The 117,929-nt window shown below is 38.3% G+C and overlaps 3 protein-coding genes across 16 annotated transcripts; 1 reads left to right on the top strand and 2 right to left on the bottom strand.

Annotated features, from left to right (window-relative positions):
• Window positions 1-535: 535 nt before the first annotated feature.
• Window positions 536-23,337, bottom strand: AP4S1 (adaptor related protein complex 4 subunit sigma 1). Of its 10 annotated transcripts, none has more exons than XM_066552884.1 (8): window positions 22,155-22,432; window positions 17,129-17,275; window positions 16,597-16,622; window positions 15,254-15,454; window positions 13,794-13,880; window positions 12,881-12,949; window positions 9,624-9,760; window positions 536-1,285 (listed from the first exon to the last, which is right to left on the bottom strand). In XM_066552884.1, the coding sequence occupies exons 4-8, from the start codon at window positions 15,389-15,391 to the stop codon at window positions 1,234-1,236; spliced, it is 483 nt and encodes a 160-aa protein (XP_066408981.1). In that variant the 5' UTR covers window positions 15,392-15,454; window positions 16,597-16,622; window positions 17,129-17,275; window positions 22,155-22,432; the 3' UTR covers window positions 536-1,233. The 10 variants fall into 10 exon arrangements, with proteins under 10 accessions (XP_066408981.1, XP_066408982.1, XP_066408978.1 ...); XM_066552885.1 differs by having other exon boundaries at window positions 16,597-16,619; XM_066552881.1 differs by lacking the exons at window positions 16,597-16,622; window positions 22,155-22,432 and adding an exon at window positions 23,251-23,337.
• STRN3 (striatin 3) lies at window positions 22,756-83,453 on the top strand. Of its 4 annotated transcripts, none has more exons than XM_066552876.1 (18): window positions 22,756-23,104; window positions 42,185-42,288; window positions 48,880-48,953; window positions 49,581-49,659; window positions 49,944-50,123; window positions 50,588-50,720; window positions 51,825-51,966; window positions 57,173-57,283; window positions 63,063-63,203; window positions 68,085-68,218; window positions 73,495-73,670; window positions 73,797-73,844; window positions 73,950-74,071; window positions 75,152-75,319; window positions 75,570-75,710; window positions 77,660-77,767; window positions 80,410-80,496; window positions 80,606-83,453. In XM_066552876.1, exons 1-18 carry the CDS (start codon window positions 22,784-22,786, stop codon window positions 80,773-80,775), a joined length of 2,439 nt encoding a protein of 812 aa, XP_066408973.1. In that variant the 5' UTR covers window positions 22,756-22,783; the 3' UTR covers window positions 80,776-83,453. The 4 variants fall into 4 exon arrangements, with proteins under 4 accessions (XP_066408973.1, XP_066408972.1, XP_066408974.1 ...); XM_066552875.1 differs by having other exon boundaries at window positions 49,578-49,659; XM_066552877.1 differs by lacking the exon at window positions 63,063-63,203 and having other exon boundaries at window positions 49,578-49,659.
• A 6,828-nt stretch (window positions 83,454-90,281) lies between these two features.
• COCH (cochlin) lies at window positions 90,282-112,599 on the bottom strand. Of its 2 annotated transcripts, none has more exons than XM_066552520.1 (11): window positions 112,473-112,599; window positions 112,351-112,395; window positions 106,672-106,828; window positions 100,288-100,421; window positions 99,060-99,125; window positions 98,181-98,225; window positions 97,946-98,093; window positions 96,819-96,922; window positions 95,186-95,412; window positions 93,009-93,525; window positions 90,282-92,323 (listed from the first exon to the last, which is right to left on the bottom strand). In XM_066552520.1, the coding sequence occupies exons 1-11, from the start codon at window positions 112,495-112,497 to the stop codon at window positions 92,148-92,150; spliced, it is 1,644 nt and encodes a 547-aa protein (XP_066408617.1). In that variant the 5' UTR covers window positions 112,498-112,599; the 3' UTR covers window positions 90,282-92,147. The 2 variants fall into 2 exon arrangements, with proteins under 2 accessions (XP_066408617.1, XP_066408618.1); XM_066552521.1 differs by having other exon boundaries at window positions 99,060-99,122.
• Window positions 112,600-117,929: the final 5,330 nt, after the last annotated feature.

Below are 117,929 nucleotides of genomic sequence, written 5' to 3'. Positions count from 1 at the left end.
CTCTGCTCCAGTCCCAACATCATCTTGTTTTGATAAACATGTTGCTGTGTGAAAGCCCTGTGGATTACTCTGAGACACAACACTCTTTGCTCCTTAGACCCTGGTTTCTGAGTGGTGTTTATGTGACCAGTGTGTGCTTTCACACAGAATATGCTTACTCACTATCAGGTTGTATGTAGGGTTGGGCTGGAGGTTAAGAAGAAGGAGGCAGATAACTGTTCTAGAAAGGTAAGTGCAAGTAAGCTGAGATTGCCAACTGCCCCTGACTGACAGAGTAGTGTGCAGTGTGAATCAGCCTGCTGGATGCCTGGGAATGCAACTCAGCGTGGCTGCAGTTTCCTGCTCAAGAAGGGAGACTTCATTCAGTACCTACCTGGTCCTGAGAACTTGCATGTCTTTTATTACTCATCTTCTGTAAGAGTTTTAATCTTGATGCACAGATAGCATATACAAGAAAAGAAAAATACACTGGTGTGCCAAAATGGACAAGATTTTGTGTAATTTATGAAGCCAACATGACAAAAGAGCATTAAACTTCTGATTTTAATTATCTTTTATTAATATTATAATATTTAAGTGCTAAATAATTCCAGTTACAACTTGCAGAGTATGCAGAAATACTTAATACATCTGTACTTTTCTTTTTCTGTCCGTGACTTGAATGGCAAAGGGAGGGAAACCAGCTTTTTGATGAAGGATGAATATAGTCTAAAAGTAGGCATAAAAGTCACAGAACTATTATTAACAGTAAATTTGTATGAAAATAAATCAAGTTGGTGCTTAAGGGAAGGACTGAAACTCAGTCTGAGTTTGTATTTCTATGTATTTTGTATTCTAGGTCTGGCATGATACTACATAATTCAAAGGGATACCTAGTCAGTCATGGTAAGTTTCCATTTTTCATCCTCAAAATGTTTTATAATTACTGACCATTCTAGGAAGATTTCTGCTGGGTCAGTGAAGCTGCATCTCAATGCATCCACGTGTTTAGCTGTATCTTTCCCATAGGGTACACAGAGTATAAAAGAAATGGAAAATAATTTTCCAATTAATTTCAATGTTGCATGAGTCAGTCTTGCAACAGCAGAAAACTCCTGTGGGCACATTCTTAATGCTTTTGCCATCTTTTGTAAAACTGAGTCGCTCTTGCATCTTCCTAGCCTTCTGCCACTTTGTCAAGCACAAACAGAGGGGCGAGAATTCTGTTCCGGTTTGTTTCCACAATGCAACCATTTAGCACCATTTCATCCAAAATGATGTGCACTCTGTCCAAATTGAACATGATCTAGAAACATTTCAAGTTAAGTGTATTTTGAACAACGTGAAGATAATTCAGAAAAAATCTCAGGCTCCTAAGTCTTCAATAAAAATTAACAAAAATCAGTACTTCTTAATTTATTCCAGTTTATTTACCATTATTTTAATAAAGCTAAGGAAACAGTTCAACTGATGCTTTTTTCTGATCACAGAGTGGTCAGAATTAGAGAAGTTGAAGCCCCAGCAGTATCCTGTCCTGGAATATAGCACTAATACATAGTTGCAAAAAACAGGTGAACTTACACTTAGATGTAGGTGGTTAATTTTACTGTCTGCCTGACATGTATTGTCTAGATATGAAATGTTATCAAGGGGTCACAACCTTCTATGTGAAGATGCAAAAATTCTACATTCCTCCAAGAAAGGTAATTAGCAAGTTCTTAAGCACTAGATTGTCAAAATTTCCTTGCCCTGAATAACTAACAGTATTTGATCTGCTTGGACGTAGCTTAATAGGAGTATGCTGATACATAAAGTTGAGTCATTGATCTAGCAGTAAATCTCATAAAGAAGAGGAAAAGTAAATAAATAAATTAGCACATTGGTCCATAAGCACATCTGCCTTTCTGCCTTTCCCTAACTTTATCTAACAGCATCTGTCTAAACAAAACGGCCTTCCAGGGGTATGAAGTGGTGGGCAGTCATGACACATGAGTGCATACATGCAGACATGAGTGTCCAGCACATCCACTGAACAACTGCCAAGGGTTATGCCGTGAAAAAAATACTGGGATGTTGCCATTTATCTCCAGAACCTGAAATGGAAATGGGCACAGCAAAGCAGCCTGCTGGCTGCAGCTGTTATGCCTCACTGACATACACACACAGAGCATGAATAACCCTTTATCTGCCTTGCTCTCCGCCTGTTGCTGCTCTTTACATGTGTTCTATGCTGCTTTGCTGAGTGCAACAGGTCTGCATTGCCTTCATTTTGTACCTTCTAAACCTTGCCCATGTATTGAGGACTGCTGCAGTGGAGCTAGCAAGACTTTGTACAGTAACTGCTAAATACATCTCTCAATACTTCCCCCCCCCCCTTTGAAGAGTCTCTTGAGTGTCTTCTCTCCCATTCTGCTATTTATGACACTGTGAATTGAACTCAAAAAGACAGCCTGGTTTTGTTCTAGTGTTTCTAGTTATGTTAGTGGTTTTCCCTGCTAATCAGTGGAGTAGCAAGAATCATGTTTTTGGAATCATCAAGAATTTCCTCTGCTCTCTGATAATAGAGATCAGTCTTATTTTTTGAACACAACTCAGGCATTGAAGAAGACTGCTCTGTCTCCTGGCTGCCAGTGGCTCAGACTTTGGCAGTCAGCCGTACTGCTCTGCCCAAGAGCTGGAGCAGCGTGAGTACTGAACTGCAAATGACAACAGCTCGGGAGCCAGGTATCTATGTATTTGTTCCTCCTTGCTGCAAATGCTCTGGGCTGAACTTGGTGCTACTGCTTGGTGTGTTTGTGCAGAAGGGGAAGCAATTGTAGCACTGCTCCAGCAGAAAGTGTTCTGCTTGACCAAGAGCACAGCATATCTAAGTATCTGTAGTAGCACAATTCAGGTCCCCAGATAACTTTTCTACTAATTACTGCTAGGTGAGAAACTATAGCTGTCAGCAGGGTCTTGGGGATGGCCATGGTTCATCGGCTTCCAATTTGCTGACCTAAACTTAACTACCTAATTTAATTCTAAATAATTTTTTAAATACCAAACTTCTTCCTGAATCTGACCATAGGGCCTGCATTGTTTCTAAAAATTGTGTCTTTTGATACTGAGGAGCAGTGCTGTCCTTACAACTTCAAACAGTCATGATTTCTGTGGTACCAAAGACAGGTGGTAGCTTTACTTGGCTTGGTAGTTTAAAGATTGAAGCCAAATTTCTTGCTGTGATAAACTTATTGAGTAAATCAGCCTTTACAGAAATATTTTAATCTGAGAAATTAGGATTTCTTTATTACAGTAATGTGAGAATTTTTAGAAAGACAGCTGTTGTGCTGCTTAGTTGACCTCTGGCACTGCTCTGCACTGGGCTACAGGATCTGTTAAGGAAATTAGATAACATTCCATTCAGTTTCTGTTAGTGAGAAAGCCAACTCCTCCTGGCTTTTAATTTTTACACTCTACCACTGATTCACACTGCCCCAGTTCCCATGGCAGAGCCCAGACATTCCTCTTCCTCTAACAGTTCCAAAAATCTAAAACCCAGACAACTTAATCAACCAGGATCAGTGACGATGCAGCAACCTGCCACCCCCATCTTACTTTTCTGCATCATCCCATTTAAGAAAACATTTAAATCACATTTTAAATGACATTTTGTCATCACTGTTTATTCCCCTGCTGTATTTCCAGAAAAGCCAATACCATGTCAAAGGAAAACTGTACCCATGCAAAGAATCTTGGAGCTGGTTCACTCAGACCCAAAGTAGTTCAATGAGATTACAATTTCCCTGCAGGCCTTTCCAGGTTATTTCCAAATGGGCTTACTCCATTGCAGAAAAGTGGGATGACTTCTGTCCATCTCTAATATGGTAGTCTCACAGTCATCATTCCAGAAATAGTAATTTCATCTGCAGTTTGAATGGGGATACTAATACCATTCTGGAATGATTATAGACTTGATTTTGGAAGGTCCCAAAGCATTTAGCCTCTACCCTCAACCTAACATTCCACCTCTCTTCACCACAGTGTTCTTGGCAAACAATTGGATTGTACAGGGAGCAGCTCTTTCTTTTCCCCTTCCTGTGAGTTTCACCTATGCTTTATGGTTACACCTTGCCCAACACAGCTCAGCCATTCATGTCTGAATGCCCTGCCCAGGGAGGCATATGTATTTGATCCTTAGCAAGGCTCATCCTCCCCACCTGTTAACTTGTTTTGCAAGTGACCCCAAATTTCAGGGTTTAAAGCCCTGAAGTCATAATCCACACCCAACTGAAAGCAGCCAAGCAAACCAGTTTGAGCAGCTGGCAACAGGAAAAAGCTGTATTTGGTGTTTGCACTGCCATGTACTCCACCCAGAGCTGTCATTTAAGGTGCTGCTTCCAGTAAGAATCCTGGCTACCCACAAAAAGAGCACTAAGGGACTTTCACTAGATCCAGGCAGAGGAGAACAGAACTTTTTAAAACAAGAATGCAGAGGAAAACATGTTAATCTCTACATGCCAGCCTGGGCCAAGGTGAGTCCCCCCTGGCTTTGGCTTCTCAGTTTCTGGCAATGCTGCAGCAAGCTGCATACCAAGCAGTAGAAGTAAATGGTACCTACACAACTGGCATTTTAAATGTTACACTGATTTTTGGTAACTTAGAGCTCCCCTTCTCAAAGACATTAATGGTACTTTCTATTATCTCTTTTATGGCAAATGCATACTAAGAGGAAGGACATGTGACACAAGGATTGTGTATATTGACAGTTGAGCAGGGAAGAGGGGAACGAAAGAAGGGGAAAAGGCACAGCTAGGACTTACATGTAATAAATAACTTCTTCCTAGGGAGGCATTTTAAGAGACCTCAGGGTTTTCCAGACAAGTAATTTAAGGGTGTGTCCACACTTAAGGGATGATGAAGTGCACCTTGTGATCACAGACCACACCCAGGAGCACAAACAAAGCTTTCTAGATAACAGTACAGGTACATATGGGGCAGATGGTTTGCTACTGAATATACAGCACTACAAACCCTTGATTTCCATAATGTACATTCATCTTCAACTAGAGGTTATTTGGAGTTGCTTCTTTATTTAATGTAGACTCACACATTCTGACTTATCTTTGCCAATGTTCACTTTCAATAACTTTTAACCTTTCTAATGGCAGGCATGTTTAAGGCACTGAAACCCATTAAATGCTTTCTTGACTATTTCTTCCTCAAATGACTACACTGATATTAAACAGGAGACAAAGGTGCCTTCAATTCTGTGAAATTCTAGAACAACTAAGCTAATTTTAAGCAAGTCTTATAGGTTTCCATTTTACCCACTTATGTTACAGTGAAAACTGACGTGCATCCTTATAAATTCAGAGAATGAATTCATCATTCAATTTTCACACTCCTTAAATGCACTGTATTCTCAGTGTTATCCCACAGGGAACTGAAGACTAGTTGATTCACATGAAGTGTTGCCTGTATCAAAGCTTCTTATCTATCCTAGGAGGAGCAGCAGCAGCTAGTTGCAATAGAATGTAATGGCTTTTTTGGATCAAAACATTTTTCAGATGCTTAGTCCTAGAGCACTCTGTCACCCCCTCCCTTCTCACAAGGGGAGCATAAGTATATATTTCTCTAGAAGTTAATAATGTCTTCAACTGCTTTCACCAGTTCAGGCAATAGAAAAGTTACCTTTCATAATTTGAGAAACTGTCATACTTACCAGTGTTTTGTTGCTCATAAAGCTGCTGTCCTAACGTGTTTTTATGGTCTCTTTTGTCGTCATCATAGCAAGAAAGTAGTTCCTACCCCACCCAAGCTGGAGTTTTAGTGCTTCAGAAAACCCTGCCCACTTATTTTATAGACAAAGTGTGGTTTATCAAGTGCTATTAACACATTAGGGCATAACACCCCAAGGACAATTTCAGTACTTGTTCATTCAGCTGGCCCAACAACACTGCTTACTGGTATTAAAAACAATCCAATGTCATTCTAGCCTAGGTACTTGTAAGTGTGCAACTGACTCTCAAAATGAAAAGGGACATCATATAATGGCTAAGTGGTTCATAATTCACACATGAAAGCTTCTATAAAAAGCTGGCTGCTCTCAAGTACTTAACCAATAGGTAATCTGTGTTCATTTTTGCAGAATACATGAGAAAACTGTGCAATTGTTCATGCATTGTTTAGCATCATACCTGCCTATGTCATACACACCAACATGATGTGTAAATCTTGTTGGGAAGGATTCAGACCTGACCCAGTCCCTGCCTTGTGCCCAAGGCACCCTTCCTGACATCTGGCTCCAGACAGACCATGACATGAGCTACAGTGTGGATGCCCTGGATGAATTCAGGTGTGGACCTAAATGAAAGCTGGAGTTCTGCCCCTGCTGGAACTGCATTGCCAGGAATACTGGGGTAATGCACTATGTCTGGGAGCTGCAAGAACCAGTGCACATGCTGCAGGCTTGGTGTGGGCTCCAGGGACATCTCAATTGTGTGATAGGCTCAGCCTTTGGATTTAACTGGGCTTTTTTCTGTGCATGGCTGAATAGCCTTAGTAATTATGGTCTATTTTAAATGGCTTTTGAGTTCATGTAATTTCCTTCTATTTTTTTCATGTTAGTAAACACTACTGGCAATATAAAATAGCCACTATCACATTTAAAATAAACTTCCTATGGATCTGTACACAAAAATTATAGCAGGGAGTCAGGAAATTATGAGTCTCCTGCAAGATATTCTGTAAACAAAGACTCTGTAAATAGTACTTGGTGTTCACTGTTGCAGACCTCAGAAGACACCTTCTCCAGCAGATATTTTGCATCCAAGCTAACTGCACTGAGCACAAGAGTTAGTGTGAGACCATTTGGCAAAGGCAATGGTTTAAGCACAGGTGAGGATATTTTCTTTCACGTTATGAAAGGCAAGTTGATGGTTTATTTCTTGCACTGCAATAATAGCTAAAGGCACTTTCCCAGATTGTTCTTCTGGGTCAGCTATTCAAGCTGTTGTCAAAAATAAACACAGTCCTGAACAATCCACTTCATCTTAGTTACACCTCTGCTTTACATTTAATAAGGGAGGGTATCTCATCTGGACTATTTTAGGTAGCTTTTCAACTTAAGAATTAAGCTCTTCCTAAGTGAGAGAATTATTTTGTACATATATTGAAGTGAAATTTTTTATTGTAAAGTTGTTCCTGAAATGTATATCAAAAAAGTGCACTTCTGAATGCTAAAGCTACATACTTTGTGCATATGTCATATGTGTTAAGGAGAGACCTATCAGACACGAGCTTTTCCAGTATTTTTCCACTATGACCAAGTAAGTTAGAAATACACACTCCTATTTTCTAAATATTTATATTCATATCATCACGCAGATGAGACCGATGTAGATGAATTTCTGCAGGAATCATTCAGACATGATATTGCACCTGTTTCCAACATTAGTGTTGGCATATAATGCAACAACTTCTCCAAACAGTGCAGACTAAGGACAGGGTGCCATCCACAGGGATCTGGACAAGCTCCAGGAGTGGGACCATGGGAACCTCATGAGGTTTAACAAGACCCAGTGTTGGTGCTGCAGCCTGCTCAGAAGGACTTGGGGGTGCTGCTGGCTGAGAGGCTGCACATGAGCCAGCCATGGGCACTGCCAGCCCAGAGAGCCAAACGTGTCCTGGGCTGCATCCAGAGCAGCGTGGGCAGCAGGGCCAGGGAGGGGATTCTGCCCCTCTGCCCTGCTCTGCTGAGACCCCACCTGCAGGGCTGCATCAGCTCTGGCTGCCAGCACAGGAAGGACATGGAGCTGCTGGAGTGACTCCAGAGGAGAGCCACCAAGATGATTAGAAGGGCGGAACATCTCTCCTATGAGGAAAGACTGAGAGAATTGGGATATTTCAGCCTAGAGACGAGATTTAGGAGTGACTTAATTGGGGCATTCCAGTATCTGAAGAGGAGCCTTACAAGAAAGCTGGAGAGGGATGTTTTACTAGGGCTCGTAATGACAGGACAAGGGGGAAATGGCTCCAAGCTGAAAGACAGCAGATTAGATATTAAGAAAAAAATCTTTACTGTGAAGGTGGTGAGGGACTACCCTAGGTTTCCCAGAGAAGCTGTAGATGTCTCATTCCTGGAGGTGTTCAAGACCCAGGGTGGACGGAGCTCTGAGCAACCTGGTCTAATGGAAAGTGTCCCTTCCCATGGCAAAGGGGTTGGAACTAGATGACCTTTCAAGTCTCTTGCAGCCCAAACCATTCCATGATATGCAGCAGCCTTTCTCAGCTATTAAATGGGCTAGTGGGAGTAGCTCAAAGGTGTAGAGCTCTTGGTAGGAAATTGCTGAGCAGAGGCAGCAGAATTCAGAATAGTCAGTATACCAAATGACTGATAATCGGGCAACTGTATGATCAAAGCACACTATATGGAAACATAGGGGATTCTTTTTATGTGTAAGTACTAAATAGGTCAGGTCAGTCTCTAATTTGGCAAAGCTCATATACATGAACACATAGTTCACGATTAGAACTAACTGAATACAAAAATTGTATTTCTACAATCGCTCACACACCTTAAGTGTCCCTTCACACTGGAGTATCATTATTGCTCTTTCATAGTATTAGTGAATTTAAGGGGGTTTTACTAACACCACAGCATTTTCTAAATTTCAGGAAGGAAATGTGGATAATATGTGTGAATGTATGTACAAACATACATACATACACATATATATGTATGTATGTGTGCGCGTGTATATATATAGTCAGCAAATGAGGCAGTTACAGCATGTAGCAAGCTTTAAAATATTTTCAAAAGTGAAATTAATTATTTCCTGTTGTTTTTTGTTTTGTTCTTTCCTTTTTCAGTAAAGAAGTAAGAACAAGAAAAATTACAGACTTTTTCTATGTTCTTCATAAGTGGTAATTCATAAATAAACTAAATTACTTGACAGTACTTAATTGCAAGATGGCAACTGTATTTCAGGTGTGTAACTGAAACTCTTTCTACCAGCAGATCTGCATTTAACCAACAACAAATATAAGCATAAGAACTGCTGGAGTAGAGTCAACACACAGTGCAATTGGAAAAACTGAGAAGGAAGACGTGCTACATTCTCCTGGTTTAATTTTTCCAGTATTGTGCTTTATTTACTTACTATTTGTGTTTAATTGTTCAGGACTGTATTTTAGTATTTGTATTTGGGTTAGTTTTAAATCATATTTTAATTAATACCCTGCAAAACATAAGCACGAAAATACAGCAGTGTAAGGGTAGGAGTGGGAAAAGAAATTAACACCTGGTTTCCTAAATATTCTCCTCCCACGTTTTTCCCTCCTTCCAAACATACACAGTAAAACTCAGATCAAACTGCAAACATAATCTTACAAATAGTGCTGCTATTTGGCTCAAGACACAGCTGTGACATTCAGTTGTTATTACAGTAATTTCAATATCTATTTTATTGTAACTCAAAGTGAAACCTTAAACTACTGAAGCCTGAAAGTTCCCCATGAATTTAACTTTTCATGTACTTAGCTCTCTCAAAGCAAGCTCTCTGTGTCTTACTTTAAATGGAACCAGGCTTATTTTAATGATGGAGGATTTAAATAGGTGAACATCACCTATGCTTTCAGAAAGGTGCCAAAATGGTGCTACTTACTCCAAGTGCAAAACTGGTGAACATCTGCATTGACTTGAGTGACAGTCAGTGCTATGAAGACAGTATGAACTGGAACATACACCAAAAAGTGATAACAAATGGATTTCTGATACTGAAAAGGATACATCTAATTCACTCTGCAAGGAAAAGAGATAGACAGCCATTGGTTATATTTTGATCTCTTATCTGAGATGATCTCATCTCATAATCATTAAACATAACACATCCCTTCAAAGGATAAAGAAAGTCTTCAAAACAATGACAGAAAATTTTATAGTGATTCAGATTTCTGTTCTGGACTGGACAATGACAAGTTCTTTCTTGCATCGCTGCTTTGCTTTACATGTGTTATCTGTCTATGTAATCAAAGCTAATGTTTTACTGACCTCAGTAAAACATTAGCTTTGATTACATAGACAGATAACACATGTTATCTGAGGTCACCTACAAGTAACAATTTGAATATAGGCAGTGCCATCTGAGTGAGTGGGTGGAAAACCAGCAGCTCTAATCATGGCAGTTCCAGCCCTATATTCTTCCTCCTTCTGCAAAACCAGGACGTTAATGCCAAGTTTACACAGTGAAAATGGTTGCTGCAGATCATTTCAACAGCAAAATTGAGACACTGTATATTCCCATGGCTGTGGTAGTGGCTGCATATATTAGGAAAGGCAAGGCAACTCCAAGCTTTGGACTCTTAGCACTTCTAAGTATTCTCCAGCCCCAGCAACACAATTCTTCATATAGTCATCATTTCCCTTCTATTTTTGGATTTATCCCAAGCAGTATTACTCACTTAACCAAAATGTCTGAGTTAGAAGCCCTCATGGTCTCTCTGCAGTCAGCAGCAGAGATGGGGACCTTCCCCAGTTGACTCGGCACACTTGAGGCATGACTCACTTTCTCGAGATACTCATCGGTCTCCACTGCCAGTAAAGGGAGCTTAGGATGACCAAATTTCTAACTTAGGTGCCTCAGTGAAATACCTAAACTTAGAAAGAATTAATCACAGCCTTAGCACTTAAGATCTTGCCAAGTTGGGTGGAGATTCCCCTGTCTCTAAAAGAGGGAATCTTTACCTGCTACCGAGAGAATTGAGTTTGATAATGTGGTTTTCATTCATGGTATAAACCTGGTTTTAAGGCAGAGTAAAGCTGGTAAGGTTTTACTGGTAAAATTGCTACTACTACTGTGGTCTAAAGATGATCTAAACTGGACTAGTTCTACTCTACAGGCCTCTGCTGAGTGACTCTGCCATTCTTCAATTAGAAGTTTTTAATCCATCACAGAAATTGCATTTTAAGGGCCTGATCAGTTTAAGTTTTCTCAGCAGTAAAAAGTTGTTGGAGACATTGGAATTCTGACCAGTGTGCAAAATTTTTCTTGGACAGCCATATAAAAGTGAAGGGGACTCAGAATTACATCTCACAAGCCACTTTGAAAGCTTTCCCCCTAATTCCATTAATGTTTGTTCTCATATCTGAATTCAAGCTCTGTAAACTCCATTAGATAAAAATTGAGTATGGGAGAATGTTTAAAGCTCTCAAGTCTAAAAATAATAGATGACAAAATGTCCTTTTAAAGTGGGACACATGTTCTCTCCTTTCCCAGAGTTCTGTCTCCATCGCCATCATCATAATTTGGGATTCTGCTAAAATGCTGCAAATCCTAAATAGTAATTTGTAAAAGTACAGACTTATATTTTCTTGCTCTGTGGTTACTGCCAGAAACCCCAGCTAGAATTACAGCCCTTGTCTTTTGTGCTCTGCCATTTATTGTGTTATATGATATTAAAACCAGAACCATCAAATGGCATGAGATTTCTTTTAGCACCCCCCTTTTAGGTTCCTCTGTGTCAAACGCAAAACGCTATGGAAAATTAAAAAAAACCCCTCTGGTATGATGAACTCAGCAAATTTCCAACAGCTATCAGTGGTTGGGTTATATGTGTGGTCAAAGGATTATATATACTACATTTATATGTACAAGAACTACATCTATTTTTGCTCTGCTTTAATTGCATAACATTTGAGAGGTGGTTGGCGATTATTAACTCAATCAGACAAATAAGACTAAATTTTATTGTGCATTCCTGTGCTGCTGAGATCTAATCCCATTCCTAGTTATCACTGCTTAGGCTGGGACTACAGTCAGCAATTTTAAGAGAAATTCTGAGCTCAGTGCAGTCAGAGAATGATATACTTAGTGCAAGCAGTTTCCATGGCTGGGGCAATGTCAGTTGAGATAAGAGCGTAAAAGATTTGCGAAGCATCTAAACAGTGAAGGGAGCAGATGACTTTGTCAAGCATGTCCTTGAATTCACAGAGGGAGCTCTGCCATGCCTGCTACAGTACTAGAACTGGGAAAGCAGTTATAGAACCTGCATACTGATATTTTGTATGTACAGTTACCAGTGTAGTACTGTCAAGTATCTGACTACAGAGGAAACTATCCAGTCCTCTTGTCTGAGAGGGATATCCAACACATTTCAGCAGAGGATAACTGAAACTGTGCCAAAGTATGATTCCAGTCAATTTTTTTTGTAACAAGATTATTACAAACCCTATATTAAATAGAAAATGTTCCAACCAGAATCACAAAGCTGCATTTTCAAACTTTGTAAAACAAGCAAGCAAAAAAATTTCACCACCAAAAGGAAGAGTGTCATTTTAAAGGGAGCCATGTCTGATGTTGAATCCTTAACAAAATTACTATCTCTATAATAGTTGTTTTATCAGATATCCACTGTTGCTTGACAACAATATGGGGAGTACAAGTACAGACTGGTTTTTGAGGTTTCTTTTGCTCCATTCCTCTGATCTTGTTCAGTGAGAGTGATGTCAGTTCCCTGCTTCATGCTTACACCATCTTAATAATGAATGAAGTTCATTTGGGGAATATAATACTATAAAGTGCATAAGAACTGCAAAGTAAACCTCCTTTATTTCTTTAAAACATATAAAATGCCTATGGCTAATTTAAGAGTATATGACCCAAAGAAACCCCATAAAACCCATAAACCCATGCTTTTCTAACAGAAATATTTCTGGTATTCCTTGTCTGATAATTTATAACCCATGTATACTTCTACTTCTCTGAAAAAATCAGCTCATACTGCCTTTCCCGACAGTGATAATATTTATCAAAATTCTAAAATATTAAATATTTTTCTCCCTTGATTTATTCTCTGAAATGACACTTCCACCAAGTTTTGAAAGAGAAAAAATGTTTTGTAACAGATTCAGTGTATCACTCACCACTCTGCTGAAGTATTTGTCCAAAACTTCCACAAAATTATGAATTAGTTCATATACTGCCATCTCATTCTGAAATTAAAACCAACTGAATATTAAATCAACATCTACAAAATGTAATAGTATTCTTTGTGTTAGTTCAGTTTGTGGTGAATGAAAAGCCATTAGGCAATAGAGCAAGCCCTCTGCTCAGGCCATGTAGTCACCCAGCTGAGGTGCTGAGAGCTGGGCACCCCTGGGCAGTGCTCAGGGCAGGAGCTCTGGGCTGGCCACACAGAGCAGCTCTGAACACCCAATGGATTCTCTCACTGGGTGCTGCCATCCCCCTGCTGCCCTTGTCCCACCCCCTCCCAGCTCAGCTCAATGGACACACACAGCTAACTAGGTTAAGCTTACCCATGCTGAAGTCACACCAGCCAGCTGTAGCACAGAGCCAGCCTCTGCTGGGCAATTTCTGTAGCAAAGCCAAAATAATTTGTCCCAAATTGCCTGCCATGATAACCTTGACTTGAAGATACTGTGGTGGGCAGCAGCTACCTTCAACACCACCCTGTTAAGGTCTCCAACAGTAAGTGCTGAATTAATTTCTGAGAATTTCTGAATTAATTTTTGAGTCATCAGTGCAAACACTAAGACTCCCAGGTGCAACCTGAACATATGAAATAGCAGTACTTGTCAGGTTTCAGATACCTTTTTTTTAATTTCCCTTTTTGAAAAGTAAAATAAATTGACATCTTTATAGCTGACAGTACAGGAACTTTTTCTTTAGGACATTAAAAAGAGAGATTTTTTTTTACATTGACTCTTTGAAATTCTCTAATTGCTATTGAAAAATTCCATACTGGATGAAGACTTGAATTCTAGGCTGTGATAATCACTATAAATGTTAATTGCAAAAGAGTATATAATTTCTTACCTCTGTCTGGTCGATGCCAACAACTATGAAAAGGGCTGCATACTGTCGGTACACCAGCTTGAAGTCCTTATACTCAACAAAAGAGCACTAGGCAGAAGCAAAATGAGTCAAATATAGCAGCTGCCATTTAAACATACAACAGTATAAAGCACATTGCTCAAAGGACCTGAGCTTTCAGGTTCATAAGACCCACAGCGAACATGGATTTGCCAAGATTCATCGATTTTAACTTGAAAGAAATTTAGTACGGTAACTGTTACACCACACTTTTCATCTGCTGACAAAAAACATGCCACCACTTTTTAAATGGAGAAACTGAAACATGCAGAACTGAAGTTACTTGTTTGGTGTTATAAAGGCACCCAGTACTTTCCCACAATTTTCATTTGCAAGCCCTTTCAAAAAGAGACCTAAAGGTAATTTTCCTATTTAAAAAAACTATCGATATTTTAATGTAAAAATTAAAAATACTAGACTTCCAGACCCAGTGGGGAATTAACATGTTTCCCAACGGGAGGGAGCCAGGAGATGGCGCCGTTTCACGCCGCTGGAGGAGCTGCCGCCGCCTTTTCTCTCCGTGTCATTTCGCTCGGTGCCCGAAATGGCAGCGGCAGCGCCGGCAGCTCCTCCTGCGCTGGAGCTGCGCTCGGAAATGCCCCGGCAGGAGCAGCACGAAGACGTTCCTTTCTTTAGCCACTATCAAAGCTGCGAACTAAGGGACTTGTAAGAACTGCTATTTTGATTGAGGTTTCCTAGAATGAAGTATGTGAGGAGTGCTGTGCAAGAACACACAACATTAAGGAAAAGTAAAGAAGCTAAGAAACCAATAAACTTCATTCACTGTCCAAGTCCCATACTTCTTCTCTAATTCAAGTCAATGTGCCAAAGTTCGGTGCTTTTCTTAAAGAACCACTGATTTAATTAAAGAGAGCAATGAAAATCTCAACTTTCATCCAAAAAATTTTTCAACTTCTATGTTTTCTGACTTTCTTGCAGAACACGTAAACACTTCTTTTGAATAAAGAAGTCTAATACAGAGGCCTAAAAGTTTGTGTTTCTAAACTCTCCTGTGCTTTAGATAATGTTTTCATAATTTGGGATCCTCTCCCCTAAGTTTAAACTTGGAGCTGTCAGTACTCTGCCCTCTACCTTCTGGCAAAACTGTAATATCTCAGTAAAACCAGCAATGAGTTTTTCATGACTTCTGAGCTTCTTCAAACAAAGAAGAGGAATCTTCATGACAGTGATACACACGAGTCCAAAATCTCTGAAAGCCTCAGAAAAACATATTTATTCAATACAGAATAACAGTTCAACTGACTGAACCCACAATCTAGAAACTCAATCTTTTATATCGTGGGTACAAATGAGATAATAACCTGTGATAGACACTGATAGGTTTCAGAATTATCAACAGGAAAGGTGTGAGATGCAGATAAAATAAAACCTACAAAACCTACCTCATCCTTTGAACGAGAGAGACAGTTTTTGATTACTTCAGCTTCCAGCACTGTCCGTTTATTAATTTCTACATGCTCATAATACCTTGACAGTCTTGTTTGCCCTTGTTTGTTAACCATAAGAAAAAATTTTATCATTTCTTTTTTGTTGATTTTAGTGGTAGATTTCAATTTTGGGTGCAGGAATCAGGAGAAGTATTTCTGGGAGTAGGGAAAAAAAAAGATTAGTAATACACAGGAATAAAGACTTTCTAAAAGCTATCCACCCCAGGTATGCATATACTTATGACGGAGTTTCTTGCCAAAACATACAATATTGAAAAAAAAATCTCAAATCTTTTGCACACATCCCATGGAAAAACTCCCTTTTTCCCCCACACAACTATTCACAAACTATCTACTAAATAACAGCTTTCCAATTAGAAATTTTCACATTTCAATCAAATTAATTTTTTATAGGATTTGGGAAATTGGAGGAGTAAACAATTACTTCTTCATAACCATAAATCTACTCATCATTTTCTTCCTGCATGCTAACTGGTTTGCAAACATCAGAAATTTGCCCAGTACCAAACCACACTAATGCAGTTCCTAAGAGCAAAATTTGCCCATAAGCACTTTTTCCCCTCCCCAACTTGTATTTAACACTTACATTCATACCATTGACACATCAAATTGAATGGAGAGATGACAAAGGGAAATGCATGGGCCACAACATATGGTAATTTCTTTAATGCAGAATGAGAAACTCCTAAATATTTGGGTATCTGCAGTATCAATATATATCTTGAGCTATTATATAGCTCCTGGATATATATATATATCCAGGAGCTGTTGAAATCCATCTTCTCCTGTCTGATTTCCCACCCTGATGCAAAAGGTAAATTCTGCACTTAATGAAAACTAAGTGTGGATCTTCAATAGCTGAAGAGAAATTGGTTCACATTAATTACTCAAAAGAGCTTTATCTCAATATAAATAAATATTGATCCACCCAACACCACTGAAATATAGCTTTAAAATATACCACATGCAACATACAATGAAAAAGAGCATTAAAAAGAGTACAGCATATGTCAGAATCTGCTTGCTAAACAACTGATATCTCTGATGTTTTGAAAAGCATGAAAATAGAGTAAGCTGCAGATGTAATTTTTTGAAATAGAAGATCTGGGTTATTTTCTTTAATGCCTGAGAACAATCACTGTAATGTTTTCCATCTGACTTTCTATTTGCATTCCAGATTTATTGGCCCAAATAATCTTGAGGTTTGTGCACTGGAAATAAAACAACTACTGCAAAAATTATTCCTTTTTTTCCACTTCTGAAGAGTTGGTCCTTACCTGGTGCACCTTAGGTCTCACAGCTTCTGTGACAAAGTTTAAACAGAAAAAACTATCAGGAATCCACAATCTATATACAGTGTAGCTCTTTCAGTAAAAACAGTGTATCTTAATGCAGAAAAACAACAGGAGAAAAAATACAAGGCAAACTCATCATTTTACTAGCAACTTGAATAAACTGGCTATACACCACCCATGGGTGACAAATCTCTCATGACAGTGATGCAACAAGTCCCAGTGTATTGTGTTGACATTAATTAGTGCTTACTTCTGATTCACAGTGGTCACTGTTTTCTGAAAAGCCACCTCTTTTGCCATCACTTGGATCTCAAGAAAATGACCTTTTTTTTCTCAGTGTACTGTGGTTTACTCTACAAAGAAGTTTAGATTTCCATATGTAATTTCAAATGTATTTGTACTAATTTGAGTTGATCCTGAGAATTCATTCTTAGTTGAGTGACCCATAGCTCAGGATCAGTCCTCAAGATAACACAGTCTATTTGGAGTCATGACAGTCTCAGAGCTTTCTCACCTCCTCCAGGCACGTGAAGCCTCTCCAGGATCACACTCCTGCTCTGTCACTCCCTCAGCAGAGTCGTGGATGCTGGTCACTGCTGCTGCCGTGGCGCACGTGGCTTGTGCACTGCACCCAGGGCTTCTGAATCAGCACAGTTTCACTCTGAGAAAGAATAAACCAGGTCATTGAGATAAAAAATGGCCCAGACAGAAATATATGATGGGATCTTCACTGTTGGAGGCAAGTAGACTGACATTGATGACTAAATGGGAGACTACCATCTACTATCTTTGCTGTGTTTAGTATATGGCTCCTTTTTCCCCCCACATTCTATTTTGAAGTTAGAGTTGCAATAAGATGCAATTTTATGCTTTATTTTAAAGCATAAAGTTAAAATACTAAGATGATGTAGTCAGTTTTTGATAAAAACCTTCTAAGAAGGACAAGAATGAACAACTCCTTCCAGCTCAGAACGAAGCCCCCTAGCAAGAGCCAACCTCATGACAGAAGGAACCCAAAACTTTAAAGCTGCTTAAGAAGGAGCTGTGGCATGAAAGAGAAACAAGCTAAGAAATGCTGCCCATTGTTTTAAGCAAGCTCAGACACAGGAGACCAACTGAAAAAGATGTCTGTCCATGCTAAACAGATAATAACAGGGGCGTAGACAGCTTTTCTTTTTCCATCTGATTTTTACACTTCATCTTTGTGTTCGGCACTGCTGAAACAAGAATTAATGGTTCTCTGTTTTGATCCAAGCTATTTTAATATTTTAGTCATAAATGGTACCAAGGGCTTGAGAAAAGGAGGACAGGGCGAACAGTACAACTACTCCAGGAGCACTGACAGAGCTGTTGTACTTTGAGTTACTGTTAAGCAATACATAACAGCAAAACATATGACAAATTCATATGTATGATCCTATTGCAGGATTAGCCCCTAATCCTAATTATTCCTTTATTAACCTAATCTTTGTACATGGTTAATCCCTTTCCGATGTTATGACTATTTTATCTGCATGTATCCTTATGAGTAGCCTGGATTGTTTTACAGATGAAAATATTAAGACCAGATTGGTTTTTTTAGAATCTGCACAAATGCTCTTATCCAGAATAGATTAAAAAAAGAAAAAAACTAATAAGGTTGCAAGAGAGGTAGAACCATAGTAGCCCTCAAAAGTGTTATCTGTAATATTCATAGGATTGGAAAACATAATCAACAACTTTTGAATCTGTAGGAAAGAGGTCCACTCTTTCTCTAGCCATTTCTGTATTTTCCCACCAGTCTCAAAGATAGGCTTCAAGATTTTAACCAGAAATTTTGTTCATATAAATGGCAGCACAAGCATACAGTTTTGTGCAGAAAAAGAGAAATAAATTAACAAGTTCAAATAATAACTTTGTAAAATTTTACAAAAAAGTATGCAAGCATAGTTGACTTTGAGAATAATGCTAGTGTTAAGAACATCTTAAGGGGTTTCTTTATTTCCTTTAGAACTAATTCTGAAAAAAACCCACTTGTAGTAGTAAAAGCATCTGCTTGTACAATTTAGGCAAAAAGGGAAATGACTGAGTTTTGTTTTTAACAAACAAAATTTATTTCTTCTCTTTTCATCTTGGCTTTCAAATACAGAAAACACATTAAAATTAATTTTGCATATATAGGATGTACAGAAACCGTGAAGTATAATAAACAAACAAAAAGCATATCTGTGTATGTTGATGGGTAAAGAAACCCCATTCCACCAACTTCTTTGTATTTGAGAAGCTACCTCTTATGATCAATAATCAGTACTCTGCTTAAAAAGCCAGCTATCTTTCCTCTAGTAGAAGTCTTACATGCTTTTCTGAGCATTCTCACGCACATGTCTGCGTGTACCCATGCACACACACACAGATTACGATGCTTTTATGCATGCGGAATCGTATGGTTCAAGGGAATTGCTGACAAGATGCAAGTCTTTCATATCTCTGCCATTATTTTACTCATTTTAGTAATGAAAAGACATTACTATCTGAAGGCTGTTTGTCAGAAATGAATAGGCTCTCTCATTCCAGGTCACTGGACAACTATCTGCATCACAAATGTGCTTAGGAACCAAAGACTGGAAGAGACTACCGAGATCCTGATGGACTGTCAAGTCCAACTCTCTCCATCCCAGTCAGCCATGCATTAGAAATTTTGTCCAGAACAGCCTATGGGATATGCTTCCTTGCATGTCCTACATACCCAATCTACAAAACACCTATGGAACTCTATCAAAGAATGAAGATTCCCTATAAACAAAAACCTCAGAAGGTATCGCTTGGGGAAGATGGAACAAGTCTGGAAACTGCAAACTTTCCTTCAAAAGAAATTACCTTCCGGAGTGACTATGTAGCACTCTCCTTTACTTCCCTTACAAAATATCCTGTAAAGATAATTTGGCATGCATGCAGATGACATACAGTTTTTCTACTGAGATTTAAATATGAGCTGTTACAGTGTATTAGATCTCACCCTCATTAAAGTATCTCTTGCAGATAAGTATCTATGAGAGAAAATTCATATCATGATTGGCCTGTGTGACTCACACTGCCAGGCTGATATGGTTCAGGAGTTGCTTCCAGGACATGTCAGCTCTGCAGGCTGCATAACCACATCAGACACCTCGAAGTAACTTGTCCCTGTTTGAGTGACACTCCTTTCCAGATAACAGCTGAGACCTCAGAGAGAGGCAAAGCCTGCAATACCTGTTCTGCAGATAAAAAGATCTTAAGTCTCCCATGAGGCCAACCCAGCTGATTCTACATGCAGTAATATAAAGCATATTTTAAATACAATTTTAATTATTCCTCTGGTATAGATACAAGCACTGAATTTAGTTTGTCACAGATTTCACCAATATTTATACATAATCTGACACATAAATTATAAAAAAAGAAACACAATCTAAGTTTGAATTGTACTTGCAGTACAGCTGCAATTCAAATTAGACATGTGTCTCTCAAACAAAAACCACTCCAGTCAACATCTACAGATTTGGAAGTATTTTAGTTATTTCAGCCTAAGAAAGGTTTGCAACATTCTAGGGCTCTTAGCTAGAATGTATGAGATAAAACCTCACAAAGAAGAAATGGCATGACTACATATTTTCAGAACTGCTTCACCAAGAATTAAAAATAAATGTTACATAGAACTATAGGCAAATAATGTACTTCTCTGTCCAACTCTAAACAAGTTGACTTTCTGGATGCAGAGATCTAACGGCACTTTATGTGTGTATGAAAGTAGAATCATAGGATATTCTGAGTTAGAAGGGACTGACAAAGATCATTGAGTCCAGCTCCTGGCCCTGCACAGAAAATCCCGAGTCACATCCTGTGCCCAAGAGTATTGTCCAAAAGCTTCCTGAACTCTGTCATTCACCCAGCTTAGCGCTGTGACCACTGCCCTGGGGAGCCTGTTCTGGTGCCCAACCACCCTCTGGGTGAAGAACCTTTTCCTGATATCCCACCTAAGCCTCCTCTGGCACAGCTTCAGGCCACTCTCTCAGGTCCCTCAGGACCTGTCACTGGGTACCAGAGAGAAGAGCTCAGTGCCTGCTGCTCCTCTTCCCCTCACAAGGAAATTGTTGACTGCAGTGAGGTGCCCCTCAGTCTCCTCCAGGCTGAACAGACCAAGTGACCTCAGCTGCTCCCAATATGCCTTCCCCTCCATGCCCTTCACCAAATTTAGAATAAAATGGGTTAAACTGGTATTAAAGCATTAATGAAAATTTAAAAGTGGCTAAATGATAGAGGCATGAAGCACAAGGAGGTGTAGCAAAAGTAACAAGTATTTTTAATATTTTTGTTTATTGAGCTTCCTATAGATTTATTGCACAAAGCCATGTAGCAAATAAAGACCACATACAGAATCAGAACCCTTGGTCTTCCTACTTTTGTTCTGTCAGTGAACAAGGCTTTAATAAAACTACATATTGTTTTAAATTTACCAGTAAGAGTAATTTTTGTAGTCTAGTTTATTACTGTGCCCATAACAATTCATCAAAAAGATGAAACAAGTATGTCTGCATGGCTTTAAAATAAAAACCTGTGCTCAGTTTCAGGACAGAGATTTTTTAAAAAAGCAACCTTAATTATCTAGGGAAGTCAAGAGAGGAAGGAAAGAATAAAAATGTTTTCCTTTGCTGTTGTCAAAATGCTGGCTGAATATAGTAACGGAATTAAACTGCAATAATTCCTGTATACTCAGGAATGAGGAATGTCCTGAACAATTGCAGCTAAACAAAAGGTTAAACTAGTTATGAGCTAAGTCTCAGTTTTTAATAATGACTAGGTAACTGTCAGTAGACAATAAAAAGAAATCAGCTGAGGTGGAAAGGAGCTGCACTTAGATTGCCTAATAAGTATGGAATCAGGAAGAATGGACAATGACATTTTAATAGGAAATGATTTAATGGAGGAGAAAGGAAGGACTGGATGAACTAACTGAAGCATCAATACACACCTAAAGAGAGATTGGTAATGAAAGGAAACACCAGTACTAAGACAAACAGTGCTTTTTTTCCAGTAATTAACAGAATTCCAGGTCTGTCAGGAATCGACCTTTTTTAGGAAACTATCCATGTAGTGAATGAGTACAGCATGAAAAAATTCTGAAGCGAGGCAAAACCAAAGACCTACCTTACTTAAAATGGGTGACCTATGGATCATTTGAAATAGGATGTGATGATAATTTTAAGTATTACATTTCAGAGTGGTATTTTGCAATCAAGGCAATTTCACCGTATTCAAACTACAGCCTCCAATACTGCATTGCTATCACTGATAAAACTGAGCCAGACAAAATAGACCAGTAATTTCTTGCAAAACCATCCTCACGTGGAAGAGTTTTGAACAGCGACCATGGGGCACTCTTCCTGCTCAAGAGGGGAATACATTACACACATCACAACCGAGGTATCACGAAGATTACCAGAGATTAGCCAGCTTCCAGAAACATAGCATAAATTTAATGTATCTATTCTAAACCACCTCCTTGTAGGGCAAACTCAGCGCACCATTAAACCGCGCAGAGTCTCAAAAACTGAAGTGCTGGCCCCGCGCTGCGCTGGCTGCGCGTCGCTTTAGGCCGCAGGCCCCGGCCTGGCCGCATTCCCGCCGACTCTTCCAGGCGTTCGGCACTCCCGAGTGGCGGGGCGAACCGAGCCTCGCCGCCACTTCCGATTGGCACCCGGGGCACAGAGGAACCGCCCGGCCGGGCCCCGCGCCGCCAGCCCCGACACCGACCGGCCCGGGGTCGGCGCAGGCGGGGCCGAGGCCGCCCCGCCACAGGAAGCTCCGGGCCCCGCCGCCAGCCCCGGGCCCGTCCCGCTCCCCCCGGGCGCGGCGCTCACCTCCCTCCCGCGCAGGCGCGTGGGGCGGCGCAGGCGGCGGCGGAGGCCAGGCCGCGGTTTCCCGGCAGGCGCCGCTCGCTCCCCGCCCGGCCGGGTGGGAGGGTGGGAGGGCCGCGGCGCTGTAATGGCGGCTGGCGGCGGCTCCGCGCTGCGCTGACACCCGGACCCGCTCGGCGCAGCTCCCCCGCCCGGCCCGCCCCCTCCTCCCCGCCCCAGCCAGCGCCGCTCGCCCCCTCCCCGGCCCCTGCTCCTGGCCCCCGCCGCGGGACGAGGAGGAGGGCTCCCCGCAGACAATGGACGAGCACCCAGGAGCCGGAGGAGGCGGTGGGATGGCGGCCGCCCCGAGACCGCAGCAGCCGCCGCCGCAGGCGGGTGGGAACATGAACCTGCAGTCGGGTGGGGGCTGCGTGGGGGTTGGAGCCGGCGGAGGAGGAGGGCAACAGCCGCAGCCCCAGGGCCCCGCGGCCCCGGCCGGTCAGGAGGCGGCGGGCCCCGCCGAGCTGTCCCGGCCCCAGCACTACACCATCCCGGGGATCCTGCACTACATCCAGCACGAGTGGGCTCGCTTCGAGATGGAGAGGGCGCACTGGGAGGTGGAGCGGGCCGAGCTCCAGGTACTGGGGGCCGGGGCGATCTGGGACTGGCCCGGCCGGCTCCGGGGGCCGGGCCGCGCGCGGCGTGCGGGGGCAGCGCTGCCTGGGCGAGCGGGGTCCGCGGGGCCCCCGAGGCCGAGCCGCTCGCCGTGGCCCGGGGCCGGTACCTGGGCGAGGTCTGGCGGGCGGAGCGGCGGTACCGGCGGAGGCCCGAGCCGGGCTCCCTCCCTGGGGCAGCCATTTTGGTTTGTAGCATGGCGCCCGCCCGGCTCCGGAGCGGCCCCGGCCCCGCAGGCCGCTCGCCCGGAGCCGCGGAGAGGGGCCCGCAGCGCGGCCGGGGAAGGGCGGGCGGGCGGCGCTGGGCTGTGACCCTCCTCCCCTCCTCCCCGCCGGCGGGGCGAGCTGCGCTGTGCCTTGACAGCTGCGGTCGGCTCCCGCAGCACAATGACTCCGGGGCTCCTCGGGCCCGTGCGGGTTACCGACAGCAAGAGCCTCCGGGCCTGGGAGGAGGGACTGACGCCTCCCTGCAGCTCAGCGAGCTCTGGCTTTGGAGGGAAAAGAGGGAGTTAGGAGGCGGCCCTGCCTCCCGAGCAAGGGCAGGACGAGGAAAAGGAGTTCAGGAAAATCGTAAGTGGAAGACTTAGCTAGGCATGCAATTAGAGACGGGTCGAATTTGTTCTCTCTTTCTTTCTTTTGGAGATTTCATATCGGAGAAGAGCGAGGAATCGATAAGTCTGCGGTGTGGTCATTTCAGTATACACGAAAATACCAGCTTCGTCTCGGGAACGGAAATTGACTAACTTTTCAGGATAGAGAGCAAGTGTTGTAGTTGCAATATACATTTATTGCCACTAATGTTTGCTTTTAGTAATAGGATAATTTTACTAATTATTTTTGCAAGTAAAAAAAAATCTTGCATAGACTATTACCAGTTTATGAACAGATTGCGAAATCCACTGAATGTGAGGTATCCACACGGGAGCTATTATCTTTTTATAGGACAGAAATGTACATAATAAAAATGTAAAAAAATATTAGCAGACTTCATTGCTTCCAGAAATTTTTTGTGATTTTTGTACTGAGTGAATGTTTATGGTCTTGAAGTAGCATTCCGTCAAATTGCAGTGCAACAGCAGCCGGCGTTGCAAGGCATTTACTTTCAGATTTCAGAACTAAGAAGTAGGCCTGAGCCTGGGCAGTTCTTTAGGAACTTCTTGGCTCTATAATAAGCACGTGTTTTGCACTATTTTTGTTACAACTATAATTAAGAAAGAATCAAAACTCAAAACCACCAAGGGAAGCAATTGAAAAGGTTTTACTGTTTGTTTCACTTACTGTAAGTCTTACCATTTTAAACCTCTTGAAATGGCTGAATTTAAAATCCATGGTGAACATGGGTGGGTGTTTTTAGTGAAGAGCAATTGGCTGTTTCCCGTTTTCTCTAGCATCTTAGTGATATAGCATAATGTTATAAATAAGTTACCTAGTGTTATTCATTACCAGATAAAACCATCTTGAAATATTTGTTTTAGGTATGGGCTTGTTACTTAAAAACGAGGTACTGGTGTATCCTAACATGAAGAGTACTCCGGAGACTTGAAAAGTTGTGTCTGACTGATTAAGTGCTTCTCTGAACTCAGGTGGCCTCTAGACTCCCTAATTCACTCTTAGCCAGCTCTGCTGCTTTTTGTTTGTGGTTGCTGTTTGTTGTCCATGGCCATACCATTTCTTTGGCATGCCTGTGGAGTTACAGCAGCAGTTCTGACCCTGATTATGTATGTGTTGATTGACATACGTGTGCAAATGTCATGGGACTGAGGCAGCAGAGTTGCTGCACAGTGCCTGTGCACAAGAGTGTTTTGGTTGGTTTTTTTATAACTTTGGAAGCCAAGGGTAGAAGGGGAGGAGGACGTTACCCTTGGATTTTAGGTCTTACACTATACAATAGTGAAGACTGATACGGGAATGTGTTGTGAATATTTTTTGAAGATAGATGTTTACTAGGTCTGTGGGTTCTTTTGTTTGCTCTGCAACTTAATTTGTAAGGTAACAGCATATTTTGTGGCCAGTAAAACTAATAGTTTGGATCCCAAACATCAGTTTTGTCCCTTGAAGCTAATGAGAATGTTAATCTTACATCAAGTGTGAGTTTTTTGATGATTGAGTCCTCCTGGGTTGGAAGGAAAACAGGAATTCCATAGCTTGGCTGTAGATAATTTATGTGGAAGTGAGCATTGGATGATTTAGCTGCAACTCTCCCGATGCAGGTAATTTAATTCTTTTTTCTTCATTCTCTCAAGATGACAGTAAACTCTATAAACAATGCTTCTCAGTGCTGGCCATTGCAAGTTCTTTATAAGTTTGCTAAACATGCTTTATAAAAAGTATGTGAAAAATCAAATGACCTAGCAATATCTGTGATTTTATTTATGTGTTCTGAATAGAAGAATTTATTGTTCCAAAGAAGAAGAAGATGCTTTCTTATCTGTGTATGAATTAATGGGCCTCCTGTGTGGTTTATTGACCCACCCCCTTTCTTTACCTGTGTAGTTCAAGAGACTGGGGGAATTGGCACCTCTAGTAGGAGCACTCTTTGCATAGAGGGCTGATGGTGAAGGGAGATAGGTTCTGCAGCAACAGTTTATTCTTTCTGGATTCTTGTAATGACTTTTTTTGCTTGTTGTTGTTCCACCTATGGAACACAATTTTAGAAATAAAGCACGTGTTACTTTTTGTTGGGTTAGGGTTTATGCCATGGCTGTGATGACTGACAGAGGGTCTCAAGCCTTTTGGATCTGAAGTCTTGTTCTGGTAGACTTAGATCTACATTTACATCAGACTTTGAATCTAAAATGTTAATAGTTTTATGCTGTTTTTCCAACTCCTCAGGTGCATGCTGTTCTGCCTGTGTGCAGAAGTGAAGCAGCATAATCATTAGACAAATCTGTGTGTGCAAACCAGTATCAAGTACAGAAATGTCAAATATCAGGAGTGCAGTACTTGAAACATAGTACACTTCTTTCCTTTCCCTTGTAATACTGGCTGCTGCAGTGACTTCTCAGGCTTTCACTGGTTGCTGTGTTGAAAATAAGCTGTCTGGCCTTGCATAGTGTCTTGTTCACTGCAAGTAATGGACATGATCTGTTCACTATTTAGTGAACTAAAAGATTTTCACTGTAGCAATGTAACTTTGATCTGCCAGTTTAATGACCTTGATGTTGGTCAATAATGACAAGGTGTTAAGCTGAGATAAATGGTCTTTTCTGAGACATGTATGCACTTCAGAGGAGTTACAGCAAGTCCATATTTAATGTTATGTATTTGTTAGAAATAACCAGTTGCTCAAGGTGGTAAGTGGCTCCATAGTATCCTAAAAGAAAAAGAAACTTGGATGGGAAAACGCTGTAGAGATGCACAGAAACTCTTAAGGAAGATAAAGTTGTGTCAAAAAAGGAGTAGCCTAGAAAAGCTTGTAGCTTTGGGAGATCCACAATCGAGAGATCCACTTCCTTATGGGGCTTGCAGGCTGATAATGCTTGTCTGGAATAGAAGTCTCAATTGTGCAGTTTATTCAGGTTTTCTGAACTAGATGAAAACCAGATTGAATATTCTCTGATACTTCAGAATCACACAAGAATATGTTGGGAGAGAATTGCCAGTAGATGCTGTTTCCAAGTCTTTAATGAATAGGAAGAATAATTAAGAAACATAAACCCTCAGAACAAAATATATGCAATTTTGGTTTACACATTATACAGCCTCTCAAGTAACTTAGGTATGCATAAAGATTACTATGACTGTTAGTACCTTTTCTGTCCTATAAAATGACATCTTTGGCACCACTAAAGTTCCTATTTTACAAGTGCTTTCCCCCCAAAGTATTTAGAGACATTATGGAAGCCTATTTTCTAGTATTCTTTATTTAGATGTTTAAAAATCCCAAACCACCAAAACCTACGGATTTCAGATTTTACTTGCATGCCTCCCCACTTCCCTTTCTGCTGGGGATGACAGAGCAGACTCATTGAAGGAATTTTATACAGCATATTCTTTAAAAAAGAAATGGATCTTCAGATAACATATGTAAAAGTGTTGATATCGTGAACAAGATGAGATCATGTTCAGAGTGTATATACAGTCATGCTGTACTTCAGCATTTCCAAAGTGTAGCAGGAATCAATAGCTGAAATACTTTGCTGTATGTTCCTTGTTTTAGTTTGTTACACGTTTGAAGGAAGGATGGGGATACTGTTGGGAATGTTTCTCTCTTAAACTTGGAAGAACAATTAATTCTTTTCATAACAGACTTTGGCTTGCAAATAATTTGTTCTGATGATAGATTGCGAGTAGAAGTGGTTATGAGGGTTATAGAATGGTTGTTAGTTTGTTGGCCACCATCTGTTTCTCAACAACTAGGGGGCATACAGTAAAAAAAAAAGTATTTAAAAATACTTCTGGCTTTTCAGGAATTAGTGGCATTTTGTGCAGGGGACTATTGTAAATGCTAACATTTTCTTGGGTCAGAAAGTGTTTGGATAAGTTCATTGAAGAAAATTTCCTCTGGATGTCTGAAAGATACTGTCTTTTTGATTTACAGCTGTTCTGGGATTTGAAATGTTTTGTATGGTTTATTCTTTTGTTTTGATGCTAGTCCTGTGGAACTGCCTGTTAGCCCGTGGTTACAAGTGGCATACTGAAGTTGAGGGTCTATTGGTCTCACTAGGCAAGCTATTCTTATATTCTCTTGGCCAATAAGGTAGCTTTGAAATGGAGTCATATAACAGTTTGAGCTTGAAGAAACGTTAAAGATCATATGGTTCTAACTTCTCTGCCATGGGCAGGAAAATGCTTTGATTTGATTGTTTGACAATATAATTAGCGCTGTTTTGATTCTGTTTCAGTACTGTTTTTCTTAAAAAACAAACCCTGATTGATATCAGGACCATTAATTGTGATATAATAAGCAAAGTTAAGGCAGGAAATTCCGATGCTGCTGTTGTGAAACACAGTGTCTTTTAACCACATGATTGTTTATCAATTGCTTTCTAGATAGTTGGAATATGATAAATTAATAAACTGCTATTTCATTGGATCTTACAGGTGAATCTCCATATTTATTATGAAATTAGCTTAACTAAATCTAAAGCAATCCTTAAAAACCCTCAAGGGATACTTGATCAACACTGACTGAAAATAAAATGAAGTAGGTAGTAAGAAGTTGGTCAGCATTCTTACTTGTGATAGTGGTAAATGCCACGAGGAGTGTGGGTAATGCATGCATCAGAACTGTCGAACTTCTGTTTGTGCAAACTGTTCAGGCGCTTGCTGTAGCGGGGTGCAGAAGTACATCGTGGTCCAAATAACTAATGTTTATTCACATGATAGAACATTTATTTATTACCTTTTTTTATAATGACAGTTTTTTCTGTATAAAATAGCATACATATAAGAAGTTAAAACCCAGAAATTTCTGTTCATTAATCATTTTTCTAAGGTAATGGTGAAAACAGCTACGTATTTTATTGAGTTAAGTTCCTTTTAAGTTTAAAGCACTGAATTGAGAGTTCTGTGTATTTTGGTTAGAGGGCAATTAGACATAATCAAGGGTTTCCCTACTGTGGCTTCCATAGCTGTTTAGTCAACTGCATTAACAGGCACACAGTTTCTTGGTAAAACTTCAGGTGCCTGTTCCCAGAAGGTTGGAAGTCTGTTCTTCTGTGTTTCTGGGTAAATACTGTCTTTCTCCATAGGCTTCTTGGCAAGACTTCCAAATTAAAACATGCAGAGATGCTTCCTTTTTTATATGGATAACCCTGTTCTTCCAATTTTATTTTTGATTTAGATCTTTAATATTTACATTTCTGTAAAATTTTCTTGCAGTATTCACCTCATGGAGGCAAAACAATAAAGGAGTGCAGGACATGGAATTACATTTAGCTCCATGTAAAAACAGGAACAGGAAATACCTGGATAGCTCTGAGCTTTATGTACGGGATACTGGTCAGTGTAGTAGTTGTGTAACTTTCTGGAATATTGTTTCTAAATAATTCCCTTCTAGCAACACTTGGTATAAAAGTGTTTTTTACTGTGTAATAATTGCCTTTTCATAAATCATTATTTGCAATAAGAATACTCTTAGAATCAGTGCACAGAACTGTCATTTTATAACAGTTACTCTGGTGAGGTTTTCTTTTAGGCACAGTGTAGAAATGTGTGGCAGATAAGTTATATAACACTTCCTGGTGAAGAATTACTTCTTTTTTTAAACACTGGGCATGCATTTTGCTTCTTAGTTTCATTGCAATTATACCTATCCATATTTAATAGCACTTTGGGAAATCTCATTTCAGAGAATTTTTTGTGAGGGTTGAAGTATCTGTGGGTATAATTATTTGTTTCATGCTGAAAGTAGGTTTTGAGGTAGTGATGGGTGTTCTTGATCCTTCCTGTCATTTAAGAAATTAGGAGAAAATGATAATGGATTTATTTTTTCCTGACTGATGAAGAGAGTGGCTAGGGAAGTTGGATCCTCCAGTGATTTGATGTCTCTTCAGGACAAATGTATGATTTGCAAGAGCTTTGTTTGCCTATGGGATGATGGTTACTTTTTGTCACTCAGACTGTTCTTGAATTATCCTAAGCCATGCTCAGCAGGATACTTAGTTTAATGAAATCTTCTGCCTTTATCAGTGCAACTCCAACAGGTATTAAGAGCCAGTTATGAAGCTGGCTGTTCTTCAGGACCAGTCCTGAAGCTACAGCATAAATTTAAGCTGTCTGTAGGTTTTTCTACAGTATCTTCTACAGTATCCACTATAGTATCATCATAAAAATGTCTGATTAGAGGTAGCCTGCTGTTGGCAATTAAAGGTAAAAATACATTTTTATGATTCCAGAACAAATTCCACTTGATGAGAGATGAAGTGCGTTCCTAGCTTTATTTGAAGTTACTGTGTATGCGAAAATTCTGTATATGTTGGCTGTAACATTCTGAAAAAAATGTGATTTTCTGAATGCTAATTGAAATGATCCTGAAATAGAGAATCACCTTCAGTAAGTCCAGATGCCTGAAGGTCTTTCTTATTATATATATGTACATTTAAATGGGTTGGTTGCTCTAAAATTTCTTCCAGTTGTTCACCTTGTTTTCTTTTCACCCAAAATATGGTCACTCCTTAACTGCTACCAAATTTGAGGTTGATGATCCTATAGTACTCCTCCTAGAAGAAGAAAAACCAAAGAAAGTCCCTTGATTTTATGCCAGTGACCACTATAAGAAGCTGGAGAATGCTTGACTCCAGTATTTAACTTGAAACTGTGGTGGTTTGCATTCCTGGAGGATGAGACCCCAGGGTGCCAGAACAGAATTCTGCTATATGCCTTGAGACCCTGGGAAAAGATCCTGCTTTGGCAAGTAGGAGTCTCAGAAGAAAGTTTAAGCAGAGCATTTAAACAGGTTTACAAATTTTATAACACATATTCTGTTTCATATCTTCGGCAAGGTTAGTACAGTTGTATTGGTAGAAGGCAGGACTACTGTCTCTGTTAACTCCCTGGTGAAGTGGTGTAAATTAGACAGTGCTGGTGATGTTCTGTGCCAGGAAGCCAGATTAACATTTAGGAGGTGCAAAATACCTGCTCCTTGTCAACTTTCTGTCATGCCTCACTGAAAATACTGCCTTATACACTTTTATTTTAACTGTCTTACTCTTCCATAACTTTAATTCTATTAATTTTATTATATTAAATTTTGTTATTGTCGGTGTTGCCATTGCCTTAATGCAAAGCTCTGTACATTCTGTAAGATTCTATTATTTTTTATATATATATGTATGTATATTTTTATATGTATGGCTTCTTATATTCAAAGACTTTATTAGTTCTTGGTCCCTTAGGAATGTGTGCTACTGAGCTGCAACTGATGAACACTGACGTGAGTGTTCATCACTAGAACAGCCTAAGTCAGTTAGATCACTGTGTTCACAGTCTGCTGTAGATTATGCTTTTGTCTTTCTTCCTAAATAACAAATAGGTGTTCCTAATTTTGGAGAGGAAGGGTACATTCTTGAGGATGTTTGCCACACTGCAATTCCTCCCTTTCCTTTCCAACTCTGTAGTGACCGTAAGAACCTGCCACACTACAAAGTGTACAACTTCACTCTTATTTATGTACTCTTGTACTACAAAAACTCATAATAGTAAAGAGAACTAGCTTAATATTCTAATTTCTATTTAGTATTAACTATCCAACGAAGCTCCAAATGTGGCACTTTGTCAAAAGTAGCTTCGTGTTAATGGAATAATATACCAATATAGTGGTGTTAACAGTAAAGATACTTTCAATTTAACTAAATTGAAATACTGTCTTTTGGTGGATATATATAATTAGTCTTATTGGTTGTAGCTTCACATTATTGGAAAGAAATTTCTTTTACTAGCAAAATGTATTGCCTAAAATGAAATTTAAAAGCAATTTAAAAGACTGTGTGTGAATCCTTTTAGGTGGTGATGGTCCCAGGTGTTTAACTACTTTTGGGTTTTGTTTCAAAGATGTTATTTGTAAGATTCATGCATTTAGGAGAAATACAGAAAACAGAGGTTATGATGACAGAATGAGCAACTGCAACTGAAGATGAACTTGTGCTGAAGTAGTCATGCTGAGTTGTTGTCTTCCATGACTTCTGTGAATTTCCTGCTAAAAGAAATTAATAAAACCTCTGAATGATCCTTGGCTTTACAAGTGCTATAAGGGAGTTACAAATATAGAAATTGGGAGGTGATTTCTGTCTTGTGATCTATGCAGATCTGGCAGAATCAACATTGTAATATAATGTCTCATTGCTTAGTAACAGTTTTAAAAAGAATGCTTAAAATTTGACATAAAACCATTTTGAGGTCTGGAAATAACATCTTGAAGACTGATCCATTTAGAATTCAGTCTTCTTGCTAAATCAGAAAGCAGTCTGTGAGGTGGCCTTATTAGGTGCCTCGCTGGGTTTTAGACTTATTCAGAGGTTTTTTAATTTACAGTAGAAAATAGTTTCATTTAAGGATTATTACACAGCAGACTGGAACTTCACCTTAAAAAAAATCCCAGTGAGAGTGTGATAGATATATGTGTGAAGCTGGGTAACTGCTTTTTGTTTTTGTTTCTTGTGTTCTTTGTGTGGGTCTTTTTTGGGGTGGTTTTGTTTTGTTTTGATCTTTTGTTTTTTTGAGTTCTTGTATTTTGTTTTGGTAGAACAGCCAGAGAAGTAATCAGGCAACAAGTGTAAAACATACTGACATAATTTTTATACAATGAAAATTTATGAATCCTTTCTGCATGGAGACACAGGAATGAAATTGAAATGAATTCACAAGAAGCTATCTATTGCTCTGTAGTCTAATCTACTGCTATTGAGTTTGTATGTTCTTCCCATGCTTTTTCTTAAGGCATTAGACTTAAATGAAGATCTGAACCCTTGGAACTGAGGGAACTAAGGGATTTCTTGGTTAAATGAGAAGGAAGCCAGTGCTATCTCTACTGTAACAGGTGGAATGTAGTTAACATAGCTAGTGTCTACTAAGGCAAGCAATGACCTTTTTGTTTAATAACTAAAGCAGAGACCTCAACAGGTTATGGATAGTAAGTATCAAAGTACAAGTAGTTTGATAGTTTGTTGCTGGATTGTTGAATATGCCTGTCCAGGGCAGAAAGCTGTTCTTGAAAAATTAAAGGTAGAAGAAAATGTGCAAGAACCCTTGTGGTGTAAATTCTAAGACTCAACAATTGCAAAATAATCCTGACCTTTCTTGAAGAATTTTCCTTACTGTTGTTCTTGTTTCATTGCACTTCAGTCTGTTTTTTGCAATGAGTTTGTGCTGTAAGTTGGGATCATTCCATAGAATTATGTGAAAGTTGGAGACCTATTTTGAGCACCCTTATTATTTGTATTTCAGTAATATAGAAAGAAGATAAAAGCATATTCAACAGTTTCTTTTGAATCTCTGATTATTGTTGCATGGTTGAATATGAGTTTGGGTGTGGACAGACAACTACTTTGGAGACTTCAAAGTAAAGTGAAATTTCCTTAGGGATTATTTTAGCATTCCTTTATGTAGAGCTTGTCATTAATAAACTACATCAATGATAATGCTAAATGTTTTCAGAATACATGCTGCACTGTGGTGACATGGCTTGTGATGGCCAAGAGTATTTCTCAAGTGTTTGAAACACTGTGTAATCTGTGGTTAAAGGGTATTTTGCCGTTGGTTGTCGAACCTGGTGACTTGACTCTTACTTGTCCACAAGGTTGTCTGTGTCTGTTTTCATTAGTTTTTTTGCAGAGAAGGTACTGCTCACAAGCTTTGCATCTCTTAAGCAGTTCATACTGGAATAATGTAGAGAATGTTTTAAAATAGAAAATTTACATAGGAAATGCTGTATACAGTCTTGTTAATTGACTGAGGGAATACTTAGAGTCGATAGCCGATATTTTTAACAAGAATCGGCTTTTGTCCTTGGTGTTGAAGCTGAGTTGTGAGCTTTTTCTAGCACAGACATTTGGAAAATACCACGACTTAATGGATTCTAAAAGTGCAAACCTGCAATAATTTCTTACCACATGATAGTCCAGTGAGAATTCCTTTTCATTTGTGAAAAAATGCTAATATTTGGCTGACATCTGGAGATGTGCCAATTGACTGTAAGCTGACTAACATCCCAGTTTTCAAGAAGGGTGACCCTGGTGACAACAGGCTTGTCAGTCCCTCTTCAGTGACTGGTGAAATCATGGAGAAGCTTATTCTGGGAGCTATTGAAAAACACCTGAAAGACAACACAGTCACTGGTCACAGCCAGCATGGCTTCATGAGGGGAAAGTCCTGCTTATCACACCTGATTTCCTTCTATGACTGGGTAACCCACCTTGTTGTTCAAGTAAAGCCAGCTGATGAAATCCTTTTGGATTTCATTTAAGTTTTTGATTCTTTCTCTCAGAGGATCAAAAATGTCCAATGCACAGCTGGATAAACACATCATGCAATCGGTGATCACCTAACATCTTGTAAAAACTTTTTTTCTGTAAAAGGCATACGAACACCTTAAATTTTTATTTTATTGGAAAAACTGATGTGAAACAAATTAAAGTTCCATAGAAAGTCTGTTAAGAAAATAGATTGAGGTTTATTAGTTTTACTTTGTGACTTGAACTTCAGGAAGTTCTTTGGGGGAGGATACTTATATTGTCAGTCTGAATTGTAAAGAGAATTAGGTTAATTTGTGTTTGTTTGCAGAGCTTTCTTAAATTATTATTAGGAACATGACTACCTTACATCTTTGGAGCTTGCTTTGAAACATGTTTCATGGATTACTTAACCTGCTTAAGAAATGCAGTTGAAATATGGTGTTCAGACACTTCATAGAATAGTAAGTGCTTATAACTAGTAAGAATTACTTTTGCTGCCTATGTTTTACTTGGCTGTTTGATTATCTTGTGTGATGGCATTTGATATTTCAATGGAATGATTGTAATTCCTCAGTAGAATTATATTGATACTGATGAAAAAAACTTGGAGATAAAATTGATTGGGTTTTTTTGAAGTCAGAATGATCATTTGTGTCTGCTTAGATTATGTAGTGACTCCAAGCATTCCTGTTAGCTGTCAGTTGTATAAAGAAATAATGCCTGTTTAATGGCATTCAGATAAAATCTGGATCTCAGGTCTGATGTCTGATTTTGGGGAGAGCTGGTATGTAGGGACAGTGACTGTTATTCTGACATTGTGGCATAGAGCATTTTGATAGTTCTTTTAGAGTCTGTTGATGATAATGACCGGATTATTTTCACTTTTCCTCAAGTTAATGTTATAATTGAATGTTATAGACTAGAATGTGCTTTCAGGAAGATGAAGTTGTTTTACACCTTCCTAGGCAGGAGCTTACTTTTCTGAAGGAGTATCTCTGGGACTGAAATTGAAAATAAACACTAATTTATCAATTAAATGTGCTCATTGTTTGGTAAGTTTTAAACTGAAACAAAATATTATAAGCCTGTTCTTTCATGAAGAACACTACTACAAGAGTGGTCAATGAATGATAAACTCCCAAGGCACTTGCATTTGTTATTAAAAAAAAGTTGTATAATTTCCAGTTTTTAGAGTTGTACATTATGGTCCTTGAGGAGAACGCTACCAGTGTGTGAATCCATTGTTTTTAGTGCCTTCTACTTCTTTTGGACATGTGGTCTCTCTTATTTTCCCCCTCACATCCACTGGCTTCTCTGTACGGGATAAAAGTTTATGGACAGAGAGTTGGTTTGCTTTGTTTACAAACCAAGATGTTTAGAGGGTTGTTAGACTTTGAAAACACAATTATGAATTGTATGAGTTTTGTTACTGTACTGTTCTTAATACCACTTTGGTTAAGAGAGTGGTTGTAAAAATCCTAAGAAAAAATTATTCAGTGAAAAAATTCTCAGGAAGAGTGACAGAATGAAGGCAGTCATATGCGGAATGTGAGTTGTAACTTAGAAGTTTGACCCTAACACAGATGAGGATTTTCTCTGAGTTGGTTGAAGAAGCTGATTAAGCTTGGCAGTAGTGAAGAGGCAAACCTTTCAATGTGACTGATGTGGTGAGAGTTGGAAAGAGGAAGGACAGGTTAAGGAAAGGAGAAAGTTTTGTGAGCCTGGTCTTTCCCATACCCACTGCAGCCTGATGGGGACTTAGGAATGCGTAAATCCTCTTGTATGTCAGCTGTGTCATTAACCTCCTTAGACCTAGCTGGGTTTCTTGTTTCTGCTGCTCTTGTCCAAAAGTTGCTCCAGACATCACTTTTCTAGTGGTTAGGATTTGCTTTTAACAAGCTGTCAGAAACTGATCACTTGAGTTTTTGAAAAAAGTATAAATTGGGGAGCAAGAGATGATCATCAGCTCAAATGGAAAAGATCTGTAAAAGTGTAACCTTCAGGAAACATTTTAGCTTTGCTGCTCTTAAGTGTAGTAGTTTACTATCCCCATATTTACCTGACCCTTCATAAGGTTATGCAGAAAATTACTTTATTTAGTTGCAAATGTTGTTCAGATGTGCACTGCTGTTAACCAGTTGTTAAAATCTTTTTTTTTTTCCCACATCTTTTACCTGAGCTTATTTTATGAAGGGAAGATCTTCTGTTAATATATATGAGGTGTTGTTTCTATATTTTTTTTGTCTTCCAGTTATTTTTTATTCTACAGGGTCTTTAAGAGTATTATGTCTTTAAAACACGTACGATCCTGATGTTGCCATTGACATGTATTGTACTGTGCAACCTACTAGAGAGAGTATCTCAAGACTTTAATTTACAAAATAAAGATTTTTTTTTACATATATATATTTATTTATTTATGGTAGTCAAGGTCTCTTCTTTTAGTCCTCAATTGACAGTTTTAAGGATTAATTGCATTCACAATAAATATATAAACATAAGCAGATCTGTAAGAATGCACTAAAACTCATGCATTTAGTTGTTCTGAAGGAGTTGAAGTTTTAAACTGTGTTTGTTGAAAAATGAAGGTGAAGGCTTCTCTTATGTTCAGTTTCCCTTTTGTGAATGGGAACTGGAACTTTGATACATGCACAGATGTGTTCACTCTTAAATGAGAGTGAACTACTACTACTTCACTTTCAGCATAATAAACATCTAAAAATCATTATTAGATTAGTATTATTGTGTGATAAAATGTTCCTGTTGTTTTGAGGTTTGTGACCTGCCCTGTTAGGGTAAGCATACGCTTAATGTGTGCCCTGAGTAGTTTCAGTGTATTGCACTTCTTTCAAAATTACTGGCAGGCCTTTCCTACCTTCCTCCTGGAAGTCTGAATGGACTTTGGAAAAACAAAACAAGCAGTGCATAGCTGGAATTACTTCACATACAGTTGGGTTCTTTCAAAATAAATTTACAGATATTAAGAGTTAACAATGTTCAGAACTGAAATTGAAACAAGGTATTTTCTGAGTGTAGTCCTGTATTGGTATACTTATTAAATTTGATTGTTTGAATTGTATGGGAAAGTGTTAGTGTTTCAACAGTGGAAGAGAAGGGTTTTAATCAGTTTTCCATGCTTTACCATCCAGATTTCTTTTATGCCTGTTTTTCCCTTTAATACGTTTCACTAGGTTTGAGATGCTCAGCAAGTATTTTAAATACGGCATGTCAGAATTTATTAAGAAAATAGGACTATCAAATCCTATATGGCTATATAACCTTTAGGTTACATATGTAATTTTACCTTCCCAAAATGTTGTAATAACTTCCCTCTGTTTTCCTCAATGGCTTAGAGAAATACATTTGATCAATGTGAAGTTTGTCCAGCTTTTCTGGCAAGTTGAAGGAATAAAGTGCAATTTTAATGTGAATGCTACTATGCTTGGTGCTGTATGACATGTAGAAAATAATTCTGAAGTTTTAGGAGTTTCTTTCAAAATAAGAGGTGGGGGGAAATCCTCATTTTCTTTTCCTTTAAATTTTCATATATGAGTTTCCAAATGATATACAATATTAATAATTTAAAGTTATGTATAAGTAAGCTACTTAGTAAGCTACTTAGGTCTTCTGTTACACTTTGATCAAACAGTATAATTGCATACTAGGGATGTGGAGTATCAGTGAAATGTGATTTTAATTATTCCTATAATTTAAGGGAAAGTTTCTTGTTTGAGGTTTTAGAGTTTCTGTGGAAGACTGTTGACTATTTTGAGTATTGTCAGACTTCCTATTTAAAAGGAAATGATGAAACCCCTTTCAACTAGAAAATGCATGTATATCTTAAATGCAGCATGCTGTTAAAACAATACTAAGTTTGCGAAGTGTACAATATTACATGTTAGAATTTTTATTTGTTCCTTTCTTTATGTGCATTTTGTAGTTTTTTAACCCCAGATAATTCTTTGTCCTGGGATCCATACTGTTCAAGCAGCTATTCGGTAATTCTTTTTATCCTTGAATTCTATCTTGCCCAGTTTCAGGCATTATTTAATGCATCCTTGCACAAATACAAAGTATGTGTCACTCTAACTACTTCTCAAAGCTCCCTGAATTCTCTTTCATATTAAAGCTGAGCAAGTTGGTGTGGTGGTACTCTTACTTGCAGCTGAGGGCCAAGGTGTAGAGGGAGCCCAGAGTTGTTTAAATGTCAGTTTTGTAGAAACATAGTAGATCTCAGGGCTTTGTGAAAATACTGAAAATACAAAAATTTACAGGCTGGTAGAAGAGAAGGAACCTGCCCTGAAAATTAAAGCCTTGGTTAGGCTTTGAAGAATTGAAAATACAGTCCTTACCCGGATTGAAAACTGTTCTAACAGAATCTGTGCACAACTAAATCCAGCTGGATTTTTGTAAGCCATGAGTGGCAATATTTTTACTTACAGAACTATTACATGCTTTATAAAAGAATGTGGTTTTCTCCCCCTTAAGAAGTGTTCTTGCTAATACATTTTAAAAAATGCATTTTAATTGAATTTTCAATTCAGAAGAGTTAAGATTTGTGTTTGATTTTCATAGTCTCTCTGCTCATGTTTTTTAAACCTTAGAATGCAGGTTATGATATCATGGTCGGTTTAGGCTGAACTAAGACAATGTTGTCACTGAAAGGGGTTGTTACTTCAGTATCCTGTTTGCATCCCTTGTGCCAGGCTGAGTTACTCCCGTGGCTTTACAGACAGAGTAGGATCAGGAAACTGATGTAAGTCAGAACCAAGTAAAAAATAAACAGAATGATTTTCTCAGTAGACTCGATGTGTGTCAACACAAGCAGCTAAGTCAGCACAGTAGAAGGGACAGAAATAGGAGGTGGAGGAGGATTGGTCCTCTTGGTGTCAGCCTGAGGACTTTCAGATCAGTTGAAGGCAGTGGAAGGAATTCTGTTGTAACTGGGGAGGGTGGAGTGTGGGGTGGAAAGGTGAGTGAGAATTTGTTGTGTGCCATTTTATTTCCCAGTTTTTGTGCTTCAGTCTTAAGTCATCAGTATATTTACAAATCGTATCAAATTTATCTCTCCTGAGAACTGTTTCAAAGGAAATGAGTATGTAAGGATTGTGAAAGTTGTGTTATGTAGATATAATTTTTTGAGCATTTGTCTTGTGTATGGAACCTAAGTTCATCACCCCTGAGGGCAATTTGTTTACTTTGTGCTTTTATTGACCCTGAGATTTACTGCTTTTCAAAAAAGGATGTGTGTTAATTCATAAGGCCCATGGTCATGCAGTGTATCAGGTTTCACATTTGTCCTTTCTCAGTTCAAGACTGAAGGAAGCAAGTTGATTAATTTCTAGAGCGGAGTTTTGGTGATCTGATTCTTGGTTTTGTATTGAAGGTCTTGATGACTAAGTATACCTCAAGTCTAAATTGATTTTCCATGTTTCTAAAGAGTGAGCTCTTAACTTCTGCATAGCTAACTTCTGCTGTGTTTTAGCCATGTGATGGTTACAGTGAGAAAAAGTAAAAAATCCCCAAATCAGTCGAACATGTATACAAACAATTACAGAAAGCAATTCTGATAAAAGAAGTCCGGTAATATTGACAAAAATGTCAGAGCCTTAACTGCAAAGCATGTTCTTGTGTGGTAACCTTTCTGCTCAACCTATTGGACTCTGTAATTGTTATAAACACTATTGTATAGAAAAGTGGTTCTTGGGCTCTTTTTGTAAAGCAAATCTTTGGGGGTTTATTATATTTTTTTAGGTTTTATTTTTATATCATTATTCTGTACTAGATTAATTCTCAAGATCATGTAGCTCGTTAAGTTATCTGGTTGAAAAGTATGAGATCTGGGCAATACTGTCAAGTATGGAGACTTGATTTTGTGTGGCCAGGTACTCCAGAAGCGTTTCCATAAGGAAAAAGTTGGGCTGTGAGCATTTAGGAAGCAGATGCCTCCCTCTGTGTAGGTTACAAGTACATTATTTTCCTCTCTTGAGGTTGAAATAAGGGTCAACATTTGCAGCTAAGATTTGTCAAAATCTTTTTGTCAGTTATAAAAGGGTGCTGGCCAATGGATGATAAGTAAAGAGGAGAAGCCCATCACTTACAGAAGACCTTAATTTTGGAAAGAGTTGAGAACTGCATTCAAGTCAAAGGGCATAGGAGCTTTCATAACCCTCATTAGAGAACTACCAGAGTAGTTCTGAGGTTTTTTTTGTAGATGTAGTCTGTGGGCAGCCAGTAACTCCCAAGTGTTTGTAGTATGCTGTTGTGCAAATGTGCAGGTAACATTTTTTTAAAAAACCCCCACATTTGTAACTCTTTTATGTGTGCTGTGGAGCAACTGTGCATTGACTAGTGAAAATTGGGATAGTATTTTAGGCTTGTGAAATTGGTCAGTTCTGCCCTAAGTACTAGAGGAGTGGAACTTACGGGTAATTGTAGTTTTCTGCAGAAGGCTGTTAATTTTCTTTTTGATTAGAATAATTTTTGGAGTGTGTTTTGGAATCTAGCATAGTTGCAGTTGAGTATAGTTGGGTTTGTTGAGTTTGCTGATTCTGGATCTTGTTCTCTACCTTTTATCTTTACATATTTGTGCAAACAGTACCATCTGTTTGGGTACATTTGTGGTTTTTTGGTGTCAAGTTGGTGTTGTTTCCTCCCCAGTCCCTCCTCTCTTGCAATACACTTTGGTTCCTTACTTTTTCTCACCAAATGCCCGTGGTTAGTTGAGTGTTTTCATGACAGACTTTTAACTGCAATACTCTTAACTGCCTTGTTCTCACCAGGATTTTAATTGATTAAATCAGGAGTTAACTTATGCAAAGTAAAGAAACATGTTTTAATTTGGTTCACCATTGAGCACAAGGCCAGAGTGGCTAAAATCAGGGGTTCATCTGTGAAGTCTTACACGGCGATATCACTTGGGCTCAGAAAAGGAGCCGTGCAGAATGCATCAATGCTGTCACCCTGGTTAGCCTGAAGGCTGTAACCACTGAGTAATGAAAATGTGCAACCACGCCCTTTACAAAAATCTTCTCATATAGATTGGGTGCCGATCCTAGCACTTCCTCCCTCCTCCCCATGCCTCCTGGGGTAATGAAATGGTGGTGTTCTTGAGCTCAGTAGAGCAGTGTGGTCTCTACTTTACTCCTTAGTCTAAATCCCTTCTCCAAGAAATTTTATGTTGAATCTAGTACGGAATTAGCTATTCAATGACTTCAGTCAATTTAAAGTCATAGAGAGGACAAATGAGTTTGTAATGATGTTTCTGTGATGATGGCAAATCCACTAATGTCATTAACTGTTTAAATCTTGTGTTCCCATCTACTAATTCACTTGTCTTCCCTAGGATTTTGGCTTGCAAAAATCAAAACACAAGTCCTTTCACTTTGTAGTGAAGAGACTACTTTTTTCCTTGACAAACTTACTATGTTTATTTTTCAACTATAATTTTTTGCACTAGTTGAGATGGCTTATATGTTCTGCTGAATTTATTATCTTCTACTAGGTTAGCAGGCAAGTAGGAGTTTTCCTTGCTTCTTTTTATGTTAGGTGGGTAGTATGACTGACGCTTTGAAATAAAGAAATCGTTATTTTTCTTCATATAGAGCAGCACACTAAACCCAAATGTCCCTTGATAGTCTAAAATTCAGCTGTTTTCAGTGCTAATAAAATGTGAATCCATAAAATAGTTGTTTCCTGTGTAATGGATTTATAAGTTCTGTATTTGAATTTAGGTAATAATTTTTTAATCTGTTCAGTATAGTGGCATTAAAAGGTGAATTGCTAGTTGCAGTGTACCTAATTTAATATGGCTTTTGGTTTGGAAGAAAATGTATAATAGAACTTATGCTAAAAATGCTCAAAGGACATGTGTGTGTATATATCAAAATGTTCCATATGGTTGCCATTTCTGCCTTCTTGTAGAGTTACTACACAGGCTTTAATACCGGTTCATCTTGAAAAGAAAATAATACTCAGTCTAGGGTAGAAATACTTCTGTTGTTATTGACTTGCTGAAATAATTAATAAAATACAGGTTTTTTTCTTTTTCTTTCTTCCTTCTTATTTTCTTCCTTGTGTGACAGACTTTGTTGCTTTATTTTGGGTACCAAAGGGAATAAAATATGTTTTTGCTTTTTTTGTGTGTTTTCAGGCTCGGATAGCATTTTTACAAGGGGAGAGAAAGGGCCAAGAAAATTTGAAGAAAGATTTAGTGAGAAGAATAAAAATGTTGGAATATGCATTAAAACAAGAAAGGTAGGTATACAAATGGTTTAGTTTTTCTCTGACCTGAAAAACTTCATAGACTAAGATGAATTCCCTTCCATTAAGTGAAATGCCTTATTATTGTGATTTACTTTATGTAAACTTACCTTTAAGTTGATTGTCTTCACCCTGTGTTTGCTAACAACTTAGTGTCTTCTCTAATAAAAAGTTGCATAATTTGCAAAATGTTTGTACTTCTGTCTTAAATAGACAAATGGGACAGTTTCCCTTCTCTGGGTTCAAGTTATGGTATACTGAGTAAGAGTGAACATACCCAAAGGGTTCATACCTTATTACTATACCTTCATCTGTGCTTTAGTTGTATTAAATTGGAAAGGATGAAAAATACTGCTCTCTTAATCCTTTTCAACTATGTTGTATGTGTTGCACGATGAAAACTATATTTTGTGAAGGACCAAAATCCTTTAAAAATTGTTTTTTTCATTTTGTAGTTGTTTTTGGTTTTTTTTTTTTCATGTGGTAGATGCTTGCATATTTAGCCTCAGCGGGTGTGTTTTCTGTAGCACTGATTTCCTGCTTAAAAAAATTAAAATTCCATTCAGTCTGTACAGGCTAATGTCCTTCAAACCTACCTTCTTTGTTGCCTGGTTATTTCATTTGACCAAAACTGGTAGTTAATTTTGTGAAATCACTTGGGAAATAATCTTGTCAAGTGCCTATACTTTCACTAGAGGACTCAGTTTTTATTTTTAATTTTAACTTGCTTCTAAAAAGTAGCTGAGTCCAATGGTGAAACACCTTGACAGGCAACAAAATTTGTAGTCTTTATTTGTGTACTTTGGTTTTGGGGGAACATTCCTGTCAGAGTAAACTTAAAATTTTGTAGCAAAATGTGGTGAGATTTCACCTGCCTATTTTTAAGTTAGTTGTCCAAGTGTAAGTATGTCTAAATATATTTTACTTTATGGATCAGTGTTATCAGTAAGGGACTAGTACAGAAATAAGTTTCAGTTGTTTTCCTATTAAAACCGAATGTTTTGGCAAGATAGCTTTGTTCTTCTGTGTGAAGTGTCCAGGATAGAGGTGCTATTAGAATAAGATCCCAGTGTTACCGGATGGAACGTGCCTGGGCTCCTCTGTCCCTTGCTGCCTGACCAGAGGTGGCAGCTGAGGTGGTTTCACCTCAGAGACACCTTTGGCTGGCTGTATGTTGCAGCTGGCACTTGGAACAAGTCCAGGCAAGCAGGAACTCAGTTTTACTTCTGGTGGAAAGGCTTTAGGCGATGGTGAAGGAGAAAAGGAGACCCTCTGCTGGAGGGTTTAATCCAGAGTTCTATTCCAGGGTCACAGACATCTGAATCTTGTAACGGCTCCAACAGAATGAGCACCGCGTGGTGCCAGGGTCCTTTTAAGCCCGGGGACAGGGGGAGGGGAAGGGGGTAGGTGTGCCACCCACTAGGTAAGAGGGGGGGAAGGCTCAGGGGACAAATGTCACTTGGCTAGGCCAATGACCCCAGGGTTGAGGCGCATCTTTTGAACTTCGCCAGTCAGAGATGCCCTTGATGGAATGTTAAGATTGATGGACAGCACTTAGCAAGGGGGCAAAGGCGGGGGGGAAAGGGAGAAGGTATTGGCACACCTGAGAAACTGGGATAGCTGAAACAGGATATTGCTTCACACTGCAGCAAGGTGCTTCAGAAAACATTGTATATTCATACAGAAAGCCACATCAGCACATCATATATTTTCTGGTGAAGTAATAGGCATAAAGGACCTATTACTTCATTCAGCCCTGTCCTCTTAATAAAAAGTAACTCAAGGCTTCCAGACAGTATATGGCTAAAAGTTGCATTGTCATATCAATATCTTCAGGTAATGTACAAGTCACTCTGGTTTCAAGGCAGATGAAAGGTATGCAGGTCTTGGGGTGTAACTAACACTGAGCATATAATCAAAGAAATAATATGCCATTATGGTAGATGCAGGTGTTTTGCATGTAAGTAACTTTCTGAAGTTGAAGGAAAAGGTTTTGCGTATTTTGGCAGGAATGAACTGTGTGCTGTGTAGGGACTTTCTGCAAATGTACACCGTAAAGCAGTGAGAATTGCCCACTTATTGAGATGAATCAGGCACTTAATTTCACCTGCAGCGTGAAGGCATCCTATAACAGGATGCACAATTTCAAGTTGAATGGCATTGGTGAAACCTCGTTCCTTTCCTGAAATGAAGCTGCCCTTATAGTCTTCCCACAAAATTCTGAAATTCATTTGATGGCTAAGAAACTTGTAAACATATACACCAGAAGAATAACAGCAGGAACATACTATTTGCTTTAGTTCTTGTAGATAGTGGGTGCAATCCAGCCCTCTAGTAGGTTTTAAGAGGAAGATCCTGGCATAAGTTTCAGCCATAATTCTCATGAAGATTGCTAGAAGTAGGAATTGAAGCTTGAGTTGACTGGTGAATGTGTGGGAGGCAACGAGGAAGCTACAAATGCTCAGTAGTTTGAGGGGATCTAACTGTGAAGGTATGATGGATTGAGTAATTGAAAGCAAGCAGGTACTGACTTGCCAGTAAATCATCCAAGAATTATGTTATGTTGGTTTCTTGCTTGTTGCACTTGACATTCAGGATAATGGATGTTATTTTTTTGTCATTGTTCCCCTGAAGAATCACAACTAAAGAAAATAGTCCAGCTCCAAAGCAAAATAAATTCTGAGAATTTCAGACCTGAAGATTGTTGACAGCAAATTTTGGTGTTGCACCTGATTCCCCCGACCCTTTTTCTTCTTTTCTTGTTGCTAATTCCCTGATGCCATCAAAAAGTTTCATGCAAGGAAATACCAGTTAGGAGTCAGGAACAAACTCATTCAGACAACTGTTGTGATTTTTCAGAAAAAGCTTATGAGGCAGAACATCAGTGTGTAAGATTAAGTAAAATGCAGTAGTTGTTACAAAGTAGTTTGATATTTCTAGTATTTATCTCTAAGTATGTGTAATACTTTTTTAGACAAGTAAAATGTTATTATTTTAGTGTCCTTAAATGCTTTGATAGTTGATGATTTTTTAGTAATAAAATTAGGTCCTATGCAGTTACATGCATGGGGTTTCTTGGTTTGTATCTAGTGTGTATTCTTTTATTGTGCTTTGCAGACCCAGGCAGATGTTGTCTGTTGTGTGCTCTGAGCCACTCTGAGCTTTGTTAGCATAGTGTTGTGCTTAAATTAATGAGACTTGCTGAAATGATAAAGCTGTGGCTCTTTTTTGGCTTTGTGGGCTTTGGACTGGGCTAACTTACACCCTTCCAACTGAGTGGTGTGATTCAACAGTTAAATAGCAGGAAGCAGTTAAATCAAGTTAGGGTGTTGTTTCTTCATCTCTTTTTTACTCATGGAAACCTAGCCTTAGATAAGTCAATTCTCCAAAGATTGAAACATTGCACCTTGTAGAATTCAGTTGCTCTGTGTTGTGGAGGAGTATTGTCAGTGACTTGTCAATGACATTGTAGCTTGTTAGTGTTTTTTAAGATATTTAGTAATGCCCCCATCAGGGAAAGGAATAGATGTGCAAATACATAGTTGATTGGAATTTAATAAGGTTAAATTTTTGCTGTGAAATTGAAGTTGTGATGTGAAAGACAACTGGTCTCATTGCATGTAGCAATATTTTCTCTTATTTATAGTGGCTAGTCATTGGTATAATTCTAGATCAGATACATCATTATCTCTGCTAATGAATAGTTAAAGTAGAATTTTAATTAATGTTTTGAAATTGTAACTCCAAAATGGAACAACTGCTCCTAAATAGTATGTCACAGCTCTAAATTGAAGAAATTTAGGTTGGCTTTTCAATTATAGTGCTTTATTGGCTTCACTTATGAATTGAGTAAAAAATATTTTGTCAACTTTATTTGACTTGAATTATTTTCATTTTGGTTTTTAGGGTTGCTGGGGTTTTTTACCCCCCCAAATTGACAGTACTTTATAGGGCATATAAATTGTAGTATGTACTTGTAAAGCCCCAGACTAGCTTGACAAGTTTCTTAAAGGGGTTTGGGTTTTTTTAATATCCTGAGGCAGGTGAATGAGAAAATGTGACAAAGTTCTCAGGAGATTGAACAGCAAGCTTTAGAAAATAATGGCAAATTTTAAACCAAACATTCAATCAAGAAAAAACATTTCACAAGGGATTGACTTAGCAAACTCTAGCCCATCCAATTTCAAGTTAACCAGACATGCTTCAGTTGTCTTGAGCCAATAATCATTTTCTCCAGTCTCACTGTGCGTCTCATATTTGGGAAGCTTGGTGGAACATTGCCCTATTACAAAGTTTTGTCTCTCAGTTTAAAGAGAGCACCTGAGGTAGACAGTATAACTAGTGCAGGGATGAGCTATGAACATATTCATAAATAATTGAAAAATATGATTCTGTTTAGTTGGCAGTTGGATTCAGGTCACAAAAAGTCTTCAGGAGCTTTACAATTTTTCAGTTGCAGTGTGATTGCCATGAAATGAGGGATTTTATCTTACTGAAAAGGGTCAATAGTGCCATCTACTGACAGTTTGTTAATGAGACTGCCTAATTGCAATTTTAGCAGAAGTTTTTGTAATCTTTAAGAAAATCCTTGCCATCAAATAAATAAGGTGCCATTGAGTACCAACTTATACTTTCAGTTTGAAAACACTTGCAGTAGTGGCTCAGGCATTGGAGAAGGGTGTTTGGAAATCCTTGATTTTGTCCAGCACGTGTTCCATTATGTGTCTTTGTTTGAGAAGTTTCATATTCAAGAATAGTTTTTATGATGGATGGAAGCTAAGTGTTGTTCAGTTTATTCTTAAAGCTTTGGTCAAATGTTTCATTTGGAGTGATAACAACTATATTGCTTAGAGGGCTTCATCAAAATATGGCTGCTAATGTTTTTGTGGACATTTTTCACTTTGGCTCTAGTGCAGAACACCTAGAGCTCTGTACGATGAGATTTTGAGTATTTTTGCAAAGGATCTAGGAGGTAAAAGTCGAACTGTCAAAGATCAGTGATGAAGTTTGAGCATTCCAGTATATAGGCATAGGTAGTTTGGATGAGATTCCTGGTTGTAAAGGGAGCTGAAGACATTTTGATAGACAACTTGGGTAGAGGATAAGATTTTGAAGGCTTATGTATACTTTCATGGAAATAGTATCACCAAGACCAGTATTTTACAAAGTGATGGTGTTTGGGCAATTGATGGGGGTGGTGGGATGGACACAGACACCCGTGGAAAGAATAGTCTTAATTAAAGTTGAGGCAGATGTAAGGGGATACATTTGATAAAACAATAAGCATATTACTCATTTGGCTTTAGCAACAGGCAAAAATAAGCAAGGTAATACATCTAATCATTACTATATGAGACTAGTGATTGAGGAGGATACATCACCAATTGCCTAAACACTTCACTGTTATCCAGAGTCATAGTCCTTGTGCAGTGAGGACCTGGAGAAGCCTTCCCGGCAATTGGGAAGATTCTAATGTCGTATGTGTCTGCTTATAGGTGAGGTCTCATGTTTGCCCAAAAACAGGTCCAGCTTTTATAGGCCCAAATCAACAAGTCCAAGTGACTTGTTAGCCTTTTTTGCAGAAATAATCTGGTTCTGATGGCATGCTTCCAGGCTAGCCAGGGCCAGATCCCAGGCCCTGGCTGGGAGGCTTTTTGCCTAAAATATTCCACTAACAAGTCTCTAGGGATAGTCTGGGAGGATTTCTCCTACTAACAAGCCCTTAGGACATGAGTTAGGAGAATCTCTTAATATATCTTACACAAGATTATACAGACATCTCTTCAGCAGCCAGTTTGGCATTAAGAACAACTAATATAAATATTTTGATCATCTATTTTTAACTAAAGAAGCTTGATGGTATTAATTGCATCATGCTCAAGATTCATCATGTAAGTCAGCTCAGGCCTAGGCCTGCTGTTCAGGCCTTGGCATATCAGATGGAGAAGGAGAGATTAGGGTTAGTGAATCAGAGATCAGAAGATGGGAAGGACTGAGGTGCTTTTGCATAGGAGGACTAAGAAGAAATCAGAAGCTAAGCCTCCTGTCAATGAGGAGGAGAAAACCCAGAAGAGAATACAGGTGGTGAGAGAAACAATCACTCTAACATGGCTCTTCTGAGGGATAGGTATCATAAGCAAAGATATGATAGAGCAGGAGCAGGAGACAAATTGAAGCGGAAATCAAAAGTGGCAGATAGGCAGGAACCCCAAATCGGTTCATTCATTGTAGTGTGATTGGCTACCTATGACAGTGGTACAAGTGGAAAAATTATTTCTTCTAAGTTCTTGAACCTGCTGGCTTTTGAAAGATTCTCTTATTAGATGATACACAGGAAAAATCCCACGTTCTTGGAGAACACACTAAACTCTTGTCTGTAAGTTACTTGATAATTGTGAGTAATTGTCAAAATACTGTGTTCTTGAAAGACTAGAAATAATTGCTTGATGCAAGAATTATCACAACAGTTCTAGCTGGACTAATTGTACTATGTTGGTATGGTTGCTTTAAATGGGAACGGTAGGATGTTTTGAGTTGATCAAAGTCTTGTCTACTAATTTGATAAACATCTGCATACTTTTTCAGGGCAAAATATCATAAATTAAAATATGGCACAGAATTGAACCAAGGTGACTTGAAAATGCCAACTTTTGAATCAGGTAACTTTTTTACAATAAATTTTTGTCTGTTTAATTTATTGCAGCTTTCTTCTCTGCACCCCTCTCATAGGTCTGTTATAGGGAATATGTCTAGGGAAGTTATGGGGTAAATGGTGTAAATATTTTTTAATCTGAAAATCAAAATCAATTGACTTTTTTTTTTTTAGAAGCTGTGAATGTTTTTATCTTAAATCAAGGAAAAGACTCCAAAGAAGAAAAAAATAAGCTATCCTAACTGCTTTTCTGGAGTGCATCTGATTTTGTAGTTGTAAATATCAAGTTGATGATGCCAGTTTTGTTCTTCAAAGTATTGCAGATGGAAGAAAGCATTTCTCCTAATAATGCTGGGCTCTTTAATAAGTTGAATAGCATTTGACTTCTTTTGAAATGTTGGTCTTTGGGCCTGTATTTGTATAGAGTGCCTTAAAATTGTGGTCTACAGATTTATATGCTACCTGCTCCCTTTTTCCCTCCCCATTCTGTTTTCCAAGTACCACATTTTGGGTACATTTATACCCAGTTGAAACTAGAGATCATGATGCATATTTCTGACTTGATGGGAATTTTTGTTTGTGTCTAAAGGCAGTATAAATTAGGTGCTAATTATGGCACTGTGTTTTTCAGAAGATACCAAAGATACAGAGGTTCCTGCAGTACCTCAGAATAGCCAATTGACCTGGAAGCAAGGCAGACAGTTACTGCGACAGTAAGTAGCGTTGTTGGATGTTGGTGTATTCATACTCTTTCTCGCAGTTTGAGGAGCTCTATGAAACATAACTGAGGTAGGCAAATAGTGATTTGTTCTTCAGGACCTCAGAGTCCTGAGCTTTAAGCAGTACAGAGTAAGGTTTTCCATGTGAGAGGGATTGCGAAACTTATTTTTCCTTAAATGATACAACAATGACATTCATTTTTAGCAGTGAATACTGAGTTTCCTTTTTCATCAAATCTGCTTTCCTCTTTCTTTCTTTCTTCTCTTAACATAACTAGGTATCTTCAGGAAGTAGGTTATACAGATACAATATTGGATGTACGCTCCCAGCGGGTAAGGTCTTTGCTTGGGCTCTCCAATTCAGAACCAAATGGTTCAGTAGAGACAAAGAACTTAGAACAGATCCTGAATGGGGGTGAATCTCCTTCGTCAAAACAAAAGGGACAGGAAATCAAAAGGTAAGTGAAGAGATAAGAAATGCATAAAGCTTGATTTGGTTAGTCATTGATGCGTACTGGTCAGTTCACATTGAACTTTTGGCTGGAGAGCCTGTGAGCACCTGTGAGTGTAGCTCACCACAATTATGAACTTAACTGAAATTGATTGTACATAAGAACATATATGGTTATTACATAGATACAGGTATGCCATACTAACATGACATGCAGGAAAATTGTGTGTTGATGTTAAATTATGTAAGGTAATCACTTTGGAGTCGTTATTTTAAGGAAGGAGTCTATTGAATGGTGCTTTTGTAATAAGGACTTAAGCAGATGTAGCAACTTCTTCATTCAGCCATTTCTTGTTTTGCTGGTTTTTAAGTTATTAAGCTGTCAGGTAGCAATCTTTTTTAATCTGGTTAAGCTTCTAAATCTCTTCAGCAAGTAAAATGGATTCTCTCTTAATGTTTTTATTTATATAGGAATTCTGGTGATGTTCTTGAAACATTCAATTTCTTAGAAAATGCAGATGATAGTGATGAAGAAGAGGAGAATGACATGATAGAAGATATTGCGGAAGGAAAAGAAAAGCATCGGATAAATAAGAAACACAAAGTAAATTTTTTTCTTCTTTTTATTATAGATCTGAAATTCCCTTTCAAAAGGAATTTTTTCTCTAGAGATGATAGAAATATGTAATGTCAAAGTATTTGTTGCACTATTGTTATCAGAGTGGATTATATGCAGATGCATTACTAGTAGATGTGGTGGTTTACTTAATATATTACATTGCAAACTTCAAAGCAACTAACCAGGCTGTTTGCAAATAGGAATGCTGCATTGGATTTTCCTGAATAGTTGGTAGTGTGAGCTTGGCTTGATGCAAGCCTTAAATCTCCCAAACTGATTTGTCAGGAAGGGGTTTTCACCATACCTTGGACTTCTAGTAAAGAGATTATTCAAGCATTAAGTTGAATCCCTTTTTTCTATTAAAAGTCTGGTAATAGGATTATCAAGTAAGTCTCTAAGCATATATGAAGATCTTACACTCACTTTTTGACTTTTGACAAAGCTTTTATTTAATAGAAAACAAAAGAATCATTTATAGTTATCTTTATAAAAATGATCTCTTTCTGCAAAAGTAAGAACATTTTGCAGATAACCTCATGTGGAAAATTTCTTGAACTGAACAATAAAATAAAACTTTTCACTGATGCCTTAGCATCAGCAGAGAGTTTGTTTGTTTGTTTAAGGTGAAGATATGGTTAGAAATAGTAAAAAGAGAGTTTTCCTAAAATGTTCTATATTCCAAGCTTATGCTTAACACTAAAATGGAGCTGGAAAGCAAAAAGAAGGAAAGGCTTCTGGACCAGGAGAAAGCATAGTTCATAAGCTCTCTCTGCAGAGCTATTGATAGGGCAAGAAAATCAACCAAGTTTTCTAATTCTTGTGTTAAATAAAAATTGAAGGCTGGGATTTTTGTTGCTAAAGCTAGTGTCAGTGTTCTTTTTATTTCCTAACATTCAGCAGACTGCACTGTTCTCTTTTTTGTTTTGATAGGCCAACTGAGATCACAGTTTCTTCTTCTGCATTTTAAATTGAAAAATGTTTTCACTTGCAACAAATTACTCAGTGAGAATAGCCTATATATCTTCTAACCTAAATGACTAGAAAATCTGTTTATGATTTAAATGCAGGAAAATATTTATCTTCTTGCAGATTGGTAATGAAGGTTTAGCTGCTGACCTTACAGATGACCCTGATACTGAAGAAGCTTTGAAAGAATTTGACTTTTTAGTGACAGCTGAAGATGGTGAGGGAGCTGGAGAAGCTCGAAGTTCAGGAGATGGAACAGAGTGGGGTAAGACATTAATAAAAGCATTTAAATATAAAGGAAAACTTGTTCATGGTACTTCTTAAGAGTTTTGTAATACTTACTAAAATGGTGTGGATGTGTGGATGAATGTGATGATAAAACATTGATGATTAGAAAATGATATATTGTATGGTGAAACTCTCATATACATGTTGTTGTAGCTGTAAGTACAATTGTAGTACATTTCTTTCAGGTTTTGTTTCTGATTTCAAAAGTAAGAGGAGAATATTTTCTTTGTTAGGTAAAAAAGGCTAGGATTCTGAATGTTTTTATACCTGGATTAAATTTGCTTTCAAATACAGTTTTCTTTTTTTTTGTATTTGTTTCTTATCGGGACCTTCAAACCTTTGTACCTAAGTTAAATTAATTTCTTTGGTGTACTTAAAAAATGGACCATTTTTTTATTTTTCCGACTGAGATTTTTAGACGTTGTTGCTAATATGGCTTGTATTAGTAAAATTAAAAAAACAAAACAAAACCTTTTCTAATAGCCCAACTTCTTATTAGTAACTTGATGGGAAACAAAATATGTTGAGTCAGTAATTTCTGCAACCTACAGGTTTCAAAAGAGGAGATTGAAAGGAGAAAATTTGTATAGGAAAAAGAATAGTGATCCAAATAATGGATATCTGCCTTTAAATGGGAAATCGACTATGAATGAAAAAAGCCCCAAACTGCCATTAGGTTGTGTTGTTTGAGCATTTTGTGTGACAATGAACTCATACTTCAATAAACATCCCAATGAGCAAAGAAAATATAAAGATTTACAAAAATTAAGTAATGGCCCATCTTCCAGGAAAATAATACAGTCTTGATTTTGAAGGTAACAAGGATTTGAAAGCATTCTTTCCTAAAAACTAGTATCAAAGGATTAGTCACCTTTACTTTTAAAACTCAGTCTTATTTCTAGTTGGAAGATGAAGCTGAGCAAGCTGTTACATTTAGTTTTGGTAATAACTGTCTATTTTTAGTATCATTTTAGTTGCTCGTTGTTGTTCCCTTTTGAATTTGATGTTATTTGAACAGTTTCTTGATGATCTTTTCATTTAGGCATACAGGCAGATCTCTTGGTAAAAGATGTCTCATAGCACCTGAAGCAAGAGTTTTTGACTTTGCTTGCAACATCCCTTCAAATATATAGTGATGTAGAAAGTTGTGGTTCTACTATTAGTCTTACTATTGTATATAAAAGGCAAGATAGTTTGATACTGTAATTCATGCAGTCAAAGATTTATCCAGACTGCTGAAACCTCCTGTTGGAACTAGCTTGTCCATTGAAATTCCAAGTCACTGTTTCCAAGGATTACTTTGCAGTGTGTTCTGTGTCTGGCATTTTCTCAAGTAGTTACCCAGTTTTCAGGTCTGTTTTAAAATTGACCCACCATGCTTTTCATACAGCTGTTTGAATGCTTATTACATTTTTGATAAACACATAGCACAGTAAGGCTGAGCAGTTTAGGAGTTTGTACACACTTGTGACAGCTGATTTAACTGCAGCAATCCCATTGCTACCAAAAAACTTGTATCTGAGGCAAGAAAGTGGGAAGGAGGAAATAAAACATGAAACTAAGTTTATCTTTCAAAGTATGTTCTCAGTTTTGTTGTATGAAGACAATTTTCATAAGTTTTTTGTATATTTTGTAACTTACTATTTAAATCAGTCAAAGACATGCCTACAAATGTAATAGTAATATTTTTTTCATATTTTTTTTAGTACAGATGTTCTTTCCTTAAATGGGCATTTAAGGATACAGTCCATCAGATCTTGGGATTGTGTTACTTTCTAAAGATCAGTGTAAATATGACAAGACTTCTCTGTTAACTATCACAAATAGCATTTTAAATGCTGTCCCACTTAAATGCTTTCAAAAATAAAATAATACAGTGCCTAAACCAAGTTATTTTAGTTATTTTAAACTCTATGAAACTTGTTACTTCAAATATCAGGTCCATCCAGTTAGTTATTTATGTTGAGGGGAAACTTAATTTAAATGAATTATGTACTATTACTTCCTAAACAATTGCATCAGTCATGAACTTAAATATTTCAGTTTAAATCCATCTTTTTCTTCATAATGTAGGAGTTGCTCTGTTCTGCTTTCATAGTTTTTTCTTTCTTCCTGTTTTTGTTTTCCTGTCATTAGCCTCCTTCTATCTCTTCGTACCTTTGCAAACATTTAAGCATTCTGAAAAAAAAGTTAATATTTACTTCTCTAATTAGTAATAATGCTTTTGTTTTGTATCTGGAAAGCATCTGATGTTTAGGCTCTAAATATATTGCCTAGTTTTGCTTTAGTAATATTTACAATATGTAATTGGAGAGTATTATCTGAAGGTCCAACTTTCAGTATCCTAAAATATTTCAACGCCAAATTTGATAGTTACATTTTTGCTGTTGATGACTTCTTCTAACCTGTCACTGAGTGTTTGGAAGTCTGGATTGCTTTTATTTTCTGCTGTATTACAGCTTTTTATGAAGACATATTTTATTAAGTGCCTTAACATTCTTTGAGTGTTAAATTAATTCCAAACATTGTGATTTAAAGTGTTCTGTCATGGAGCATGTTTTACTTAGGAACAGCTTTTCTTCAAAATAGTGAAAGATGAAGAAGTTCAAGCAGTGTTAAATGAAGAGTCAAAGTGATGTGACATACTAAAAAAATATGTACAGTTTTAAATTAAAAAAAAATCCTTCTGGTGATTTTAGTATGAAGAAAAAAATGCATTTATAACTGCAGTTTGCTTAAGCAAACAGCAATATATACATATTGTTATATATTGTGCTACACATTGCAGATGTCACTTATTACGAGGTCTCTTTATTCTGCTTATGGTTTCACGTGTTCATCACTGGCTTTCTCTTCCTCATGAAACACAAAAGTTCTCTTTACAGATGGACCATAAGTCAGAGAATGACTGAGAGAATTTGCCCAGAATTCTGGATGGCAGTGTATGACTGAAATTCACAGTCTCTTGGGCCATCTTCAAAAAACTTCTAAAAAATAGAATAATTTAAAGCTGGCCTTTCTCCACTCAGTTATATAGATCAATGGACATCCAGGGTCCTCTGTGCTGTCCTGTATCAGTTTAGTGCAAGGAAGGTCACTCTTGGGAACAATGGCAGAGGTCTTCTAGTTACATGGCTCTGTTCTGAAATAGCCTAATATATCTAGGCATGCTGGAGAGAAACACTGCTGGGTTTTCCTAAAAATCTTGTTTGAAATTCATTTCACAGCCTACCCAGTTAATCCGAGTTTGTTTTATCTAGTTTTCTATGTGCAGCCTACATTTTTGCAGCCAACAGTGTTGGTTTTGAATATTTATGTCTGCAGGCTTGTGCTTCTCTTGATTGAATGAGCCCAGTTCCTTCAAATTCTTTGTCTTTATATTCAGTGCCCTATTTGTTTTGCACTCTACAGACATTTTCTAAACTTCCAGTGTAGAACACAGACTGAACATGTTACTTTAATTTTGTCATTACCTGCACTGTCCCAGTTTAATGCACTGCACCTTTTAAAATGTACCAAAATGGCATTTTTTAGAATAGCTCTACATTGATGTTAGATGTGATCATCTTCTGGTTCAGTTTATTTCCCTAATTCTTCTCTGCAATGCTGCAACCTAGCTGATTATTTTCATTTTATTAATGGTGCTTTGGAATTTTATTAATTAGTTTTAATTAGATTTTAATGGCATTTTCTTTTAATTGAGCTTTAGCGGTTTCAATTTTTTTTCCTCTTTGACTGGGCATGTTCTCTGACTTACCTTTCTGTGCTTCTTGTGTTTCCTCAGTAATCACTCTTCTCTCTGTCAATGCTTAGGCCCAGTGATCAGAAAGACTGAGGTCTTTGTGTTTGCAGTTTGGTAGATGTAGCTGTAGTTTGGTGTAGGATGTCATTGTTCCCTTCTCATCGCCAGAGTTCTTTGTGGGCAGCTCAGGGGACTCTGCCATTATGCTCCTGTTTCATGTTTCACTGCCCTTGCCATCTCTGTATTCCACCTCTTTGATCAAGATTGTCATTAGATGATGACAGATGCATCAGTATCCTAGGGTATCTGTCTGCTCATTCATTGTCATGTTTTGTCATGAAACATGTGCTTGGAATAACTCCTGTTTTTTTTTATTTTAAATGCATGTTACTTCATTTCTGCTGAATATGACTCCTCTTGTGTACTTTCATGATTATAATGGTTATAACTTCAAAAATGGGTTATAACTTCAAAAATGGGTACAATTATATTGTAAATATGATTGGAAGTTGGGAACTGAGGAACTAAGTCTTGTGATTTCATGCCTAAAGAATTTGTGAGTAAAAAGCTAAACTGGCACACAAACCAAGTTTGTTTGCTACCTGATTGTCTACTAGCAAAAGTGCTTCTGCAAATGTTATATTTGCCTTGTCATAGAAACAGGTTTATCTTTTTAGTAATTCTAAGTTTCCAGAAATTACTGAGGTGGATAATGTAGAAAAGTAGAGAACTGACTTTTCATAAAGAATAATTAACTCTGCAATATTTGTCAAAAAGAAAAATATATGTCTTCGGAAACTACTGTGAAATGTTGTGTTTCTCCTAATTATGATTTAATTTCTGGAATGCAGTGGGATGTCCCCCTGTACAAATTACTCTTCTTCATCTTTATGTGAAAAACTGTATTTATAGACTTGTTTCTCTGGTTACATGTAGGAGCAAGGTTTCTTTCTTGTGCATGTGGAATGAATGCGAAAGGATGCATGGTGGTCTTCATGAATAAACTGGCACTGACTTACTCAGCTTGCATTTTCATGAGAGATATAGCATGAATGCTTTTATTTGCTTATTCAACACTGGCTGAATAATTTCTTAACACTGTCTTTCTAAAGATGCAGTAATTGTTTCTAAATACCAATGATTTTTTGTGTATTTCGAATTATCTAACATAAACAGTTACTTATGAAGTATAATTTGTTTGCTCCTTGGTAACAAATTAACATACAATTTTCAAATATGTAACTGATAATATACAGTGCCTTGGAAAACTGTATTAAATGAAACTTGGTCTTTTATCAACTTAAAACGGAGACTGCACCTTTAAAATAAAGATTTATTAATAACTCTTATTAATGCTCTTATACAGCTATGACAGTAAATCACCAACAGCTTGCATTGCCAATTGCTGTTTTTTTTTCTTTTAATAATATGCTGCATGTAGACAAAGATGACCTGTCCCCAACTGCTGAGGTTTGGGATGTAGACCAGGGACTAATAAGTAAACTGAAGGAACAGTACAAGAAGGAACGAAAGGGGAAGAAAGGGGTAAAGAGTAAGTGCAGATTCTGAATCTTGTAATGCAACACTTTTTTGCCTATTTATATTGAAGACATTTTTTCTCATGAGTTCTGTTTGTTGTTTTGTTTTTGTTTTTTTTGTTAAGCATCATTTTCTGTAATGGGGGCAACCAACTTTAACTTTCTACCTGCTGAATGTGAATATATCAAAACCTTTGACAGGCATTTCTTAAATGAGAAATGTTGAAAAGGCAAAAATTCAAGGTTTAAAGAGGTGAAGAAAACTAAATGCATAGAAATGTTAGTGTAAAAATAATTAACAACTTGCATTTTGAGAACATTGGTACTCTTAAGAAGTTTTCTGAAAGTTTTTAACTTCATCTGCTTCTTAAAGTATAATACTGTGATACTGTTGTGGGACTGGTGATTGTTGGGCTTTTTCTGGGGTAGTAGTGTGGGGTTTTTTATTTACTTTTTGGGGTTTTTTTTCTTTTTTTAATATGAACTTGAATCAAGTTTATATTAAAATCAGTTGCTATTTATGGTCTTGTAATTATTTTTACAGCCCCAGGCATGGAGAATTAGGAAATGCTTGTAATGTAATTAGTTTAAATCCATTCTATACATCTGGAGTCACTCCAGCAGCTCCGTGTCCTTCCTGTGCTGGCAGCCAGAGCTGATGCAGCCCTGCAGGTGGGGTCTCAGCAGAGCAGGGCAGAGGGGCAGAATCCCCTCCCTGGCCCTGCTGCCCACGCTGCTCTGGATGCAGCCCAGGACACGTTTGGCTCTCTGGGCTGGCAGTGCCCATGGCTGGCTCATGTGCAGCCTCTCAGCCAGCAGCACCCCCAAGTCCTTCTGGGCAGGGCTGCTCTGGGGTTGTTCATCCCCAGCCTGTGCTGAGACTGGGGCTTGCCCCAACCCAGGAGCAGCACCAGCACCTGGTCTTGTTAAACCTCAGGAGATTCCCATGGATCTGCTCCTGGAGCTTGTCCAGGTCCCTCTGGATGGAATCCTATGTCGCTTTAGAGAAGCTCCCATGGTTGCTGTGCTTTTATTTTGGAAGTATTTTTTAACAATTTCTGGAGATAACTAGTAAAAAAACTTTTTCCTCAGTTTGAAAAATTGTATGGGTATACACTAACTAAATTACATGATAAGTAAAATACAACACCTGCTGATGACTTCTGTAATTATTAAGATTTCAATTTACTTTGTAACACCTAATGGTTACTGGTCAGTTAGTGCATGTTAGTTGTTTTTTTCAGCATTTTTGCATGACTTGTTCACACACATAAACATAAAAGTTTTGACAAAGCAAAGAGTTTTAGTCTTTGCTTTAATCAGAACCTACAGTAGTCATCTGCATGCTAATGTGTATCAGCATGTAACATGTAAATCAGCAGTTGACATCAAATTTGCATAAAATATATGGTAGCATTATAAACTTATTTTTAATACCAAAATGAACTTCTTTTATTTGACATTTTCTTACTAAATTCTTTACATTTTAGACATTTTGAACCATAGTAGCTGCAAAGTAACAAAATTTTCTTCATCTAAAGGAATTTTGAAATCTTTGGTTGACAGAAGACAGTATTTAGGAGACCGCTGTGTGACAGTGCTGAGAAGTGACATAAGTCATTTTTAGCTTTTTAAGTTGGAATTCTCCTTTGGGAAACCCTGAACACATATAGTATTCAAAGGTGGTTTGTGAAATTCTTGGCTTGTCACATTCATGATAGTTTCTGGTTGAAAATTAGCATCTACATCACTGAGCTAATTGGATGAGAGAACTCCATACACAGAGTAAAAGTATGCATTCAAGGTTGGGCAGATTGATTTAAATACGATTTTGAGACTTTTTTCCCTCAGCTTTTTAACATTCTGAAACTGAAAATAATGTTGAAGGGCTTTTTAATTCCTGCTGCTTGTATCTGATAATTTGGGGACTTCATCCTGAATACATATCTCTTCCTTTGCCCTTCATTGTTTTGACTTCTATCAGAATTTGAGTCCCATCAGAGCTTATCTGCATGGTAATATGTATCATCATAAATGTCAAACAAATGTGCATTAAATGTCATCTTTTGCAATACTTTGAAGACAGCATAATAAGACATTCTCATGGGTTCTTTTGTTGGATTTGCATCTATAACTGCCATAATCTGTATTTAGATTGTAACATAACAGGGCAGACACAGCCCTGGCCTCAGTTATGGAAACTTTCATTCCACATGTACACATAAATAAGTGAACAGAAGTACATCTGATTCTATATTTTGATACTTCTCTAGTCTGTATCCTCATGTTTCCTTTTGGGTGGAACATCTTAATTAAGGTCATCTTCTGTTAGCACATATACTTTCATTAAGTACTCTTGTTTGCTGGGGAAAAAGAGGGTGTCTGTCCAGGTAGTCACCATGTTATGTGGAACTACTACCTCTTTATGAAAGGATCTTTAAAAATACCCCTCCAATATAAAAGTCCACCACCTCACAACTTTAATTTCCTTCACAATGTAAGCTGTAAAATAATGCAAAATCTGTTTATTGAAGAGTTCTTGTGTTAAAAAACCCCAGAAGCAGACAAACAAACCATACCTATCCAGGACTTACTGTGATACATAGATAAAGAGTTAGGTTTGATGTCTACAAAAGCAGATGTCTACTTCTCTTTTCAGTAATATGCTGAATTTAAGACCTCTTTCTTGCCCAGATTTGGTAAGATCAATTTTGGCAGGTAAGTCAGGGGATGGCTGTTTTTCAGATATAGCCTGTCACCTTTGCAGGGTGTGATAGTGGAGGTGTTGCATATCTCATTTCATTCTGTGAGGTCAGCATAATGTGTTCTCAGTTTGAAAGTTTTCACAGCTTGTGTATATATGTATATATCACTGTAGAAATGAAGATACTTTTACTGTTTTTCTTTAGCTTTTTTGTGCTTTTTTTAAAACTTTCCTGCTCTCTTCCTTCAGTTTGATTGTTCTGTACTTACAAAACAGTATCTGTACAGTTCACTTTCCTACCCTTGATTTCTGGAAATAGTATAATAGTTGATAGGACTGAAAAGAGATCTGAATTTCACCATCTTCATTATCATCACCTCTTCTTGACATATAAGAATCTCTGTGTTATATTCAGACTTGGACTAATACATCTTCCACCTAATAAAACTCTGCTTAAGGCTTCTCAGACTAAAACTTTTCATCACTGAATATTCAGTTATCTTTTTCACTTTTGATCTTTGAAGAACAGTACACTGAGATGGTACTGTTAATTTTTGCTTCTGTTCATACCAGGTCAATTTTTTTTTTGTCCTTGGCTTTTTTTGAGGGTAAATGGGTCATCCAGTTTTGTTCCTTGACCATAGTTTCTTATGCAGAGGTGGCACATTCTTTTCTTTAAAAATCTCCTTGCAACATTTACTATACTTGAACAGTTACATGAAGGTGCACTTGCACTTACATGAAAGCAGAAACTTGGGCAGTCTTCTGTAGTGGTGGCACAGTCTTGAATGCTAACACATTTTCCAGCATGAAATGCACAGAAGTTGTTCAGAACAGCAGCTGCTCCTTTGTAAACTTCTCTCTGTATTGTATGATGTTTGAGGACTGTTCTGAGATTATGCCTGAAGGACAAGAAGTGCCCAAACATACTGAAAAACACTAAAAGGCAAGGATATCAGCCCCCCAGTTAGTGACAAACTAAATGAATGGCTGCTTCAAGATAGCAGAGCAGAGGGACTACTTTTAGTTTCTTCTGAGAATGCTTCGAGACAAACTTGTCATGCTCATATGTTTGGCATGAAAGCACCTGGAGAAGATGCTTTCAGTTCAGATAGAGGAAGCGTTTATAAGCCATTTGTGGCATTTTGCATCAATGTGTAGAACCGTTCATGCATGTCAACACGGAGAAGACACGGTTTTTTTTCTGGAAAGCAAAGGGTTCATGAAAGTAAACAGTTTAGGGTCCCAGTCATGACTTTTATCCTGTCAATTTATTGATTGCTCTGTAATATCTTCAAGAATATATCTACTCCATCACTGTAGGTGCCTGGCTGATGGCTGACTGTAATAAAGATGAAGACAAGCTTTGTAGTCTGTGTGGTGTAGAGAACTGTCCATTCTAAGAGTGACTTTTCTTATGTGAGATCTCACCTGCTGGCTGCAATATTGAATACTATACTTCAGAAATGAAATCCTTTCAGTATTGAGCCTGTTAGAAAAAGAGTGTTGGTTCAAACAAGATTTCTCATTATTATTTTACATTCACTTCATCAGCTGGGATCACAGTTTTCTAGACATTCTTCTACAGGAGAATGAAATGAAACTTAACTGCTCAAGTCATCTGTTTTATGAGGAAAGCTTTTGGAAGCCAGTTTTATTCTCAGATTGCTTCTGGGTAGCAGTCTTTGTATATTTAACTAGAATACTAAGTGTTCTGTGAAGGAAAGAAAAAAATACCCAAAGCAGAAAAAACGTAAATATAGGGAGTTTTATTACTTGGCAAAATGAGAATGTATTGCAAATATTAATGAGAATAGTCATATAGCATCCTTTTAGGGGTTTGTGAGGTATACTTCCTGCAATTCTTCTTCAATAAATACTTTTTGTTGTATTCCCTCTCTGCAGAGAATTCTCCATTATCTTTAGAGAATTCTGTTATTCATGGACACTTATTTTTGAGCACATTGATTTAAACCAGTAAGATCTGAAATGATCAGATACTTTGTGAAAGAGTACATTTTAGTGTTTAACTGTTTGAATAATGGTTCTGAGTTTAAGTCATCTGTAATCATAGTATTTGCATTTAATTTTTTTGGCAATAAAGGCTTTGGTTTAGTTTCAATTTCCTTTTTAATAAATGTTAGACATGTCACTTCAATATAAGAACTTGTTCACTAATGCTTCCTTTACTAAATGGCCTACAATATCTCTGCTTGCAGTCCCAGGAAGGGCTGTTTTATTGGTTGAAATTTGATTATGTCTTTCATCATTATGGATTGTTTTCTTTAATGAGGTTCTCTCACTGAAATACACTTTATAATTGAAGCTTGACTTTTTGATGTGGAAGCTGTAAAGGTGAAAGCAGGAGTGGATTTAGTAATTTAAAGATACTTTAAATCATACTTTTTTGTTTGCTAATGTCTACATATTAATTAAATGTACATATAATTCAGAATGCCTTGTTTCTAGAATCTTGCTTTTATAATAATTTTAATATAATATACATCTGCAGTTCCATACAGTGGTGGAAACATTCTTGCTGCTGTGTTCAACAAACATTTCATACAATTTAAATACCATTCAAAGCAGGGAAAGTTAATTGTTCGTTGCACCCCCATTATGAGTTGTCTGTACTTTTGCTCTCATTTTTAAGCTTATTTTTAATTAGCACTCTGTTTTTTATTGTTAAATTGTTTAGTATAGTTAAAGTTGTGTAATACTATTAGAAAATGTTTAAATCATACTTATTTTGTTTAATAGTGAATGTTCTTTTAGTATTTGGCTTGACTTTCCAGCAGGGCTGTAAGATGATTTTTTTCCTCTCTCCTACAGGAAATTGTAGAATAGATCTACAGAACACAAAGGAGTTATTCTTTGATTTAGTGAATTTCAATTGTTTGCATGTAGTTTTCAGATTTGGTGTATTAACTCCTGCTTTTGTTTTCCAAACCATTACTAAACAAAAGCAAAGCACTATTTATTTTAAGGAGGTCCCATCAGTAATTATTCTTATTTAATGGATTTTTAGACTTCAGTCAAGTCAAGCGGTAGCAATCAAATGAATTTTTGCTGCTGACATTAATTTACAGGAGTCAACAGGACAAAACTTCACGACATGATAGCTGATCTGGGCGATGATGAGATACCCCACATCCCTTCAGGAATCATTAATCAATCTAGGTCACCCTCTTCTAGAATGACTGATCATGAAGGTGCAAGAGCAGAGGAAGGTACAAAAAATTCAGCTACTTACTATATTTCAGGAGATTTCTTTTAGAAAGCACACGCTGTCATTTATTATCCCCTCTGTAAAGCTGAATGCAGTTGCAGATTGCCACATTATTATTTTACTTGCAATTCTTCCCAAATGGTTTTATGAGAATATGGCTGTAGTTTTTGTGGCTTTTTATAACTCAGCATTGTTTAATAAGTTTTTTTAGATAACTTCATGTACAGCAGTGTGTTCTGACACTATTCACTATTAAATCCCTCTTTGGAGACACCCCCCCCCCCATTAGCAAAACCTTTCACAAATAGGTTATTTATTGAGGGGAAAAAAGGTGAGTATAAACATTTGATGCACAGTTTGGATTTTGAAATGAAAAGTGGTGATTTAATTATGGGACTAATTAGTCTCTTTTCCTCAAATTTAATGTTCTCTTTTATAAAATTCCCTTGATCTACGTACACAAGTTTACAAAGACATTATTTATTTCTTTACAAAGTATTTATTTAAGTTTCAGGATTATCTTTGGCAATGAAAATTAGTGGCAAGCTATTATATATAAAGTTGAAAATCTTGTATTTAGCTTTTAAATTTTTTGTTTTAAAGGAATGATTTTCCTGTATTAGCTTTGAAATTAGAATACCATTATGTAAATTGTCCTCTGCTTAGAGCATATTAATTCAAAATACTCAGGTGTATTCAGATTTGGCTCTTTTAGGATGATCTTTGACCCATAAGTCCTGGTATGGTGTCAGCTATAGCAGAAATAGAATTTACATTACTGCTGATTCCAGGAATTGATTGGTTCTCCTGTTCTTTTTCATCCTTGGCCTCACAAATGCCTGTCAACAGGCAAGCAGAAAACAGCCCCAAACCACATTTCAAGGAGGTTTTTTTGTTGTTCTCCAAAACTCTCATTTTACAACAGTCATCTTATTTACTGCCTTCCTTTTCATCTTTGTTTTTATTTCCATATTCAAGATGAAGCAGTATCAAATTTACCTGTGGAGTGCAATTGAAAAATCTACAGATGAAAATCCACTGGCTAAAACTTGTAGACGTATATTTAAGTTGTTTTTAGATTCAGTGTTTACATGCTTTAGGTTGCCTTTCAGCCATGTTTAGGTATTTAGGCCATACATGTTGTGCAAAGAAACACATGCACAGACCTTGTTACGGACAGGGATGCTGTCTCAGGTAGAGGCCTTACATCTAAAATTATACTGGACAAAACCAGTATATATTTTTGAAGAAATAGATGCTAGATTTGAATTTGATAGGGACTGACTTTTATTTCCTGGTTCTTGTAGCACAAACATTGTGTTAGCCTTCAAGTAAAGATTGTTCACACTGTTCAAATAAATTGCTTTCATGTTTATATTTTCACGCTGTTAAATGTGTCCATGTCTTTTTAACTTGTCAGTGTAGTTTGCTCTTTATTTATTAAGAGTAATAATATTAATATCTCTATCATCTTATTTGCTCATTTTGGTTTCTGCATAGTTTTTAAACTTGAATATTAGAGTGTAAGTTCTGCTATTTCTATCCTGAATGCTATGTGGCTTCTGTACCATATGGTGCAAAACTGCAAATAAACAGGCAGTGTTTTATTTGAATTCCTTCTAGATGCATTACAAGGCCAAATACTTCATTATCATAAAATACAGATTTTACTCAGTTATTTATTCAGCCTTGTTCTGAAAGCTAAGATTTTGCAGATAACTTCAGGCTTTTTTCTAGGATACACTAGCCTATGCTGAGGAATTTTGTCAAGCTATAGTTGTCTTTTGACTGTATGGAAGTTTTATGCCATGCTTTGAATATTACAGTTCTGACATAGTGATTGATAATTTTTTCTTGAAGGGGGTTCATGGAGGAACTAGCTCTGAATGGCTTGGAATATCTCTTTCATACCTCTAAAGGTGTGAGAGTTTGGGTTTGGGTTTTTCGTTGTTGTTTGTTTTTCATTTGTTTGTTTATTTTTCACTCTGAACTGCCTGGTTAATTATAATGTTATGCCATAATCACACTTGATAATTTTGGCCATGAGAAATTGGAGTTTCCATTTCAACATATTCTATTATTTCAGAAATGGTATCAACATGATTTTCCATCCAGTGTAGAGAAAATTACTTTCTTCACTGATTGTTTTCAGTTTTAATATCTATAGATTGCAGAGATGTCAATCTACAGATTGACAGAAAAAAAGCAGTAACATCTAATTACTTGAGTATGAACAGCTGCTTTTGATGTACCACATATTAACTTTGTGGGAAACAAGAGTCTCTGTTGTACAGTAGACAGCAACAGCCTATATGAGTATACGTATGTGATCAGAGGTTAAAGCAGTTTGTACAATCACTGCTTGATTTTGACTTAATGGTGTATGATGTGAAGAACTTGAAGGTAAGAAGTGCTTGTTAAGATTGGCTAAGCAAATACTTAATTATACAATTTTATATTTCAATATTTATTTCACCTAGTTTCACCTACAAAGGAACTTGTACTATCACATTTTAACTTTATATTTATTGATTGCAAACTCAGTTAAGCATTTACATTATGCTATGACAATAATATTGTACTGTGTGCTAGAAAAAAATTTGTATTTTTTTTCTAGATTAAAAGCATTAAAAAGTAATTTATTTAACTATCACTTGCATATACCTATTGTTGCATTGTTTTGGTATCTGAAGATGTGGGTCTTTATTTTTAGTAGCTGTAACATCATGCATTTTTCATTGTGTTACTATTCTGCCATTTCCTTTTTTGCAAAAGCAGTTTACAGCCATTTTTTAAACTTCTCAAATATGCCTCACTTTAAGATATAAAATTCACAAATAAATTATAGAACACATGTACATACATATTGGCAGCTTTAGTATTCTGAATTAGTCTTCTGAATTTTGAGTAGCATGAATTTTGAAGCTTTAAGTAAAGAAATAGTCACTCATGCAAACAAAATTTGACAAATTTGTGGTATAGGTTCTTGATGTGGTGGTCCTTATTTTTTATTATAAAGCACAGGAAGGTTGATCTGTTAAGGTCAGGTGACGTTAGTTTCACAAAAAATTAGTATGACAGGTTACAGGGCTTTCCTAAACCTTGTGGGCCTGTCCTAAAGATCAAATAGGAGTAAGGGAAAGTAAATAGGTGTTTTGTAGGAATGTATCTTTTTTGTAATATAAGTCCTTTGTCGGTTTGTAGTAGATCTTCAGATGTAGAGTTTTAGTAAATTACTGATGGAAATAAAAAGCTTATTCATATAAGGGCATGGTAAGCCATTTTGGGCTGTTAATGTAATGTAGCATTCTTATGAGTCAAACTTGTATGGATTGTGAATGTTTTTACAAGAGGTGATTGTGCATAGTTAGAATATTGTTTGCTCTTTTTATGCAATTGTAGGAACAGCAGTCTGTATTCTTAGATTATGTTCTTGGATTCTCAGAAATAGTTGAATTGATTATGCTAATGAAGTTACATTTCTTAATAGTATGATAGTTCTGAAGCATTAAGACCTGTTTTATTCTTGGGAAGTGATGTCTTTTGATCTAGCTGGACTGGCTCCTGTTTGCCTAGCCCTAGCAGTAGTGCCAGACATCGTAACTTTACACCTGGTTTCAGTCACTTTCATCCCATGGGAGTGGATCAGACCTAGGTTACCGTTCAGATAGTGGTCATATGGAATAATGGACATGTGTGTTCTAAACAGGAATGTATTTATTATTAGTCCTCTTGTTTAGAACTGCTTCTAGAAGACAAAATCCCTGGAAACTGGAAACTGTTTTCTCTAAGATTGAAGGGTTTTCCAGGAGGATAAGAAATAAGGAGTGGCATTAAAGTGAGGCCATAATTCTCTCTGCCAGATCAGTGACATTCAAAAGTCAAGCAAGTTTAAGTTTTCAAGATGTCAGATATAATTTAACATATTTTGCAGATGCTTATACTTAGCTGAAGTTCACACAGACTTTAATTTCACATACTCTACTTAAGAAGTGTTGCTATTTCTAAGTGGAAAAGAAAACTGAAAAGTAAAAGTAGCTTCTAAAATGTGCTGAAGCATTACAATGTTTATGCCTTCATTCCTGTTCCTTATTGCAAAATTGGTATTTGTGGGTTAATGGAGATTTACAAAATCATTGAAGAGGGAAAAAATATGGGTGAATATTTTAAACTTTATTATTCAGATGCAAATTCATAGTGAATGGTTATATATAACTTTTATTCATTCTAAATGATAATTAACAGAAATGTTAAATTTTAATTTGAAATATGCGCAGCTCGACAACATGAGTATCAGTTGAGTGTACTTTAAATTAGAATCCAAAATCATGCTGAGAAACTAAGAGAGGAAATGAATAAATAATAGATGCTTTCATTTTTTTCAGTTGCCTGAGAAAACTCAAAGCGGAAGAGATGTTTTGCAGGAGTCTTTTGCTTGAGTGATTAAAAATATTTAGTGTAGAAGTAGAAATATTTAACTAGTATAAAACACAAAGACATATTTGCAAGTGGATAGAAGGCAGGAAGCATGGTGTATTGAATGAAAAACTCAGCTGAGAATTTGGAAACCTGGGATGTACATTTGGTATTGCAGGGTAAAGTAATGTCAGTCAAGTCACTTGTCAGTATCAACACCTCTGTAAAGTAAGTTGAAATCAAATGATGAAGCATGGTACAAGAGTTGTGTATATAATGTGTGTGTGTTTGCACATGTGTGTGTGTCCTCATGCTCTTGGTTTTTTTTTTTTTTTGTTGGGGCTGTATGTAGTACATACAAGTTCAGTTTTAAACTCTGCTTTGCTGTTAAGTGATGAATAATGCAGCTTTTCATCAGTTTGAATTACTCTATTGAGACTTAAAGAAACTGTTTTGTTCTTTGTAGCTGAGCCAATAACGTTTCCACCTGGAGGAGGCAAGTCATTTATTATGGGTTCTGATGATGTGTTGTTAAGTGTACTGGGCCTTGGAGACCTTGCAGACTTGACAGTAACAAATGATGCAGACTATAGTTATGATGTAAGTGCAATTTTATTTTAAAATTCTTTATACAGTTTAACCAATAGTAGTTGGGTCCCTTCTCCTCAATCCTGAACATTACTGATGCACTTCTTTAGTAAAAGCTGTTACTTGGAATGGCAGAGCACCTTGCAAATGAGCTAAGTAATTAGGGTTACCAGAATTAAGTGAGATGACTTGGGTTTTTTCTACATTAATAATTTAATTCAGATTTTGTCACTGGGAGGGGGAATGTGTTATGACCTAAAATACATATTAATGTCTTAACATGACCAAAATTACAGTTATACATTGAAATGGAGTGTTGAGCAGGCATGGCATGAAACACAAATATTGATATTAACTCATTTATTTGCTATCCTTCTGATGAGTAAGTAGTGTTAACAGCACAGACTATATATATAGTAGTATATTTCAGATGTAAGCTATTAGGGGGTATTTCTGTTGTAATCCAGAGTGTTCTGACATTCCTTTGACCATATTCATTAAGCTTCTACCAGTAGTGTTAAACAAATTTTTCCTTGGCCAGTAACATAGGATGGCTGGTTAGGGAAGTGTTCAGGTAAGTTTTGCATGAAGTATTGTATTTAAAAAGTCTTGTATTGGCTTGACTGCAGATTGCAGCTTTGTATTGCTGTCTTTTGTGAACTACAAATTCTTTATAAAACAGTGTGTAGCCATTTTGCTTATTCTGAGATGGAGGGATATTTAGTGGCAAGCCAGGACAAAGGTCAGAAAGCATTGCAATTAATATACCAACTAACAGAACTGTCACATGAGAGTCTGCTAATTGTGACAAACCTGACAAACAAACCTGGTTTTGTGGTGTGAAGAGTGAGGCAGAATAGAGGTTACCTTTGCTCTTGGGGAACTTAAAGGAGAGAATAGCTGATAAATACACAAATATGAAGTCCTGCCTGAGCTAATAAGAAATTTGCAGCAGAAGCACACATTTGTTGAAGGTTGGAAGGTGTTAATCATCCTGTAGATGAAGTTGATCTTACTTTTTCAATGTTAGTTGAATTTTCAAAATTTTTTCACTTAAACCCCTGAGGCTCTTTATTTTCAGCTATTTCGTGCTCTAATATCTGGTGTATACAGAAGACAAAAGATAGAAGTAGAGTTTTTCTTACTAGGCCATTCACCAAAAATGAGTTGTGATTGACCATGATTGTCACTTGGTTTCCCTGCTTCTTGTCCAGTCCTCTCTTCCCAGTACTCATAGGATATTTTCTTCCTTTTAAAGCATAGCTGAAAAATGCACAGTGACTTCTGACTTCATGTGTCAGAAAAAACAAAGTATAAAATAACACAGATGGCAACAATTTTTTTAATATTTAGGATGACACTGGCCTGTCACAACTTTGAATAGACTGAAATTCAGATGCTGTTAGTTTTTCATCACAATGTTTCTTTACGTTAAAAATTCCATGATAGTTTTTAATTGCTGAAGTTGTTCCCTCATAGCTATGGATTTGCAGCACAGTAAGACCATCTCTTACCTTGCACCTGTAATACAGTACTTGTAGGGCATTGTAGTCTAATGCCCCTGTAAGCTTAGGTAAAGTCACTTCCTTTTCCAGTATATCTCCAGACAAGGACGTGTGACACTAAGTTAATGTGTAAGTAAAACAAGAACAATGAAAAAACCTCAAACCAGAACACTTAATGCATTTGCTCCCAATAAGTCCCTGCTCTTCAGATAGCTTTTGTGAGCTGTTAGAGTGCATTAATAAATAAAGCCACAACAGGCTTCCATTACCTTTCATGTGTCACTCCTTGAGGAGTGTTGTATTTTGAAATGGAGAGGATACGAATACAGGATAGGGGTTAAGTATAAATCTTAAAAATTTCAACTATAACTCAAAAGATTTCTGTATGTTTGATTAAATTTACCGGTTGTCTCCAAGACCAGTCATCTGGTAAACAGTAGGCATCTCAAGTCATGTCTTTTTTATTATCTAGTTACTTAAATTGACCTCAGTGCATGTAGTTGTTTGCATGCTGAGGGAATAATGTTGCCAAATCAGATGCCTCCATTTGTATATTTTTTGATTCCATAGCACCAGAGAATGGGGTTTTTCTGCAGTACAGCTGACTGAAAAATGTAAAAGTTTCCTTTATCAGAGCATGTAAACTTGGAAATCTCCAATAAGTTACAAAATTATCAAGAAAAAAGTAACATTAAAACATAAAAAGACACTGCAGCTACTAATTATTGTTCTATAAAATTTTTGTTTGCTGTTGGGGAGTACTTGTTTGACATAGGGAAATGCATGTCTCTTTACAATTTGTTAGGATTCTTTTGACTGCAGGGGCAAGGAAGATCTTCATTCCCTGATGCCTTTTTTTTTGGTGGGAGGGAGTTGTTGTTTGTGTTGGTTTAGTTCAGGTGTAGTCTTAGTCCAGTTTGCCTGTGCTTTACAAGGCAGAATGAATGGGTTGTTTGATCCTTCTTGGTCTTTAGTAAAGCCTGCTAAAGTCCACAGAAAAAGGGAGGAGCAGCTAGTGAAGTAGTCTGTGTTGTCATGACTTTGATTATCTTGACTGTGTGTGTGTATAAATACACACTTAGAGTGGAGCATCCAGACTCAGTGGGGCAGTGTGTCCATCTACACCTTATGTTTTGAGAAGCTTTGGGGATGTCACACTTTTGAACATTGATATATACTGTCCCATTTCACCACTTTGCCGTTATTCCTCTGGCCTGTTTTGTGAAATAATCTCACATTTATCCTTTGTAATCATCAGATCCCTTTTCCAAATCCTTGACTGTATTTTTCTGAGGTGGGGTTGGGTTTTTTGGTTGTTTGTTTTTTGGAAATACATTACTGGTTAACTTTTTTCTTAGAGATTGCAAGGACCTCTTTGAAGATATATCAGTTGTTCTCTTACTCTTGCAGTAAGGATATCAAGATCCATTAGAAACATGAATAAGGAAAAGAATTTTAAAAAATTGGTTTATGTATGGCTAAATTTCTAATAAAGTATATGTGGTGTCTTCTGAAAGAACCATGATGTTCGAGTCCATTTTAAAAAAATTAAAGCTTAAAAGCTATGCTTAAAATAGGAAATGTACTTTACTTTTCATAACTTGTGTAAATTCTATACCTTGCATATTAGCAGATTTCTCTGTACTGCTGAAAACAAAATTACCCTTGCAACAATCCTTTTAAGAAAAAAGAAAAAAATATAATCAACTCTTTTCATGTTTTGAAATACAAGGATCACTGTATCCAGTTCTGATTTTCTTGAATGACTTTTCATCACAACTGTGGTGGATGTTGTTGCGTGGCTGCACATTGCACCCAAAAAATTGCTAGTCACCTGCATAATCTGAGATATTTCATGTGCTCAAATTGAGGATTGCTATTTCAAGTTTTTGGCTCTAATTTCTCTAAGCCCCAGATCACTGCAAATACATGAGGGAACATAAGTTAGCTAGGTGGGTGAATATGTTACATAATGAGGATTTAAAATATCAAGGGACTCTATTTTTTAGGAAAATACCTTTTTTTTTTCTTTCCTTTTCTCCCCTTGCATTGTCCATTTGGGGAGGGAAATAAATCAATGGTTTGGTCCATATTATGTTTAATGCAGAACTCCAGAATTCCACTCTGTTCTGTTTCCTAAAATGAAAGATTATTCTTGTTATGAAGCTTGCATATAATATGCAGTGTAGGGCTAAATAACTTAAATCTCAGTAAAAATATTGCAGTATTCAGTGTACTCTGAAATAGGAAGATTGCAAGCAAAATGCTTTGTTATTATATGTATTTCTTGGTTGGCATTTAAAAAACCCTAAAAATTCAGGTTACATGTCTGGTATAACAAATTTCTGTGACTTGATTGGAATTAGGTAAAGTTTGCACTTAGGACAGAAATTTACAGTAAAATAATGGAAAAGCAAATGTCTGCACTTCTGTAACTCAAACCACTAAATTTTATTGTCTGAACCTCTTTGTTTTGTTGGCTGGATTTGAATTTGGTTTGAGTAGTGATAATTCAATCCAGATTATAGACTTGGTCCAAAAATAGTTATTACAGTATATGCTACACTATTATCTGAATATTTTCAGTCCTGACAGATAAAAAAAGGTAGTAAAATTTGATTAGCTGTGGGAGATTTTAATTTCTTATTAGTGTTGCTGAAATTAGTTTGAGATGTCAAGCTATTCTGGCCAACAGCCGAGAAACATACTTTTCAATTACATGCTGAAATAGATAGTTAAGATGAAGGATACAATTATCTTCCTTTTGTGTAACACAGAGGGTACAATTGGTTTCCATTTATTCTTAGTTTTTTTATATTGTTCATCTAATTCAAGTCAGTTTTCTAAACTAACTTTAGGGGAAAAGAGAAATACCCAGATAAGTTATTTCTTTATGATGGAGGCTTAGGATGGGATGCAGTCTGCTTGCTGCATAAATATAAATTGTATTCAAAGCTGTAAATTAGTCTCTTGGAATCGCTAGAAGGGCTTGTATTTTTCTCATAACTCTTCTTGGTTACCTATAATGAGTATTAAGCAGCTGTAATTATTGTATTTTAGCCTAACAGTCTACAAGTTAAAAGTATGAATTGGATGTTCACAGTGTATAAATATAGAGTTTGCATATATTGCTTCACAAAGCAGCTAAGTTATTGTCTCACAGATACATTTGAAACTCATTAAAGACTTAAAAAGTATTTGTGTAATGTTATGTTTAAAATCATGACAAATGTCTATTGAAATTTTGATTACTGTGTACGTGACATCACCTGTAGAAGTATTCAAGAACTATGTATGTTTCTTGTCAACCTTAGTCAAGTTACTCATCTAAGGAAGATCGCTCACCAAGCACCTCAAGCTCATTGTGTTTAAGTGATAAATGAGCTTTTGACAGCTGTAATCTCTTCCTTGGGTGCAGACAACATGGATACACAATGAAACATTTCTCTTTCTGCAAGGAAGAAGAGTTAGTGTCATTGCACAAAAGGATTAAATTCTGTTCTGAAAATCAAGTCTTCTTTTCTGTGTGTTTAACATTATATATCATTCCAGCCTGGGTCAAAGGAAACTGTTACAACAGAAAAATTTTCAGACTGTCTAGCTGGCCAGATAGGGTTGTAGATAGATACAGATAAATCAATAGATAAATACGAACTTAAGGTTGAATATATATTAACCGAATCAAGCATAGGAGGTTTTCCAAAAATACGAGGGGATATATATATATAAAATCCATATTTTAAAATCCAAGATAAAATGACTTCTTTCCTTTTCTCTTTCAAGTTGCCAGCTAATAAAGATGCCTTCCGAAAGACATGGAACCCTAAGTATACGCTACGCAGTCATTTTGATGGAGTGCGAGCATTAGCTTTTCATCCTGTAGAGCCTGTGCTGGTTACAGCCTCTGAGGACCATACTCTAAAACTCTGGAATTTGCAGAAAACGGTTCCTGCCAAAAAGCAAGTATATGGGTCTTATAAAACATCAGTTGTGTTTTAAATGCCTTTGAAATGGATTAACTCTTACAGTTTCAAGTTTTTCAGTAGAGATTTCAAGTGGCATAATAACTCTTCTTTTTCTTTCAGGAGTGCCTCTTTAGATGTAGAACCCATCTACACATTTAGGGCCCACATGTGAGTGTTTGATATTATTCATGGCTAATAAATAAATTGTCATTCATAACGATATATTCTATCCTGTAGGCAGTTACCAATCAGCTTTTTTCTGTCTCTCAATAGTGGACCGGTATTGTCATTGGCAATTAGTTCCAATGGAGAACAGTGTTTCAGTGGTGGTATTGATGCAACCATCCAGTGGTGGAACATGCCTAGCCCTAGTGTGGATCCATATGATACCTATGGTAAGTTCCTTTTAAAAGATAAACAACTTCTGACCATTGTCTTCAACATTATTTTTCTACTTGATGTTAATCTACTTTGTGGAGCTTTTGTGAGATATTACTGCCATTTCTCAGCTATGCTATGTGTTTTCAAGTACTTATGTGTGGCAAACATTAAAATAAAAAATTTATTCCTGCTTGCATTGATGATGTACTTTGTGTAGAACAGTAATAGGGAGACTTAACAATTCCTAAGATTTATGCAGTAAAGAAAAAATAATCATAATTTATATTTTTGAGAAGCCTAATATTTTGAACCAGAATTACAACTTCTCAATAACTATGCATTTCTTCTGATGGAAATTTGCCAGAAAACCAAGATAAGTGTGCTCAGATTCTATGTCCCATGTTTCTGACTTGCATCTTATGTCCCTAACTTTAGATATCTTTAATTTTAGATGTCTCTAAAATTAAATAGCTGATAACTGCTTGGAAAACTCTGCATAGATTTAAAAACCCTCTATAAAAGGCAACTATAAAGTATCAGGGAGATGAAAATAAGATTGCTAGTTCCGCAAGAAAAAATTAGTCCTGTTTTTTTATCATTAGTGCAATTGAGAGTTTTAGACCATACCTATGTGTCAGCAGAGTAAAAAATGCATCAAGTAGCATCCAGTGTTAAAGTGAAAAGCTGATTTTCTGCACCTTGTACAAAGGAAGGGCTGTGATCAAGCATCCTTAAGATGTTGAATTTGAAAGGAAGAAATAAGAGAGGAGGTGGTAACAAGAGTGAATAATTTGGGGAAGAAAAGGGACATAGTTGAGTTGTTTGTGGGGGTTTTTTTTGTTGACTGATTTGGTTTGGTAGGGTTTTTTGGTTTGAGTTTGTTTGTTTGTTTTCCTGGTTGGTTGGTTGGTTTTTTGGAGAAAGATGGCAATGGTTGTACAAAATGACTTGTGCAATATTCTAGCTGTTACTTAAAGAGGAAGGGCAGGGGGAACATTCAGCTGGTTTATGTGGAATGTAATTTATGTTGAGGTACAAGAAATAACGAATTCTTCTTCACTAAAATGGTTTCCTTTCTCAACTTTTTTTTACAGAGCCAAACGTTCTAGCTGGCACATTAATTGCTCACACAGATGCAGTCTGGGGTCTTGCTTACAGTGGTGTAAAGAATCACTTACTCTCTTGTTCAGCAGATGGCACTATTAGGTTATGGAACCCACCGGAAAAAAATCCCTGTATTTGCACTTACAATGGAGAGAAAGGTAACTTTCTCTTTCAGTGGTTTTGAAAATCTGTTATGAGGCAGCTGATGATGCATCTAGGCTCATTGTCTCCATTTATCTAAACTAGGTAACATAGCTGAAAGAATAACTTGTAAAATAATTATGATGCTGTAGCATTACTTTAAAGAAAAGAGCAAATATCTTCTTTAGGTATAACCTTAAATGCTTAAATTGTCAGGAATTTTTAAAGCGTTTTGTTCTTTCTAAAGATTTTTTTTGCTCTTTCTAGAGCGTGGAATACCCACATCAGTCGACTTTATAGGTTGTGACCCTGCTCATATGGTGGCATCTTTTAACACTGGCAGCACAGTCATCTATGATTTAGAAACATCCCAGTCAGTGGTAATGTTTTCATCACAAGTAGAATCTGGTAAGTAGAGCTCTTCTGTAATAAATACACACCTTGAATGTGGTACCTGTGGTCATCATTATATGGTCATCATTATATGGTCATACCTCATTGTATGGTGTAGTAAATGAAAAAGTTTTACTCCTCTGCTGCATCATTCAGTTTGAAAGATGGTTAGAGGCTTGGAACAAACACTGTGGAAAGGTGTTCTAACTCCTCTACTCTGCTTTTGTGAAACCCTGCCTGGAGTGCTGCCTCCATCTCTGGGGCCCCAGCATAAGGACATAGACCTGTTAGACTGTGAGTCCAGAGCAAGATAGTGAAGATGATCCCAAAGCTGGAGCACCTCTCCTCTGAAGACAGGCTGAAAGGGTTGGGGTTGTTCAGTCTGGAGAGGGTTCTTGGTAGATATTACTCTGATCTTCCTAAAGGGGCCAGAAACTTGGAGAGGAGCTTGTTTGTACAAGGGCATGTGGTGACAAGACAAGGGGGAATGGCATCAAACTGAAAGAGGGTAGGTTTAGATTCGATATTAGGAAGAAGTTCTTTACTGTGAGAGTGATGAGATGCTGGCACAGGTAGCTCAGAGAAATTTGGGATCCTTCATCCCTGGGGAATATTCTAGGCGAGGCTGAATGTGGCTTAAAACAACCAGGTTTAGTGGATGGATGGTGGACCTGCTTGTGGCAGGAGGGATTGGAACTAGGTTATGTTAAAGGTTAAAGGTCCCTTCCACTCAAGCCATTTTATGATTCTGTTAACAGGATTTGAAAGTAGTTAGAGGTAGTGAAAGCAACAGTTACTGTTCTCTAAGATTTCTTGATTCAGTTTTCTGATTTGTATATGAAACCACAGTTTTCATTATATAGGCTTGACATGGAGGATATTAAGACAAGTAGGTGAATAATAGGTGAATTAAACAGAATATTTAATTCATTGTAGAATTCTGCACAGGTTGGGATTAAACACACTTTCTGGTGGAACTTTGTAGAAATCCTGTTGCTGCAAATAAAGTGTTACAGAGAGGTAGCTCATCAAGAATTAATTGCATGTATTTGATGAAACTTTATAGAGGAGGCTTCTTTTTGTGATGCTCCTCAAGCAATTTGTAAGGAAAACCTCCGGTTTCTGCTCATTCCTTTCTAGAAAATGTGATTTAAAAGAATAGTGCAAGGGGAGAATCTGCTTCTCCCCTCTAAGTAGTGTAGTTTACTTTAATAATTAAACTTACACACTTCAACACAGGTTATAAAACTGTGTGAAAGCTATCTTATAAATACCTTCTGCAAAGCCTGACATTGAAGTGAAAAGGAACATCACAATTTGGCGAAATACCTTTTCTAGTTTGAAGAGAGATTTTAAATCGATTTAAGAAAAATTAAGCACAGAAATTAAGATACCAAGATAGTTTTTTAAAAAGAGTATCCTGTAGACTTCTAAAGAGATTTTAAACCATTCATTGTTTAAGTTGAAGTCACAAATGTATCTGACAGAATCTAAGAGGGTTAGGTTGACTTCAGTTTCTTGGATTCTCTGGTCTAGTAGAAGGTGTCCCTTCCAACCGAAACCACTCTGTGCTTCTGTCTTTCCCCCCCCCCACCCCAGACTAAAGATTTTTTGATGCAGAGGTGTAAGAGCTGTGTGCTAAACATACATTACTCATGCTACAGTTTGTTTCTACTTTGCTAGTGCTGCCCTGCAGTACTTGCTGGGTTTTATCTCTCAATAATCTTTCATGGGTGTAAACTACTTGTAAGCTTTAACCTTACAGTACCATGGCTAGAGTCTACTTCATTTTGCCCCATCCTGTGAAGCAAGAAGCTTTATTTCTTAGGAGATCCATTGGTCCTAAGATAATACTTACGTAATGTTAAATAATATGCTAATCTTAAGTGTAATGCTAAAATACTGTCATTTTAACTTTAACATTTTCTTTAAGGCAGATGAATATTCTTTTCTTTTATTTTCAGGTGTACAATCAAATAATCATATTAACAAGGTAGTAAGTCATCCCACACTTCCTGTAACTATTACAGCACATGAAGATAGACACATCAAATTTTTTGACAACAAAACGGGTAAGGATAAAGAGAACCTAATTTGTATATAGGAATATGTTTAAAAAAATCTGGATGATGTAGGGAGAATCCATTTGTGAAAACGTACTACTGATTTAGTCTTACATCAAACAGAACTTTCGGTATTTCTAAGATTAAACCTTTTCAGTACCTTCTCTGTGAAATAGTGATACCTGTTGCAATTGTGACTTCAGAAGTCAGAAAACACTCTCAAAACAGGCAGAGATAGTTATGAGGGACAAGAAAGTGGTCTTTAATTTAAAGCTTTTCTTATTTATAGAGTATGTCTGCTTTCATTTCCATGCTTTTAACTCTAAGCATGTGTCATTTATGTTTTTCAATTCTTAGTAGTAAAATATCATTTAGTACCTATTAGGGCAAGAAATAACCCTAAATTCATCGTGGTAATGAAATCCTTTATAAACCAATCAACTTAAGTTGTTGATAAGGTTTATAAAACAGAAAAGGATCTGGAAGAAAGAGGGTACGGAAGGCTACAGGAGAAAGCTGCACTGTCTGTTGTGACAAAAACATTAAAATAATTGTAAGGACAAACTTCTTATTTGTGAAATTACCTGTCACTTCCTACATGTTACTTATCAAAGTTGGAAGGAAAAAAGATCAAACTCACTTTATGTAAGCATGTGCAAAACACCTGTTTGAAGTGTGTTTGGTTTGGTCCCAGTAGGAGATGGCAAACCCCAGTAGGTTCCTGGGGTTTTTGTTTTCTAAAGCAAAAAGCTGGACATTTTTTCCACTTTGCACGTGCCATGAATGTATGTATTTGAATTTTGGTCATTAAATGCATTATACTGGTGTTGCTGAAATTAAGATTTATTACTTCAAAGAAACAAAGAATAAGGAAAAAAAAATCTGCATGAAGAAATAATTGGGTCAAAGACAGGAATCAGAGGGTAGAAGTAAATGTTTTTGTGGAATAAAGTGTGACTGTGGTCACAAGGGTTTTCAGGATGAAGAAGAGACGAGAATGTTGACTCTATGATCAGAAGGTTTGATTTATTATTTTATGATATATGTTACATTAGACTATACTAAAAAGCAATAGAAAGGAAAAGTTTCTTCAGCAGCTAGCTAAGCTAAGAATAGAAAAGAATGAATAACAAAGATCTGTGTCTCAGACAGAGCAAGAGCCAGCTCTGCCATGAGTGGTCAAGAAATCCAAACACCCACAGGAGACTAATCACTTGTTGCATTCCACAGCAGCAGATAACCATTGTTTACTTTGGTTGCTGAACTGCAGCTTGTCACAAGGAAAAATCCTAAGAAAGGATTTTTCATGAAAGATGTCTGCAACAATAAAGTATCTGTGGGTCTGGAGCGATCAGCAGTATTTCAACATAGTCAGTCATCTGAACAGGGAGCAGTATATTGGCAGTTAACTGACATTCATTAATTCAGGTTATTAAACATGAAGGCTGATGAGGAAGAACTGGAGATCTTAAAAGACATAAAAGCAGGCAAATTAAATTCCATGTGGATAAATGTGAAATTATACATTTAAGGAAAAATAAACATTGTTATATAAAATAATAATCACTGGGCCAACTGTTCTTATTTAAAGTAAAACCTCAGAGTTATAATAAGAGGTTAGATAAAAATACTACTTTGTTTCTTAGCAGTCAGAATAGCAAAATGCATATTAGGAGGGAAAGGAATAAGAGGCAAAAGGGAACATTTTTAATACCTTTGCATGAATACTTTGAATGAAGTCTCCCTTACCTCAAAGGGGATATAGCCAAGTTAATATGTTTCAGAGATGATCAAAGATCTTCAGTAGCTTTTAGCTTCTTCAGGAAGCATCTTAGAAACTGAATAGTCTGAGATTCTTCAGGAAGAAGAGCAACTGAACAAAGCTGATTTATGTTCTTCATGTTGGTCATGGTCTTACAGGGATTTATTTGCTCTCTTTTTCAACACAAGAACTGAGGTTCAGTGGCTAGTCCCCAACAGGTGGCAGACTCAAAACAGGAGAGAGGCAGTGATTCTTCTGTGCAGTCAAACATTCTGGAACTCCTTCCAAAAAGCATCATGAGGTGCTAAAAGATGTTATTAGAATGAGTCCAGGAACAGAGGTCAACTTAAAGAAATTAAGAGTACTTGCATTAAGAGTACTTGAATGCAGAGTTAACTGTTCTGGACATAACCAAACAGTTAATTGTTAGAAGCTGGAGAGTATTTTGGGCAAGTATCACCTATAGTTGCCTTATTTTTCTCTCCTAGCAATGACAGAGATAGATGGACCATTGATATGGCTCAGTAAGTCTCATTTTATAAAGTTTCATCAGGACTCTCCTACTGGGGCAGTTATTAGGACATTTAAGAGATAAAGGTTCTCATTTAATCATTTCAGGTCTTCACTGTTGTTGCTGCCAATAAAGATGCCAAGTGGACAAAGATTGTTTACAATGGGAATACCTTTTTGAGAGTTGTGTGTCATTTGCCCTTATGTTTATACAAGAGTCTGCAGTTGAAACTTTCTAATTTCTAATGGAATAGAATTATTCAAATATTACTGGAATCTAAATACGCATGTTGTCTTATATTGTGTTTAAGAGGGATGGATTGATGATTTTAAAATAAACAGTACTTCACAGGAAATTCACTGTTTATTTTTCTTTTAGGTAAAATGATCCATTCTATGGTTGCTCACTTGGATGCTGTCACAAGCCTAGCTGTAGATCCTAATGGAATCTATTTAATGTCTGGAAGTAAGGGTTTTTTTTCACATTCTATATGTTTTTATATAAATTATGCATTTATGATGAACTAAATTTCTGACAAATATAATCTTTTATTTTTCCTTTCTTTCCTAAACAGGCCATGATTGTTCCATTAGGTTGTGGAATTTGGACAGCAAGACATGTGTGCAAGAAATAACAGCTCATAGGAAAAAGCTGGATGAATCAATTTATGATGTAGCATTTCATCCATCAAAAGCATATATTGCCAGTGCAGGAGCTGATGCCCTTGCCAAAGTATTTGTGTGACATAGCAGAACAAACCTGCATCATAACAGCAGGTCTGTTTGGACAAAAAAGAGGGAATGCGTCACTGCCATCAATTATAAGGTTACCAATAAGACACTACATCTGATCTGCCTGGGTGAAGGCTCTTAAGTGGGGCAGGTAGAAGTTGGTGAAAAGTCACCACATCCTGAACAATGTCAGGCTCATTCATTTAACTGTAATTACTGTATTTGGGGGGGTGGGGACAAATACAAAAAAGAAAACCAGTATTTGTAGCCTTGACTGGATATGAACTGAGCGTATGTCTGTTCTTTAGGTGTCTTTAAGCAAACGTGGAGTCTGATCTTACAAAAGACTTTTATTTTGGACTCTGTGTGCTGCCTTAGGGTTAGGAATGTGGTGCTCTTGTGGGGGGAAGTGAGCTCCAAGAGTAGCTTTCTTTTCATCTCTTAGTAATCTTCTGTTTATCAGTTGAATGCCACAGATTCCCCTTTTAAACTTTTATTTTGCTTTAAAGAAAAGGAAATTTAACTTAAAATATTTTAGCATTAGTTGCACAAAATGTTTGGATAAAATTCTAGTTTTTATAAGTCTTTTTATATATTTAGCCTGTCACAACAGTGCTCAAGATTGTATTGATAATGTTTTTCTGCATTATAGAACCCTAAAACACAGAGATCTCACTGACCCGCTGCTGTGTAACCACAATCTTCCCTTCTTTTGCCTAATACAGCTCAGCTAAGTCCTTGCTTAAGGATGCTAATTCATCATCATCGCATAACTGTCTTCATAAATAAAGGACTGTAAAATGTGTTCAAATGAAACACAGAGGGGTTAACACCCCTAAATGAACTCTTAAAAAAAATTAATCTTGGCATCCTATCACTATGTGATATTTTGTACATCTTACTGTATTTACGAGTTTATTTATCAAGGATTACCCATCTTGCTAATGGCCTATTGTTATTTATTTCACTTTTTGTTGGTCTTTATATCCTTTTATGTAGTGTGTTAAAGGGCCCTGTATATCTGTTATGGCACTCTTTGAACGGTCTAAAATAGATGAGAAAATGGGACATTTGATAATTCTAAAGTTGCAAACCAAGAAATTCTTTTTCCTCTGGTTAAAAGTACCTGGAGTGGAGTTGATTCCAAAAAAACAATCTTGTTTCAGAACCTTTGGAGTGAAAATTATTTTTATTTGCATTTCAAATAGAATACAAAAGTAGTTAATTCAAGATTCATAAATCTGCTGTGTTTTGACTAGTTACTCCCTGCTTTTGTTTTATTTTTCAGAAGTGCTTCAGTTTATGGTGTAACTAAAAATTTTGTTTGTGTAATGCATGATTAATACAAAAAAGTATTTTTTCTAGTCTTCCACAAAACTTTTCTGATCAGTTTGCGAGTTTTGATGAGTTTTGTAAGGTTTCTGTTTTACAAACTATGAATCAGCAAATTTTTAAGATTGTACCGCATAGCAAAAGTACAGCTGTTGAAAAATAATGTATATAAAATGCATATAATAAATATTAAATGGTGTACCTGTATGTTACTGTTGGCTACATTATTTTGAGTTGCACAGTTTGAAAGAGTCATTTTACAAATTACTAAATTCGGTCTCAATTTTAGCAAAATGACCATTTGTTTATTACGCTTATAAGCTGCTTTGCTTTTGCAAGATTGTAATAGTTGTCTGGATGTTGAGCAACTGTTCAGTTTCAAGCAGCAGTACCCACATATAAGAACATGTTTCCACAATGTTAAAAAAATTTTTACAAGAACAAATGGAAAATTGCTGGTGTATTCTTACAGCCCTTCTAAGATTATAATCTCAGTGTTTTTTCATTATCTATCATATGAAGTGAATCCGAAGTGATTTAGGAGCCAGAAAGGTACTCTGTTTTTATTTCAAACTGGCACTGAATAGTTGTGTTGAATTAAAAAAAAAAACAACTAATTTCTAAATGCCTAAAATTTGCCCATATATCTTACCTCTGTCCATTTCGTTACGAGTCCTCCTGTAAAGTTGATGAACAAAAAACTAAACTGAAGGTCAACATTTACCTGTTCTGTGATGAGTCACTTTGCTCAAAGCGTATCAGCAGAAACAGAATACCACAATATGAATATTTTCGTGTGAAATAGTATGTTTAGATATAAGTTAACTAAAGCTAGAACATGTTCCTATAAGTGGTTTAACTGCATTGTTCCATGTAAGTTTCCAGTTTTCCAGTAAGAATGTATTTCATGCCATCTCATGTCAAGCAAATTAGAACAAAAAAAAAAAAAAAAAAAAAAAAGGAAAGAGGTGCTCATGATAGGCAGTTATATTTTGGAATTAATTTTGTTTTAGTAATAATGTTGCATTGCTTGAAATGTTACAGTAAATTATAATTGTGTAGGAATTGGAGAATTTTGTCCTTTATCATGAAGATTGAGGTGAGGCCTTCCAGTAATTGCTTGTAGGACACTAAGACTTTACTTTTGAAAGTAACATTCAGCTGATTTGCACTTTTTGTTCTTTCCAGTCGAAAGCATTCAACTAATCAACAGACAAGAGAGTATTTGAATTTTATTGGAAGTAATTTAATAATCGCCTTTTCTGAAGCCAAACATTGTTTCTGGCAGCTTTTCCAGACTGCTGCATTTTAATGCTTAAATAAAATGTGATTGTTTAATAAACATTACCATGCATAACATTTACCTTTTTTTTAATTGTATTAAAATTGAAATGATAAAAACCAAAATATTTGCTTATTTTCCTTAATTGAAATTTTAATGATCATCTTAGTTCACTAATGCATAGTGGATCAAGTGCTGTAGTGAGGCATCAGTTATTGAATATTACCAATAATTTCTAATACCTCTTAGTTTATTTATTGTGGGGTGTAACATGCTGAAACCTTTATTTGTTGGGTTTGAGGTTTCGAAAATGGAAGAGCTATAGTACTGGTGATGGGGAAGATGATAGTGCTCAAAGAAATGGTTTTATTTAGCAAAACCACCTCAGCTTATGAAAGGATTTACTTCTCTTTTGTGAGACCCAAAGGACTGGTGCTCAGAACCCAAATGGAAAGATATCTGAATGTGTTTAATAATACCTGTAGCAGTTAGGGTGTGATTGATAAGTCTGTGTTAACAGACTTAGTCTCCATCTTGCTTTTTATTGTGGGAACTGTTTTAAGCAGATCAGTGGTGACTGAAGTCCACTCCAGCATAAACAGTAGTATGCTGTCCACATAAATAGTGAATACACATGAAAAAGAATGTAACAAGCCCTGGTTAAGAATCTTCCATAATTGAGAAATACTCAGGACAAATTTATTTGCCAGGAGAAAATTGGTAGGTTTTCCAAGTGAAAAACTGGACTTGAAGTTACACTATCAGTGGCAATGCATTTCACATATTGTATGCTAATTTATTTTGAAACTGACAGCACACTCTGTCCAGGCATGTTCTTCTTATTATGTGCTTTAATTTACTTTGAAAGTGATTACACTCTTCTCCAGCACTTCCCATCTCACATCAGTGGAAAGCCCCTTGCTCACACAGTGCTGATTCCTTGCATTTTTGTTCTGTTTGGTTTCATAGACTTGTAGAGAGGCCTGGGATGGAAGGGACACTGAAAATCATCTAGTTCAAGCCTGTACCCCCACCATGGACAGGGGCAGCTTCCATGAAACAGGTTTTTAATGGCCCCATCTAGCCTGGCTTTCAACACTTCCAGGGATGGGGCATCCACACCTTCTCTGGACAGCCTATGTGCCAGTCAGTCACCACCCTCACAGTAAAGAATTATTTTCTAGTATCCAATTTAACCTGTTCTCTTTGAAGTTTGAAGCAGTTTCCCCTTGTCCTGTCACCACATGCTCTTGTGTAAAGTCCCTCTCCGCTTTCTTACAGGCTCCCTTCAGCTACTGGAAGGCCGTCATTAGGTTAGCCCAAAGCCTGCTCTTTTCCAGGTTGGCCAGTCCCAACACTCTGAGACATGCTCCATCCCTCTGATCATCTTCAAGGCCCCTCCTCTGGAGTCACTCCAGCAGCTCCGTGTCCTTCCTGTGCTGGCAGCCAGAGCTGATGCAGCCCTGCAGGTGGGGTCTCAGCAGAGCAGAGCAGAGGGGCAGAATCCCCTCCCTGGCCCTGCTGCCCACGCTGCTCTGGATGCAGCCCAGGACACGTTTGGCTCTCTGGGCTGGCAGTGCCCATGGCTGGCTCATGTGCAGCCTCTCAGCCAGCAGCACCCCCAAGTCCTTCTGGGCAGGGCTGCTCTGGGGCTGTTCATCCCCAGCCTGTGCTGAGACTGGGGCTTGCCCCAACCCAGGAGCAGCACCAGCACCTGGTCTTGTTAAAACTCCTGAGAATCCCAAGTGCACACGTCTCCAGCTTCCCCAGGTCCCTCTGGATGGAATCCTATCCCTCAGGTGTGTTGAGTACTTCGCTCAGTTTGTCACTACAGTGCATGAAGTGAGTGTGTGTATATATATATATATATATATACACACATACACACATGTATTTATGTTCTGCCTCTAAGAATTTTTTTAAAAAAGAAATAACAAAAGCAGAAGTCTTCAAAATTGTTTTGAAATGCTACTTCTTGAGATGAGGAAGAGTTTAAGAATGTTCCATTTTCATACTTGCTCTGTTGATACTTTGAGAATGTACACCCTTGAGTCTTATGCAGATTAAATTAGTAACAGATTTTTAAAAAGAAATAGTTCAAGTGCAACAACTTTAAAACATCATAAAAATGTGTTGGTTTGTTTTTGATTTTCAATATAGAAACAAACTTTGAGTTAATAATGTAAAAAAACAGGCTTTCTTTTTAGTCCTCCCTCTTACCTCCTTCTCCTGGAAGGTCATGTCGTGTTCCAGCTGACTGGCGTTGAGAGGATGCCTTCATAAGCTCGGTGCAGTCTTGTGGCCCACCTGCTGTGGGTGGAGGGAGCTGCTGGGGCCAGCCAGGCTGTGATGGCCACTTCTGGCTGGGCACAGAGCAGGGCTGCAGGAGCCCCTCCGCAAGCTGTGGGGAGGCAGGGCAGGAGAGGTTTTGCCCTCTGTGCCTTCAGACACTGTGGTATTGGCAGAGGGAGAGCTGCTCGTTTGTCCACTGTTGGTCACATACCCTTGAGGTGTTCCCTGAGGCTTGTCTCCATCTCACCTTGGCTTGCCATGTGGCTGTTGGGAAGCTCTCATTGATCCTGCTGTGCCTGGAGTGACCATCTGGGCACTTCTCAGACCATGCCTGATGGCTGCTGGGGTTTTGCTCATGCACAGCAGCTGGCCAAGGAGATGTGGTTTTCCTTTATGAAAGGAGGGCTGCCCAAGGTGATGATATTCCTCAGTGACTTTGTGGTGACCGGCCTCATTGCCTTTGTTAAGCACCTTTTTTTCTATTGTTTCAGGTGTCCTTCTAGTTACTCTTTTGTACCTTGAAATGGGTGGATATCTGTTTTTTTCCATTTGTGGGCAGCTGGGGGCAGGGGCTTAAAAGCAGAAGCTCTTGGAAGGGCCTGCAGCTGCTCTGCATGCACTGGTGCTGTGTTGAAGTCTGAATCATGGCTCTGTCTTACGTGCCCTGTGCTTTTGGTGGACTGGCTGATAGCCTGAGGTTTCCCCTGAGTTCCCTCTGCTGGAGCTTTCTGGTGTTAGAAATAGTATTACACCTTAACAATAGCAAATCTTTTTAAAATACTGATACGTCCTCATTACTAGGGTAGATGTTGACAAAAACAGGAGCTGTGTGTTGGCTTCCTGAATTACTGGTGTGTCTCTCTTGCCTGAGATAACCCAGGTGACTGACTCTGCTAACCTTAATAAACAGTTTTCTGTAAAGTTTTATCTGACAGCTGCCGTACAGAAGAATTTCTTAGAGGCTAGAAATATTCTCCCCAGTTTGACTGACCTAACCCCTGACAGTTTCCATGGTACAAATGCATTATATTCTGTCAGAAACCTTTTTTTTTGGCAGATATTTGGGTTTAACAGAAGCAACTGATCTTGGTCACTTTCTCCTAATTGTTTGTGTTAGTCTGGTCTCTGTTCAGATTTGAGCAAATCTGACCATTGGGAAGTAAATTCCTTGTTGATATATTTGCTACCAACATGATGTGCCAGACAGGTCTGGGTTTTTTCCTAAACTGGCTCCTAGTCCTCACCAGAATTAGTTCAACAAGTTTGTGTATCTCACCTAATTTAGAGTGTTTAGATGAGAGAAAGCTGTTTTCACATCTACCTTTTCTGAACAAGTATTTTTAAAATACCCAAGGGTGTCAAGAGAATTTCAGAAACTACATAATAGTGAATTTGCTTTTCATTTGAAAAAAACACTATTTTGATTATATAGTTGGTTTGATTTGGAACTTATCAAAGCTTTCAAAGTGGTGCTAAGTTAGTAATTTTTGTAATTTTCCCATCTAATTTAAAGTATTTTCCTAAATCTTGCCAGTCTTTTTCTCAATCTTTTGACTTTTTGTTGTCTCTAACTTGTATTATTTGGCAGATAATTGTTTATCATACTTGTAATCTGATCACATCCACCAGGGCAGAAAAATAGTTTTATATCCCTTTGCTTACATTCTGCCATACTCCAATTGCTGTTAAGTAGTAAAGACCATATCTGACCTCAGCAAAGGTTGGAAGAGTTTAGTTAACATTTGCTAGCAAAAACAGCAGTGCAGGATTCCCATGCTGGTGCCTGAGGAACTGGTCCAGTGTGAAGTTCAGCTGTAGGTTCAGTTCTAGCCTGGGGCTGAGGGTCTGTTTGGGCTCCCAGGAGCTGCTTGGCAGCAGGGAATGATGCTACCTGCTCCTTCTGCCTGTGGCAAACCCTAACCCTGCCCTTCACCATCCTGACCCTGTTGCTATTCACAGGCAACTGCTCTGGGGGTGGAATGCAGAGACAAATAGGACATTTCTTGTGTATAGATGTAGGTGAATGTAAACAAATCAGTGAGTAATAAAGCAATGAATACCCTAAATTTCATGAAAGCAGCTTATGATCAAGGACACTTCACTAACTAGACTTGATCGTTTGAAAGGAAAGGAAATTTTGATCCTAATGAGATTAAATTTAAAGTGGTCATTTGCTTCAAAGCAGAGATTAAATCCTGGGATTTAATCATAGACAGCAAATTTTCAGAACCTATTCTTCATTCAGTTGAAGCTAGAGGCAAAATTTTTGATGCCAATGAGGGCAAAAGAATGCCTGTTCCAGTTAGTAGACGTATATGACAGAGAAGTGGCTCATACTTCAGTTCTAAACTGTTTGCTGGAAGTTTCCATGTGTTTTGTGTCTCTATTTGGATGACAGGTGATCACAAGATAGTAAGCCACGTTCTGCTTCCACTTCCCAAAAATACCACTTATGTTTACTGTCTTAGGGCCAAACCAGAACCATTGATTTTATTAGGCTGTGGATTTAAGTCCCAGTTTCCAGGCAGTTTGCTTAAGAATAAAATTGATTGCCTTTGACAGTGCTCAGGCCTTCTGTGACACTTGCATGGAACAGAGAAATTTTGTCATTTTTGTGGCTTTGATACTTTCTGGACCTGACTTACCCTTCAAGCTAATGAAAGGAAGGAAACTGCTGACAAAATTGGTGGAGCTATGTAGTGATATTGAGAATTGCCCCATAAGGAAAAAGCAAAGCATAAGCAGTTGTTCCTGCTTTTCTTCTTCAGAACAGGGAAGGTAAAAATGCTGTATTTTATGGGGCCATGCCTGATAGAAGGGAAAGCTCATGTGACAACACTAATATGAAAGGCAAGTGGAAGTAATTAAAATATTTATCAGAGAATCTACTGTTCTGATGAGACTATACTAATGTGCCAAAAAATCCAACCCTGTTCTTTCTCTCTTTCCACTTCAAAATTGTTTTGTAAGTTGTAGAGAATTGTAATTGTTGACTTTCGATGCAAATGATTTTGGCTCGTTTCTGCATAGCTTTTCATTGGCATTGATTTTAAAAGGCATAGTACTTTTAAAGTGACTATTTTCTTTTAAGAATGTTAGGATGGTCTTTCTTTTGAGTCTTTCTTTTTCCTGGCCAATTCCATATTCATAGTTTCACAGTGATAATAAAAGTTGGTCAACTTCTGAGACCCATTTTGCATTCTGCTTAAGGATATAAAGTAGAAGGCTTTTACTACAAGTTTGCAGGTCTGGTTGCAGTTTACTGGCCTTCAGTCCTAGACTGTATACCTGCTTTTCATATGTACTGCACTTGTCAGAGCTAGAAATAACCATGCTGTCAAGAGATGAATATACATGGTAATTCATGGTAAGGAGAGGACCTAAATGCCTAAGATTTGTGCATGGTGCAAAATTTGAGGTGCAGAAAATTTGTAAACAGAATCAGAGACACTTGCCTGAGTTTCCTTGTAAGACTGAGAAAGACACATTGCCACTGACAAAGGAAGTCATGCTCCTTTCTGTTATAAAATAGCCTGTGAGTGGAGAGTTTACCCAGGAAAGATCTTGTGGCAGGGAATGCTTCCAGTGCTCAGGCGTGTGTCCTAACCAAAGCATGGCTGTAGGTTGTAGCTCTTCCTGGAAGTTATCATGTACAAAAAAGGATTTCACTTTATTTAGGACAGCAGTTTAATAAAACTAAGTGGGAAAGATGAGTTTTGAATGGTGTTAACTACTATTTCATGTAAAATTCCAAACACCTGCATGGGAGTTACAGTTAAGTACCTAAATTCCTAACCTTTTCTAAATGAAGGAATCCTGATTATTTTTTTTTTAATTTTTTTTTATGTTGATGTGATATGTCATCAGGACTGGGATTGCACATCTGAGGCCCCCTGAGTCTGAGTACTGCTCAGGAAAATACAGCATAAAAAATCACAAAGCGTTTAAGTTGGAAGGGACCTTTTAAAGATCATATAGTCCAGCCCCTTCACAATGGTTTTCATTAGTCTCACAAGAGAACAGAATTGATCTCCTGCAGGCCAAAATCTTGACTGACAGCCCTAAATCTGCAGCAGTTTTTCCCACTGGAGTTTGGATAGCTGATGGTGGCTGCAGCTCTCTTCACATTCTTTGTACTGCTTGGTCCAGCAGCATAAAACTGAATCCTTGTGTGTGGCTTCACTTACCTTGTTTAACAAACCAGAGCTTCAGCCCTGGCCTGCCCTCTGCCATGCTGTTCCTCCTCCAAATTTGCCTTCTGCTTACAGCGCAGTCCACTTCCTTTCCACCCTGCCTTTGGATCTCACCAGGTCTCAATCCTTTTCTGTATCCCACCAATGTTTTTCCCAGATCAAAACTGCTCACAAATGCTTGCTGGCACATAAACATTGTATCTTTAAAAAGTATTTTCTATACTCCCTGAGTGTAATAAGAGTGTATGAAGGGTGCCAGCAATGTGGCATCACCACTCCTGAGAAATGGAAATATGTGGAGACTTAGCTCTGCAGTTTTCAGTGTCCCAGAGATGCAAACCTGCTTTTTGTCTGATGAATGATTGGAGTTAAAGCTGCCTATTTCTTTGCAACAGCAAAAGCAAAGTAGGAGAGAAAATGTGATTCTATCAGCCAGCACACTATTTATATTCAGATGATTTAACTAGCATCACACCTAATGTGAACAAAACTAAAACTTCAATATTGACTCATTCAAATGAAAATATTTGTAAAAATAATACCCTTATTATTTGAAAATTATTCAGAATTTAAGATCATACAGTTAGGAAGTATCACATAGAACTTACTCAAGCTAAACTATATGAGGTTCATCATAAAAAGACTTCTGTGTTATGAGATATCAAAACAGATGGCAGCACTCCCAGTTTTCTTGCAATATATATTTCTATAAAAAGTTTATAAACTAAATTAATTTAATTTTTGCACAAAGTTGATATAGCATATGAATTTATACAGCAAAGGCTTAATACTCTTAGCTATAAACACATAACAAAATTAAGGATAACAATTGCTAGAAAAATACAAGGAATCTTTGCCATTTATGTTTAGAGTAATATATAGTCAGTTATAAGTTATTAAAAAGTGCACAGCAAAAGCCCAATGAATACAATCCTTTCTGTGCCACTCCATAACTACTAGAAATTTTACATAGTGGGGGAGAGGAAAAAAGGGAAACCCCAGATTGATAGGGAAAGTGCTGTTTTGTTTTCTACTATGCATTTTATTTGCAAACCCCCTTTATTTATTCAGAATATTTGGAGTATGTTATTCACACCAGGACTCTGGAATAACTTGGTGAATATCACATGATTTTAACCACATATGTGTGCATATAAATATATCAACATTACTAGGTATGTAATCAAATGAAAGCCTTTTTCAAGAAAACTGTTCTTTCATCTTCAGAAAACCTCACACAACTATAAAGGTGTTTTTACTACCATTTTGAAGTTGTTATTCTCTGAACTACTAAATCCAACTTAATGTGTCTGCCTACTCTCTTCTTTTCTGACCATGTAATCTGATATAAATCCATTAGGTTTAAAGGTTTGAGGTACCTCTGGACTTGAATTTGAATGTTTTCAGTTCCCACTGTGTGGTCTTATTTAATCTCTTGGCCCAAGATTCCTGTCTCTAACTGTCTGGCCAATAACAACTTTGTCAAATCAAGACAGTACAAGGCAGCAGACAGGAAATATCCGGTTGTCAGTTTTATTTGGAATATCACTGTTGACTTCAGTGGTGCAGAAAGCAGCAGTAGTAGCTAATATATTAGGATCCACATTCTCTACTGTGCCTTAAATGCCTTTAAAATTCTGTGCTAAAAGAACCAACCAAATAGATCCACAGAAATCTGTGGGTTGAAGTTAAATGACTTTTGATATAACATTTGCCAACCAGATCCAACAAAACCCCAACTAGTAAAAATAGACTCTTTCAGCTACAATCTGTCATATCTTTTCTTAAGCTGCCTGGCAATAATGGATGTTGCACAACAGGAGCACTGAAAGTACTTTCTGTTATCAGCAGAACTCTTTCCAAAGATACAAAATTGTAAGCTACAGAAAGCTTATTGTAAGCTACAGAAAGCTTATAGAAGGTAGTACCTTATATTTAAAGATTTTTTTAACTCCTAAGAAGGTATTTAGCAAGTGTCAGAAAAAAATGTCAGAGCTGTATTATTTCTTCTCGGTATCTGCTATTCTTAAGTGCACGATATGCAAATCTTTGAACTTCAGGATGCTATATGCTTGTTGAAAATATTAACTGTTGGCCAAATCCTGCACTTCAGGATCAAGTACAAGCTCACAGAAATCTTTGACTGAGTACAGAAAAAAAAAGTAGCCCTTCTTCTTCCTCTGTATTGTGATGGCATATATAAGAATAAAACATCTGTACTTTAGAGGGACCATTTCAATTTCATGTTTTTTAGTTTCAAATAGTAATAGTGAACTGCCGATTTTTTTATTGTTTAGAGTCCAAAAAGTCTTTACAGATGCCTCTAATAATATCAGGAACCATCTGCTCCAATCCCGTGAACTCCCTGGTGAAGAAAGTATGAGATTCTCTTGGTTCAGAAGCCATGTCTTTCAGATCATCCAAAGGTGCCCAGGCAACACCAACAGAGAAGACTGTGATTCCTACAAGGAGGAAATAAAAAGACCATTTTGCCTGTAGATACAAAAACCCAGCCATTTCTACATTAATGAATCAATGTGGATTTGAAAAGCATGTTTCAACATCTGCAATCTGTCAAAGATAATTAGATTTTGCCACTAACACCAGGAATTAGATTTGACTCAGGAGAAATCCTGAAGGAAAAATGAGGCGTCATAAGAGCTAATGTCTGAGTTGTTCTTGTAGCGACGCATAGGATTGTAGCAGTTACAATGTCAGTCTTGAAACATAAGTAACCCTGTGTAAAATGATTTTGGAAGTAAGTTTGGTTCCTTTGTGTATGCTTAGTGCCTTTATATACTCATACTTCAAGCCTCACCAGCCCAATGAGCTTTTTTGGCCACAACTGCTTATTCCCTTCCTAGATGATGGTGGAGCTACTTGGCTCATTATTGGCTCTACTCTTTGGGGAAATGAGACTGGGTATATGTTGATCCCTAAGCTGCCATAAGTGAGTCTAGTCATACCTGGCTCTGTATTACTGGTTGCTGGGGTTTGTTTCACCCTAATGGCAAACAGTTCCTAGGGGGAACATTACATTTTGCTGAATTCCAAGTAAGATTTTGCAAACTTTAAAATCTTAACATTTGCAGCACAGCAGAAATAGGATGGATCAACTTCCACTGCTTTTCAAAATGCATAACTTACCTGCTTTTTGTGCAGCTGCAGCAGGTCCTCTAACATCATCATAAGACTGACCATCGGTCAGAACGATGAGGAAATTCTTGTTAGGTCCATCTTTCACTGGCCCAAACACATTCCTGGTGGTGAAGGAGATGGCATCGCCGGTGGCGGTGCCCCCGCTCATGTAGTGGATGCCGCGGATGGCCGACAGGACCTTGTCCTTGGTGACAAAGTCGGTGAAGCCAAACTCGGTTCTCTGGTCGTAGGTGAACTGCACGGCTGCCACCTTGGAGCCGATGTCAGAGATCTCAAAAGCTTTGGCCACGTTGCTCACGAACTCAAGCACGAGGCGGAAGTTGCTCTCTCCGATGCTGCTGGAGCCGTCGATCAGGAAACCGATGTTGACGGAGTTGTAGCAGGTCTTGCTACACAACATCTGCTCGTGTGAGCACAGCTTTTGCACAAGAGGTTTGACATATTTAGTAGTACCAAACCAGGTGGGCATTTGGTAAGAGAAGAAGCCGTTGTTTCTACAGACAGCCTGTTTGAAAACATAAAGGGAATGGGTGAATGCCAACTGAGCAGTTCAATGGATAATACTCAGACACCAATGATTTTTCTTTCAAAAGCAGGTTAGAAATTAAGCCTCGTGGTGAGAACTTAGGATGGGTTTTTGTGTGATTGTCTTTAAAGAAATTGAAACAGCTGCACTTGAAGTCAATGTAAGGCAGAAAGCAGCTTATTTTATCCAGTAATAAAGCCAACCCTGCCACCCAAGATCTGAAAGTTTTCAAATAATTTAACTTTTTTCACAAGAAGTGCAACAATTGGAAATCGTAATTTTGTTTTGTGTACGTGAACAAAGTCATGATACTAAATAGTCAAAGGACTGAAATTTCTGTATTTTTGCTTATACTCTGATAATTAGCCTCTGTGTTTTCCCTTTGAACTTGGTGAGACCTTTGGATTTTTTATCTATAATGTGTGACAAACACAGAGTTGAGCAGAAATACAGCTCCAGGTCATTCAGAGTAAAATTTCTTTTCCCCTAGCTTCCATCAGATGCATGTGAAGTACAAGGTAACTGAAAAATGGATTAAATTCAAAATCAGCTCTCCAACTAATCCAGCTAAGATCAAAATACAGAAGGAGAGGAGAGGCCTCAGCCACTTAAGGTCTTTCTGTGTCTGTACAGGTACAGACAGTGATAGTACAAGGCAAAGAGATCTCCTAAAATAGGAGAGATCTAGAGTAGATATTAGGAGGAAATCACTCAGAATAGTGGATGCCTCTTCCCCAAAAGTGTTCCAGGCCAAGCCTGAGCTACCTGGTCTATTGGGTGGTGGTGTCCCTGTCCATGGCAAGGGGGAGGGAAATATATAACCTTTAAGGCCCTTTCCAACCCACACCACTCTATGGTGCTTCTATGGTGCTTCTGCCTTCAGTACCTCTGGGGTCAGCAGATAGATATCTAATCTCTAGAAGAAGCTGAGCTTTAGTCTGTTTATGCCATTTCTGCTGAAATTAGACATCTACAACCTCCCTGTGGACAATGACTGATTTTCTCGCTGCAGAGTAAGTAAAGACCTACTGATCAGAAAGCTCATGTGAGAGAAGGTGATCGGTGTTTGAATTCCTGCTCTAACTCAAAAGGAACAAGATCCAAAACTCTGCTTACAATATCAAAATCTTGTACACAGGCTTGCTAGGATGTGTTTTTCCATAATTTCTGTCCTCTTAGTAGTGAAAGTAAGTAAATAATTATCCACAGATCAGGTAAGAAATAAGCACCTCCCTGTCTGCCCTTTTGTGAGAGAGAATGTATCAAATCAGTATGTCATTGATTTGGCACATTCCGCCATACCTGAGGTAGGGGAATTTCCTACCCTGAGAGTCTTCGTGCAAACACAAATTCCAGGAGCCACAACTTGGCCAAGCTTCTGAACTGGGAGGACAATGGTACCTTTGTGTGGCCCCTTTAGCAAGGAACAATCTCCAGTGTTTCTTTAACCTTCCTTCTGCTCATCTTTTAAATCACTTATGAGCAGGGGTAATTTAATCAGCTGGTTTGAGAGAAGATTTTTATGTTATACGTGTATATGAGTTATTATATGTACATAGATTAGTTCATTAGAATTTTACTGTAAATTCTCCAGAATTATATTCATGACTGAAAACCAAATAATGACATTCTTTCTTACTTTGTCCACAAAGCCAATGTCTTGTACCATTCCCAGCTCCTCTGTTGTGGGTTTTGCTACAGACACAATGAACACGTTGACTCCAAATTCTCTGGCCACTATGCCAGCTTCTTCTAGATCATCTGAGGGCCAGCCATCCAGGAACACTACAATGATCTTGGGAATTCCCTTCCGTGCTCCATTTTCCAAAGAGAAGAATTTCTGAGCTGTGTACTTCAAAGCTTTGCCTTGGTTTGAAGAGGAAAAGAACAAGAAGAAATAACGCATACAGTGATGGTACATTCTGGGATCAGCTTCCCGTCTGAAATTGTGCAGGATTTATGTTATAACTACAGGACTAAGCCAGCGCAGCATTGAATTGGTGCCCCAGGAAATTTGATAATAATGACGCTTGGGCAACCTCCAAATTAAAAACTAATGACCCTAAATCAACACCCCTCCCCCCAACAAAAAACCCCACAGATAAAGCTGAGGTGGAATTCCCTGAGATGTTTTTTTGCTCATGGGTCTAGTTTCCTACTAGCAAGTAGGTATATTAGTACCTGCCAAGTGGATTGGAAAGAAGAAAGTTCAGGAGCTACCTAAATTTAGCTTGTGAAATGCAACATAATTAGATGCTTGGTTTCAATGTCTGGCTGGTTTTGTCTGTGATAATTAATTTTCTTCAGATTAGCTAGTAGGGACTGAGTTTTGGATTTGTGTGGAAAACTGTGTTGACAGCAGGGGGATGTTTTTGTTATTGGTGAGCAGCTCTTGCACAGTGCCTTTCCTGGCTCTTGTGCCACCCTGCCCAGTGAGAAGGGTGGGGGTGCAGAGCCAGGACAGCTGACCCCAAGCTGGCCACAGGGATATTCCACACCATAGATGTCATGGGCAGCATGCAAAGGTGTGGGAAGGAGCATGAATGAGAGGGGACATTTGGAGTGTTGGCATGAGCTGCTAGGTGAGCTGGAGCCCTGCTTTCCTGGGGGTGGCTGAACACCTACTTACCCATGGGACATGGGGACTGATTTCCTTGTTTTGCTGTGCTTATGTGAGTGGCTTTTGGTTTCTCTAATAAATTGTCTATCAATCTACAAATTTTCTGATTTTCCTCTTCCCAATTCTCCCCCCATCCCACTAGGGGAAAGTGAGCCAGCAGCTGCATGGGGCTTGGTTGCTGGCTGGGCTGAACCACAATGTCTTCTCACCACCACTTATTCTTTACTCCTAGTCTAACTCTTTAATTAGCCACCCAACAAGAAAGAAACACTAAGCCTTTTATGAATTTGTCCCAAGATATCATTGATATCATTCTGTTACTAGTGAAAAGTCAATTACTGTTAAAATTCAGGAAGCATTTATACAAGTATAAACACTTGTACTCAAATGTGTAATAAGCATGCCTAACTTCTAGAAATTAAATTAAATGTGAGATGTGACAATATTTTAGTGGAAAATCACTGAACCTGATTAAGGTAAGTGTGGCATGTAAAACACTTCCTGACCTATGTGAATTATAGGAACTTCAACATTTACACACACACACACACACACACACACACACACACACACACACACATATATATATATATATATATATATATAAATATATAAAGAAGTAATTTCTGTTTTAGGGGGAATATGAACTCACCTGTATTGGAATTGCCTCCTCTGAAGCCTAATTCTTTTATGGCAAACAAAACTTCTTTTGTAGCAGTAAAGTTTTTCAGATAGAATTCAATTTTTGGATGTTCACTGTGGAAAAATAAAACAGAGTAATAAGGTTCACTTTTCATACTGGCATTAGCAAGCCAAAACACACTTGGAATAGTTTTGCTCATGATAATATATATACTAAAATGTAAGTGTGCTTCTTGCTTAGTAAGTCTTGCAATCCTTAGGAAGAGGAATTATCTGCCTGAATGGATAAATTAAGGACAGCCTGATTCTCATGCTTATCAAACAGATGATAGCATTAGGTTGAAAATACATAAAGAAAAAAATGGAACATGCCAGTCATTAAACTAAAGGAATCTGTGTAACTAAAGATGGGCAGGTTTTCTACTATTTGTAAGACAAATACCTTCCTTATAAAAAATTCCTGCAAAGTGCAGTTTGAGTGTTTTGATTTGAGCAGTTCAAGGTATGCTAGCTACTGACAAAGAAATTAAAGACTTTAAGTATTCTGTCTCCGGATTTCATTTTTAATTTACAGTAGAAAGCAAAAACAAGTGACCAGTTACAATTTGAAAAATATCAGCTGTAATATTTTATCAGTTAAAGATAAAATATTTATTAAATATTAAAATAGATATTAATAATTAGAATAATTAAATAATATTAAACATTAAAATAAAAATTTTAAAATATTAAAAAATTAGATCAGGTAAGAGCAGGTTTTTGTTTTGTACATGCACATAGCCATTAGGGACTGTTCTCTCTACAATTTTTAGAAACTGGCATCTCTCTTTTTCAGGGTGTTTCCTGCTGTTCTACTAAGATGAGATGCAAAGCTACAGCAGAGGAGCTGTGAATCATCCAGCTTCTCTCTAGTCCAATATCAAATATCAGAGACAGAAAATGTTCATATTTGTCATGTCCTGTCGCATGCACATCTCAGTATAGCACAGAGCAAACAGTGCTATGGCTCAAGAGTCTCTTTCCCTTGCTATTCATCAGCCATTATTGAGTGGTATTGTTCTGCAAAAGGAGAAGTGACATATTAATTGTTTTCTCTTATCAATTACTCCATTATATTTTGTGTCGATCTGTTCTTACCTGGCCTGTACAACCCCAACATGAGGCCCTTCTGTTCCAATTCCCAACATTACAGCTACTTTTCCAACAAAGTTTTTCTGCAAGTTAAACCTACGTTGGCCAATGTTGTAGCTTCCATCAATGAGAAAGGCAATATCAGCTTTACAGTCTGTGAACATGCAAAATAATTATACTTTTTAACATCAAATAAATGTTAGGATTCTGCTTTGCAAAAGTTAAATCTGTGTGTTCTTACCTTTGTTTCCAGCCTTTTTATCAAGAGTCTTCTTAGGTCTTTTACCTTCAGTGAAAAAACCAGCATGGATCATTTAAGAACAAGAAGATGAATGGACTGAGGTAAACCAGAAAAAGCTCTGACTAAAGAAATTACAGTGCAATCTATCTGCAGTAGGAATTGTCAATCATTTTAATAATTAAACTTGGGCTACTACTGCTTTGCTCCTTGGAGAATATTCTTTTTCAAATGAAACAGCTTAACCTTCCTTTCTACATCTGTCTGACTGATTACTGAGTTTTACAAAGCCAGGTGGATTTCTGTACCTCACCTTCCCAAGTGCTACTGTTTCTCAGTTAGCAACCCTCCTGTACAATGGATTTTTAATGGTTTGGAAGCAAACCATGGTTTAAACTGTAAACCAGGTGGTCTATTCACAAACAACATCAAAGTCCAGTATTTATACAGCGCTAGCTTTCATTAAAAGGGTTTAATGCAGCGTTTTCTGTGCTGAAAAACAACTAAATTTCTGCTATGCATGTCCTGAGAGCACTCAGCTGTTCAGCAGTTCTGTAAGAAGGAATGCATTGTCTTCTCTATGGCTTAAAAAGAATGAACATCACATGAGCTCATGAACTCTTACCTTCCTCTGTGTTATCTCTATTACTTTTCAAAAACCATTCAATTTTTTTTTAATTTGCATGAACATTAGTGAGATCAGAATCAATCTCCAAGATTACATACAATTCCTATATTTTTCTGGTGAAAGACACTGCAAAACCAGATACTGCAGCTCAAAAACAGATGAGTCTCATGAACACATTCTCTTAGGCAGGGACTTGCCCACTGCAGTGCATCCATCTGGAGGGGATGATCTCCCCTTGCTGAGGGATCACGCACCTGTAGAAGGACGGGCTGTGGACACTGATCGTCCCACTGCTTCAAGGGCTGTGCTCTTGGGACCTGCTAAAATGAGAGTACTTTTACTGGATTTTAGTGTTCTTAGATGAAGTTACAAGTGCTTGAAGAATTACTGTACTTGCAATAACATTTCTTTGTCGTCTGCCATTAGCTACTCTGGGAGCAGGACATGAGCCTAGACAAACCTTTGGTGTAATCCAGTCCTTCTTTTATAGGTAATTAATTTCTGCATTTGAAACAACAGCAGCTGATGAGTAACTACAGCATATATATCTGATGAGAGGTTTTGAGCTGTAGTAGCCATTATTTCCAGCAGATAAAGAGAGGACTTGATCTGGAGAACTTGATTTCATCTTCACCCTCACCAAAAGCACCTCTAATTTTAAGTTCTTAGCTAGCAACTTGCAATGAGCTCAAGGAATACAAGTATCTTAGAGATAGTAGGCTGAATTTTAGCTGTGTAAACATAAGAACACATAATAGAGATCTGCTTCACAAATTTTCTATACTAGCAAACACCCACTTCAATATTTTTGAAACACAACAACACACACAACCAATATGTTTTCTGCATATAATTTTATGAGGGTGGTTTAGCCTCACCTGAGTGGCAAGGCATGACAACTGGTTTGCAATTAGGCAATTAATAATTAACAACTACCTCAACAATGGGGACAGAAACTTCTGGACTAAACCACTACTTTGCACTGTAGCTTAATGACCGCATCACATGTTAAGTTGATGTTATAACTATTTTTGGAGGGTCAGTTTTCTCTTTGCATGGAACACTGCACAAGGTATTTGAAGGGCCTGACAAAGTGCTGTTCCCTGCACAAATGCAGGCAGAGGGAGAGAAGGGATAAAACTGAATGGCTGGAAGTGGCAGGAGGACTGGACTGCAGTGGCAGGATAGCACTGACTTTGATCAGCTTAAACTGTCATGGAACTGTCCACTGCCTGCTATCAAGTCATTATATTCCAAATAACTGACCCATCTTTATGTATCAGCTTCTGTTACAGACCAGCTACTCTAGCTGGAATAGTTTTTCTTTAGGTAATTGAGGAAAAAGTTAAAATAATGAATTAGAAGTGAAACCTTCTGTTGCTAAACAATCACTCTCTTAATGCATACAGAAGCACTGAGGAAGTGTCCCATGGTTCTGCCAGAGCTTCAAATATAGTTTGCAAAACAGTGTGATCCACCTACCAGTCACTGAGAAAGATGAAGCCCATCTAGAGAGCACCTGAGACTGGATGCCATTAGCATTTACAGCAGGGTAGTTTTCCTGTCCTGGGAGAGTTTGTACCCTCACAGCTCCTCCTGTGTTGGTAATCACCCCACTAAGGTTGAAAAAGAGTTGGTATAAATCAGACATTTTAGTCACAAGAAAATGCAATACAGGTAATACCATCATTAGAATTTTTGTCACCAGCCTTCTCAAAAAGATGCAATATAGGCAGGCAGTTGTGTTCAGGCTAGAACAATCTGAAAAGTCTTTAGAAGAAACTATTCTATAGAGCATCACACAGATTTATTTTAAAAAGTCAGGAAAGCCTAAAATTCTGGCATTTAGACTAATGCAGAACAGCAATGCTTCAGGCCATATCAATTCCTAAGTGACAGTAAGAAGATCAGAACTCTCAGATCTCTTATTATTTTTAGAGGTCAAAAGTCAAAGTTGTACTTCTCTAAGAGGGAGGAAACTTGATGCCTTGTAGTATGTGGGCAGGTACAGCTCAGTGGGAGACAAGCAATCATTTCATGACTATATAAACACAGCAATGCGTGCCTTGGTGTTTGCTTTTTGATTCTGTTTGGCTTTCTGCTTGAAAAGACAACCTGATTTAACATATTGTGAAAGTAGAATAATCAAGACCAGAGTTTAGAAAGCTTTACATATATTTCTGATAATATGAGATCTGGATATCTATGGTAAAGGCAACTTCCACGTGAAATTCTATTTGGAGCAGTGTTAAAAGACATTCATTCTTCATGGATGTGACTTGCTGTCTAAATTGAACTATGATTATACACGTTTAATTCTAGTAGCTTGGAATAGTTTCAAAATATACAGATATATTCTCATCTAGGAATACTTTATAGAGTATATAGACAAAGGAGCTTTAGTAAAGTTACCCTAAATTAATTTAAAATCAGATTATAAAGTTAGCAAATACAAACAGCACTTTATAGTTCTTCAAAAAAACCAGTGAGATAAAAATCAGGTAAGAGCCATTAACTGGTTAGTTTTAAATGACAGGAAAATTCAGTAAGTTAAAATTGTCTTTGAGAAAAATGACACATAAATATACTTAGAATATTTCAATGTACTTAGAATATAAATTTCTTCTCCAGTACCTGGTTCTCTTAGGCATTCAAGCCTTCACAAGTGTCTCAGCCTTAATGGATAAGGAAATGTGTCAAATGAAATGTGTTTACTTAGAACAGTTCCTATTTTAAGCTTGTACTTGCAAATTTAGTGATGGTATTTTGGGCTTACATCAGCAAACCTGATCCATGCCCAGGTTAGCTCCTAAGAAGAGCTCAGGATCTCTTCCCACTTTCTTGGTTGTGGACTCACAACTTTGAGTGCTGAACTGAACTCAAGAAAAACATTCAGATTGAGAGCTCAACCTAAGAAGCATTTCTGGAAACAATGATTTAAACTTATTATAGGCACACTGTGATCAGTGTTGTCTACATCATTCCATTTTTTCCATTGGTCTTTTCATTTTAATTGCAACAATAATTATTAATTACATTTCATTGAAAATTCTAGAGGAAAATAATAATCTACCTAGTCTCCACTAGGAGAATTTGGAAGCTTTACAGTGAAGATGGAGTAGATTTATTTGCTCCTTATCTACTTGCTGAAAATGAGTCTGTATTTGAGCACAAGTCAAAGTTCCCTGCTGCCTTCTAAAGATAAACACTTTGCACACAACAGCTCTGCTACTTTTAATGCAAGTGGGGGCTGATGTTAGATGTGAATGTAACATGACCTGTAGCCTTATGAAACTTATTCCTTCTTTCTTGCCATTTTGTTCTGTAGGTGAGTTAACAGTTTAAGGCCATCTTTTACAATATGATCAGTTTTACCTGGGGTGTTTCTTCAGGTAGGTCTACTCAGAGTGCATGTTTATATCTGCTGATGTGGAGCAAACCATATATTGCCAGTTCACCTTTGTGTTCTGAAGCAGACTGGCAAATTCCTTTCTGCAATGATTTGGGATTGATTTTTAAAACAAGATTTGCCCTCTACGGTTCTGCAATGGTTTTTAAAGAGTGAAGAAGTGCCTGTGCATTCCTCAGAATGACTTATGTCACTGCAATCTGCTTTGCTTTTCACTGCTGTGCTTTGCTCCTGTGTGACTGACTTGCATGCCATGGCTGCTTTGGTTAACTGGAGCTCAGCAGATTTTCCAGGACCAGCTTTCACTTCCCTATTTATTATGTTATATGCTACTGCCAGTGCTGCTTAACACGGACTGACAGTAAAAGCTGTCAGTCCATTCTCTTGACTAGCTTGTTAATAACAATCTGTAATTTATACCTAAATGGTATTTTTCACTCAAAAATGGACACAAACAGAAAAGCAGATACACACAAGGCAGTAATCCTGTACCTCACTGCACAACAGCTTATGAAAGAAAGTGTACCAGCCAAGGGTAGCAGAAAGATCTTATAAAATACAGGACTAAAACATACTTAAAAATCTGAACTGAATCAAGATAAATCACTACACTAAATCCAAGGTTTTTAAGATCCCCATGCACTTCCTCAGTGTGCAATAAGTGTTTCTTTGCACTATTGGAAAAAGAGATACAGGGTGTTGCTGAATTTTGAATGAATTTTTCAAGGAGTCTACACATCAAAACAGATGCTTAGACCACAAAGAGAATCTTCTGGCCATGGGAGGTGATCCTTATAGATGTTACTACAGTCAGTTTATCCTCAGGGACTTTAGGCAAGAAAGCTGAATTGCCTGAATTCCCATCTTTCCTTCCTACTATCACCACTTGCAAACTCCTTCCAAATAATCAGCCTTTCTCCACCACCCCAAGAATTATCCTCCTCATCTCCAAACTGGTGTCCTGCTGCTGCCTGATTGCCATCAATCACTGATATGGAGCCGCTCAGGATTTCATGCCAGCATCCTCTGGACCCCTAAGCAGTGTTCTTTCTTTCTTTCTTTCTTTCTCTGCACCCCTATTTGTTTTGGCAGGAAAGAAGTTCAGCAGCAGAAACAGGCATGATAACATTTCCCAGGGATCTACAGCTGCTCAGGAATCCCTTTGGCCAGACAACCTTTTTGTAATATTCTTCTAGCAAACACTGGGGCAGCTCAGGTGCCATTTGTGTTTATGGGCACTTTGTGGCCAGCTGAGTAATACCATGATATGCTTTTGTTAGACTTGAGTTCTGGGACCCCAGTGCTTAGTGAGAACTGGTTTCACCCTTTGACAAGTTAGGAAGGTTATGAAAAAATTTACATGCCTATTTAACATCTAAATACTAGCACATTGGACTAAGTCTCCATTTAGTGGAATTGGCACTGGAACAGAACTGCACAAGCTGAGAACCTAGTCCTTCATTTGACCTTCTGATTATTAATCCAATTAATCACTCAGTGGTAGATTTAACTCAGTTCTTCATGCCTACATAGTGTCAGCCTGGTAGGAGGTTCTCCATTCTTCCCTCAACAAATAAATCTTTAATCCTTCTGCCCAGAAGAAGAATAATATTAAATAAATATTTTGTTTCCTGAGAGTAATTACACATAAAATGAGAGAAAAAGCCAAATATAACAAGCTAAAACAGGCAGAAAGATCATTCATCTGTAGTACACAGAATTATTTGTAGCTGAATTCTCCTAAATTATTTTCATGTATTACATAGTATTTTCTTGCATTAATAACTGCCTCAAAGTAATGGAACTTAGTCATAGGACTAAGCACTATTTGATTTATACAAAATTAAGGACTCCAGCCTCAATGTAGACCCAGCATGCAAACTGAAGTGTATGTGGAAGAGAGCCCTGTTTAAGAAACTGAAGGAGCCCCACTCCCACGACTGATGGTTCCTGAAATGCTGGTGGTTGGTTGTCTGACACGTGGCAGGTGACACAGGGCCAGGACCCCGCAGTGCTAAGGGTACAGAGCTATCTGCACTCACCAGGCAGTGACAGGGAGGGTACACCTGCTTTGAAACGAGCACTTGCTTCAGGTATTTGGAAGAAATTTACAAAATTTTCAAAGCACAGATCTATTTATGTCACAATAATGGCAAACTCCAAGCACCTATTGGGAATGTCTTCAGAAGTTTCTTTCATGCCAATATGGATTTTAGACATTGCAACACAGAGCAAGAAGGAGCAAGTATTTTCTATGTTTTTGTTGGATTTTGCAGCCTGCACTGAATTTAGCTGAGAACTAAACAGCTGTTGTCTCTTCTCCATGCATCAATCCTTTTTTTCCAGGACTAGTTATGACTGTTAACAGTTGCAGTAAAGCCACCAAAACATTCTCATGTAGCAAATTCTGTTCTGAGAATGAAATGCCAGCAGAACTAATAGTCTTCAACTTAAAGACAGTCTTCAGAAACAGCAGTTCTCCTAAACAGTTAATTTTTCACCTTTAGTCTGCTTTTTCAAAACCCCTTACTACAGTCTACCACACTCAAAGACTTGAATAAGATTAATTTAAATCCAATCTGGAAGACAGACTACAAAGGTGAGTATATTTTAATCTCTTTATCACTATTAAAGCCCTCAGTATTCTCACAATGTCTGTGGAGAGAGACTTAGATGCAGGATGTACAAAAAGCGTTGCATATTTCACAAGAAGTACAATTTATGTTGACTCTTACTATGGAAAAACATGGATTTTTCTACAGCCTCATGTTTCTGGGCTGGAGAACAGTAGTACACATGGTTTATAAGGTACAAACTTCAGTGAAGAGCTAAGTGATACATCATAAAATAAAGCTTGTGCTTTAATATCTAGGGGAAGACTATGCAAACAATGAAAGAAATATGCCTCTGCCATTTCTTGTACCTCCTCCTTCTGCAGAAGCATTTCCCAGCTGTGACAGAACTGAGCCCCAGCAGCTTTTGTGGTGGGACTTTGCCAGCAGTCAGTCACTGACAGCCTGGCATGGGGGGTTCAAGAATGCTGCCTGGTTGAACTGGTCAGGAACTTCTGTGTCTTTTCAAAACATTCAAGTCTTTAATCTCTTTAGGAAAAGGTCTTGACAGCAAGAGCTTTTTTCTCTTTAAAGACATCTTTGGCAAGAAATGGAATGTTAAAATAAATGGCTACATCACTAAATACAAACATTGCCTCAGGAAAAAAAAAAGACAATGGAAAGAAATCTCAGTTTTCCTCAGTTCAAAAACGACAAACAGTAAAAAAAGCAAATCCAAAGTCACTACCTGCTTTTGATCGAGACATTCTTCACAAACTTTTTTTATATTCCTCAGCTAGGAAGAGTGAAGAATCAAAGAGTAATATTTTTAAACACCTATGAAGACTCTTAAAACACACTAAATGGAGATCCTAATTCTTTTTACAGAAGCATCAGAAGGAAGCCTGTCTAACAATAAAATACACATGGAAACATGTAAATATGAGACAAACTCTTCAGCTTTAAAAACAAATAGAAACAGACGCCCATGATACCTCCCAAGCTCCTTCTAACTCCTCCTATAGTACCTTAGCCCCTAGATTCTTTCACAGCATTTGAGAAGTTCCAGAGTTTCTACTCAAAACCCCTCCTTAAGTCAATTTTTTTTAAAACAGTTCATTTTAGTTTACTTAGGACTTTAAACGCTGTACAAGAAGCCCAAATTTTGGAAATATTTTTAAAAGTTATAAAATTTTAATTGACATTTTAAATAAGATTCTAGATAGTAATGACAGCTTCCTAAATATTACTTAAAATGCTTAGCATGGGTTTTTTAATGGCATTTAAATTGTCTAGCAAGGAATGTTAACTCAAGAAGGTTTTATTTTCCTCATTTATCTTCTAGCAATTTATATTTCTGTAAAATTTTAAGTTTATAATTGTGGGTATTTTAACATAAAAATACTCTGATAGCTGCAGCATCACATCAATATGTTCTCATAGAGCTTTCTTCTGTTGCTTGATGCTAAAAAAAAATTACAACCATTTTTCCTCTACTTCTTTTAAATAGTTTGTTTGACACAAGATTTTAAGAAAGTCAGAAAGTGAATCTGCTTTTATTCTTCAATTAGTTACTATTTGTACTGTATCCTTCCATATCTACTTGTGATAGAAGTGATTTTACAGGGAAAGACCACCTGTGGACAATGCTGGGCCATGTCAGAGAAAGTTGACAAAACAGTTTGGAGGAACACTCAAACAAAACTCAGATAACTTGCAAGCTGCACAGACATTCTTTTTATTTTTCCTTGTTTTCTCTTCTCCCAGTGACATTCCTATTGAGTTAATAGGACCCAAAGTCCAGAGAGATTTTTGCTATGATGGCACCAAAAGGCTAAGATTTGTTAGTGTGACAGAGACTTTATAAACTCAATTAGCACATGGGTTAGCAATGATCTGACTTACCTGTGTATGGCAGCTCCACAGACACTCGAAAGAGAGGCATAAACTCCATCCCCAAAGACATAAAATTGCCACAGAGGACAGTTTGCTGGGCAAAGGACATCTTCTGTCCCCTTTCTAAGGTCAAGTCCTCTTGTAAAGCACGTGATAGCAGTAGAAGCTAAAGAGAAAAGAAGAACTTTTGACCTGAAAATCTTAAGGGTTTGTTGTTGGGATTTTTTTTTTCAATGTCTCTACAGTTTCCAAGTTTAAAGCAATATCTGAAATTGAAATTAGATACAATGCCTATAAAGATGTCTTTGGAGCTTACAAATACACAGTTATGACAAGTAAGCACACACTTCAAAATTACTTATGGGAAAAGAGTGGCAGGAAAAAAAACTCCCCTGAACAAACAACATTAAAATAATATCAAGGAACATTACATGAGGAAAAGCAATCCATTTCTGTAAATTTACTGCAGAGACAGAAGGCCAAGGGGAAAAGCTTTGAGGGCTGATAGACCACAGATGCAGGTGGCAGTTTCCAAGAAAGAAACTAAATCACTCTGACATCCCCACAGAAAACTCCAGCCATAAGATATCTATGAATCACTTGGGAAATTCTGAATCCTCTCTCCAGTGGCATTCATGAAGCAAGTTGACAAGTTGACAGCAGCATTTCCCTTAGCCTCTTTCAATAAATCCTACTGAGGCCAGTGTTAAAGAAAAAAAAAAAAAAAAGAACACACATCTCATTGCTCCAGTGATACAGTAACATCTAGAACATTGGTATCTGTTCATTACAGTGAAGTTTACATCATTATCATCGGGCAGAGGACTGTCAGATTCATACAGTGATACAAAAGTTATTTATTCAGCTGAGGCACATGCATTTTTTATGTAGAACTCTGCCTTTTTTCAGAAGTTGCTCTCCAGGTTACCATCATTAAGCTTTCACTGTGCTTGCCTGTGTGCAGTGAAGGTATGCAGACACAGATTAACATCAGTACACAATTTCACTTGGCAAACTGGTGCTTTTTCTTTTGAAAACATTGAGGTCTTTATCTTGCATGGTGACTACCATCCTCCTACTACACAAGATAGCATAGTCCCCTGCTCTGTTGCACAGCAAATTTAGAGATTTGGCTTAGATCATTATCAATTCAGCAGCACAAGTCCAGCCCATGCCTGGCTGTTTATTCTGAAGCTCCTAAGGCACCTAGAAGATGCAAGAACCTTTTATAAATGCACCTGGAATACTACCTTTGCACAGATGAAAGCTGGCAGAGGCTGGCCAAGGTACCAGTGCATGCATCACAGCATCATATGCCAAGGACTGGATGTTTCAGGAATCAGTGATCTGTCTCTCACCTACTTTTCTGCCCACTATTTTCATTCTTGCCCTGGGGTGTTTCCTGACCCCAACATATGCTGCTTATAAATGAAAGCACTTGGAGCATATGCTGTTCTTCATCAGGGGATGGAAAAGGTGATACCTCCAGCTAATCTCACTGACTTTAGAGCTGAAAAGCAGAACAGTTGCAGCCAGAAATGCAGAGTGAAACATGTCTGTTCATTCTGTGTAATTTGAACACACACATTCATCATCTATGCATGTAATTTTACTCTTAATTATATACAATAGTCATTAATGCTATGCTGAAACAATGTTAAACTACCTAATCACATCTTCCTGAAAAATCCTTGCTGCTATTTTTTAGCACAAACATGGGACTTGTACATGCTGAATCTGCCTATATAGTTCAGATTAAGAAGAAAAGAAAGCTGTAAGCACATTTTTATTTTTCCTTTCTCAAGATAATAAAAGCTGTCTACCTAGCAAGAACTAAAGTGATTCAATCTGATTCTCAAGTATTTTAAGAAATAAAAAAGTTTCTTTTAGGACTTAGTCTTACCTACTCACATCCTAGACATGCTTAATCTTATTTAATTGCCTTAAAAACAAAAGATGGAAAAATCAAGCAAAATTGGTGCTTATACCCAGAAGCTCCATGATTCAAGGTCAAAAATGCTATATTATTGGTATATATTAGTAAAAAACCCTGATTTGCTTTCCTCTTTGAGTCCCCTAATCCTTTCATGGAAGTTCTACAAGTGTGTTTGCTAATTAATGGGCACTGAACAAGTAGTGTCCACCAAATGACACCTAGCAAGACCATCAAAATCAAACAGCAGCTGCAAGGCTGGAAATCCTTGGAGGAGTATTTGCAATAAGCACCACTGGTAATCTCTGCTTGTGCCTCTCACCCTGCAACATTTTTCCAGCCTCTAAAAGTGCAAGACACCACAGGAAGTTTTAACTCCTGTCGTTTCTAATGTAATGTACTTGACTGAATTCCCTGGCTGGCTGGGCATGCAAAGACAGTAATTAGATGTGTCTAGCTAACAAACCCTGCATTGCTTGGAGATCTGTATTTCCCTCATCACCAGGTACTTACTAATTACTGTCATGCGGCAGGCTTTTGCACAGCACAGAAGATGGGGGAAAAAATAATCTTTCTGTGTTTTCCCTGGCAATCAAAACACAGAAATCCATTGTAGGCCAGCCACAGGATTTTTCTGTACTGGCAGCCTAAAGACTATCATGATCCTTCTCTCAGGCTTCCAAGGGAAGGGTGCACATTGCTGCTGTGTGAACTGAAGAGCTGACATGCTGGAGCTAGGGGATTTAGCAGTTCATACCTCAGCTGGATCAGCACTGAGGTAAAAACACACACTTTGAGGAAAATAATGCTCTTAATTAGAAGCAAAAATGTCACTTTAGTATTTTCTGTAGGTAGATTCAGTTTTCTCTAAGCCATACCTCTAAAACAGAGACTAACGTTAGAAGTGTTTGGTGAAATATCAAAATGAAAGCAAATATTTTTGTTGACTACCAAAATTAAGACTTACATTATCAGCTCTGCAGTGGCTTTTGTTCTTCCCTGTTTGTTAATGCATCATCAGCTATCCAACCCACAAAACTTCAATGATTTCATTGCAAACATGAAAATGTATTATTGAGGTCAGAATACTAGAATATATAAAATTATTATTTGACAGCTTACATACTCATCATTCTAACAAATTTCATATATGATATTTCTATTGAATTTGAAGAAGTGCTTGGTTTTGTTAGTCCATCCAAGATATTTTAACATGGCAAAAACTGCCAAAGAGCTGTATCTATATATAAGGTAACTGAGATAAAACCTGTATGTTTTAATCACTGTAATTGAAGAATGCAAGAGCAATAGAGGCATTTCTTTCAATACTTATGTGGTGCAATACTCTAAATCCAAGTATTTTTGCAAGAAATAAATATAAGTTCACAATTTACAGGAAAGGATTCAGTTCTAGACTCCAACCATTCTGGACTCTGGTGAAGATGTGAGACCTATACTCTGTTACATTCAGTTAGGCTTTTAGAACCACAATAAAACAATTATCACCCCATCCTGTCAAGACACACACCCTTCAAGCTTCACAGAAACACACTACATCAGAGTACCCTATGAAAGCAAGGTACAAAGAAAATAAACTGTAATTCTTCCTGATTTAGGCCATATTTAACAGTAGGGATGAATGTCTTCCATCATTGTTGATTGTTGACCTAAAAAAAGAAAAAAAAAGCAAAGACTCACTTATCTCTTAAAACAACTATGATTTCAATCATTCCATCAGTTTCTATCTTTTTGGTGCCTCTTGCCATGTACTCTGATTTTGCCATGAATAACTACCTCTTATGTCAATCTATAAAAGTTGTGACAGTTTTTAGCATGAGCCACTGCTTTAAGTTATTCTAGAGGATTAAAACCCACAGGCAAAATCTGATCTTTTCTAATCTTGAAGCTTTCATGCGTTGCTTTGTGGAAACAGTTTGTTTATGCAAAGGAAAAAAAGAATCTTATGTACATTATTACAAAATTAAAAATAGGGGTTCCTACATGAAAAATAGCCTTATGAGTTGTAATATAGAGAAGTACATCCCTATTATGCTTCCTATTCTTTTAGTATTTAGTATTTTTTTTCAAAAGAGAAAGATTTTAGGTCCTTTTTTACTTTGAGGCTTCAAACAAGCCTGTTTTTTCTATCTTATGCAAGAAATATCAACAGTTGGAAAAAAAAAAAGACATACTAGTAAACCTATATTTCATATTTTGGAAAACATGTTCACAGATTACTAATTGATGTAAATCTCCAGTACATATCCTGATCTGGACAGGGGCAATGGGATTTAGAGTAACCTGGTCAGAGCTATATAATTCATTTCAATCTGAGACCTGCCCTTTTCTCACCAATGTAAGGCCACTTGCCATCACATGGCAGCGTTCACCCACCCACACAGCCTCGTGTGTGGCAACCAGAACTGCTGCACTTGGCAGCATTTGTATCCATTCCAGTGGGAGCACAAAGAAAGTTTTGAGATGCTCCAAGATCTTCACAAACACTATGAGCCTAAATACAGTAGAGTCTAGAGGAAATTAATGCTTTTTCACTGCTTTGTGCAACAGAATTTAGGCACTTTTATAAATGCAAGTTTCTAGTTCAATAACCAAATGCTGCTGAATTTAGGCTCAGAATAATGGTAAGAGGCAATATCTTACAAAAACAGTTCACATTAATGATATTTTAGCTGGTTCCAGATACCTTCAGGTTACAGTGGCTTCTCCAGCCCTGAAGGAAGCATCCCAGAAAGTATTAATTTTTTTCCTGCCAGACTGTCACCACTTCATGTGTAATGCACCTGCAAAGTAAAAAAAGGGAAAGAAACTGGGGGGTTAGAGTAGGTTTTCCATTGCTCTGCAATTTTTCCCTTTTATTAGCCATAGCAATTCTGTAACAGATAGCTTTCATCAGTTTAGCACAAAAGAATTTTCCAAATCTTTGATTCGACACAAAATGAGCAGCAAATCCTGATTCCTAATAACTGTGAAATTGTTAACAGCCATTCAGAAAAGCTTGGGGTCACTCACCTTCTGCAGGCCAGGCCTGCATCTGGAAACATGTTCTTCTGGAGGCTCCTGTCCTCCTTCGGTGCATGGTTCCACTGAAAGGGGCAGACAAACTGCTTGCGTCCTTCTGTCACATATTTCTCCAACTGCTTCCCGTGGCTCCTGGTTCCCATGGAATTATTCTGGTTCTGGGAGAGCCTGCTCTCCAGCAGCAAGGATGTAGTCCCACACAGGATGGTACAACAGGCAGTCCCTGCCATAGCCTGCTAGGCGTCCTAAGCATGTTCTTTCGCTTTCCAGGTCGAAATAATGGCAGGGCAACTTTAAAATGTTTTTAATCAATTCCATGGTCTAAAATATGCCAGAGATCCTCAAATTGCCAAGCACTGTACGAGTGCCTTTATAACACACACAAACACTCTCCCCCTCACTCTTGCTACCGGCACTCCCCTCGATGGGGACACTTGTCACCACGGCGCTGCTTCAGCCCGTGCCAGGGAGGAGTTTTCACCCCCGTCTGGAAGCGTTCCCAGACACGCTCCGTGTCCCTCTGCAGGTTCCCACCGGCCGGCTCCGCGCACCCTTCCCAGCGGCGGCGGCCCCGCGTCCGCGCCCGGCCCGGGCTGGGCTCCCCGCGCATCCCGGCCAGAGCGCCGGGACAGGGCAGGGCCGGGGCAGGGCCGGGCACAGACGCTCCGAAGGGGAAACCCCCGCGGGATGCGGAGGGGGAACAGCGGCCAACTCACCCGAGCCGTCGCTGCCGCGCACCGGGCCGGAGAGCAGGAAGGCGCCTGCGAACAGACAGGGAGTGGGTCGGGGGCTGCTCCGCGCCCGCCCCGCCGGCCCCGCCGCTGCCCGCGGTACCCACCGAGGAGCAGGGCCGAGAGCCACATGGCGGCACCGGGGCGCGCCCGCACCGGGGGCAGCGCAGAGCTGAGCCCAGGAGAGCGGCGGAGAGCGGCGTGCCGTGCGTGCCGTGCCGTGCCGTGCCGTGCCGTGCCCGCACCGCCGCCGAGCCGAACAGCGCACAGCAGCCACCGCTCCCGCTTTAAACCTCCGGCGGGCGCATGAGCGCGGGGCGGGCGGAGGGAAGGAGGGCGCGGGCGCGGGGCTGGGCAGCTCCTCCGCCGCGGGGCCCGGCAGGTGCTGCCGGCCCTCCCCCGCCGCGCCCCCCGCCGGCTCCTTCCGCTGGGAGCGGCGGCCCGAAGCAGCCGGCCGCGGCTATGCGCCTCCCTGCTCGCTAACTCGCCCGCTGCGGACGGGCAGTGGCGGTGTGAGGACGTTCCCGTGCCCGGGGAAGCGCCTTCGCGGTTCGCCTTTCCGCCCCTGCCCGCGCACCCCTGGATATCCCCTCCACCCACGGTGCTCCAGCACCTGATGGCAGGTGTCTGTACTCCAGATGCCTTGGGAAATGCGAGCGAGGTGTTAGCGACTTCGCCGCAGCCTCTGCCTCTTGCTCGAAGTTGAGGGCAGGGACAGAGCTGTCGTGAGCACTGCGAGGTGCGGCGAGGGGTGCCAGGCTCGTCCCGCCCGCCCCGGGCCCGTGGCCGCAGCCGCCGCCGTGCGAGAGCCGCACCTGGTCCCGCTGGGCGCTGCACGGCGAGGAGCGGGGGGCATTGAAGCCTCACTGAATCATTCCAAGAGATGGAAATACCCGGACCGGCGCTTCGGGTGTCGTTTGGTCTAAAGCGTTAGCGCAAATACTGCAGGTGCCTGCCTTTCATTTAAGTAAGACTTTGCTTAAATTAAATTAAAGGGGGGGGGGGGGGGGGAAAGCAGCAAAACCAAAACAATCACCCCGCTAAAAACCGACTAACCAACCGAAAACCAAACCGATCAAACCAAGCCCCCCGGTTTACAGCCCGGTCCGTTTCCACAGCCGAATGAACACACGCACGTGTGCTGTGAAGCCCCGGCTGGCGCTGATGTGCTGGGACAGGTCACTTGGGAATCGTGGGCAGAGGGCAGAAGTGCGTGAATTTTAACGAATGCCTTAAAATCACATTTTGTGGCGGCTGTCAGCGTACACTGCTTGATTTCTGCTTGGGACAGCTGCTCCCGAAATGAACTCTTGAATATAACTAAACCTTCAGACTTCATAGGAATTAGGATTTGCCGGGGCATAAAATTAAGTGCGGGCGGGCGTTGCAGCCAGCCCTGAGAGCGACTGGCTTTGGGAGGCAGCTGCTCAGAACAACTCGCTTTAGGGCTTTTTTAATTTTACTTTTTTCTTCTTCTGAAGGTCGCATAAAAATGCTCTTTGTGAAATATGTCTTCGTATGATTGAAAATAAATATATTTGAGGACTCTGCAATCCATTCAGAGGTATGTGGCCCTTAAAAGCAGAATAGGAAGTATGACCGGGTAAGTTATTAGTAATTTGTTGCTTTTCCGGAGTTTAATTCAAGCAAAGCACGGAACTGGTGAGAACACGATACCCCTTTCCCCCACAGCTTTGATCGTCCCAGCATCACATTTTTGTGCTTCCCACACAGGATAAAGGTGGTGATGCTTTCCTCATGACAGGGTCTTCTCCTACGGGTGCATCTCAAATGCAAAATTATGCAAGGCGGATGATGCAGATGTCAGGAACTTCTACTGGCGTTTCTCTCAGCTTCTCAGGATCCTGAGATCTTGTCGAGAAATTCCTGCTCGTCAGCAGGCTCCCTCCACAGCAAGAGGTGCCCTCGAGTGGGTCGGTCACATTTCGCCTCCGAGACAGAGGCCGCCGAAAGGTGTCCCTGGGCTCTCCTGCCGTGCGGGGTCTCCCGCTGGTGCAGTCTACTCGGAACAATTTTTGTGGCAACCCTCGTTCCCATTTCCTTATAGCTGAGGTATTTAAGAGAGAAGGGACATGTGCTCCATTTTTATTTTTAAAGAAGAGCTCTGTGCAGCCGGAGGGCGCGCAGGGGGCGAGGGCAGCCCTGGGCCGCCCGCCTCCCTGCAAGCCGAGGGGCGATCCCCGCTCCCCCCCGGTGCCCGCCAGCCCCGCTCCAGCCGGGCCCACGGAGGCGGCACGAAAGCGGAGCTCAAGCCCGGCCCGGGCGGGGGAGATGGTGTTGGCTGGTCCTGGGCTAATGTTTCAACTTCTCGGGGGGCGAGAGCAAATTGCTCCGCAGAAACTGGCGCGTTGGCCGCAATGCAATGTCCCGGGACTACCTTCCTCCGGAGGTCGAGGGACAGGCAGGAAGAACAGGGAGAGGCATCCCATTTATGCCGGGAAATACGGGAAATGCCTGAACCGAGGGAGACTGGCTGCCCTGCCACACAGCCCCACAGAAACTTCTCTGTCCTTTGTGTGAAGAAAGGCTTTGTGCAAAGATCAAAAAGGACAGAAGAAAGCACTAATTAAATTTTAAGCCCTATATTCCACTTGGGTAGGAAGGACCCTTCCTGTGCCTTGCAGTTTACTCGCTGGGAAAATACATTCACCCGTCCTCATTGCAGTCCTCCGTTGCCTCCTTTCTACATTTTTATTTCCTTCGATTCCCTTTGTTTTCTAGAGTTTTGTGTTTCTGGCTTCTCCCTGCATTCCTTTCAGACCTACAATGCTCTCCTTTACACCTTCTTCACAAAGGCTACTTAAATCATCCTCTGAACTGTTTGGCATTGACTTGTGCATGTCACCTTCAATTTTATGTTCAAGAGGTTCTGAGCTGTGCTTGAATTTTTTTGTTTGAAACCATGCTGTCTTGGGAAAGGCATTAAGGAGTTGCCAGGAATGCTGGTATGAGACAGGCAAGCTGATGCCAGGCTGATGGAGCACACACATGTGCGTGGTGCTGAGCAGCCATCTGTAGCAAGGCTATTTGGTGCCTTAGAGACAGATGATTTGAAGGGACTTCAGAGGGGTACATGTAAGTGTTACATTGACTGTGGACACAGCCCTTTTCCTGACATGGGGCTCAGTTTGTCAATTCACACCATTGCTTTAGTTAGGCTCCTTTATGAAACATTAGTTTTTGTTTTGTTCCCAAATTACTGCCTTGCAAGTAAAACAAACAGAATCATATCCCCTTAGGAAAAACATGTTGAATAAATAAAAACATTCAAGCCAGAAGAAGGAAGCAAATGATTGTGGAAGCAGCACCTAAAGACTGTAACAGGATTTTTTGATACCCTCTGTGCTGGGTGACAGGGGAAGCGCTTGTTTATGTAAATATAATGCATGCATTCAGATACACAGCATTAAGCAGCACCAGGGCGCAGGCTGGAGCACTGGAGCTCTGCCACTGTTCCTGTCCCACTGCTGGAATGCTCCTTGGCAGCCCTTTGTCCCCCAGCACCTGCTGGGCTGCCAGCACAGGGGTTGCTCCAGCCTGGAACCAACGCTGCCCTCTTCCTGTGGAGGCAGAGAGTGCTCCCACGCACGGACAGGCGCCAGAGCATGGCAGGTGGCCAAGGCCTGTGGGGACACCTCAGCAGGGGCTACAGGGACAGCAGGCACCTTGTCTGGCATTGCACGGCCTGGAGTACTCCCAGGATGGCTTTTCTGGAGTGGCTCTTTACTATAGCCAGAAGCAGTGTGGAACCACCCTCCAAAGCACCAGCCTGGCAGCCTGAGCACTGAGGAAGGCAGGTGGTTGCAAGGTGCCCCTTTCAAGAGTTCAAGCATGACTGCTGGCAGCAACTTCCTGATGGGCAGCACACCCTCATCTACCTGCAGTTTACACCTTTTAGATCAGCAATTCGTTTCATACAGTAACTACAGAGATCTGTGGGGAGGGACTGGATGTGAGTCTGTCTCCCCTCTTCCCAGGGTTTTCCCTTTGAGAAGGGAGAAGACCATACATGATCAGTACTGATCTCACCTCTGTCCTGTCCTGTTGTGTGCTCTCCAGGTTAACCTGAAGGCTTGTCCTTACTATGATGTCTGAGGAGTTTTCATTTTTCAAGATAAAAATTTAACTATGTTTGTTACTGTGGGTTCTATTACTGTATTAATTCAAATAATTATCTTATATGTTTCACTGACATGAGGATTAAAAAAGAGGCCTGGGGACAAAATAAGAGATAAGGGCAAACAGATTAAATTTACTTCACATATGAATTTTAAAAACACACGTGACATTGTAATGATTATTTCAGAAGTAGTTAATATCTCTGGATTAATCCTTGGATGTTTACTTGGGATATAATGAAGACCTTTGTTAGCTTGGAGGTGTATTTATATTACATTTTGAAAACCTCTTTGTGTTAAAACATTGAGGACTCTTAAATAATTAATATAGACAAGGATGGAGCCCTGCTTCCATTTGCTGACCATTCACTCTCCTGTTTCACTTGGTGCAGCAATGCCACTGTGTGCAGGAGTAAACTGCCAGTCAGAAAATCTCTTTTGTACACTGAGAACTGGGGATGCTGGTATCTGTGGTGAAACACAGATAAAGGTGTGTGCTTTCTGGAAGCAGAATTTCAAATCCTATTTCTGTAGCCAGCACCTGTAGTCTGAGGGTTCATCCATCTGTTCAGTCAAGAGGCTGCAGGTACTGCTTCCTGTTCCTTGGGCACACATTTCTTGGAGAAATATGTACCTTTCTGTAAGCAAGGCCCATTTTTCTGTTCCATATAAACATTATGTTAACCCTGAATGGAAGTGCCTGATCAGAGCCTGTCTGTAGTCATATGGCTGTTGTTGAATGTGTGGCTTCTGTTATTCCTGGCTCTGTAGTTGGTGAACATGCTGTTCCTTCCACTTCCTTTGGTAGCGGTCATCTGCACATTCTGAGGGTAATCCAGGGCACCACACACACACACACACACTGCAGCCATTCTTAAAAACACAAATTCTTTGTCTTGCCTTCATATGAATATTATTATACATTATGATACAGGTATCATAATGTCTGATCTCTGTATTATTCTAATTTTTTGTTTAAAATATTTTTTGCAGAATTCTAATGACAGCAAAGTAAACAGATTTATGATATCTATTTAGGTACCGTTATATCTTTATTTAATACTGAGATTCTGATAACACTCAGAGATTTCAGAAATAATTGTGTTTCTGTCATGTTCAGTGCAATATAGGCTTGTAGGAGAATAACTGTTGATCCAGGGCAGTTTGTAGTCTCTAGAGATGAAATGTCTCTTTTTTAATAACAGTGGCACTATCATCCATTACTTACAGGGATGACAGTTCAGATTTCACTTTGTCATGTTTTATAAGCATTTATGTGAGTTTTAAATATTTTTATAGTTTCTATTTTGCCAATTAAAAAAAAATCTGACACTTGTCAAATCACTATTTTTTACACTTGGAGCTTGATTTATTCTTCAGAATTCAGCTCCTTTAGCTAGAGCTTATATCAGTCTACCAAGTGGT

This window comes from Molothrus aeneus, chromosome 6 (genome assembly GCF_037042795.1).
Source record: "Molothrus aeneus isolate 106 chromosome 6, BPBGC_Maene_1.0, whole genome shotgun sequence".
Classification (NCBI taxonomy): domain Eukaryota; kingdom Metazoa; phylum Chordata; class Aves; order Passeriformes; family Icteridae; genus Molothrus; species Molothrus aeneus.
This window is presented reverse-complemented; position numbering and strand designations above follow the sequence as displayed.

What these genes read in the sequence shown, in the direction of transcription:
- COCH (XM_066552520.1), bottom strand. Translation starts at nt 112,497, where the DNA reads ATGTGGCTCTCGGCCCTGCTCCTCG. An exon ending in TGTGGAGCTGCCATACACAG is followed by an intron (nt 100,422 to 106,671) that starts GTAAGTCAGATC and finishes TTTCAACCTTAG; the next exon opens with TGGGGTGATTACCAACACAG. An exon ending in ACATTGGCTTTGTGGACAAA is followed by an intron (nt 93,526 to 95,185) that starts GTAAGAAAGAAT and finishes GTTTTCAAACAG; the next exon opens with GCTGTCTGTAGAAACAACGG.
- AP4S1 (XM_066552881.1), bottom strand. Translation starts at nt 15,391, where the DNA reads ATGATAAAATTTTTTCTTATGGTTAACAAACAAGGGCAAACAAGACTG. An exon ending in TCTCTCGTTCAAAGGATGAG is followed by an intron (nt 13,881 to 15,253) that starts GTAGGTTTTGTA and finishes GCTTCTGCCTAG; the next exon opens with TGCTCTTTTGTTGAGTATAA. An exon ending in ACAAATACTTCAGCAGAGTG is followed by an intron (nt 9,761 to 12,880) that starts GTGAGTGATACA and finishes TTTTCCTTGCAG; the next exon opens with AGTGAATTAGATGTATCCTT.
- STRN3 (XM_066552875.1), top strand. Translation starts at nt 22,784, where the DNA reads ATGGACGAGCACCCAGGAGCCGGAGGAGGCGGTGGGATGGCGGCCGCC. An exon ending in AGGTGCAAGAGCAGAGGAAG is followed by an intron (nt 63,204 to 68,084) that starts GTACAAAAAATT and finishes TGTTCTTTGTAG; the next exon opens with CTGAGCCAATAACGTTTCCA. An exon ending in ATTTTTTGACAACAAAACGG is followed by an intron (nt 77,768 to 80,409) that starts GTAAGGATAAAG and finishes TTTTTCTTTTAG; the next exon opens with GTAAAATGATCCATTCTATG.